General features: G+C 40.9%; 2 protein-coding genes across 8 annotated transcripts; both read right to left on the minus strand.

Annotated features, from left to right (window-relative positions):
- Positions 1–512: 512 nt before the first annotated feature.
- Positions 513–34,283, minus strand: SLC17A6 (solute carrier family 17 member 6). The gene is made up of 12 exons (XM_030481935.2): positions 33,607–34,283; positions 30,432–30,684; positions 29,479–29,597; positions 12,662–12,776; positions 10,763–10,850; positions 10,575–10,661; positions 9,507–9,649; positions 7,593–7,742; positions 5,337–5,469; positions 4,547–4,657; positions 2,994–3,121; positions 513–2,632 (listed from the first exon to the last, which is right to left on the minus strand). Exons 1-12 carry the CDS (start codon positions 33,690–33,692, stop codon positions 2,300–2,302), a joined length of 1,746 nt encoding a protein of 581 aa, XP_030337795.1. The 5' UTR covers positions 33,693–34,283; the 3' UTR covers positions 513–2,299.
- An 18,739-nt stretch (positions 34,284–53,022) lies between these two features.
- Positions 53,023–120,210, minus strand: ANO5 (anoctamin 5). 7 transcript variants are annotated; one of them, XM_030481934.1, is made up of 23 exons: positions 120,048–120,194; positions 107,305–107,349; positions 104,434–104,504; positions 97,866–97,913; positions 91,907–91,948; positions 90,672–90,785; positions 83,836–83,904; positions 82,045–82,329; positions 81,440–81,553; positions 79,079–79,194; positions 77,778–77,912; positions 76,429–76,534; positions 76,279–76,339; positions 74,336–74,487; positions 70,372–70,446; positions 69,488–69,710; positions 64,134–64,303; positions 62,586–62,683; positions 62,190–62,320; positions 60,307–60,512; positions 59,111–59,292; positions 57,881–57,986; positions 53,023–57,231 (listed from the first exon to the last, which is right to left on the minus strand). In XM_030481934.1, exons 1-23 carry the CDS (start codon positions 120,106–120,108, stop codon positions 57,010–57,012), a joined length of 2,832 nt encoding a protein of 943 aa, XP_030337794.1. In that variant the 5' UTR covers positions 120,109–120,194; the 3' UTR covers positions 53,023–57,009. The 7 variants fall into 7 exon arrangements, with proteins under 7 accessions (XP_030337794.1, XP_030337790.1, XP_030337788.1 ...); XM_030481930.1 differs by lacking the exons at positions 91,907–91,948; positions 107,305–107,349; XM_030481928.1 differs by lacking the exons at positions 91,907–91,948; positions 107,305–107,349 and having other exon boundaries at positions 79,079–79,245.
- Positions 120,211–139,231: the final 19,021 nt, after the last annotated feature.

The following is a 139,231-nucleotide window of genomic DNA, read 5'->3' on the forward strand; positions in this document are numbered from 1 at the left end:
AGAAAATTATTGAAGAGTAAGAATTTTGTTAGATAAAGACTTATTTTTATTATAGGATTTCTTCCATTTGTTGATTTCTGGAGGAATTACTTTTCCTGGATGGAAAGAGCCTTATTGCAGGAGCAAGAAAGGAAACAAATGCCAAGCACAGCAGTCTGTAATGCTTTTTTTCGAGGATGCTGATCTACACCAGCTCTTTAGCCAGCACAAATTAGTCTGTCTTTCCCAGTTTTGCTGTATAGGCTGGCACACTAATCCTCCTGCTTCTCTCTCTTCCACACCTACTCCAGCCATTCCTATGAGAGGAGGAACAACAATCTGGAGTTAGGTGCCCATCCCACCACACACCAGTGCATGGTCAGAGGAGAAAGCAGACAAAGCAGAGCATTGGGTATCCAGCATAGCTCCCAGCTAGGATATGAAATCCTACCTCTGTGTTCTGCACTGACTGTAATTTTAGTTATCTTTATTAATGCACATCTGAAAAAAATGACAAGAAACTACAATGGTCCTTTTTTATATAAAAGGATAAATAGAGCATTTTATTAATACTTTTTTTGCAGCAACAGAAGTGACACAGTCCACATCTTTTTCATTAAACACAGCAAAAGCTATGGTCACATTTTACATCACTTTGAGGCACAAAGCAAAATACTTTTTTCTTAAGGTCAAGGTATGATTTGCATTAAAAAAAAGGAGAAGAAACAATCCTCAAGTTGTATATTGCAGTAGCAGGGTTTCCAATCACTAGCACAATACAATGAACAGACCAAGAATCCAGAATGGATTATTACATACAATAATAATCATTTGATTGAATTAAGAAATGGATCATTGTTGTCATTTTAGAGTATTAAGAAGTGATCTGGTATTACTAACTTCAGTTGGTTCCAGTTGGTTTAATTCCAACAACCCCAAATATATACAACAAGCTAAATGAAGGTTACTCTATAGTCTAGAAGGTTATGCACTTCATAATGCATTGCACTTATTGCTTGGTACACTAATGTTGCAATCACTGTTGAGTTATGCTAAAAAGACAAGCATAATGCTTGTTGGCTTCTTTCAACCCAACACTAGTTATTTACCACTTTGGTTTAACGTGAGTTTATATGTTACTCATATTCAGTGTCCATTATTATTAGGCTTAATGGAAAGACAGGTACATTTTCTTTTATTTCAGGGATTTCTAAAATAGCAACATTTTCTATAATTACAATATTTTCAATAAACATATCTATGTATACAATTGTGGCACAATGTGTAAAAATATGAATGCTATTAAGGGAAGCATAAGGGTTAAATTATTCTCTGTTTCCTCTATTGGCTTCAAAATATTCTGCAAAACAAATACATCCTTTTTCTTAGGGCTACTTGCTCATAGTAAATTTCTCTTTGGAATTTTGTAAAAGACTATATCTTTTTCTAGGTTACATTGGGTTTTTTCTCTCTCTAGAGACACCAGTGCAAACTTGGAATATACTGCAAAGAATAGAATAAGAAAGCTTGTTTTTTGATAAAGGGATGTGACAGACTTAACATTATATGTTGTGTCTCTGTTAGTTGATAAATGCAGGGAAGAACATAGCAATGCCTATCATTTCATAAGATTTCTATTCTATTCATAAGAATAGAAATAAGAATTTGTGCCCAAACATTCAGTATAAAACTCCTAAATAATTCCTTTCTTCATCACACTGTAGCCTGCAGCACGTAATCACGATAGACATACAATACGCCCTATTTGTTCTTTCAGCTTGAAACAATCCCCATTAAGGGAACTGGATCAATCCAATGTAAATGCCTAGGACTCAACCTTTTTTCTTCAAGAAAGCTCTCGTCTTAGACTAAACACACAATTCCTACATTGCACTGAGTAACTGTGTGTATTTAGCACAATCTCTTTCAATACAGTGTAACAAATATATAAGTGCATTTTTAATGATCAAGTAATTTTGGCTTTCTAAAAAGAGCATTAGATGTGCCAACTTGGTCGCTTAGTTGTGCTTTATTTCTTAGTTATGAGTTTTAGCTCTTGTATACTGTAAGTATCTAATTGCCTCTATAGTTTTGACCAGTAAACCCTTAAAACTCTAATGTTTATAGAACAAATATAACCTAATGAAAGTGATGACATGTCACAACTCATACAAATTGCACTTTAATGTTTTTTTTTTTACAGTAAGACCTTCCTGTCTGATATGTGTTTACGTGTTTATACCACATTTTATTTCTGTGTGCAAACAATCACAATGAATTTAATCACGAACACTACAAAATATACCCAATATTAGGTTTGTTATGAATAATCTCCTTCCTTGTAAGTGTATGAATCTTGTACTTCCTCCTGTACAAATTCCTCTTTTTTCTCCCAACCATTAGGCCAGCCACCGTTGACCTGGGTTGTAGCACCGTAAGACTTAGTGGTACCATAATTTACATAATTCTGAGTAATGTCCCCTGTCTCTTCAGCAAGTTCATCTTCATGAATAAAGCCACATTTCTCTTCACTGGTCTGTTCAGGGTCCGCCCAGGGTTGTTTCTCTCCTGAAGCAAATATGCCATAGAAGATAACACCCCCGTAATGAACTAAAGCAGCAATGAGGAAGACATACTGCCACTCTTCACGTGTCTGTAAAGAAGAGATTTCCTAAATCAGACTAGTGCATAAACCTATCTAACTCTTCTGAGCTGAAAGATTTAAATCAGGGATTGAGGCTGCAAGAGTCAGCCCAGCTAAAACATTTAAGAGTCCAGTTTCCAATTATTTATATCCTTCTTTCTTTGAAAAATCACTATTCATTAGCCTACAAAAGCACTGACCTGGTGAGCATATAACGGAGCATGCTTCACATTTGCAAGTTCCTGGATACTATTCCCTGGAGGTTCCAGGCTCTAATATGGATATCCTGGCAACCTGTACTATGGAAAGGTATTTTTCTTGAAGCCAATAGTATTAAACTAGAAGATATGAAAATGGTATCACCGTTTACCTTGTTCTTTGTCATTGCTCCGACAATTATAGGGCAAACCATTCCAGACAAGGTCCCGACTCCATTAGAAATTCCCATTAAGATGCTGGCATACCTCGGGGCAATGTCTAAATGGTTGACATTGAATCCTGCAATACAAAGGTCAGCAAACATCCATACCCAAAGCAGAGCATTACTTCAGTTCTAAAAAGTAATGTTATCACTTGGCAATTTTACTATAACATATTTGGGCTGTTTAATTACATTTCTTTTTCTCTGAAAGGCTTATAATGGTTAAATATTCCTAGAGAAACTTTGGGTTTCTAATTTCTTTTAAAAACATATTTTAAGAGGATACCACATATATAGTCTTCCCAGAATTGCAGTAGTGACTGTGTGCTGTAGAGAACCCAGATGGTATTTAGGCAGGGAGAAAGTTCATATTTTGCAGTGTCATTCATGCCCATTTCATGCTGTAAATAACATTTCATGTCTTCTTCCAACCTGTACCACTTCCCTTTCCTATTGCCCACATTTTTCTTTTTGTCAGGCAAACCAGCAGAAGGGAGTTCTCTTCTGTGCTGGAGTGGTAAAAGGAAGTGGGGGGAAAGACAATATCTATAAATGCTTTATTAATTATTTTTATCACTGTTTGTTTGTTGGCTTGAATTTTCAGCAGCTTAATTCTGTTGAAATCTATGCAATAATTTCTTAGAAAATTTTAGGGAAAAAAAACTCCATGCTTCTCTGAAGCGACAGAACTCATTGTCCCAAAAATAAGCACTGAAGTAAGAGAAACCAGAAAGCAAACCTTTGAAACCAGAAAGATAATAAAAGGGAAAAGGAAGGCAGCATGATATGGATAACTGTTAAAGAAAGTGCAATACACTTTTCAAGATGTACACAACAGGCATAACACCATGCAGAATAAGTGGGATTTAGGACAGATTTGATTAAGCAGAGTTTAGGTGTTTGGCACAGAAGAAAAGAGAGCCTGTTTTAGACATAAGGAAACAGCGTGGGAGAGGATGCGAAGATCACAGTGGGAAAACAAGGGACAGCCAAGTGACTTGTGTTTGGACCGGCAAAGGCAAAGGGGTGATATATCAGCAGGAAAGGGCAAGAGATTAATTTTAAATCAGAAAAAAAAATGCTAGTACTTAAGCCCCAAAGTAATAAAATAATGCAACAGTAACAAAGTGTTTACTAACATACATTGGAAAAAAAAGTAAAAGGCCTATATTAAAACAAAAATGTTTACATTTAGGTAACATTCTATAATATCAATCCATTTATGTTATATGCTTGATTTCATAAAAATCTATGGTGTATATTAGCACCTCCATGAAAAGGCAATCTCTTTAGCTGCAATGAATATGGAAAATATTGATGTTTTTGAACAACAATAATCTAATGTAAAAGATGTGCTACTGATTGTACTTTCCTTTGTAATGATCATAAATAGTGTCATTTGGAATTCTGTGGTTTAAATTATTATCAGTGAGTAAAAACCAAATTAGATGTTCTGTCTCCCAAGGTAAAATAATTTACTAATAACAGCAATATAATCTTACCAGATATGGCGAATCCACTAAAGCCTACAGCAAGCACTAAGAATGAAATAGCCACTCCTTTACTGTGAGAGTATCCCACCACAAGAAGAAGAGTTGCTTCCATACCAAAACCTGGGGAAATCATAAAGAAAACCAAGCACCGGATTTAATTCCCTCTCAAATATTGCAGGCCTTAGGATATGGTAATATTTCATAGGAAGACAGAGGCAAAACATTAGCTCAGAGTGGAATATAATCAGGTTTTTCTTTCATCCCTAAAAACTACATGTTCTTGCTATCTCAAATAATCATTATTTAATTATTTGTATACTAATTTATTGTTACTTCCTGTCATTTTGGAAACGAACAGAAATACTTGTGATTTGCTTGTGTCCTTCCAGCCAGCCCTGATAGGAATATACACCTAACGTGCCCTTATCACAGCCAGGATTCACCTCATGGGAGTTTAACCTCTCAGAAATCAGGTGTGGAATCTCAGGTGGTGGTCTGGCCTCTCTTAGTGCAGAGGGTGTTTAGATGAGGAGCTAAGGGCAAGCAAATGTCCTGCCAAAATCTCATCTGTTTCTTTAAGAGTCTAAATGCTTTTTCAAATGCCATACATCTATATTGGAACTGGGAATAGGAACAACTGTGTTTACTTTTATTTAGTAACCACATCTATAATACACAACAAATGCACAAAGTATTGCTTCATAAGTACATAAACCCATGCAGTTTGTTTCTGTATACAGAACACTATATGGACATTGAATCTGTATGAGAAGCTTTGCAAGCAAATAAGAAGTCTTACCTCCACAGTTCATTATCTTCCTCACAGTAGTGGTTGAAAGAATCTGTTTGCTTCTCAAAAAGTCTGCAATTTGTCCCCCAATAGGAACAATAATTGTCATCACTAAATGCGGCACAGCAGATAAGATACCCACCTAAAATAATCATTAGAATTAGCAGAGTATAAACTGTAAGAAAATATTGATAATTTTCTGAAGCAGTCAGCAACTAATGATTTTTTTCTCTTCAATTTCAGGCTAAACCAAAATTCTTAACTTGGTTTATTAAATGAAGAAAAGCAGTGACCTTAAGTTGCAGTTGTATTTTATGAAGGGCAGAGTCTTTAAGAACCTCTGATGCCATGAAACTTTTTGTTTATTGATTGTTTTCACAGTTTATATTTAAGCTAATGGCTTTTCCCCTGACTTAAAGACCCTCTGCCCTTCTGTCCTTTCTTTTTAGAAAATTGATGACCAATTGTGTTGAACTGAATGGCCACATTTCTGTTGGTGATGTGTTTGGTGCAACATTGCCCACAAACCTAACACGTCTTGGCAGGTTCCTTGTGGATCATCCTCACGTGCACCATGGCCTTTTGCCTTTGATTTCTGACCATCCCTCAACCTTCAAATTTCATGTGGGCAAAAGATATCTCTGAGAAACTCTATACATAGTGAAAGAGAACATGCTAAATATCCGTTGGCAGTATTCAACACATACTAGCTAGGTCAGACATAGTAATTTTGTGATGACTGTTCCAAGCTATAATAACATATTGGAAGACCCTTCCTTCGAAGCAAGGTAGGTCATCCAAAAGAATGACATAAACTGCCACCTTCTATCTCCCGTCAACAGAACTGCCTTTGTTTAGTACACATGGCATTTTGTTCTAATAGGGAATTCTGATTATTGTGTATATCTGAAAGAGTGCTTAAGCACAGGGAGGTTTGCATAATTCCTGTCTGAACAGTCTGTCAGCTGGCCTGGTGTCTGACTTGAGTTACAAGCAGACAGAATCCCTGAGAACAAAAAGACCAGAAGTTTGCTCTACTCTTCAGTTAAAGTTGTGAAACTGTGTATTTCACTTCAGTTTATACAAGTAGCAACTATGTTGCAACCCCTAACTTCATGGTTGTAGGCATTTCTCCCAATAATATAGGTATTAACTAGGAGGTAACTACAGTATTGCAGTTACTCCTTTGAAGTATTCCTTATTAAATGCTAACTATTCATTTCTGAGAATCCATATCCAAAACTGACTTGCTATTGTTGTTTACTAAGCTCCACATTTCTTTGAATAGACTCTTAGAAAAATCTTCTAGAACAAAAAGATCAGATGAATTCTACAGAACATGACCATGCTTATTGCATGCATAACAGATAATGTTTCAAGCATGGCAAAGTTTCTTAATAGAAGTCCAGCTAAATATAGAAGCCCATCTTTAAATGCAGGATGACATTATTCCATGATACAGCAACACTTTGGAAACTACTCATCCTGTTGTTACCCTTAATTAAGGGTGACAATACCTGCGGGAACAATAGCGAAACAATACAGGTAGCTCAAAAGCACAAGCCCCCAGCACTTTCACAAGCAGGAAATCTGTATCAGTAGAAAGCTTAGTATACACTCTGAAGGCCTGTTTGCATGTATCCATATTGACAATACAGGTCTGATCCAAAATTCATATGAATTACGTGGAACCTTAGATCCTCCCTATGCCTCATATTTTGCCACCATCTCTTTCATTTCCTAAGTGAAAAAGGGGGAGCAGTTCTCAACACATTAAAGGGACATACAGTAAGATGAAAAACTGCTATTCTTCCTAAAAGTGGGTGGTCCTGCTTTGTAAAAGGCACCTGGAAAAATCAAATCACTGTCAATGCTTTCTTTACAGCTTCGGTGGGATCCTGCATGCCCTGGGGTGTCAGGGACAGAAAAGTAATGGCTCTCTCCATATCTTTCTAATACCATGCACGATCAGGTTTCAAGCACTTAACTGAAGTTCTGGTTGCAACATGACCCCAGGCAGACCACCACTTAATCTCACCCTGCTTTCACCTTCTCCTATCCAATCCTTTGCCATTGTTTCTGGCAAAGAAACACAAGTGTTTCTGCGCTTCTATGTGCTGCTCAAGTGAACAAGATCTGGGAGGGATAAGATTTGAGGCTTGTAAACCCATGATAAAGATGCAGAACACTTTTCTTTCCCCCTCCTATTAAATACCTCAAAAGTAGCTCTGATACTGACTTAGCTTTGCATTATTTTTTACATACCTTGCTTATTTCAAATCCAAACACTTCCTCAAAGTAAGCAGGCTGGCTAATAAGCAGCAAGTAAAAAGTCCAGCTTCTACAGAAGTTTGCAACAATAATTGCATAGACTGGCATAGATGTAAAAAATTTTCTCCATGGAGTTTTGTATTTCTGAAACATAGAAGTGGGTATCCAGTTACCATTTTGATCATTATCAACCATCTGTCTTCCCTTTTCCTATATAGTATTTTTATCTATACTGCAAGAAGCTCATATATGCACAGCTCTATATAGTTGAATCCATATGACTTCAATTATCATGAAGGACATGCATCTACATTTGGATGACCATGATTTAATTTAAAAACACAAGCAAGTAAAAATTACTACAAAATGCACAAGTGGAGAAACTCAGTGATACTTTGCTGTGTCACAACCCTCATGTAAGTGCCATTATCTCCATCATGTAAACATGGACATACTAAGTCCAAAATGATAATATGTCTTTAAAAAACAATGTTGCTGTATCTACAGCAAGTCAGATTTTACACTGCAAGCCCCCAATTTCATCCAGACTTATTTTAAGCATGTTTTTTCATTTACATATTAATAAAAATATTCTGAATAATTATTTTTCTGTCAAGTCTCAGCTGAAACTGCTTGGTCAAGGTATTTTTTGTTTGTTTTAATGTATTTTTAACATTAATTGCATAATTATTAAAAAAAGACAGATGGACGGAACTACAGTCCTGCTGAGTCCTAGCACCTCTCCATGAGCCCAGGGTTCTGCCCATCTGTGTTGATACAGGATCCAGACCCAGATGAGTGTTTGAAAATCACTTCAGCAAGGTTCCAGGCTGAATGTAGTCTGCTATTGATTTGAATACTGGCTTTTCTTCCCAGAAAACCAGCCCATAAATGGATATATGCAATAACTTGTATACCTATTAAATTACGCTTAAGTAAGAGCTAAAGATTAACGGTACCTTTATTAATGAGAAGCCAGCCAGAAAAGCTAACCTGATCCTATGGAGGAATTTCAGCCTAAATATTTTAGAAGTAACTGAACTATTGATACAAACACTTCCAGAAAATGTTTAATTAAAAAAACAACAATAAAAAATAGGCAGATGTTATCCAGCTCAAGTTAGAGTTATGTGGACATCCTTTGAAGTACCTCAGTATCTCATTTCACGTCACATTTTGAAAAGCACTTAGAGGTATAAGAAATCATGAACACTGCTGAATGCTGTTAGCAACCCAGACACTTCCTCAAGAACTCCTAAAAATGTCAGCTATTAAAGAAATGTAATATTTCTAGTTCCCTATTTAGTCTGGATCAAAGCTTTTTAAGAAAAGTGGTTTATTTCTGAATTCAATCAAGAACCAATGTTCTGACCAATTAGAAAGCATAATGAAGAGTGCAATTTGCAGTTTTTCTTGCAAATGAGACAGAGAATAAACAGGATTTGCTTTGTCAGATGTTCTGAGGACTTCAAGAGACACTGAGTCTCTTGAAGTCCAGTTGACTTCAACACTTTCCTCCAGTTGACTTTCAAGAAGAGAAAAACTTCCAGAAAGGATTAGATAGGAAGGAAATTAGCAGCTTGAAAAGCCTCAATGAAGCTGCAATTTCAAATGGAACTGTAGGTCTTTTTTATACTTTGGAGTAGAAAAACAGGCAGAAATTACATGAATGATCCGCTCGAAGGACTGGTACCTGTATTGTGTTTGTTCAGAAGCAATATTCACCCAGAAATCCATCAGTAGATTTCAGATCTCCCTACCCCCCAGAAAATCAGTTGTTTGAGACATTATTTTCGGCCTTAAAAAAGAAGGGTGTTTGGGGTTTTTTTTGGTCTGTTTCTTTCTATTTGGTTTTAGGGAGTTTTATTACTATCTGATAGGAATCAAATGTGTGAGTAATATTCTTACTTCCATTGCACCTAGAAGATTGGCACTCTCTCCAATGCTTTCTTCTATGTATCTCCTTTCTTCATCTGTGATCGTAGGATGCATTGCAGGACTCTCATATGAAACCAAAAGCCAAAACATGTACCAGACTATACCAAAGCTCCCTTTGAAATGGAAAAAAAGACTTTAAAAAGAAATTAACAGTAAAGCAGCGAACAAGGAAAAAAAGAAATAATCTATCATATGTGAATAAATATAACAAATTGAAGCGGCAATTGTTGTTACTGCTCCTCTACTGAGTCATTCTAACAGAGAGTTGGGTCCTGCAAACACAATTTGTGCCAAGTGTGCAGAGCTGGAGCACAGTGAACATTTCCTTCTTTTATTTAAGAATGATTTCACTGTAAGTGAATATTCACTGATATTTTAGCATCCATTTGTACAATGCAATGCAATGACCCACTTCCATTTCATTTCACCAGCCTGGAAATGAAGTCCCATTCTGCTTTAAGCCACGGTTGATTGATGACTACACTAAATTTTTTACCTGCAAAATACAAGTTTGTGGCATTGTTTTCATCATAGCAATGCACTTCTTGAGTAGTTTATTAAATTTCTATAAGGTTTCCCCCTAATTAACATCAATTTTACACTGTAGAATGAACTCCTTTGGGACATTCTTTTTTCTTGGTGTAAGTTGAGGTAGCACAACTAGTGTGAATAAAATTATGTAGGTCTTCAGATAAAAATCAGGACATTAGACAGGGCAAGTACTCTAAACTTACAGTTGTATAAATGAAAAGGCAGCTTTACATGATCAGAGATTGTATAGATCTGCATAGCAGTTTGCACTACTTGTGCTAGAAGTGACAAAGTTTTCAGCATGAACTGCCTTGTCATCTTATTTAATAATGTTGCTTTCCTACTGTCTTTAAATTCTGTTTTTTCCCTGTTCTTTTCTCTCAAGTGTATTTTTAGCTTTATGGAACCACTTCTCTTTTTTTGGCCTCTTACCAGTAGCTTTTACATTTTTAGAAAGGGTAGAAGAAGGTCATACAATATCAGAGTGAGATGAGCAAAACCGCATACCATACACATAGAACACAGAAGACCACCCAGTATATTGCACCAGAATTCCAGCTAAAGGCATTGCAATAACAGCTCCTGCGTAGGAACCTACAAAATAAGACATGTGTGGATGAAAAAGGAGGAAAACTCAGTCTCAAAATAGTTTTACATTACTAGTGAAAGAAAGACAAGGATAGAAAGGTACTTACCACAAAAGGAGGTGGTTGCTAACCTACTTCTTTCTAATGGGGGGGCCCACTTGCTCCAAATCCCGTGGCAGGCAGGGTAGGTGACCCCCTGCGGAATAGGTGCCAGAGGTTAGCTAATGCTCGTCAAGCACTTACTTCAGTGTCTTTGCATGATTATGGTTTTTAATTGCTAGAAACAAGTAGTTGAGAATGCTTTGCCTTCCTATAGAAAGGTCTGAGCACAGCCATAGAAAAACTGTGATTTCTACTCAAGTTGAAATGGGGTTTGTGTCTCACTCCAAAGCGTTCAAGAGGCTTTATGAAACATATAAACCACAATTATTTCCTTTTCCTCTCTCTCCCCCTTCCGGGAAAGAATTAGGAAGAATTAAAAAGAATCTTAATGCACAAGAAGGAAGGATGAAAGCACAGACCCTGTGGAGTCTTTCTAATGCTGGGCTGGTTTCTCCAACCCTCAGTTTTGGTGGCCTTTCAACTTTTTTTCATCTAACATTTTAAGTATAATTTAGGAAACACGGATTACTGCTCCACTGCTTTAAAACTAGAAAACAAGATCCGTAAGAGCTTTAAAATAGAATGTTTAGAGAGAAGTTTTTCACTCTCTTTGTCTTTAATGAGCCTTCTTGAGCATTTAAAGCAAATAATTGAACGATGTTAGTTGGTTTGATTTTAAACCAGTTACCTTTTAGGTCTCTCTTCAAACCAGCCTTTAACTTAATAATAGAAAAAAAACCCCAACAATTAAATAGATAACATCATTACATTCCACAGTATTGATAATATAGAAAATGTAATATGGAATGTACAGCAATTTTCCACAGAACTTCTTGAGAAGAAGTCTGATGCATGCATAGTTACAGTCATAGTTGCAGTCACTTTTCTCTTAATCTGATGGGTTGTTTCCCATGCAAGAAGTAGAATAAACTAATAAGTTTTTGCAAATGCTGAGGTTATTATAAATGTTGAGCTTATCAGTCTCAATGTGCAATCATTGTAAAATACATTCTTCTGGTTTGAAAGAAGATTCTATGCCAAATTTCATGTTTATTTCAGTCTTTTTGCCTTTTTTTTTAAGAAAAAAAGACATGATCTTAAGTTTGCCATGTTTTATTATAAACATTCTTGAATGTTGCTGTTTGAGATGTTTTGTATTCACAATTCCTTTGAACAGTATCACAGAAATGTCTCTATTCTATTTTGTAATTACCCACTTGCTTCTCTCCCTCTCTTTGCAGACAAGCTCACCTCTTCTCCTCACAGATCACTTTTCAGGATTGCATCCACATTTATATGCATATACTATAAGAACTTGACTGACAGTTACCTAACTTTCAGGCACATTCTACACCCTCTTTGGAGTCTTTTTATACAATAAAGGGCACAAGTTAAGATCAGCTTATTCAGCGGAATTGTGCACCCTCAGGAGCAAAGAACTAGGCCTAAAAATCTGTCTTTCAGTAAAGAAACAAGAAAAAAAATTTAGAAGGCAGGCTCAATTTGTTTCTCTTTTAAAAGGTAAATGTCTCATTCATTCCAACAAGAGGGTGATCACGGCCTATGATAGAAGCTTAGTTCCTTAATACAGATTTAATCTAGGAGGCTGGGCAGCAAAGAGCTGCTGAGAATAGCACCAGTATAAGCCCTACGCAGTACAGGATTTCAGTGAAATTTCACTGCTAAATACATCCCTCACCAGCTTCTTAGCAAGAGACAACTTTGATATAAATTTTATAGACGAAGGAAAATCAAATAGCTGTAATCCATACATTGAAACCTGTTACACTGAAATCAGTAATAAATTAAAAGCCTTTTTTATTTCCCCTGCCAAAGTCACAATTGCTAGTTAAAGGCTAACAAACATCTGTCCCTTTTCCTGGTTATTTTGTGATTTCTCATTACCTCTACAAGGCCCTGCAAGATCCTCACAAAGATGACGCATCCGTAGTGCACCCTGGCCGCAGACGGTATGAGCATGTTGAGGGATGATGTCAGCAGTATAGCAGCACCAAATACTCTGTCGATGTGGGGAAACAAAAGGCAAGGAAGTAACTTCAATGTTGTTCCAATTGACTTGCTCCACATATGTTCACATATCAATATAGATGTATTTAAACATATGTTCTTTATGTAGGGAATATGCTAAATGCTGGACTGGATTAGTGTCTCCTTCTATCTAGTGTAACAACCTGTCTAATAAGACCCAGACCAAACATGAACATAAACATCTATTTAGCCTAATTTCCTAAGGAAATACATCTTATGCGATCACAAGTATACATCTCATTCTCCCCATAAATCCCCACTCTTTCATTTTCACATCTATTTCAACCTGATTGAATTCACCACCCACCCTCTAGAGAAATTAGGAACTAGGTCTCCGAATGGTTTGCTAAAACAGGTGGCCGAGAAAAAGTGGTTCTCATTAGTGCTTTAATTGTAAGAAAGTGGCACAATGCATTCATTGCTTATAAAGCTGTAGAAAATCTGCTTTTATAAATACCAAAGCAGCAGGAAGAATTTCAAACAGAGCTGGGATTTTCTTAGACACAAGAGTAAATCGATTTGGAAACACATATCCATAGAAAACAGATCATTCTTTCTGCTGGTTTTTCAGAGGCTACTCATTGAATATTACTGATTTTGATTCCAAGAGCATCCTAGGAATTGCTTCCAATAAAGTGTATTACAAGGTCAAAATAAATGTGTGAAGTGACGATCCATTTGCAAAATTCTACTGCTTTGGATGAATTTTAACTTGATTCAATTAATATCTGCTCCTTTTAGGAGAAAGCCTTTTCTCCAGCATTATTATATCATTTTTATGTTCATTCCTTGTGGAAATAATAATTTTTCCCCCATTTTCCTTTCAATGGAACTATGCAAAAGGATGAAGCCAGTATAATGACTGGCCACTTTCTTTATACAAGACTATGTAATGCTAAGATAAATCCTGGAGATGTCTTAACATATGACATCACAGTATCTGATGTGGAAGTGATTTGACAGAAATCTTTAACCTTAGCATGCGTTCTTCAGAAATTGGTACAGTGCCATAAGTTAGTGAGAAACAGACCTCAGGCTAAAGGGGCAGGAAGCATTGATAAGTTTCAAGGCAAAAATTCTCCTCAAAGACATCTATGTTTCACATCCTTTCTTTAGAATTACAGAATTCTTTAGAATTATTTAGAATTCTTAAAAGATCTGTATCTTTAAATAGCTAACTGAGTGTACTCCACTTCTATTTGACAAATATTAAAAGGCAGCAGAAAAAAAAACTTTGGCACAGTAAGGAAGCTTTGTTCAATAGCTCTAAATCCGGTCTCGTCATTGTGTTTCCTGTGATCCCCACCTCATGTTAAACAGCATCTAGCTAGCTGTGCAGCACAGTTCCGGCTCTGTTTGGCAGCATGTTCAGTACCTTTACTGGGACTGACTGGTGCATGTGTTGGTTCTGCACTGTGTGAACTATTTTGGCCTGAACTCTGCCTTTAGTCTTAACTTCCTTATGTGTAAATTTCTAATCCAGAAGTACATGCAGTTCATTTCTTTACAATTTAATACCTCCATGTGCTCACATAAACCACAATGGTGTCTTGGGTTTCATTTGCTTTTATCTTTATTTATTAATGAGAATTTATTAATGAGAAGAGTTTGGGACTCATAAGAGTCTTGCTTGTGATTTTAACCATTACTTTTAAAAAGAGAGATGTTCCTGTTAGCAATTTTTGAAGCACAATAGACTCTAACTGTTCTAAAGGTCCATCAAGAAAATCCTTTGCTTGTAAACAGGAAGGACTGTTTGGTTTATAGCCTTTCCTCTTTCTTTCCTGAACAGCTATGCAGCTAAATGCCTACTGTAGCAATATGGTTTTAAATTTGTGTTGTTGCATAGACTTGCCGGAGCAGATTCTTAGCTAGTGTGAATCAGTGCAACTCTTTCTAAATCACTATTCCTGTTAAAATCATGCTAAGATGGAATATTGAAAAATGCCATTTCTTTAGGAGGATGAGATTTGCAAATTGTTCAAATTTCTTCAAGGAAATTTGCTCCGGTTTTTCAATTCTGTATCTGAAATCAGCTTTTGCTTGCCACAACTGAAAGTTGTGTTTCCCAGAATTGCTTTTGTTCTCATGTTCATTAAAAAGAAGCTGTTTCCTTGAGCCTGCTCCTTCTAGAAGAGAAAGGAAAATGTAATTTAAGGAATCGTCAGAGACATGCATCTCCCAAATGAAATTCTCGCCTGTATTTAGACACACAAGTATCAGTGAATATTTAATTATATCGAGTAGCAGATGAGGAAATAATTCCACAATGTCACTTGTAAGTCAATTGTCTCTCAGAACTATGCTTTGTAGGAACAGCCTTCTCAAAAATAGATCAATTCCCCCCAAAAGAAAATCTATGTATTTAAGTGTAGAATAAATTAGAGTTCAATTATAATTCTTGTAAGAAATGGCTTTTTTATCCTTTTCTTGAATGCATATTAAAAGCAGCACCATGAATTTAGTACACAGCTATAACTGAATCAGTTTCCTGTATAAATCTTAGTCAAGAGCAAATACATCTTCCTACATTTACTTTGCATCTCAGTGCACATCCGCAAATAGAATCAGTATTTCTCCTTCATGCGCTTTTGTTTTGTTACTTATCTCACCTCCATAAATACTAAACTTTTCTTCCTAACAGTGTGTTGTGATATAGTTCTGGCTTTTGTCCAAACTTACCGTTATATTTAATACCTCAGCTAACTGCATTTATTATGATTTAGATCGAAGAATGATTTTGAGCTACAATAAACCAAAATATATTTGAATGCTGCTTGCATTCAAATATATTTAATTGGGAAATGGAACATTCTGATTGCTCCTAGGGCATTTCTAAGCATTTTACTGACCCACACATCAACCTCACAAATGGCATCGTTCTTTTTTTGTGCTTACTTTTTTCTTATGTTTATGAAACTACTGATTTTCTGATCTGTTGTGTTTCTATGCTGCTTCCGAACAATTCTCGTTTGCTCAATTTTGCCACAATATGAATTCTAACAGTGGGTTAGAAACCGTGTTTTTTTTTAAGATCGTTATGTTTCCATGGCAAACTGACAGTATGCGGGGTTCCATAGTTGTATTTCTTGCAGCTGACAATGTATTTCTTCAGTCTTGCTTTCTACAGTGGCACGGGCTTGTGGAGAAGGCTTCACGCTTCAAGCACCAACACCACTAGCATTCACGTCTCTTACGGAGTGAGCCAAGACTTGCTGCATGGTGTCCTTTGGGTTGAGCTCAGACTAGGAAATCACACAGCTGTGCTGTTGAATTTTCATTCAGACGTATCCCTGAACATCCATTTCATGCTGGGTACACTCCAAACCCCACAAAACATGGAATCATAGAATAGTTTGGGTTGGAAGGGACCTTCAAAGGTCATCTAGTCCAACCCCCAACTTTTTAACATGTTTTAATGCCATGGCACAAATGAAGAGCCTTAGCAGATTGCAGGTAAACTGGGAAAACCGCAGTATGCCACAGTGACAGGGCAGGAGAGGCCAATGATATGGCCATCATTCTTGGCCCTGGCACTGAAATACCTTCACCAGCCCTAGACTTGGGGGAAAATCCCTTTTGGCTCAAAATCAGAAACTGTATACATATATACATATGCACACAGTTGGGGTTTTTGTTATATATATATTTATATACATATATATACACACACATATATATACAGAAGAAGACAAATGAATAAATACAATAGTAGTATGCCTAGGAGAGGAAAAAAAGGTAAATCCTGGTCCTCATAAGTGACCAGAAGCAGCCCTGAAACAAAGAATTATGCTTTGCTTATCTATTTCTATTTCTAGACTCAGTAGACTTGGACCTGAAAGACAGCATCTCACACTGATCCTCTGTGTTTTATGGACGTTGGCATTATACGAAGGTCATGAGCTGTGACTTAGTCCTCTGTAATACAAGTAGTGATAATAGCAAAATCATATTTGACTAAGAGATCTTTAGGATGGGAGCAGAGGAAGGAAATGACTCTGACAGTTCAGGAAAAATGCTTAGAATGGAATGAGGTTACAGGGGGAATTAATCTTTTTGGATTTCAAGCCAGCTGGCTCATTTTTCTCTTTGGGGACAAACTAAAGAGAAAAAGAAATTTATTTATTTTCATCTCTGGATTTCTAATCTGCATCTGTGCAGCCCCACTGTTCTCATTTACCTTTTCCAGGGAATTCATATTGCATGAGCATTCTGCATAGAAGTGCCTTACAGATATTGTTACTCAACTGGAAAAAGTGCCAGCTCAAAAAGTGAGCTGAGAGCAGAGGGAGCACAGATGCACACCCCATGCTGAATGCCAGATGGGTGATGTATTGGCTTACACGTACGGGATCTGAATGTAAGGGGTCCTGCTTGGAAGCATCCTCTCACCCCAGTGACTGGGAGTGAAAATCCCTCGCTTGTATATGGAAAGGAGTCAGTTCCTCAGCTGTCTAAATCGTATGTATTTCTATTTATGTGATTTTTTAATATAATTGGCAAATTCCACAATTACCTATGTTTCTGTTCTCTAAATAATTGGTCCAACTTTGTGAAAATGAAACTATTATGGAAACCAAATGCTATGTCTGCTCTAAAGCATATGAAGTACCTTAACTTATCCAATATATCTAAAAAATAAACTGGGTCTCGCCTACCCTTTGGCGTTTGTTCTTGAGCAGTGCTTGTTTGGTGGAGTCCCAGGGCAGGAGCAGCAGTGAGCTGCTGAACACAGATCATGCAAAGTGACTTTTTAGACTATTCTGTCAGCTCAAGATTTCTAAAATTTATTCTCTTTGGCTCTCCCTACTATCATTCATCTCTGACACACTTCTTCCTGCAAAAGGCCAACACCATGAAATAGAACCGATTATATCCCATTTTTATACAACACATAGAATTTCTTGTCTCAGAGGAACTGCAAGGCTGAATTCTGCATTAAATGCTTGGTTTTTTTGAGTAAAACATAATGTCTAGGGAGAAACAGGGCAGGAGCAAGCTGGAACGCCTGTAGGCATGCAGCAGTGTTTCAGAATCCTTCCTTCTACAAATGTTGCTAGCAATGGCGATTTGTGATCATCTTTTTTAACTTATTTTTCCTTTGAGTTGTGCAGTGACTGAATATATAGAAATATCAGGGGTTGAGCAGCCCAAGAACCCTTCCCTTCTTACAAAGTTTTTCTCTACCTGTATCAAATGGGATGAGGCCTTCTAAGACTTTGATACAGAACATGAACATTTTGATGACCTGAATTTGCTGTGGTTTGATCTGCCAGCTTTGATGATAAAGAAATCCCAAAATATTCACAAGTCTTTTAGCAAAACGGACCATACAAGGGCTGGATCTAGCACCAGAGTGAAATGCCATACAGACACTAAGCCAATGTGTATCAGTAACACCAAGTCCCTCTAGCCTTCTTCCTTCTCCAAGTCCCTCTGATGCCACTGACTCACACAGGTCAAACCAAGACCCTAAAAAGTTTTCAGACTGCACCTTCCACTGCCTGTTCACAGGCCTGGTTTTGATATGTCAGTGTGTATTTGGTGAAGAACTTGGACACTGTTGGATGACATCATCATTGCAATTGATCCTGAGTGTAAAATACTCCTGAGTCATTAAATTCTGATCGTTGCTCTTACCAGCAAGCACATTACATCATCCTTTCATAAGCAGATCAGGTTTCATCTCAGAAGTAATTAGCATTTGCCCTACTTATTCTGGAGGCCTTTCCAGCTTGTTACTTCTAACATCCAGTAGGTATCTTGTACCCATGCTGTTTTATTTTAGTCGGTTTCATCTCTGAAGTTTACCCCAATAGCAATCCTATTGTTCTTTCCTTTGCATCACTAAGCAAGCCAGGCCCTCTTCACCTTGTCTCCTTTATTCTTCACTCATTTGGCCACCCTACCAACCCCTCCCTATCTCCTATTTGAATTCAACTGGAGAACCTCTCAAACCTGGGATTTTGTTTTATAACTCATTATATCCATGATAATGTCTATATATGTCTAGATAAAACTCTGACTTGTTCCTTATAGATCATTAGCTTTGGAATGGCTTGATCTTTAAATATGTCATCTGCTAGATCATGTTTCAAACCAAGACCCTCTCATTCAAATTACCTTACCAAGTTCCAGGGCTTAGGCTGTGATTCAACTGTCTCTGTTGATTTAGAGATATATAATACACTGATCAAAGAAATTATCAATGGTTTTAACTTTAAAATGTTTTGAGGTGCTGGCTGGGAGGACACTTGTGCTGTGTTGGACTCACAAGCTATATCTGTACTGCTGTGTGGAGTGTTTTCTGATGTATGGGCCACGTGTTACAGCTGATTGTATTTGGACTGCTCAGAGCAAATGCAGATTCCTTCAGAGCAAAATGACTGTGACATTAGTGTCTTTATGCAGCCAGACTAGCAGAATCTCTTTGCATGAAATCCAGCCTACATATTGTATTGGGGTGAAATATCAAATCAGATAGATAGAAACAATTAAGGATACCTGTTGGATAGAGTGCCTGGAATTAAAAATGTCAGAAGCATATGTGGGCTTTGTTTCAGAGAGGATTAGTCTTTTACCCTCAGAAAGGGGCTCTGATTGTAAGATATCACACAAGCAGTAGGGATTACATGGAAGCTTGGGACCTGGGAGAGTACTGGAAGCAAAGTTATTTGATAGTATTGACATATCTGGATGATATAATCTCAAGAAATAGTAAGTTTATTTATCAGCTTGGTGTGAAAGCATCAGGTGTAATTTTGTGTAAACTGCATAGAAAATTTTCTACAGATACCCATTTCAAAGGATTTGCATCAGTGGAGGATGGAATGCAAAAATAAATCCAAATTTCAGACATTATCCTACTCTAGTTAGTTATACCTGAACAAACGGGGACAAGTTCTAAAACTTTTGTATTTAGTCCTAGAGGAAGACCAGAGGAGGCCACGGGGATGCTGCGAGGGCTGGAGCAGCTTTGCTATGGAGACAGGCTGAGAAAGCTGGGCTGGTTCAGCCTGGAGAAGAGAAGGCTCTGGGGAGACCTTAGAACAGATACCGGTGCCTAAAGGGGATGACAAGAAAGCTGGAGAGGGGCTTTTCACAAGGGCCTGTAGGGACGGGACAAGGGGGAATGGCTTTAACCTGACAGAGGGGAGATTGAGATGAGACGTTGGGAAGTTCTTCCCTGTGAGGGTGCTGAGGCGCTGGCACAGGTTGCCCAGAGAAGCTGTGGCTGCCCCATCCCTGGCAGTGTTCAAGGCCAGGCTGGACAGGGCTTGGAGCAACCTGGTCTAGTGGAAGGTGTCCCTGCCCTTGGCAGGGGTTTGGAACTGGATGAGCTTTAAGGTCCCTTCCAACTCTAACCATTCTAGGATTCTATGAAATAGCTCATTGCGAGTAATGCAGTTGTCTGAATTTAGTATCTTGAGGATTACCACCATCCTATACTCAAATAATTCCAAACATCCAAGTTTGTCAACTGAGAGTTATACAGGTGCTTCACAGTAACAGACAAAAGAATATTTTAGCCTATAATGTTCTTGTTTGAGCTTGGGAACTAAAAATTTATCACCATTAAAGATGGCTTACTTGCTTCCAATATCTGTAACTGTAAGCGGTGCTCTTCCTGACTTGTGGAAAGATTCTTTTTCCTCAGCAATATAACATGACAGTCTTTTGCACTTTTTCAGCATGTTCCCCCATGCACAATGTCTCCAACTGCAAACTGTGAGTAGCCCCTCATGTGGGATGTTTACACTACCTATACTGATGTTTACTAAGTATGTACCTATATGTCACTTGTACATCTCCTCTGTAACTCCTGATAATGTTGCTCTTACTCTAGTTTTAGTCTGCAATCATACTGATTACAACTGATTATTTATGTTTATGATTATTTATGTTTAGTGCTGATTATTTATGCTTATGTATTTGATATGGACTAAGTAAAAATAAACCCAGTGTGAGGAGACACTCTTCAGCTATTCCGTGACATTTATCATTATTCTGACTTGTCTCTAGTATAGACTAATTTCCTGATGACTCTGATGACCCCTCTACTGTAGACATATTCCTGTGGAATGCTCATCCTGACAGTTTATGGCTTCAGAAATGATAGACAGAATGTAGTGGATTTTTTCTGAATCGGGCCTTTAATTTGAATAAAATGACATAGGGCTAACAAAGCTGGGATTATGCCATGAATATTAGAGTGGTTGATGAACTCAGCTGCCCAGCAAAGTAGATAGAATAAGCTACCTTTGACATTAGAGAGAAGCCCTCATTCGCAACTGCCAGTCTTAGGTCGAACGTGCTTCATGAGAGATCCTCTTTAATAACAGTCTGTGGCCAGAAGCCGTAATATAGCAGCTTTATTTGGCTTTCTTAAAACATGATAAAAGAGGTCATTTTCATTCATATGGGTACAAGGGAGGAGGGGGATGTGTGTCTGTGTGCCCTTCATGCAAAATCCTATTATAAACCTTTCATGAAGCATTAATATGTAAAAGCCGACCTCCCGCCATCTAATCCACCATAATAAGGGCTAGGATACATTATTAATTTTTGTCACACATCTGAGGCCCCCTTTTATCAACCAAAACCCCTATCCAAATCCCTTGTTGCATCATTAAATTGTGAAAACAGCTTCATCATTCATGACAGAAAAATGGAAGGACCCTGAGCCATATGGCAGAGAGAGCAGCAGTACCAGCCACGCTAGATGTGTTTCCCAGTACCCTTCTCTACAATGACTGGTGTTTACGAGGCCCTGCAATGCCATAGGGTGACAGAATCGGTGTGCAATATTGATTTCTTTGTCTGGAAACGGAGGAACCCCACAGCAGCACCCAGTTTCATCTGCAGGATTTTGAACTGAGTGTGAAAGGTGGGCCTGGCAAGTACAGCTTCAGGGGTTCTCTCTTACAGTGCAAGGTCAGTTTATGCCTTCAGGAGTTCAGAAGTTGGCTCTAGTCTACCCATCCCCAAATTCCCTGGTTCTGCTGAGAATTATACATTTTCTGCAAATCAGAAAACCACACGATATGTCCACCTGCTAGAGAGGGGGGAAATTATTTCTTTTTTTCAAGCAGAACGGTGTGAAGATATCAGGTTCTTTAGGAAATCTTTGTACTTGTGTTTCTAAACCAATACTTCACCTTGCATGTTTTTATGCTTCGTGTCATTAAGGCTGAGTTTCGGATTAAAACTGATTTCACTGACACGCTAATGACACAGTTTCGGTGAAAATCTTTGGGCTCTGGCACACAGTTGTCTGAAATATCATCCATTTTACTCATGCAAATAATCCTATCGGATTACTTGCTGGAAAGAAGGATTTAGCCCGTAATAACAAGATGAATGGCACTTTAAGAACAAAGATGAATTTGAAGCGAAATGTTGATTTATATATTTTCATTCAGGTTAGAATGTGACAATGATGAAGAGTTCAACATAGATGAGAGATAATTACATTGTAGAGACATTTAGTGTAGCTGTGTAGTAATGATTTTAATGGAATAGTGCCACTGCAGTTTAATGGATAATGAGAAATATGTGTCATTATCATAGAATTATAGGGAGACTTTAATTACTTAAACACTATCCTTCTATTCTGCTCTTTGTATTTCTTTGTGTAAGAAAGTTCTGTTTGCATATACACTAATGAGCTAAAATGGTCACTCGGTTTTGTTTTACCAAAAAAAACCCCAGTCTGTGATTATTGCAGATCTATTTTTGAAACATTATTTGGCACGTGCAGTCCAAACCTGCATTTGTATTTTAAATATGTAACTGCAAACTTGGGAATTAATTCCCTATCCTGTGTAATCTAGTGATGCTCCATTCATTTCAGAGAATCTTTCCTGATTTACAGTAAGTGTTTAAACTGTTCACTTAGGAGATCAGTGAGGAAATACAGCATTTTGGGAATGCTTTTGATAGAGCAAGGGGTTTATTACAGATTTCCTGTGTAGTTTTAAAAGAATATTTAAAGAGGGTGTCAGCAGTTATAACAATATTTAAATTCTCCTGAGATGAGGTGGTAAAAACCAGTACAGTTTCACACCTTCCCATGTATGTGTGACAGCACAGCAGGGACTTTATTCACAGGCAGATGCAGCTTTGCAGTTGCATGAATGTGGAATAGAAAATACAATTTAATAAAATTATTCTATTTCTAGATTAAAAGCAGAACAAGTGCTTGGTTTCAAGGCCATCTAGCCTGACATTCACTATGGCATTAACCATTATGTCTCACTTGATTATCCTTTATATTTTGCTTAATTACCCTTGTACTGAAAACATTTTATAATAGCTAAAATAGAAATTCCAATATAGAAATTTAACACCCAAGGAGGAAGAATCTAACATATAATTTCTCTGGTTGGACCAGTGATGCGTCATCATTATTGTTAATATTTATGCTTTTTTTATTTATATGGCTGTAATTTACTGATTCTTCTTGTATCGTCCCATGGGACTCAAAGCACACATTTATACCCAGTGATTTTTCCAGTGGCATACATTGTAATCAGATTACCTCCTAGCACTCTTCTTTAGATACTGATATCCTGAATATATAGTTCTTGCTATTTCTTTCACTATGTGCCACTCTATACTATCATCATTTAAGTAACTGAAGATCTCTAAATAAATCTCTAATTTTTCAACACTTATACTAATATGTGTGTACCCAAAATACCCACCACAATCCAAGGTCAGTGTCCTTGACCTAAATACTCTCACTGCACTAAATACAGAAAAATAAATATCCCAGGATTATATTGACTTCCTTAGTAGAGCATTATGTTGGAAGCTCATGATGAGTTTCTTGTCTAGCGCAGCTGAAGATCTCACTCAGTACGACTGCTTTCCTGGGGTGGTTCCCCCCTCCTTGGTGTTACTTTGCACTTGAGTGTCATATACATCAAACAGAATTCAGTTTACTGAATGGTATTTCATATATCATCTGATTGTCTGGTCCTTTTTGTACCCACAAGTTTATCGGCATTTATACATACTCCAGAAATGGCTGATGAAATGTGAAGCTCACAGTAGGTTTTGTTTAAGGGCTACTCAGCAGTATCATAATGGCATCAAAAAAGAATGGGTTTCATCATACCATGGGATTACCTGGCCAATACCCCAAGTAACCTGGGGTCCTTATACAGCACATAGGCAGAGGTATGCATATTCTGGGTGTGACATAATACACCTGAGATTTGAAGTGCTTGTTAACTTAGATAAACACTATGAATCTTCCTAGAGGAGCTCAAGGTCGAGAAAAACTGCACCAGTTTCCAGTTTGCTATTTTCGGCGCATCAGAACAGCAAAATCCATTCATAATGTAGTTATTAAATACTACAAAAGAATGTAATTATTAGAGGACATTTCTGAATTTCTTATCAGAATATTGCCTTCATAGCATTGTTGCAGAACATTTCAACATCTTGGCCACTGATGTTTAAATGCATTCCATTTAAATCAAAATTTGAATTATAGAGGTGAAGAACCACCAAACCCCAAATTTCTTCTTTACGAAGATTTCAGTCACTAGGAAAGATGATTGTTTTAAAAAATTTGTAAAGATTAGATGAATTCTGATTATCCCTATCAAAATTTCTTTTCATGGACTAAGTGGAAGTTTGGATGAATGTGGGATTGAGTGAGCCCTCAGCAAGTTTGCCGACAACACCAAGCTGTGTGGTTTGGTTGATATGCGGGAGGGAAGAGATGCCATCCAGAGGGACCTGGGCACGCTTGTGAGGTGGGCTGATGCCAGTCTTATGAAGTTTAACCAAGCCATCTGCAAGGTCCTACGCCTGGTTCAGGGCAATCCTAGGCACAGCTACAGGTTGGGCAGAGAAGAGATTCAGAGCAGCCCTGCAGAAAAGGACTTGCAGGTGTTGGTTGATGAGAAGCTGAACATGAGCCAGCTTCGGTGTGCGCTTGCAGCCCAGAAAGCCAACCGCGTCCTGGGCTGCATCAAAAGAAGCGTGACCAGCAGGTCAAAGGAGGTGATCCTGCCCCTCTACTCTGCTCTTGTGAGACCTCACTAGGAGTACTGCGTACAGTTCTGGTGTCCTCAACATAAAAAGGACATGGAGCTGTTGGAGCAAGTCCAGAGGAGGGCCACGAGGATGATCAGGGGCTGGAGCACCTCCCGTATGAAGACAGGCTGAGAGAGTTGGGGCTGTTCAGCCTGGAGAAGAGAAGGCTGCGTGGAGACCTCATAGCAGCCTTCCAGTATCTGAAGGGGGTCTACAAGGATGCTGGGGAGGGACTCTTCCTTAGGGACTGTAGTGGTAGGACAAGGGGTAATGGGTTCAAACTTAAACAGGGGAAGTTTAGATTAGATATAAGGAAGAAGTTCTTTACTGTGAGGGTGGTGAAGCACTGGAATGGAAGTTGTGAATGCTCCATCCCTGGCAGTGTTCAAGGCCAGGCTGGACAGAGCCTTGGGCAACATGGTTTAGTGCGAGGTGTCATTGCCCATGGTGGAGGGGTTGGAACCAGATGATCTTAAGGTCCTTTCCAACCCTAACTATTCTATGATTCTATGATTCTATGAGGTAGGGTTGGAGGACCGTTAGCACTTCATACCCTTTCTGTTCACCGTGCATTGTAATCATATGATGACAACCCCTCTGGTGGGATCCTCTGTAATGCTGACATTGAAACCTGTCATTAAAAAGCATTCAAATGAGATCTATGTGCTTTTAAATGGTATTAACTGCCATTATGAGTAATAGCCTTGCTGATTAAATAGTGTGTATACATGGTGTAGGGCATCACACTTGAATGTTCATGTTTTCTGTGTTCTTCAAGGAAAAATGCTTTTAAATAATGCAAAAGCAGCTCAGTTCCTTGCTCCTGAAAACCCTGCTGATACTAGTCAAAATGCACTGTGATTTAGTGAAAAATATAGCATCGAATCCCCAACATTCTCAAAAAAAAAAAAACCAACCCCAAAATCTTATTTTATTCATTTTTTGGAGAGAAAGCTTTACTATTACTAATCAGAAAGGGTTGTGACCAATCAACCTTTATATTATTTCGGATTTGTCTCTGGAATCTGCTTGTCTGTCCTTGCCCCTGCAGTCTCCAAACCTCTGAATCATGGGTGATTTTCTCTCAATAAAGATGTAAAGGTCTCTGCAGGGACCATGAATTCTACTCCCAGTGTCCGGTAACTTTGTTCAGTGTAAGGCTGTACGTATGTTCAGATAGGAGAAGTAACCTTAGATGAGTTGCCAACCTGGATGTCCATGTGACAAGACACCTTCTCTCTAAACTACTAGTGCCTGCTCAATACTCTCTGCTACCATCATGTCATGCTTAATCAATGACAGGGTTAATTGTTAATTGTTCATTGAGAACTTAACCCCAAGTAAAGGGATAGCTGTAACAAACTCTACCCATGGGACTCCACATTACGCTCCCTTCATTCCCCCAGCCTGCTGTGGTTGGTTGCATAGAGCATTTTCCAGAGGCAGATCCTCCCCTGGGAGAAGAGGTCTCCAGCTTCTTGTGGCAAAAGGGAATCCTCTTCTATTTTCACTCACTACTCAAAAGATGCAAGTTTAAAGCTTCACTGATTGCAAAAGAGGGGGCACCTGAGGCCCAATCCGTGTCTTTTGGAAGATGATGTTGTCTTGCAACGTACTGAAAATTCTCTGTTCCTACAGAAGTCAATAAAGGTTGAAAGTGTTCAGAAGCACTGACCTTTGTAATGTATTATCCCAACTTCTATTGACCACCTGAGAGGTAAGTGCTCAGGAGAAATGTTGTTTCTGACTGTTTTCTGGAATTTTTGAACACAGTTTTGTTTCACCTTATTGGTGCTACAGCAGTATAAACACACGTCTTCTATATAAAGCGTTTTATTTTGTGTTGGGCTGAAAATATAACAGAAAATTCTCAGTGAGGCAACATGAGATAAATTGAGATCAAAGCTATCAAGTGTGAATTTCTGAGAAACTTCATTTACTACTTGTAGATCTGTAAGTCACTAAATCTGATCTGTCAGAAGTGGAGCTATGCATGATAAGAGCAGTGGGTCAAGGCTGCGCAGAATAATCATGGAGCAGCAGCCTTGAGCTCCATAATTAGCAAAGGATCTCAGTAAAATGCTTCCCACTGACAGACTCACTTGAAGAAAAATACATTAGAGAGTTCAGAGCTCAGAGTTCCTAATTCTTGATTGGCACTAAGCATTTTAAAACAGAGGAAGAATCAAAATAAAGGGTTTCAGCCCAGCTTGAAATTAATGCCTTGTGTGTAGAAAGGTTTACTTGATACCACAAGAGGGTCATTTCTTCTGTATTGTATACCTTAGTAAAACTATCAAATTACATCAACCCAGTCTCTATAATTGGTTGCTAGACTGAATCTTAATGTCAAGCAAACTTGGTGACATACACTCAAGCAATTCCCTGTCACTAACAAATTACACTCACAGAGCGCACCTGAACCTTCCTCCCAATTTCCTTCCTCTAAGCATCATGGAGTCAGGTTTTCATTCCTGCTACATTTTCCATGTACACATTATCTCCTTCCCTTCCCAGAATGAATCTCTTGAAAATCTCCCTTTTTCTTGAGCTCAAGGCTGAGTTTCTCACAGATCATCTTGAAGCTGGTGATGCTATTCTCGGATCTAGTATTTTTTTATGTAGAGCACATCTGAAATTTGTTTTCTCTGTATAAATTCAGACTTGCTCTGAATGAAAAGGAAACCATTGACACCACCAAGATATTAAGTGAGGTTTATAAAAAAATGAAGGCTGCCATCCACCACAGTGTGAAGGGACCAGTTGTGGCTGGAGCACTAGACATGGAAATCAGTAGAGACTTTTAGAGTAGGTCATGTTCCTTTGGTGCTGTTGGCCTTGAGGCCTGTGTATGCACTTGTCTGACTTTTTCTCATGCAGTTTCTTGGAAAGAGTATGGACCTGATGACTTGCACCCTATTTTGGGTGCTGCTTTACCCTACAGTCATCCTGTTCAAGTTGAACACATAGATGTCAAAATCTATTTGTAGCATTCAGGAACTAACTGGAGGTTTGGCCTCCTCAATGCTCTATTATTTCAACCACTACCTCTGACGACCCAGAACTCTCTTTTCTGCCATTTTTATCTGCAAACTAAATATAAATTACAGTGACTATCCATATTTTACTGTTTGTAATTACTGGTATGTAAGTGATAGCTTGTTCCTTTAATTAAATCTGCGATTTACAAAGTCATTTGTGTTGTGTTGGAGTTGTCTCAGAGGCTTCCACCATGATAATAACTAACCACTAATCTGTGAAAATTGCTGAGTTAAAATACACCAGGTTAATAACTGGGACTAGTCCTCATTTCGTGTTGTGAGTGTAAATGTTTGTGAAGAGGAGGAAAATCTGTCTCACTTGTATGCCAGGCTGTGTTTCTATTACTGAGTTTTCCTGGGAATTTGCCTGTAAATCCTTGAGGCTGCATCACATTACACTTGGGTTGATTCAAATTACCTCAATGACGTTGCTGGGGTGACTGAAGGCAGATTTGGGATTCCCTGAGTCAAACTCTGCACTCGTTACACAAGCAAAGCACTAATTAATCCTGAGGAGTTACAGACTCCTTTACTTTTTTACCGTGTAAACATGCAAAAATGCTCAAAAAGGAAGAAAAGGGTAAGAACCCTTTAAGTGGCTGATAATTGTCATTTGAGATAAGCTTTTTGCATTCTGAGCCATGGTCAGAAAGGTGGCACTTGTAAACAGGCAAACAATGGGTACCCCAGATTAATCAATGTTGTGTTTGGGTTTATTTGCCATAAAAGGAGGGATATTAGGGTTATCTCAGTTACAGAGCAGCTCTCCATTAGTAAACACTCATAATTTTTAATGACGGTTTCTGTCTAAAGGGTATTTACCTTGGGGAGAGCATTTTTTGCTGTAGCTCCACTCTCACCCGACCCGTTTCTCAAACACAAGTGAGCCAGACCTACCCCTGATTTTACACACTCCTAAGCAGAGTTAAAGGTGTATATTGCTGATTTTAGTATCCATTTGCACTCAGTAACTGCTTTGAAGAGTGGCATTAGGACCTTGGCTACTTCTGCAAACGATGAGCCCGTGGCATTAAGAGTGGATGTGAAAGCCTCATGTGTCTTGAATACTCAGAGGATCTAATTAACAGGTAGAATCGCACCCTGGGTGCTTGAGAAATTGCCAGACACCATAGAAACGAGTCCTTAAGTCCGTGCACCATCTGCACTTCCTTTTCATTGTGGAAGTCTCATTGAAACATGTTTTTTCGACCATTCTAAATTCATTTGTGCGTGAATGGAAAAGTTCCCTCTGATGGTTTTCTTTTTCATTAAAATAAAACAACAATCTGAAAATTCTGTCCTTCCATCGTCAGAAAGAAAAAAAAAAAAAATCTCTCAAGCTTTGACTAAATAATGAATCATTGAATTTGCCTCTGAATGTTTGAATATCATTGCCACAACCTCCTTAAACGACTGCTTAAAAGAAAAAAAAAAAACAACAGGAGAGTCTGAAGGTCGGTGATCAAGGCACCGGCAGACCCGCGGGTCCAGGATTCACGCGTGTTCCTGCCCTGGGGGACCGGCCCCTGCCCCGGTCTGACCCCCCTCCCTGTCCCCGGGGGGTGCTGAGGCCGCCGTTACCTGTTAGCTGCCAACCGGGACGAGATATACCCGCCGGGGATTTGGGTGATGATGTATCCCCAGAAAAAAGAGCCGTGGATCATGCCAACTGTTTCCGGATCCCAATTAAACTTTGCTTTCTTCCAACGCAAGGTACCGGCAGAGAAGGAGAGAAAGAGAAAAGGAAGGCTGTAATCGTGCCGGATTAAAGCATCCACCCGTAGTACCTTTATACCAGGCAGTCGCGGGGGGGCTGCCTAACCCCGGCGGTGGCACACGGCGCTGCTGGCTTTGCTTTAGCCCAGCAAGTACTCCAGCTACATCAGCTGCAAACCTGATTAACAACAATAACAAGAGCACCGGGCCTCCCTGCGACACGTGGCTCAGGAGTGACCGGATCCCCGTGTGCCCCGAGCCGGGGAGCTCCGGGGAAACCCAGGACCGGCGGGACCTTAGACTGCTGCTGCAAACACCCACCCCGTGCCCTGGGGCTGGTCTCCGGGCTTGTGTATTGAACCCTCACCTGTGCTTAGCATCTCCGCTTTCTCCCTACGCTGTAACTAGCCTTAGAACGGGTCTTTATCAAAGCAAACGCTCCCACTCCGGTGTTTTCAGACATTCCTGTACAATATTCCTACCCCCTCCCCGCCGCCGTCCCTGCTACAGCGCATCCCCTGATACCAGCTCACCCGGCGTCCTGCTCCCCCCCGGCCCCTGCGCTTGCTGTACGAAGTGTCTGCGGGATGAGGGCAAAAGGAAAATAAATGTGCCCGCAAATTAGTATCGCAAAACGGGGCTGGGAAGCGGAAAGGAAAACTAGCAATAACGGGAAGAAATTGCTTCTCCACGAATTTCGCTCTGGAAGGGGCCGGACGGTGCGAGCGTGGCCGCCCTTGGGGGACGCGGGGCACCTCGGCGTGCCCGACCGGGGCCGTGCTGCGAGGAGGTGGGATCTGCGAGGGAAGGGTTCCCACCTCTTTGATAATTTTTCCTCCTCGGTGTATGGTGCTGTTATTGACCATATCCACGATGGCCACTCCCAAGTTACATCGGATCCCGAAGGAAATGCAGAATCCCAGTCCACTCATGATGGCAATGATGTACCTCCGGGGCAGCCCGAAGCAGGTACAGTCGCACAATGGGGCTTTCTTCTCGGGCATTTCCACGGGCTTCCCATCTTCCGTCAGCTCGATGGTGTCCCCGGGCTTCTGCCTCTTCTCTAGGACCCTGCCCGACACCAGAAGAAAGTCAAGCCCCGGCCGCCCGACCACCTGGGGCTTAACCCCCAGCTCCCCGCCCCCTCGGCTCCCTTGGGGTTGATTTGAAGATTTATTCCTCGTTTTCCGTTCACCTTCAACTGTTCTTTAGACCTGTGGGAGTCAGGATTAGTCATGACTTCCCCCGCCACCCCGCCGCAGGAGCCCGGGGAGGAGCCCGGGCTGAGGACTGCTCATCTATCATTAAAGACTTCTCCTTAAACATGTAGGAGGCGTTAAGAAGACATCATCTGTAACCACTGCAGAGGCGCCATGATGGGTAGCCCAAAAGCCACAGCATGGAAAGCGAGACAGTCCTTTGGAGGAGGTTTTATTCCCTTCGTGCTGTATTAGGAGCACTAAAGGGGAATCATCTTGGTGTGCATCTCGCTTCAGGTCTGGGAACAAAAGAAATGTTAACAGAAAAAGTAGGGGGGGAGGGATTGCTACTTATTTTAGATTTGCAAAATGGCTGTCACATGCAGGGGAAGAAAACATGAGCGGCCTCGGAGAACTGGCATCTCGGAGAAGGCTTTCCAAAAAATCGCATCAGCTCACAGCTTCACGTTGTGAGCAGGGATTCCTCAGCAGGTTTAACCTCCCCAGATCAGCTTTAAGCCGGATCTCATTGCGTCGTCGTCGTCTCCCCCATCCCCACCCCCGTTCCCCCCTCCTCGCTTCCTCGTTTTTACATGAGAATCCTATCTTCTCCTGGAGAACAATGTGCAGGAATCTGAAGGGGAAGGGTTATTTGCAGCAATTTCCAATCATCAGAAAGACACCGGAAAAAAACCCTAAACCAACCCCCTGGCACTCACGAAAGGGGATTTAGAACATTTCAGTTTATTTCTTCTTTGGTGGAAAAGCTATTCAAATGCCGTGTCGGCAGTAAACAAGATCGGGTCCATCGAGTAAGTGCCCTATGCTGAACCTCTTCATCTTTTTTTGTAGTCACTGAGATATTTAAAAGACGGGAAAACGGTCCGCTTGCACCCAAGCCCCATCGCCTTGATATGAGCATTCCCGAGCCTCTGGGCTGTCCTACGGCTGCCCTCAGGAGTATTCCCTCACGTCGGAAATTCTCCTCCAAGGACCATCCCTTTGAGGTTAACTCATCCGGCTAATGGGCACTAACAATTAGCAGAATGAGGCTCAAAAGCTTCCCTGTTTTGGAGAAAATCCCCGTATTTTCTCCAAGTTACTCGGTTGAAATTCTCCTGATTTTTCTTTGCTGGGAGAATTCTTCCCATGCTTAAAGACCAGCATGAAGAAATGTCTTAAAGTTGCAGACAAAATAAACCACCTTGGGTTTATGTTCAAAATTCGTTTATGCGAATAAAGGACGATGCAGAAGCGTTTTCCCCCTGAACCGGCTTCTTGTCTTCGGGCAGATACCAGAAATCAGTGTGTAAGGGAAAGGAAAACGATTGTAATTCTAAGATTTGGAAGCAAAGTAATTCAGTCCTGCGAGATGAAAAAGGTTTATAAATCGTGCATTTGTTCTTCAAGGGGGGAGTTCAAACGGAGTTTTGCTGGAAAATACTAACACCTTTTCTCCATTATTCACTCTGTTCTTAAAAAGCACTAGGTATGATGGTTTTATATGTTGTTGAGTCTTTTAGGGTGATAAGAGGTTTATTTCCTTCGTTATATTTATATTTAGTTTTAGTTTATTATGAATTATCTTTTTTTCTTTCCCTATTTATTTTCATTTTCTGACCATTGAAAATGACTCAAATATGACCAAACCCTGCAGCATATTCACTGCGGCGTTGATGGCTTTGCTTTTGCCTTTGGCTTTTCAAAATCGCCCCCTTCCTACTCAGACGACAATCTTCATTTTGCCTTTACCACCTCACTGATGTGTCCCCCATGCCTGCAAATGGCAGCAGCAGTTGTGACTCATGCTGTGGCACAGCCCTGTGCCTGTGCCCGGCACTGCCGCATAGGTAGAGAAAAAAGACTTTTACGTGACCTGCCCTAGGCAGATAAATCCGCAGTTCCCTCTCCTCTGTAATTCGGTGAGAAAAATATCCCCAAATTTCGGCGTACTTTGTAGCAGAGGCAACAATCGAAAATACACTGGAATTTTTCAAACGTCCTGGAGGTCACTCAGACGGCCAGATTGGATGGAGCACGATGTGTCAACTTCATGCACTTCATACATAGGTGTGCGAGAATTTGGGGTCGGTTATCTGTGTGCACAGGGCTCGGAGGCTGCAGAAATGTTCTGTACACACACAAACGTACTGTTGAGGGATGCTTTTGGGTTTAGCAATTGCAGTTGTGTATTACTTATAAGAGAAGCGGATGCTTCTCAAGGCAGATGGATAAATAATTAAACACATCTCTCTATATGCTTCAGCTTCAGGAGAAAAAAAAAAATCGTTCGGATATCAATTATTTATACATCTCCATGCTTATCTTCCTCTGACGACGAATAACACAAGGGAGAAGACTAATCGAAACCAGGAAAGATGATGATGATTATTATTATTGTTATTATTATTATTTAATGATTGGTAAGGGCAACGGGAAAGATCTTGTGACTGCATTGCAAAATTAACACAGAACCGGAATAGCGGGAGCTGCTCTCCCCTGCTTATGGTTTCAAGATGGGATCCTGGTTTTGTGGGAGAGAGATAGGGTAATCTTTCCCTTCGTATTTACTGACACTATCTACGAATCAGATAGAGAAGTTACGAGGGTGCCATATTGGGAAGCTTCAGCAGTAGTTTGCAGGATCCAGATAAGATCAGCAGTATCTCAGCGGCTCCCAGCCCTGCCACCACAAACCTCCCCAAAACATCCGACCTCCTTCAGCAGCTGGCGGTGAGGAAAAGCTTCCCATTATTTCTAGCAGGTAGAGCCCTATAAGAGATCGCAGTCTTACCTGTAGAGTTGACCGAGAGATTTGCCAGCAAAATTCTTCAATCCCTCCTTGCCAGGGGTCAAAATCCTTTGTTTTACGGACTCCATTCCTGCGGGGGTGCTCGCTGGATTCTGCTCTGCTCTGGATAGGGTACTGCTACGAGCAACGGTGGTTCATATTGGTTTAATCTCTCTTAACTTTTCCCCCTCATTAAACGGCTCTCAGTGCACCTCCGGGGAAAGGGAGAGTGAGAGGAAGCGTGCGCGCCCGTGTGTGTGAGAGAGAGGGAGCGGAGAGGCGGCGTGCAGAGCCTGGGGAGGGGGGCGAGGGCGAGGGAGCGCGCCTATGTGCGGTGGCGAGCGGCAGCCCGAGCGCGCCGCAGGCAGCCCCCGGCTTTCCTGGCAGCGCAGAGTTGCCACGCACGGTCAGAAAGTCTTCTCGGCCTCGCAGGGTTCGCTGCTGGCGGGTGGAGGCAGTGCCATGCCCCGCCGGGAGAGGACGGAGATCCCTTTGCGGGAGCGTTTCAATGCGATCTCGGGCTGGCGCTGACGGCTGGAGGGGGAGGGGTGCGCTTCTCCGCCGCAGGCAGAACGCCCGCTGCCTAAACCCTAGAGGGCGAGGAGCCCCGGCTTGTCCGCACTGCCGCCCGCGCAGCGCTGCTCGCACCGCGGCCTCACGGGTCGCGCCCCGAGGCGGCGGTGGCGGCGGCGAGCGGCACCGTCTGGTCCGTTCAGCACCGCGGACAGCGCCGCCGTCCGCAGGGTCCTCGTAGGCTTCGCTCGTCGCCGCCCCGCTCCTCGGGGCCGGTTTGCCGCACGCCGGGGCAAGCGTGGAGAGAGGACGGGGCCTTCGTGCCGCCAGTCAGGGCACTAACTGCACATGGCACCGCTCTTGCTATAAATAGATAACGTCTATTCTAAAGGTATATTTATCTCTATAGCCATGTTTACTTGCACTGCTTACTTTATATCATATTACGCATCCATTAGTGACTGCGTTCTCTTAAACATTTAATATTTCCCATCTTTTCTGTCCTCTACTTTCATGCCTCTGTGTAGTCCAGCATAACGTTTAGACTTGTGCTAGTGTTCCAGAGCTGGGCATATTCTGAAGAGAATTGTTTTTCTTTCCAGGCCTAGTAATAATTTTCCCACTTTAATCACTCTGATGCAGATTGAAGATGCAAAACGTACTGTTTCTTTCTAAGTCACAACCATGACATTTCTCTTAGGCTTCATGTGAATCCTAATGTTTCTGTGGATTTGTTAATTTAAAAAATAATGCATAACCTGTACTCTAATCAAATCCTTCTAAAATTATTAAATTCTTTCACTTGCTTCGTTGGTGACAAAAGGTAAACAGAGTATTTAAAAGTAAGATTCCCTGATGGAAACGGGTGTTGTAGCTGCAGTGTCCTAAATGCAGCTGCTCCCTGGATTTATATAACCATTTTTTCCGATGTTGCCCTCTCGTGGAGGGTTAATGAAGTTTTACAGCAGCAAGGCACGTTTATACAAGAAGGACAAATTATTTTAATATTGAAATTCTCATAATGAATAATCCGTGTAGAATTTTGATATTTCCTTTCAAAGTTGTAAAAGAGCCACAAAGTACTAAAAAAGAAAATAAATGATGCGTAATCGATATGTAATTGCAATGTTGCTAATCGACATAATAACACAGAGCTGATTTCTGAATAGTGATAGGTACTGGAGGGGGGGAGGGGAGGGAGGGGTTCAGCACAGGTTTCAGTGCAGCATCTTGCCTACTATTGTGCTGCCAACAGGATTCTTCCCAATGGAAGCAAAGCTGCACAGTTATATAAGCAAGTCTTCCTGGGGTTGCACAGCTCTGGTGTGCCATTGCAGAAGCTCAAAGGAAACCTGTATTAACGGATTATTCTGACAGGCAGCAGGAACAGGAAATCATTTAGCAGGGATGCAAAGGGATAGGATTCCATAACGCCAGCCTTCCAGGAAAGTACTGAGCGCTTTTCTGAGCTGGAATTTGAGACCGGAAATCTGCAGGGCAAGGGTGCTTTGTTCATTTGCACAGTACCTGTGAGGAGCTCTGGCCCCTTTCTTTAGAAAGCTCAGCACTGGCATGGTTTTGATGCTATGGCTGCCAAGTAGCAGCAATAATTATTAGTAAAATCATAGCATTTTATGAGTAAATGAAGACTGATTTGGGAAAGATAATTTATCATCTTACACAAAAATGAATTTAAAGGAAGGATGAGACATTCCTGTAGAATCATACTAGAGGAGAATTAATTAGTCCTTAATTGGGTAAAATATGCAAAATGACAATAGTATAGTGAAATGCTACAGTGACTGGGCTGCTGCTGTAGCCATCTGAAACAGAAATTCTATGTCTATCACATGTTACATCTGGCTATTACTGACTCACATCCTGATCAAGCTCAGCTGCTTTGGGTTCACATGAGTCACTAATAAAGAAAGCTAATGACATCAGTGTTACAAAATACTTACAGACTTGTCAGCTTTTAAAATTTTATATATTATATTATTTATTATATGTTATGATACAAGTTATTTAAGCCTAGTAGATTAAGGCACTTCTGGAAGAAAAAACACATTAATATATGCTATCAGAATTGTTATCAATAATTATTTCTATGACAAATACCTGTCACAGACAGACCCCTTTCACAAAAGATCTAATTCATGCTCCAGTGAAATCCCTGCGAGGTCTTTCCAGTGGTGTCAGTGGCAAGTGAAATAGGATGTGATGCAGCAAATTCCCATCCAGGTATCACTGCTAAATGTTCACATATTGACCAGAAGAATAGAGAGTCAGTCAAAAATCACCCAGTAAAAAATGCAGTTCTGAAAAAGCCGTAAGAATTCCTGTGGGACTGGGATGACAGTGTAGGATGCAGGATGCTGCAGGTGCCTGCAGTTTTTCACATAAAGCAGAAAGCTTATTGTTTAATCCCCAAATCTTGTATTTAAACACAATTCTCTTTGCCTGAGAAGAGTTTCCTTTTTTTTTTTTTTGCTTGCATGGAGGCTAAAGGACTGAGTCCTTACCTGCCCTTTTGTTTCTATAAATAGTCAATTTTTACAAGTTTCTGACTGAGCTATTTCAACAAGTTAATTGAAAAGAGATGAAGAATTACAGATGTGTTTCTTAGCTTAGTTTTTCTTATTGCTATATATCTAATCTCAAAAATTTCCTCATTAATCCTTATTAGTGTCTAAATAGAGTATAATACTTTTAGAGGACTACAAAGGCAACACAGTGGTATACATTTCTCTAAGTTTTAGTCTTGCCCAAACAAGACTAAAATTTTCGTCACCCTAAAATTTTCATCAGTGGTACATACCAGTGATTTAAAAATACAAATTATTTCAATTCCACTTTTGACCTTGTCTTCACTGGTATGCTGCCAGATGGATTTGCTCCTTCCCAAGTGACATGAATGCAGAGCTTGTAAATGAATATGTATTTTATGGTCCATTTTGAAAAATAATCCAATATATGTTACTTTGAATTCATATGATCATACAGATTAAATCTGAAAGATTTCGTTTTCCCCATCTATTCAGAGGTGACCAAATACTGCTCTTAAGGATACAGTATCATCTTCAGAAATAAATTATGTGCTAAAAGTCTTAGTTATGCCATTAAATGCATGTCTGTAATACAGAGTCATCTGGGACTGAGGATAGCATAAATATGCCTTAAAAATGATGATCTAATTCTCACTTCTATGGCATCTATTGAATCCAGTAGAATTTGATGTCACCTTAAGCACAAAGTAAATTTTTACCTTCTTTGGGAGCATGGAACTGCAAAATCCCCAACCAAGGCCAAAAGAATGATCTTGCTTGTCAGGCACCAGGAACAAGGTCATCTGGAAGAAGCAACAGCTTTGCAAAGAATTTTTCAGTAAACTGTTTATTGAAAAGAAATATTCACTATTTCAAAACAAATACTGAAATAAAATCTTTTGCCAAGCCCTGGATGAAGAGGCAGAAAAAGGGGAAAAAGAAATTGTTTAAAACGAGGAGCTTCCTCATTCACTCTGAGGGTCTGTGAGGGTCACTCATTTAGGGGGGCTTTTGTTTTATCCTCCAGTATCATGGTGATTCACAGCAAAAACTGGACAAGCCCCTTGAAAAGCTCAGACATGGAGCAATTTAAGGATTTAGATGTAGTGTCCATGTGTTGATACATTAAAGATGTGTCTATGCTGAATCCTGCATTCCCACCTGTAAAGATTCCTGAATCCCAGCTGAAAGTACTTGAAGCTGGGTTCACCATACTTTATAGATTATTTTGCCATTTGCAGATATATCCAGCAGTGGCTAAACATATATTTTATGAAATGGCCTTGTTCTTTTTTGTGCAAGTGACTCCAAACCTAGGTTGTGCTCACAATGTTTACTATGTCCTGTTGAGACATGTACTATACACAGGGTCGAAAGGAGAAGCTCTAAAGTGTCTTAATGCTAGAAGTGAATTTCTTTCTGTTTCTTATTGATCTGTCTTGAATGATATTTTAATTTCCTGAACCGCAGGCTGGATTGTTAATTTAAATGCTATAAACCAGACATGGCACAAGTTGAACTGTCAGAGCACATGTTGGCTCTCTATCTCTACAACAACAGCATGAAGACTGTTGATCTTTCTCATTTTGTGTCCCAAAGATAACAGGCTTGAGCTGAAACATGCTAACCAATGTGTGTGCCTGGGCAGAACATGCCTATTCACATGGAAGGACACTCTCAAACAGCTCATGCTTCTTGGAAATAGAAATCTGGAGCTTTGAGCCAATATCACAGGAACAAATAGAAAAACTGAGCAGGAAGCTTGCCACAGAGGCAAAATAAATTACAATGGTGGATTTTGTCAAACAAAGTTTTGGAGCTTTTCCATTTTTTAAACTAAGCGTGATATATAATAGCCTGGAGCTGTTGCCTTCAGCCATCTAGTGGTAAAAGCCATTAAGGCACTATAAGTGCAGGCAATTTTTATGTTCTACTATGTGTAACGGATTTCACTGTGGACAAAACCCCAAGACCCCACTAGGTGATTTGCAGTTACCATATATGGCTGGAAATTTTTCTATAATCAGGAAAATCACAGATTTATTTCTTCTGTCCTCCTGTTCCTGTCTAAAATCTGGTTTGCTTTTTAATATGAGCAAATAGATTAAAAAAAAAAAAAATCAAATAAAAATCCACCGAATGGCAAACGCCTTTTACACCTGAAAACAATGATGTTAATATTAAAAATCTTCTCATTTTTTTTGGTATATCAGTGGAGAAATTTGACAGTATTGAATATATTTATCTTAAAAGTAGATGGGGGTGCTTATCTTCTTCCAGATATTACAGGAACATCTGCTTGAATTCCTGTACTGTTCCACGAGTTAAATGTGAAGGATCCCAAAGGACTTCTAGCCATCTGTCATGTTCCACAGACAGAAATGCACCTACCTCTGGGGGTGAGCCGGAGCATCAATTCTCTTGGTACACAAGCCATGCAACACTTGGTGAGTGGGATGCAATTAACCACAATGAAATTTAGCCAAGGATTGCAGCTTATTATCTTATCTTTTATTAATATGATGGTTAATGATCTTTTCTATTATTAATCTATCATTATTTTATTGTACCATTATGTCCATCATTGCACTGTTGAAGAGCTTAGGCAAGGCTTTTATGCAAGGGGCAGTTTGGTCCTAGTGATAGTCAGGTCTCTTCACTGCATGAAAAACCTGGAAAGAGATGTACGAATTGAAGACTGGATTATGGTACTTTTTTATTGCTAGAATTAGAAAATCAGAACCAGATTTTCTAAGGCTGCAGTAGTCCTGTTCTGTTGACTTGTCTCTTAACATTACTTCAAACTGTATTAAGAGAAGTTTGGGGGTGTGTGTGGAATTTCTGTTGGTTCAGATCACAGGTTGCACTGATTTGAACAGAGCTTAAATCTATTACAGACATCCATTTACTAGGTGAACCATTAAAGAGATACTAAAGGTAACTTCAGATACATCGTTTGGTCAGGAAACTATTCCTGGTGGGTAAAAACAACCCAACACAATTCATAATATATATTTAGAAAATAGTTGTGCTTAGTACAACAGGGAACTGACACCTGAGTTTGTGGGCAGACTCTTGGACTACACTGTTTGATCTGGGATTGACATTACAGCCTCAATTTGTCACTCAGTTTTTCCATGCCTCAGGGTTTTTTGGTTATGAAAGAGAGAATAATCCTTCCTTAGGACAAAAAGGCAAAAATTTTTCAATAGGCTAAATTAAACCAAAATACGTAAAATGCTGTGTAGGAAGAATGTCTGGAGATTCTATTACATGTAAAGAGGTTTTCTAAAGAGAAACACATACATGAAACCGTAATTAGTAATCTATAGCCACAAAGTATAATTTGTTAGTGGTACAGCCAGCCAACATATCTTGCCTCCACCACTAGAATATGCCAGAACAGGTTCCAGTGATCTAAGGACACTTGTGTATTTTCAACTGCTATACCATAGCTTTTCTCTGTAGAAGGATCTCGAGACAGGGTGTTTAACTGTAGCAAAAGATAAATAAGGAGGAGGCATGTGTCTTTAGCTGATGTTTGGGGTTAGTAGAGTCTGTAGAAAGTGATTCTCATACCTTCCCAAGAAAGAACCATGTTTTTCACTGAAAGAGGATTCCATTCATTCCATATTTCCTTGTTTAGCTTTATTTCTTGACAGATGACATCACATGAATTTAAGACTGAATGTAATCACATTTCATCTCTTAAATTTCATTGGAATCAGCCTAATAGAATTGTCTCCAACCTGGATCCAAAATAGGAAAATATGGAATCTGGGGGGGATTATTATGTTTTATGTTTGCATCTGCATCGGATATCAGTAATCCGAGCTAGCAGTGCCAGCCTATCCTCAAATGACTAGTATTTTGATCAAAGGACTCCCATAATTTTATTTATAATGTAAAATCAAATATTGCTTGTTTTGTGAGCATCAGAATGAATGCATCTGGCTCTTTGAGTCTTCCTTTCTTCAGGAACCCCAGTTTGCTACTACTTCCTCCTCACACCAGGCCCTGGATCTGTGAGAGCTCCAATCCACTCCTGGCTGTTCCTTAGTGTTTTCCTGTCATCATCCTTACTTCCCGTCAGGTCACCAGTGGGCCTTTTCCCTCTCCCTGATTGTGTGTCTCCTATTTTTCTTTACAAAACTGTTTTGGGTAAACTATTTCTCTGAAAATTATAAGGAACTTTTAACTCTGGCACTTTTATTTTTCTGGCAAATTTGGGCAAAATAGTTCAAAAGTGATTATGAAGGGGAATGGACATGCAAAAACATGTCTAAGTCTAATTAAAAAACTGGACTGAAACAAGAGGAAATGTTATTTTCCTTACCACAAGATACAAAGGAAAAGTACAGACTGTAAAAGGTTTTGAGGTAATCTAAGCACGGAACTGCTATTCCTGTTGGTTTGTTGAATACATAAGATGCTCCTTCTCTCCCAGAAACATTAGAGCAGCACATAATTCTATATAGGAGGAAAATCTCTGCTGCATTTTAAGGCTCTTCTAATGAGTTTGATGGTGATTACATTGTGTTCCACAGGCCTAGGAGGAAGATTGAGGTATCAAATAGCTGGCTTTAGGCCAGAGCACTCAACCCATCCATTTCAATATCTCTGTGATCTCTAAATGTAACTAAAAATATCAAGTTGTCAGTTCAGATCCCTTTTCTAAATGTCACAGGGAACACCCTTAAACTTAGGATTCATGTGCATTATGTGTAAATATTTTATCTCTATTGAAAGTGTTCAAGGCCGGGTTAGATGGGGCTTGGAGCACCCTGGTCTAGTGGAAGGTGTCCCTGCCCATGGCAAGGGGTTGGAACTAGGTGATACCTAAGGGCCTTTCCAACCCAAAACAGCCTGTGATTCTATGATTCTATTTTTTCGCTTTGTTTGTTATAAAGAAATGATCACAGATCTGATGGATTAACTACTTGACTTTTCTAGAGGAAGCTGTGGCTTTAAATGTGTTGTGTAGTGCCATGGGGGGACATTGGCTTTGACAGCTACACTATAGTGGCACTGCTTTTGCATGATTAGGCTCTACAGCACAAATTGAAATGGGTGGAGTGCTTCTGGACCCTTATTTAGCACCTTGATTTTATATATACATACACTAGATTAAGGACAGGCACATCCACATACTTAAGATTGTGGTTCTGATTCACTTCTAAGTCTGTCCTTCCCCTTCCTTCCCAGGTTCCTCTGGATGTAGTCAGCCATAACTTCAAACGTTTCAAGGAATACCTCTTCAGTTCAAGGAATGCTTATTCTGTTCCATCCGAGCCAAACTGAGCTCAGTGATTCTTGTGTGACTCAGTCTCTGTGTCACCAGTTCTGATGTCTCTGTGTCACCGGGGTTTCTCCTACAAAGTGGTGAATTTTAATTACCCATTTAATGGTCTATTTGTGGTTTTAAAGTCCAAACAGTTCAAAAGACTTGTGCTGAACCTTCAGCCCTTACCAGGCTCAGGGTTTCCTTGTCTATTCTTATTGTTGACATTGCCATTGTGAAAACCAGGACAAGCTTTTCTGTCTTTTGGTCTTCAGCCTAACAGCCCTCAGCTTGAGAGCTGATGTGTACTGGGCCTTCACCATGGGCTTTTACTGTGTTATGTCTGATTATGACAACTCATTCTGTAGTTGAGGCACTTTCTGGCTCTCCTTGTGATGAAGATTTTCCCTTTCTACCCAAAGGGCACTGTTTTATGGGCAGCTCTTAACTGGCTGGGTTGTTTTCACAGCTGGAGAAGTGATCAGTTGTCACCATTGGTGCTATCTCTGTATTCTGTGGTGTATGATCTATGAATCCCCTTCTGTTTGCCAAAGCCAAATACTAACGTGTAGATATAAAGCTCTTATAAGGCAATACTACTTATTCTCTGGTTCAGCGCTACAGAAACTTCTCAATCCATTAGAAAAATAACAACTCAAAGGCGGAAAAAGACAAATGTCAAAGCCTCTGCTGGGGCTGTATTCCTACCTTACTCAGCAAGAGGCATGTCTCTGCAGAATATGAAGAAAGGAATTCAAGATTTGGCTTTCTATATGGAACTAACTCTACTGGGCATGTTGCATTTTACTAGTGGTCTATCTGTAGCTGAGAACCCTTCCAATCACAGTTTCACACTATGCTCTCCTTTCAGAAGTGATGCCAGTTCCTCAAAGATTGTCATTAAGTTGGTTGTTCTAAAGCCCTCTTGAGGAATAGGTATTTCTTAGATATTAAGCCTGCTTTACCCATGAAAAACATCCATTACGCTACAGCCAAGCAGAGAACAAGGCAGATGCGTATAAATATGTAAGAAAAGGTAGGCCATGAGCACAGTTCTATTGCTGTTTGCCAGATGTCCTGAGATCACACCCTCGGGGCTGCAGCTAGGTAATTAATTTCTGCAACACATAACTTGTTAAATTTAGTTGTTTGTTTTCTTGTTCTCTCTCACTTAATATTTTCTTACAGTTCCAAACTGTAGGTCTAACTTTATATATAATTCCAATAAAATCACTGGGACTATTTCCAGAACAAAGGACCCAAATTTTCGTACGGTGATCTCAATCATGCCATGTGTTTTCTGTGCAGACAATTTTTTTCTCCTTATCATGATTGACTTTAACTCAATAAGGAAGGCACTAGTTGTGCCTATTTTTGTTTTGTTTCATTTTATTTTGGAGGGATGCCTGTGTCCAGCAATTGGTCTGAGGCTGCAAATTCATTCACACCCACCATGTTGTTATAGATCCCCTTCTTTCTGGATGTCTTCTGCTTTCTGAACTGCTGAACACATCAGAAGCTTTTGTGGCCTTCAGAACAAGAAAGCTCATGGCCTTTTGACTTCCTGTTAGGAAAAATCATATAATAATCAAAGCTTTGATATAACTACATATCCCCAAACCGAATGGCCAGAAAGCAAGTAGTGCCTACAAAATCCATTGTCAGTCACATCTTCTTCACTTCCAAATCCTCTTTTACTATGAGGCCCCCATGGTTTATGGAAACACCATTCCCTGGAGGTAGCTTATCTTTAATAAAATTCTCCACTGAATCCGTGAGTTCAATCAGTCTCATATTACTGAGTCGCTCTTGGTGAATTGAGTTGGTCTTTTGCTTTCACAGACAAATTTCCCTGGCAGGCCACCAATTTCTTTCCATTTATGCCAAGAATATTAATCACTCTCTGAGTGGAGCATGCTCCATCATCAGTGGACATCATAAATCACTGAGGTGTACTTTCACATCTGGTTACCATTACACCTAAGGGCTTCACGCAGCGCGTACTTTTCCAGTCTACGTGGCATCTTTCCTTTGCTCATGTCTTGTATCTTGACTAGTGTTCTCCAAAAAGTTTCATAAATTGACAACATGTCTTTCAAAAGCTGCCCTATACTCTCCAGCACTTCTAATTGACTTCAAAATGATCCTCATCAATCCTACTTCACTAAAAGGATACAAATCATGCGTTCTGAAGGAGATGGGAAAATACAAGCAGTGAAAGAAAGGGAGAGCAGGATTCTCTCTTAAGTCCATGTGGGGCACAAAGGGAGGTCAGATAGTGTAAAAACCAGCCCAAGTTTCTCTACTCAAACTCAATCTCAAGGAATATTACTTTAAACACAATAGGACTTTCTCAAGAGTGCTAACATTTTTGCAGGAAATCTCACAATTCACATTCTGGAATTGCTTTCCCATACCCCAGGCAGGTTACCAGCCTGAAAGCAGGCCATAACTAGGCCTTCTGGGGAGGTGAAGGGGGTTTTGTTTCACATATACATTCCTTTTTTCCAAAATACTCTATGCCTCATCATCCTGTGCCTCACCTACCCCAACTCCCTGTACCAGCATAAAAAGCAGCTAAGAGATCCATTGGTTCCCAGTGTTTGCCTGAATGTCTCTTTATCAGCAGAAGTGGGATGGCAAATGTACAGGACAGCTGAGTCACTTCCTTTTCCACACTTTTTCTTTAATCCTTGTTATTTCACAGAAGGTTAGAGGGACATACATAGGAAAAGGTCACCTTCAAAATTAAAAGAATTCTAAACAGTTGATCTTGCTGCTAAACGTTTGGGCCCAATTCTGATATCCATAACAAATACCTGACCAAAGCGGAACTTCATTGTTTTTTCTGCTAGTAGCTGCTCCAGGACAAATCAGTCTCAGAAGTTCTTTGTAACATAGGGGGAAAGGCGAAGTAAACTGTGCATGTGCAAGAACTGTTTGCTTCTTGATTGCATTAAAATACCTAATACTTCTCAGGATTTTTATTTATGAATTGGCCTAATATGAATAGACTTCTAATCATATATAATCTGTCCAGTGTTATGGCCACAGGACAACCCACACATGCAAGCAGCTGAAATGCAACTTGAATGTTGGAATTGGTAAGTCAGTCTTGCAGAACAAGATAGAAGGTGGAGAATCATAAGAAGTAGAAAACTTCTTGCATTTGATGACAAAAAATAAAAAAACCTTCCATTCCTAATATTTTGAAATATTCCCTCAAGCATACCTGACAACCATTTAGCAAAATCTGTATGATTTAGAGCTTTTTTGGTTTAAAAACTGTCCACGAAGAAGTGTGTTTTTGTGAAAATCTTCATTCATAAAACTAAGGGAGCCATTTCATTTGCCAGAATTGGTGAATCCAAATGTGCATTTTTGAATAGTACATGAGGTATAATAAAGAAATAAAAGAAATAAATGAACAAATCTTAATGAAGAGATCAGTTGTGAATCTTCAAAAGAAAACGTTGAAAGCACAACTTCTGTCAGGTTTTTAGTTTTTCTGCCTGCTCTGTTCATTGCCTATTTTGCTTCATTCAAAAATCGCAGAATATTCAGGGTTGGAGGCTGACAATTGCGGTGCCTGAAGCCATTTTGCAGGATCTCTGAAGCTGCCCAAATTAGTAGTCTTTCTTTAGAATATAAGTATTAGTGTCAGTATGTTTTCTACATATATGGTGTAATCCCATCCTGGGAAGTCAACAAGGCTTTGCTATTGATTTCAATGGTGGAAAAGTATTGATTTCTTCAGCTAATATTTGGAGAGGCTGGAGTTATACTGGTTATACTGCTACCTTCTGCTGCTGACTTCTCTGAATTGTGCTGATACAAAATGATGAGGCTACTGTATATTTAGACTAGATATTAGGAAGAAATTGTTCCCTGTGAGGGTGGTGAGGCCCTGGCACAGAGAAGTTTGCCTGCCCCATCACTGGCAGTGTTCAAGGCCAGGTTGAATGGGGCTTGGAGCAACCTGGTCTAGTGGACGGTGTCCCTGCCCATGGCAGGGAGTTGGAACTGGATGAGCTGTAAGGCCCTTTCCAACCCAAAACATTCTATGCTCCATAGGATTCTATGATCCATGTGATTCTATGACAGCAACCTGTTCTTAAAAATCCCCACCAGCTAAGGAGCAGAAGAAAGAATTGATGCAAGTATTTAAGCTGCATGCTGCCATCTTCAGAAAGTATCCACCCACCCAGTGAGTTTCCTGGCAATGGGCCACGATAGTCTCAAAAAGATGCAAATTTTTCTTCACAAGGGTTATGAAAAACAAAGGAAGGCAAAAATGATCAGAGTGGAATACCTAAGTTTGGCGAGTTTATTCTTGTTAAGAAAAGGAAAGGAGGGCTCCATTGTCAGCAGCCTGATGCTGCTGCAGGTAACAGTAGCAAATACCAACGAAGGGCAGCAAGCAACCAGAGGCTGCACAGCCCAAGAAAAGGGGGACCATTGGAGAGGTGGAGCTGCAAACTATATATAGATGTAACCACTATTTGTTTGACACACCTGAGCACTGACAACAGAAGTGAGAGGCACACTGCTCTGGGTAGTCATTGTCCCTATAGGGAGGCAAATCAGAACCCACCACTAACACCCTCAAGGATTTCAGTGGAAACATCAGGGCCAAATAGCAATCCACGTCCTGAGATGTGACAAAAGGGATGTTGCTGTAATAGCAAACACGGTGAATTGTCCTGGTTATCCTGCATTTTTTTGCAGGATACTTCTCAAGATTCAGTGTAGCTGGCTCCAATGGAAATCAGAAAGGGAAAGGTTAGAAGCTACATGGTTTCAGCCAAGACCAGGCTGCAAAGGAAAATCATGTTCTCTGAGTCCAGCATTTCCTCTGGAAGATGAAAATCCAGGTAACAGAGATGTTCAGTCAGCCCTACAGATGGAAGAAGCGTCTGTGAGCAGTGTCCACCAAGATGGTATCTGTATTTCAGATTTTCCACAAAAATCTGTGTTTTCTATCCAAATGCAGGGACATAAAGCACGATGTTTCCACTTCATGTGACAGACGTCTCCTCTCTGCGTTACAGTTAACATGAACATCTTGTGATTGCCAGTATCATTATTGCCAGTTCTGAGAAAAGATTTATGATGGAACTGTTAATTTTTTGTAGGTGTTTGACATTTTACTGACAAATCATTATGGTCTGATCAAAGGCATTAAAATCAACAGAGAAATTCCTACCTACTGCTTTGGATTGGCCCAATCAGAATACCTCCAGGCCCAGCTGCTCTTCCAGCATGCTTTAAAAAGCAACAAGAAACATGTTCTTCAAAGGCAATGGTACCATATCACTTGCTTTTCTTATGCTAAGTAATATAAATCCTTTTGCAGGATAGAGGTGTAATGATAAAGTTTCAGAATGACTGAGAATTCTGTGCACTTGTGTGCCGAATATACTCCAAATAACTGGCATTTAGAATGATAGACTCCTACAATGGTTTGGGTTGGAAGGGACCTTAAAGCTCATCTACTTCCAACCCCCTCCCACAGGCAGGGACACCTTCCACTAGAGCAGGTTGCTCCAAGCCCTGTCCAACCTGGCCTTGAACACTGCCAGGGATGCAGCATCCTCAGCTTCTCTGGGCAACCTGTGCCAGCGCCTCAGCACCCTCACAGAGAAGAACTTCTCCTGAGATCTCATCTCGATCTCCCCTCTGGCAGGTTAAAGCCATTCCCCCTTGTCCTGTCACTACAGGTCCTCATGAAAAGCCCCTCTCCAGGTTTCTTGTCAGCCCTTTTAGGCACTAGGAGTTTCCCTAAGGTCTCCCTGGAGCCTTCTCGTTTCCAAGCTGAACCAGCCCAGCTCTCTCAGCCTGTCTCCAGAGCAGAGCTGCTCCCGTCTTTGCAGCATCTTCGTGGCCTCTGGATTCGCTCAAGCATGTGCTGTGCCACTTTTGTGTTGGGGGCCCCAGAATTATTGCAGAATGAAGAAACTTGCCAAGGTAGTAGCCTTACAGGAGGTTGTAATTGTTCTCTTCACAAAAGAAACTGAAATCATCTTGCTCAGCATTTGCCCCATCATCATCAGACACCCTGAGCAATTTCAAAAAGCACTTGCTCCTAGGATGGTCTTTGCGCCCAGGAATGAGTCAGGCCCCAGCAATGACAGATGGGTAAATAAATTACTGATGAGTGATGTGCACGCAAGAGGAGGTTGCTCTGTGCACAGGAAGGTGTCTGGTTACTCTGGATAGACACTCCAAGCAGAGTTTATCCTAGCACTGAAAGTGAAGCAGATGCTCCAAATGATTTCTTTGCGTCTAATTTCTTCCAGGTGCAAAAGCAGAGGAGAGCTTGCTTTTCCCTTCCCTGCAGAATCAACCTCTTGTGTGTTCCACTTCAGTTCCTGTATTAAGTGCTGATAAAATATGCACCTCTCTCCTAGGCAGGGGAGACTTGCTGACATACTGGCATTTACATTTAAAGGCTTCTTCTACATACCTGAATACTACCAAGTTTCCATAGCAGTTTCTTTACATGATCTGGCTTCAAGCCTCTCCGGTGCCTCAGTTTTTCTACCTTCTCCAGTTCATGAGCCCTTACACTTCCATTTATTTATCTTCCCCCTCTTTTGATGATAAAGCCATTAGTAACTACTTCATAATTACCTCATAGTTCCTCTATCCATGTCTCGTCCTTCCACTCTAATCACAGTAGTGACACTATTAACTTGATCATCTTTTTTACCAATCCCAGGGAAAGTACTTTCATTTGCTGAAAAGTTTTTTCAGTGGTACGAGGTACCTCGGCATCTTGTGGCATCTTCCAGCTAAAACATGAGTCACTGTGACAGGTTGGTTGTAGCCACAGAATCATTTGTTATTTTCACGAGTGCACGGCAACAAAAATATACCAAAAAAGCATTGAACTGCTTACTGCTTACCATAAAACACACAGGATCTTGTTGTTCCCTCCCTCAAAGCATGAGACTGGTCTACTCAGAAATCCTTATGAAAAAAATCCCATTGGTGGTATATCAGACTTCCATTACAAAAAAACCTCAACCAACAACCCCGAAAAACAAAGCAGAGGGCTGGAATATTTCTCTTTCCCAAGGAAATGCCCTTAACACACCCCACAGCATCATCTTTTATTGTTTCTCTGGCCTGAACCTACACACACCAGCATCAGTGGAATTGAAGTGGCAAGAACCATCATTGCCATGGAGTGCCTTGAGTTCTTGGCTGAGATACAAGGAATATGTCTTGAAATGTCCACGCAATGTGGCATCGACACTAATATCTTTCTCCCTAGCACAATTCTCTATCGCCTGACATGTGCCCCTTCACACTCTGCAGCACCTTGGGAGGATGCTAGCAGGCACTTGAATCTCACTTCTTGGTGAGAAACTGAAACCCAGGCAAGGAAGTTGCTCTTAGCAAATGAGTGGAAGTGTGACCTGGCTGTTTGGATTCAGTGTTTGGTACTACTGCCACATTCTTTCCTGTATTGCTTCTGAGGAAGCCAAAAAAGCTGTCATGACAGAGGCAATCCTATGTAAAAGGAGAAAGCAGGGAATCCTTCCTGACTGCAATGCCCTAGCAGCTTGCTTAGAGCAACATGGAGTCTTGACATCTTCAAATTAATGGTTTGCCATTGCATGGTGAGCTGTATGGAAATCTCTTGGCCCACCTATTTCAGCTGGTTTGTTGGTTTTTGACTTGGATCTTTGTTCCACAAACATTGAAACCTTGGCCACATTTGAAAATAATAGTAGTTTCCATGATCAGTATAGTCAGAGCCAGGATTTTATCTGAAGATAGATACCACAGAAAACAGGTTTAACTATAGCATTACTGTTTGCTGACACTCTACCAATGGGCTAATGCCAACAGAAATGTTTATTCAAGAGAATCCGATAGCAAAGCTGTTGTGATGAGGTTGTAAGATGGCAGGTAAGCCATCCCTCCTATCAGTTTTCCCTTGCTAAAACCTTCTGTCTGGAGTACTTTTATTCCTTTTTGAAAACTTAGTAGAAGAGCCAGCAAACATGCAGCACATGGTTCTTGAACATTGGCTTCCTACTACATTGTACCAAGCACTAGCCCAGATTATTGAAAGCCATCAGCATAGGAGATGTGTGGAACTAGGGGCCATCTAACACAGAATTTTTCTACCATGGCTTTTCATTGCCAAGGATGGTATGGTTCAGATGTACCAGCAATGTCAAGCATTTCAAACCTACTGTGGTATGGAAGGGACAACATCACCAAAAGACTCAGTTAATGCCTCTTGACTACAGAAGAAGTTATGATGTCCCTTACATCTTTCAGTACCAAAACTGAAATGCTGAATAGCACTGGATGTTTAGAACACCCAAGGACAAAGCTAGGTCAGTTTAATTTAAATACAAATGTGTTTGTGACTAGCTAACAGCTCTGGTTTGTTGAGGAGCTGAAAAAAGAATTAAAAAGAACTGTACTCTTACTAAATGTTGCAGACTGACTCATTTCTGACTGAGAAAGCATAGTCACTAATTATTGCAGGGGAATGTGCATATGTGCCTTCCAAAAATTGATATGGCTGCTGAATTTCACATCCTACTCATCTCCCAGCAGATTTCTCAGTATACATACATTAAAAAAACCCCTTCCTGAGCTGCATCTGAATGATGCAAGTGTTGGGTAGAGACAACTGATGGTTTAAAAGCAGAAGATTTAATTTAGCTATGCCTTTTTCAGGATGCCCAGACTATGCCGCAGAGCTGTTGTGACCACCTTAAGCACGCAGGAAGACAGATGAGAGATAGTAGCTGTGCCTTAAAGAGGTTACAAAGTGATTAAAATATACTGGAAATTATTTTGTTATCATCATATGATAATGATCATGATTTTTTTCCCTTTATGTCTTTCCATCTGTTTAGGGAAGTATTTTCGTGTCTAAATGAGTCCTTTGTGAGGGCTGTCTTTGCCTTCTCTTGGTAAAATCTCTTTGCTGCACCAGACATTGGGAAACCCAACCCCATCCCTTTTGCTTCTCAGCCATTCATCAGTCTAAATCTCCTCCTAGTTACAAACTGGGCTCTCAGACTGCAGGAGCTGCCACTGGTATGCTAGTGCTGACCTCAATGTGTTTTCAGTGCTGTGTTTTAAGACGTTATTTTCAGAAACATTACGTTTCTTTTAATATTGAACATTTTGAGGAACATTAGATGAGATTTTATTTGTTGCAGAGCCCACACATCTGAAGCAGACATGAAACGTGCAGGCTTCAGCTGTTGGAATATAATTTCTTCCACATCTCACCCTTTTTTTCCACTGATCTACTCACGAATAGGTTACATATTTTTTCTACTCCTGTATTTTACAGCAGCTTGATTGAGATGCACATGTTCAAAATATTTCTTCTACTCAGGGCTCCCTACCATGTTTTCCATAGAATAAACACACTCATTTTTAGAAAGACCCTTTAATCTGGATAGATGAAGACACCAAGCAAATCAGATGCCTTACCTATTTTTCTGATGCAAAAAGCACAACCACCAAAAATTTTGGTGCACCTCTTCATATACTGCACAAGATATGAAGGGATTGCGACTGCCCCATCTGGAAGTGTTCAAGGCCAGGTTGGACACGGCTTTGAGCAACTTGGTCTAGTGGAAGGTGTTCCTGTGTATGGCACTGGGGTTGGAACTGAAATTCCCTTACAACCCAAACTATTTCATGATTCTATGATTAAGATTTCTGATCATGGGGAAAACCAGGTATGTTCTCACCCGTTACCATGATACTCTTTCTTATAAAATATAATTGGTTTTGGATCAAATTGTACCCCCAATTGAACTTCATCACCCATTCGCCACAGGCCACAATGGAGGCAAGGTTTAACCTCTAAAGCAAAGCCTGAATGTGCCTGAAGACTTTTAGCACTTTGATAAGACCTATATCCCACATAGCAACAGCCCCTGCCTTTGTCTTTCTTTTCTGTCTTTAACACTTTATTATTCCTTTTGATACCTAATTAAGTAACCCATCCCACTTCAGTAAGCAGCACTTGTGGTAGTAGTATAATAAGCAGCACTAAGTGGTAGTAGTATAATAAATACTCATACCTTGCTGGTTTTGGTCTTTTTTTTTTTTTTTTAGTACAGAGAAGATTGTTACTAATCTCACAAATTTCTTTAATTACTGCTATTGCATCTCTCTTTATTATTTCAAAGTTATAAAGGAAATGACCTATCAAGTCTCGTAGGTGACCCCATTTCCAGAGAAGTTCTGATAATGTGGTGTAACAGGAGAGGTAACGTGCTGCTGCTGCATATTGAGATCAAGTCATAAATTCGAATCCAGACTCTCTGTGATTTAATCCAAAGCCCTACACTGGTGCCAGAAATGAGTTTTAAGAAAGGTGTAAAGGTATCTCTGAACAGTAAGACTCTACCAGTCCCTTGGGAAAGTTTTAGCTCTGCCATATTTTCCAGTGTATGAGGTCAAAGCTATTTAAGCACACAGATGAAGGACTTGCACTGTGTGTGAAAACTGCATGTGTGACTGAGAACTTAAGAAGTCACCTCAGGTCCTGGCATTGCAAGAGAAAAACAGTACCCAGAGAATGAAGGGAAAGGCAGCCTGGCTGAAAATGAATGTGTCTTCATGGACTGCTGGTACTGCATCTAGAAGATGATTAAAGCGCCAAGTCTGAACCCCTGAACCATCTTCTCATGTAAGGTATTTGGAAAGCTCAATTCAGTCATGGGCTACCACAGACCCAAGCCATTTTGGTCCATGGGCATTGACTACAATATATGCAGAACTTAGTACAGGTTTTCCTTGGTAACTCATCCTTAGGAAAATGGAGGAAGACAGAAAAGACAGTTACACAATGGGATTATGAAGTGGAAGATGGCAGTCAGATGGAGGCTTTCTTCAATAATCTGAGTAAAAAAGTTGTGAAGTTATAATTGCAGGAAATCCATATTCAGCATCCAGATACCCTGCAATGAGTTGCAGAAATCTGTATGAATACTCTTCCCCATGAGGGTCACTGGGTATTTAATTTAACACTTCAGCTCCTCTCTGCGACCTTGGAATTTTCAAAACCAGGTTGACAGCACATTAAAAAAAAACACTGCTTTATTTGCCAGGTTTAGATATTAAATTTACAGCTGAATGCTGTTTAAATTCAGTTAGCTGAATGCAATGTTTAAAAAATTTATTCCAACATTAGTGTATCATGTATATCAGCAACATACTTAGCAGACAAAAATACCACTCAGATTACATGACAGTACAAGTCAAAACAAGCAGTACACATAGAACAGTAGGAAAGTCCATCTATTTTCACTCCGTTCTGTTGTCTCAAACCCATAGTATTACATAAAAAAGTAAAAGCATAACAACAAAATCTAGAAACCCCCCCCAACAGTCTAGTGTCTTATAGTAGCACTCTTATTTTGCAGTCATTTGCTTAGAACATACCACACTAAATCTTTACAAGGTAAAAATACTAAATTTTAAGTGGAAAAAAACTATACAATCCCTGATTGTATTGCACTTGAAAGGCCAATTTTCTAACTAATTCTAATGAAGCAACCTACTGTTGCTTACATGACAGTAGTTCCAAAACAGAACTATCTTCCCTTTGGTTAAAGGACACTTTTAGATACTTATATTAAACACAACTAAATCAATTATTCCAACGGTAGGAATAGGCATGTCTCCCAACTGACCAGTCCATTTTCCCTACTTTTCTCACTTTCCGAGAACACTTCAGGAAATGTCTCTGAACCATTATAATCCTAATCATACTAATAATCTTTTGTCAAAATACTTCTTAATGACAAGTAAAGGCAAACAATTATGTCAAGAGGTATTAAGACTTAATTTGTTATGTGACATCAGGTCTTAAGATGACAACAGATTCTCTTCTGAACAGTTCCTATATATAAAAAAGTAATGCTATGAAGTGTAAAGATATATTTTTTAGATAGGTATCTTTCTTATTTAAATAAGCTGATTCCAGATTTTTTCCACTTTCCACTGTATGGATAAAAGATAAACAAAACATCTGTTTGTATAGCATTCAATAGGAAGTGATCTCAAAAACTAAGCTGGAAAGAAGCAGCAAGTGAGAGTCTAAATAACAATTCAACTCAGGTCTGCACACAGGGCTTCTGCATATCAATGCTGTATCCCAAACTAAGGCATTTCTTTGTTTTCCTTCTTTTTCTTTTCTTTTTTCATTTTCCATCTTGTTTTTAAACAGCATTATTCATTCACAATACATCTAGTTTGCTAACCTCTTCTCAAGTGTGGTATATTGAACACTTGATTATGGCATCTGAAGAAACTTAATGTTCCCTAAGCAGGAATAATGCATCTCATACTGAATTTTCAAATCTGTATTCAGGTTCAATCAGATTGTACATTTTGCATAGAAATATCATTTTGCATATCCTCACCTTACCGTCTGAATCAATTGTTGGCATTGCTACCAGTAACAGAACCATGAAATCTAAATTAAGCAGTTTAGTTAACAGTATATGTGCAAAGAGCAGCAAAGTGCCTGCATTGTGTTAATTCCGGTGTCATGTCCATAATTATGGCGACTGATATTCTTCTTTGGCTTATACATTAAGCAGCAGAGCTAATTTATTTATACATGCATTCCTCCAATACATCCATTACTTTAAATACATCTGAATACTCATGAGCACGGTCAATTCAGCATGAACACAAATGGCCAATGTGTTTGGTTTTTCAAGCAAACTTACAGAACAAAGTTGATTGACTTACAGTAATAAGAAACGTACACCTGCTTCAACTCCTTGACTGGCAGCCAAACCAGGCTAAGAAAACTGGGGCTGTTCAGCCTGGAGAAGAGAAGCTGTGTGGAAACCTCAGAGCAGCTTCCAGTATCTGAAGGGGGCTTACAGTGATGCCAGAGAGGGACTCTTCTTCAGGGACTGTAGCAATAGGACAAGGAGTAATGAGTTTAAACTTAAACAGGGGAGATTTGGGTTAGATATAAGGAAGAAGTTCTTCCCTGTGCGGGTGGTGAGGCACTGGCACAGGTTGCCCAGAGAAGCCCCATCCCTGGCAGTGTTCAAGGCCAGGTTGGACGGGGCCTGGAGCAACCTGGTCTAGTGGAAGGTGTCCCTGCCCATGGCAGGTGGTTGGAACTGGATGAGCTTTAAGGTCCCTTCCAACCCAAACCATTCTATAATTCTATGATTCTATGTTTGTTCGAGGTAGGCACTTAAAAATTTTAGCTAATAATGGCAGTTCCATGGCAGACATGGATTTAAAACTCTGTTACAACATTAAGGTTATTAGCCGAGTATCCCAAGACGTAGGCTAGGTCTGCTAAAACAAAACACATAAACCTTAAGTTGTGGATCTAGTACACAGTACATCATTTGGCTGATATGGAATACCAATCTGGATTATTTTTGTGTATACTTGCAAGGAAGTATAACTTGCAAAGTGCAAACATGGTAAAATTTCTCATCTCTCTAGCTAGTGCACTTTGGCACAAGAGAACTCACGTCTGGTGCTACTGTATTGAAACAGTCATGGTATCAGTTGCTCTCTGTGAGCAGCTCCAATAGCACTAATGCCGAAGTGTGCCAAGGTAAGCATGGTTTGGCTAACACTATACAGCTCTGTGTGCAGGTTCACAGTATCACGATGCCTGCAAGCACACATGTTGGAAACAGGCATTTCCCCATAGTGAGCATTTTCACATCTTCTGCTAAATGCAAACAAACAAGGCACTAAGCATGGAAGCGTTGATATGTTTCAAATATACAGCAAACTCATAAAAATGCCTAACTGCTTCAAATTAGAACATGAGGGATCATTCAGAAGCAGCTGGCAGCTACTCTGCATAAGTAGTTATTATATATTTATAACCTTGATAACTCTGGAGAAAAGCCTTATGACAGAAAAAAAAATATCCTTCTTAAACATTAAAAAGAAATAAAGAAAACAAACCCCCAAGCCCCAGGCTCCGATGCATAAGGACAATAACAACCCAAACAGAGATTATATGGCATGCTTCAAAATCTTTTGACTACAGATCCATGGACAAACCATCTAGCTTAGATCCATGAGTGTGGCAGTCCAGCTCCCCATCACTGCACTGTCACACTCTGCACTATGCACTGAGTACAGACACGCAGCTTGAGCCCTTTGCCGGCATTTGCAGGAAATCCAGACAAATAATCCAAACAAAGGAGCAGCCTTGGCCAAAACTCATGTCAAACATCATCTTCCAATGGCAGTTTTTGAGATGGAGAAATAAATTAAGTACACTTGTCCGAATTGTATATTCTCAAAAAGCACTGTGATTAGATGATTTGTCAATATTTGCACTTAAAGAGCAAACTCTTTCGCAGGTGGTATCTTTACAAAATTTAATGATCTTTTTTTTCCTTCATTAGTACTAATTGACTGAATTCTGTGCCTGTAAATAATTCCAAGTGGAATTAAACCAATATATTTAAAAAAAAATCAATTCCTTCTAGAAAGTGAATAGAAGTTCAAAGCTGCAAACAAATGCTTCCAAGACATAGTGGATACAAAAAAAAGCCCCAAACCCTAACCCCAACCCCTTCATCTGGAGTGTTCTGTTTAGAAGATCATGCCACAAAAATACTACTTGTCAGCATTTTCCACAGCAGCTCTATGATAAGCCTTTTCGTTCAGCTGGGATACTTTTGTATCAGCTTGGAATTTTGCATTGAGCAATAGGGGGAGGGGCTTGGTGGTCATGAGCCCTTGGTGGTCATTACCCTGGCCTGTGAGCCCTTCAAGGGTAATGTTCTCTATATTGGATAATCCACATTTGAGGATGACAAAATTACGCTTCTTATTCAAAGTGATGGGTAAATACAAAACAGTGCTGAAATCATACAGTTAAGTAGATTTCCTAAACCTAAGATGCTCAGTGAGACTTCTAGAGCAAAGTCTAAAATCTTTGGACTGAAGGCAAAGGGTGGAAACCTTTGTTGAAACACATCAACATGATGTGTACTGAGCAAATCACAGAGAAAAAAAAAAAGCTGAAATGAGCTAAATCCCAAACAGCTGGTTTTTCAACTACATGGCTCTGGATAACTCCATTCTCCCTTCCGTGGCAATGAACTCTTTTTCTGTGGCTCGTTTATCACCTTGACACAGTCTCTCCTTCAGTTTTTCAAGTTCATACTCATGTAGGATTTTCTGTGTTAAATATTTTTCACGTTTTATTTTGGCTTTCACGTCCGCAGGGACGTCAGGAATCATCCATGCTACGAAGAATTTAACGATGAATACAACATGCTGGAAAAAGAAGAAAAAGAAAGGAAAAGGAAACCAGGAGAAATGTAACAACTCATTACCAAATGACAGACCTATTGTTTCATCTAACCCTAAAGAGAGCATTTTTTTTTGCTCACAAACATTATACGTTTCATAACGTATATCTGAGGCGTGCTGGAGAAGAGACTTTAACAACTCCCTTTCTCTGCAGAACTTGCAAGACAGTGGCCTAATAGTGAAGTGACAGTTAGCCAAATTATGGATTTAGCTATTTTTAGCCAATATGTGTCACTGCAAAATGCTTTCTGAATTTTGGGTATGGCCATCTCCCATCCAGCACTTCAGTGAAACCAGGAGCAGGAAAAGCGCTGGTCCAGGTGGTTCCTGTCTTTTCCATCTGCATACAGACCTTCTTTATTCTGCCCTTTTTTTTTTTTTTTTTTTTTTTTTTTTGATCAAATTTACCCATTTCCTCAGCTGTTTCCACTCTTCTTAATCTAAGGTTAACTACCTGAAGTGAAAAGACCTAATTATAGTAATCATTTAGGACATGAGTTTCTGGTATTACTTAGGGAAGAAACTATTTGATACTCTCAGCAGTTCTATTTTCAGTACCATTAGTAACTAGCTACAGTACCAATTTCAGCAGGAAATGTTTTAGGGAACATACCTCCATAATAATTATAAAGGCCAGTTTTGCAGCAAGAATGTGCCAGAACTGCATAGTGTGTAAATATTTCCTCTCATGATCTGGAGGGTACCGATAGTCTCTGTACCTGTTGGATAGAAAGATATGCAAAGGTGAAATGTCACAGTCAGTCTGACACAGACTACAAGCTCAGTGACACTGACAGGCAAATACAGCTGTCGCTTACAGAACCTTTTCACCTTGTTTTAAATGCTCTGTTTCCTTCAGCAGAAAAAGGTTGCCCTTTGATTTGTTTCTATCTGATGCTTGCTTAAACACCCTTGCATTCACCGCAGCGGACCAGAGATGCAGATGTGTGAGAAGTGAAGTTTTGTACATAGGTCACTTTTTCTCAGGCAATCATCAACTAATACAGGACAGAGGGATGGAATGGATCACATGGTGATGGACAGGTTTTGAATAAATGTCACAGATGTTGACAGATTATGGGCTGAGCAGATGCAGGGTTTAATGGAAGGACAGTCTTGAGTAGGTGTTCTACACTCAAATGTATAAATAGAATAAAGACTCCTGAGGTTTTAAATCTAAAATATTATACAAATGTAGTTCCTTCTTAAAGTGCTGGGGTTTTTTTGTATGTTCATTTGATTGGGGCTTTTTCCTTTTCATCAAATCAATATTCTTCTTTTACCATGGACTTCTCCAAAGTCCTTTCTCAATTCTTCTGGAGCTTCCAATGCTTCTTCCAGCAAGAAAGGATTATTTTATTTTAACGAAAACAGGATGGCCCAGCACCTTGGTGGTATCTAGCACAGTAATGATTGACTTTAAATATCAGGTCTCATTTTCAGCTTTGGAATCTAAACATTCCCTTAATGATACTTCTTTGTCCAGTTAGGCATTGCAGCCTAAAAACCTTTGAAAATATAGGCTGAAGTTTGCAGCCTTAGGGACATCCATCTCCTCCATCATTCAAAAATCAATAGTTTAAGTAAGTAAAAACACCCCAAAACAATCAAAAAGGTTAGCAGTGAGACTCTCGAAACAGCAAAAAGGTGATTTTTTTTGATCTCATACCATCTCAGGCACCACATTGTTAATAGCTTAAACATTACCTCTCACACTTTAGAATCATGAGAATGCCATCATTTCATTTCTAGTGGACTGCTCAGACCTGCATTGACTTTTTATGCTGTATTCTACACATGCTAAGAAAATTCTTACACCTACTATTCTTACACCAACACCAACCTGCATATGACAAAGTCTTCTCGATTCACTTTAGGCTTATTTCTGTCAGGAAAATCTGAGATTTGAAACACTGACAAGCTATTGTTTATGTATCCAGACATCGGTGAGTCTTCGTTTTCAGAATAGGCATAGTAGTACACTAAACGAGGAATCATATCTGATGTGAACGCAACAATAAAAGCCTGAAAAAGAAATTTGGAAAAGGAATTAAGGAAGTGGCCCACAAAAGTTGTGAGGGTTTTGGCACTGTGACTTAGTGGTGTAACTCAGAATCTTTTAAAGCAAGGGTAGGCAGCGTGGCCAGGACACTTCACCTTGGTAAAGATGCTGACTGCAGCCTCCCCTGCAAGGACCAGCATTCAGTGAACAAAAAATATGGGAATAGTCCTTACAAGAGGCACCAAATCCCAAATATCCCCTCAAACCAAACTGTCTTCTATCTGTGATAACAGCACTCTTAGTTAGAGATACAGTTTTGAACTCTTGTGAGAAAGGATGAACTTGAATCCAGCGTGCGGTCACTGGAGGGAAAAGGAGGGAGCCACTTTCTCCAGCTGTATTTAAAAACTAAACAATGACTCCCAGCACATTTTGCCTGGGAACTGGAGATACTTCAGATGCTCAGGTACCTTGCTACTTAGGCAATACCTACAAGTGGATTTGCTGCCCAAGACACTTGCAGATCTGATACTGCTTAATATTCCACACTAAAAAAAGGCAACTCCTGTGCTCGGCAGTCTGCCTTACATTATACTTACAATGAAATACTAGCACAGCACTTAGTTTTCAGTTTATACGAAGTACTCTGAGCCACTGGCCCCATAGGGGCATCCAGAAGCAGCTGAATGAACAGAATTCCCACAAACAGGATGACAAGACATAATGTCATCAGGCTGACGCAATTAATCCACCTCTCCTGTCCCCTCCGGGCAATCTGTGTGCTTTACCAGACTAAGCTTCAGACTGGCTTATGCCATTCCAAAATGCTGGAAAACACAGCCAAGTGAGTGAAAGATTATAGTCCAATGAAATGTGGATTGTGTCATCAATAGAAAAGCCAAACCACACAAATAGGGTAACAAGTGACGAAGTCAATACTGATGATGAGGGAGAAAAAGCATCAGCTGATTTGTAAATCTGAAAATTGTGAGTACACGGAAGAATCGAAGTTGATGTAGCACAGTTAATGTACTTACATTAGTGACAACAGACAAGATGGCCATTCCATTCAGGATTTCTTGCCAAACTCCTATGCTATGTGCTTTTGCAGCCACAGGTCTCCTATACTGGGTGGTTAATTTCCAGGAGTCTACTCGAATCTCCAGGATATTATTCATCAGAGCAAGGAGGGGAGCCAGGGGAAAGGATGCCACGAAGAGAGTAATGAATCCAAACTGAATGACTGCAAGGGAGAAAAGAACAGTGCCAAAATTTGCCCCTACAGAAGTACCCTCAACGTGACAATGAAACGTGCAAGTTGCCACTTGCAGACAAACAAGAAGTCATCTCCAGCCCTGCCTGGAGCCAAGTGACAACGTGCCCCAGCCCTGAGTTGTCTAGTCTCTCAGGGCTGCCAATCAGCAGCATCCAAGGAAATGGGGCGTCTGGGTCCTCTCAAATGGTGCTGCCAGCAGCGGTGGATACTAGTTCTTTCATGGTGCCACAGTTGTCTCCTGAATGGAATGCAAATGTAGCGGAACGTACTCATCCATCACATTTCTGAATTATGAGAGGAACAAAACCAGGCTGGTTTTCCTTTCCTGCAGTTTGTACAGAGCAATCACGTTCTCCTTTTACTTATCAGCTACACTCCTAAATGTACAAGAGGAAGTATCACAACCTTACCTCCACCTATGGCTACTGGTTTAGTCTAAATAATACCAAATCTGAATGTAACAGTTCCACTGAGGAGTCTTAATGTTAGTTTAAGAATTGCAAATAAAATACACAAATGATCCCTTCAGTCATTACCAAAATGAAATGTCTTTTGGTACAGAATGTGACAGTCCTCAGTGCAGAGCCAATACTGCCATGATATCTTAAAGACAGGAAATAGAACATCTTGTCTGGTTTTGGCAGTGGATAAAAATAAATTCCCATGCACCAGTCATCAGTTCCTCCATGATTTCAGTGATGAGTTCTTCATCTTAGAGAAGAAACAAAATCCCTACTCGCTTAGCAGCCCCAGGATAATGCTGGAGCTTAGTGTTTCAGCTTTGCCTCAGAAGAGCAAGGACATGTATTACAGCATGTCTGACAGCAGTGATTATTCTGAGTATATTAGCTTCACAAGATCAGGGCCCTGTGTAGGAAGTGACAATAATAAAGGTACACATCTCTAGGTAATCTAGAACACTTGAAAAGCAATCAGAAATCTACAGAAGCAACTGTAGAAATAAAACAGTACAAAGATCCACTTCTCTACAAATTTTGTCCTTATAATAAACACATATTCTACATATATATATATTTAGTGTACTTTACATTTAGTTTGCCTTCAGTTGCTTGTTTTATTTTCTCAGGTTTTGTAGACTGATTTCGTACACTGACCTGCACACGTTACCTTTGGAAAATCCTATTGTGCTACCCAAGCTCCCTCTGCTGGGCTGCTCACTGTATGGAACCACTGATCAGCACAAATCTCAAACTAAATGGAGTCTCCCTGGTCCAGTTTGCAGACCTCCTATTTGTGGTGCCCATCCCTACAGAATATTTGGCACTCAGCCCATACTTACAACTTGCACTGACATCAGCTGAGAATATGCTAGGGAAAAAGAACAGACAGCGAGACAGCTGGCTGCACTGAGAATAACATTCCCCATTCAAATGAGGGCAACAGATAGTCTTTGCAGTGCAGTGAAATCCCCTACAGTCTAAGATGCAAAGGCAGCTTGCTTGTTTAGTTTTTTTCATTGGGCTGCTAGGCATCATTAATGATTCCCAGCAGTTAATCATCTGCTGTTAACCAGATGAAAGTGGTGGCAACAACCCAGAACAATGAATTGAGAAGCTTTTGTTTGTTACAGTGTCAGTACAAGGTGTCTTGTCCTCAATTCTAAACGTGTATTTTTAAACTTACCCATTTCTAGATATTCATAGAACAGGCCTAAGGCTCCAAATGTCTGCAGATCATGGTCTTGCTCCCAGCGACTGTATAAATTTTCTGGATTATTTCTGGCTTTTCGGCGCCCCCACCAGTTACAAATCCAGCTGCAAATGCAGGTAAGAGGTTAATAATGAGAGAAGCAGATCAAGTATCCCTTTCTCTAAGCAAGCTCCTTGTTGCAACATGCTTATACAAGCACGGCTTTCACAAAAAGAGGTCAAAAGCCTCTATGAAATAAGTCCACTTGTCAGGGTTGGTGCTTAATTGAAAGAATTTATCTTAGCTTCTTCATATGGCAATACTTGTTATCATTCCTTCCAAGAATTTCCTGTCTACAACGAGGGCATCTCAGTGTAAGAGGGAACTTACGGTACAATTGCCTCTTGGATATTTCCCCAGATCTGTTTGCCAGCCATGACTATGGTGAGCTGTGTCGTCAATTCTATCAAGCAACCTGCAGGATCGCACTGGCAGACACAAATTGAGGATTAATGGACACGAATAACAGACATAATCCAGATAAACCCTAACCTGCTAATGTATAAATTAAAGACAAACAAGTAGAAGAGTTCTTAAAACTTGCTAGGACAACACTTCATTTTCACCTGGGCTGCCAGCTAAGATACCCTCCCAGGAAGGCTATTACAGAAGGGCTTTCAGTGCTCAACGTGCTTGACAAAGCACATTGATAAAACAAGAACATATCTGAAAACATACCGATATCTGAAGGGGGCCTACAAGGATGCCAGAGGGGGACTCTTCATCAGGAACTGTAGTGACAGGACAAGGAGCAATGGGTTCGAACTTAAACAGGGGAGATTTAGGTTAGATAAAAGGAAGAAGCTCTTTCCTGTGAGGGTGGTGAGGTGCTGGCACAGGTTGCCCAAAGAAGCTGTGGCTGCCCCATCCCTGGCAGTGTTCAAGGCCAGGTTGGATGGGGCTTGGAGCAACCTGGTCTAGTGGAAGGTGCCCCTGCCCATGGCTCCTGCCCATGGCAGGCTCATCTCATGGAACGAGATGAGCTTTAAGGTCCTTTCCAACATTCCATGATTCTGTAATGACCATTTAAAGAAGAGTAATCCTCCTTCCAGGGATGGCGCATGTCTTAAGATGATGATGTCTTAGGGAGGATAAAATTCATTTGGCTGCCACTGAGATTTGGACTTTCTAAGGACCTGATGCTCTTTTGAAACATAGGATGAAGGATGAGGCTTGGGCTGCTGAACACTCCACCCACAACGATCAGGGCTGGATCAGCCTGGATGCAATGTGATAGCAATGGCAGCTAATGGGAGCTTTGCCTGGGGGTCTGCAGCATGCCTTGTCATACTTCCCAATGAAGGTCAGTGGATGAGGAGCTGTGCAGAACAGGGATGCCTGAAAGGAATTTACTTAAAAGTCTTTAAATCAAGCCAGGACAGGATTGCCTCTTTGTAATGATACCTTAAGAGGTGGAAATCTATAATCTATATCCATTTATAGTAACTTCCTTTAACCTAAGACCTATGGCAAGATTCACCGAAATTTCAGAACTGGGGGCCATGGAAAACATTTTGATTTTTCACCCTTATGCCTGACAACCACAAATTTCACTGCTGACGTTTCCCTGACTAGCAACAGCAGGAAGAGTCCTCGGAATCATAGAATGGTTTGGGTAGGAAGGGACCTTAAAGATCATCTCATCCCAACCCCCTGCCATGGACAGGGACATCTTCCACTAGACCAGGTTGCTCCAAGCCCCGTCCAGCCTGGCCCCAAACACTGGCAGGGCTGCCTCTCCATCAGCCTCAGGATGTCCAACTGAGGTCCAGCTTACTCTAGGCCAAACGAGAAACTGTTAATTTATAACTGAGCAGGGTGGAGGGGATAAAGAGTTTATTATTATTATTCAATCCACTTTAACCTAGAAAGTCCTACCTCCTCATTTCGCCAGCGATTAAACATGTATGTGTAGGCACCTGGGTAACCAACAAATTTCCCTTTGAAGAAGGCCACATAGAAGCAGGATGAATAGTAGTTGACAAACTGGAACAAAAACATTTTCATAGTGAGCCTGTTCTCGTATTCCATATGAGTTCTGGGTATTTCTGTAAAATGGAAAAGAGTAATTTTATTTTCCTTTATTCCCTTTAAAAGGATACAGATTCATAAACACTCATCATGCACAGCACCCTTACATCCCCAAGGGAAAAAAGAAAGAAAACCACCTACAAACATTTCAGCAGATGGAGTTCCTTCTCTCAAACACTCTACCCTTAATTTACAATGCAATGTTATGAGTAGGCAGGCAAGTGAAATTCATTCTTAAAACTTGTATAGGCTTCCATTTTCCCTTCCTTGTACCATCCACTAGCACTTGTCCATCCCCAAATCTTAGGCTATTTTAGGAAATCCAAGATGAATCTCAAGAATTAACTAACAGGGACTCCTAGATTAGGACAATTTCACTGTTGGCTATGTACATGATAAAGAATATCTTTTTTTTTCTTTGTGGTAGAAAAGTATCTTATAGTTTGTTTTCTTCTCCTGCAATGTGCTGTATGTGTGTAACATATTGAAATCAGCAGAAACTGGGTGGCCCCTCTGTCTCTGAGAGAGAAGACTCTCAATAGGGGAAGAACAGGGAAAGATACAGGCATCCTGGTGGTGCTGAGCATCACCAAGCCTTTGTTGAAGTTTTGCTGCCTTCATAATCACATAATCATAATGTTCACATTTTTGAAGGTAACAGGAAGCCCTGTGGACATTGGTAAAATGTCCTGTTAAATGGTAACATACAACTGATTCAAGCTGAGAGAAAGAGGAACAAAGTACACCACAAGCATTCAAGTGTCTCTGAATTGGTCAGGACCCTGCAAATGCGCTGAGTTGACCTGCCCTATGGCAAAGTGATTTTATAGATCTGAGTAAACTAACATTTCCAAGCTTGGCATAAGTTGGTGCCCTGGGTTCAGCTACAGCAGTCATTTTTTCTCCTTCTTAGTAGCTGGTGCAGTGCTGTGTTTTTGACTTTCAGCCTGGGAACAATGCTGATAACACTGATGCTTTTAGTTGTTGCTAAGTAATGTTTACTCCGACGAAGGATTTTCTCAGCCTCATGCTCTGCCAGGGAGGAGGGGAAGCCGGGAGGAAGCAGAGACAGGACACCTGACCCAAACTGGCCAAAGGGGTATTCCATACCACAGCACGTCATGCCCAGTATAGAAACCAGGGGGAATTACCCAGAAGGCCCAGATCGCTGCTCGCGTCGGGCTGGGTATTGGTCAGCGGGTGGTGAGCAATTGTATCCTCTCCCCTTGATATTTCCCTTATTACTATTGGTGGTAGCAGTAGTGGTTTTGTATTATACCTTAGTTACTGGACTGCTCTTATCTCAACCCGTGGGAGTTACATTCTTTTGATTCTCCTCCCCATCCCTCCAGGAGCGGGGAGAGGAAGAAGGGGGAGAGTGAGCGAGCGGCTGCGTGGTTCTGAGTTACCGGCTGGGCTTAAACCATGACAGTTCTTTGCGGCGCGCAACGTGAGGCACGAAGGGTTGAGATAACGACAGATCTGACCAGAGTGTGTCTAATCATATTTGTGATAAGCATTCATTGTTTCGGATTAATAGTCACTTGTCACAATGTTGATTTATTGGCTCTCAGAGTTGTTGCGCTTGATCTCAGAGTTTCAGCATGTCGTACCTTACTTACAGACAGTATTTGCTGTTTTAGTGTTTATCGGCTGGGGGGCCTGGGCTAAGGTTATTGTTTCACTGTACTTCATGGTAATGACTTGTAATACAATAGACTCATTGATCATGAAACTGGTCTGGCTTGCGTTCCCAGCGTGGTCATCACCTCTGTACTTTGGGAGGTATATAATGGAATTTTTAGCAATTACGTATCTTTTTTTTTTCTCCTCGGGAGGTCAACCTACAAAGGAGGCATTCCCTTACACCCCCTGCTCCCCCACCAGGCTATTTACAACAGCATTTCAGAGTTCTGAAGGTTTTGGGTGGCCTTTGAATACCCTTGAGACCTGCCTGCTGATTGTGCTGGGGATCAGCATGTTGGCACACATATGGAGTATGTTTTACCCACGGCCATCCCACCCTGGGAACACCCTATTTCATCTGATCTCGAAAGTTAAGCAGTGCCGGGTTCAAGTCTGGTCTAGGGTTAGACGACGATATAGGAGGACCACCAAGGGATTTTCCCTGAGGCTGGACACTCATGAGTGGCGGGGTGTGGGGGATAGTATGGGCAAGTATCTAGGCCAGTGGGCCCCTCCAGTGCTTTGGAACTTCACCACTGAACAAGTGCAAAATCCAGAAGAACTAGTAAAACACTTAAACGAGGTGTGCTGTCGTCCTGGTTATACCAGAGAGGGACAAATCATGGCAACGTGCTGGGGCTTGGCCTATGCCTACGGAGCTCTGCTCAACACTATCCAGCACCTTCAAAGGGGAAAGAATGTCCCTGGATCTGATGGCAAAGCAACAGACAACGCAGCTACTCCAACTCCAAGCACAGCAGCTACACCAATCCCAGTGACAAGCACACCAGTTGCTCAGACCTTGAAGACAATAGACAATGCAGCTATTCCAAGTACAGCAGCCACACCAACTCCAGTGACAAGCACAGCAGCTACTCAAACCTCAACAGCAACAGACAACGCAGCTACTCCAAGCACTGCAGCTACATCAACCCCAAGGACAAGCACAGCAGCTACTCAAACCCTGACAGCAATAGACAGGTGTTACTCAACCCCTAAGCACAGCAGCTGCACCAACCCCGGCAACAGACCCTGCAGCCACTCCAACCCTAGTGGCAGCCACTGCAGCCACTCCAACCACAGTGATAGACACTGCAGCTAAACCAAATGGCCAGTTTGTGATAATATCGGTTGCCCCTGTAAGCAAGGGGAAAAGCAAACGAGAGGCACAAAGAACAACCTGTGCAGTGAAGAAAGATGAAGACCCAATGCACTTATTACAGGGGACAGCATCTGAACAAGAGTTATTACTACGTGAATCAGAGGAATACAAAGAAGAAGAGGTGACTTTTCAATGCCGGACCTCAACCGAGCTGTGGAATATGCAAAAACATTTAACTCGTCTTCCAGGGGAGCACATTGTCACCTGGGGCTGACGGTCACGAACTAGAAGGTAGGGAATCCAAGCAGCTGGGATCACTTGCTAGGGAAGGAGGAATTGACAAAGTGATTGAAAAAGAGAAGCGAGCCCTCAGGCTCTTGACAGCTGTGAAGGAAAAGTTTCCCTACAAAGACGATATTACGAGTCGCTCAGCCAACTGGACCACGATAGAGAGAGGCATCCAGTCCCTGAGGGAATCAGCCATTCTAGAGATGATCTATCATAGGCCGAATGCCGGGAATGCATCCGTAAATCCAGATGAAGTTGAATGTACATGACCCATGTGGCGGAAACTTACACAGAGTGCACCATCATCATATGCCCACTCATTGACATCAATGACCTGGAATGACATAGCACCACCAACAGTGGATGAAGTGACTCGTCAGCTCCGAGAGTCTGAAAACAATCTCACCCCTTCCATCATTTCAGCTGTAGAAAAACTGTCCCAGCAGTTCAAACAATTGAGAGATGCATCCCTCTGGGAGGGGGTGGAGGAAGAAGGTGGGGAGTGAGTGAGCGGCTGTGCGGTTCTGAGTTACCAGCTGGGCTTAAACCATGACAGTTGGCATGGCAGAAGAACACGAAGTATTTACTGGAACTTGACAGCAGGGTGTACAGCAGAGGAGGCAGCACTCAGGTGAGGCAGTCTGCCTAGCTTGCAGCCCTTAAAATATTTCTGTTGTCAGTGAGCTCTTCAAATGTTTATGCCAGACACACAACGTTCAGAGCCCCAGAGGCAGGTTATATTCCATATCTGAAAGCAAAACCTGGCCTAACCTTCTAAAAAAATTCAGGAGTGCACTCCTGACAGCCAGCATTTCCTCCCTCGGAAACAAGCGTGCCTCTAAACCCGGGCTTAGCGCAGCTGCCAGGCTGCCAGAGGAGGGCAGCAGCTCCCCAAAAAGCAAACAGTGCAATCACAGGCAGTGCTGACTTCAAAAATTAATCCTCCACACTTGCAAGCAGCAAAATAACACTCCTGAGCCTTCATGCTTATAATTCATTACCCTTCAAAAAAGAAAGATTAAAAATGATGATTTTATGTTTGTTTTGTGAAATTGCTAGGGACATTTTTACTTGTTCTTTCTTTGGTCTAATCTGGCCAAGCGAGATAAGCAATACAGATCTCTGAGAGAAGAGACAGTCCATGATAAATCAAAACAAACCCAATTCAACATCCCATTAAGTTTCTGCAAGAAACACTTTTCAGTTCTTGATTCCACTCATAAGACCTCATAAAAAAAAGATTACCCAACTGTTTTTATGACAGCTGTACAAACCACAAACACCTCATACTTTCAGCTCTGCCTCCCCCCCCACCTGAATATTCTGCAATTATTTCTTTCTATAAAGCACCTGCAGGGACTTGTACCTCTAAATCATTAAGGGCAAACAAAATAAAATATGTAAGAAGTGCTCTAGGGGAGGATATTTCCAGCAAGCAAGCAACAGTCAAGCATTAATCTGCTACAAAAGTCATAGATCTTTCTAGACCTGCCTACCGGCTACTCCAGCTCTGGAGCAAGGCTATCCATGGCTAGAGCCACAGTGACAGACTGTAGGCCCAGCTTTGCAACCTGCCAAATCTCTGCCTTCAATCTGTGACATTCCAAATCTGTAAATCCATTGCTAAGGAAAAAAGCGCTCAGAACAATGGAAATACTGTCCTCTCCTATCTCCCATCCTCCTATCTTTTCCCCCAAAGGGAGGGACATGACTATTTAGTCTTTTATCTTGTTAAGATGGCTGTGCAAGCTACGATCTGTTTTTAAAAACATACCTCCAGGATTTCTAATTGAAATACTACTCAATCAGTCTGATCTTGCTTTGGTGACTAATACAACACATGCTAATTTTTAATTGCACTCACAACTATGTTTGTCTCCGCAGACTAGTTTTAATATAAGCAAACATTATACTAAGAGAAACTAGTTTATAATAACTATTCAAATGCAGAGAAAATGTTCCACGCATGGCCATGGATATAACCGAGTCACTGTCGCAAGCTACAGACTACCATCATGGTGCTCCCACTGTGCCCGAGCGGAGAACAACTGTGCAGAGCACAGTTCTAGATAGGTTCTATCTTGAGCGATTCCTTGAGCGGCTTGTCTTCAAGCGCACTGCTTACCCATGTCAGTAATCCAGATGGCTATTCTCTCATAGAAGAAATTCAGGATCATGATGATGACAAAATTCAGGCACGAGGCTGTGACTGAAGTCGCCAGCTGAGGGGTCAGTAACCCGCTGATGGGTTGCAGAGTCTGAGTGTTCTCCATGAGGCTGGCGAAGGCAGCGTACACCGCGAGGCGATACACGATCACCGCTATCATGCTAGCTATAATCAGAGACACCTAAGGAAAAGAGACATGAAACACACAGCTCAGTATAGCTAAAAAACTTTCGAAATAAGACGTAAATCTTCATATTTTATATTTTTATTCTTTACGGGTAGTAGTTCAGTAACACTGAAATGCAAGGAACACAGCCAAAATATTGTGTTATATTTGAGACATTAAACCAAAGAGAATTATTTCATTAATACAAGAAAAGCAGACAATACCAATATCAAAAAGTGCAGAAGAATAGAAACTCAGAAATGGAGATGGAAGAGACAAGTTAGATTATATCATCACCCTGAAATTCACTCTGCCGGTACTTCTACAGAGGATTATGTAGGTATTTCATTGTCGTGAATAATACTTTTTTTGGCTGGGTTTTTTTTTTTTGCCTTTACTACAATTTTTCAGTATGGTCTGTTAACAGCTCATAAGCCAGAGATAAAGTCATCCCGATGCTAAAATGTCTAATCAAATTCCTAATTAATGACAGATTTCCAAAGTATTTTTTTTTTTATTTGAAGTGCATTTTGCATGACAGCATGAAATGTGTAGGACAATAATAAAAGCATGTGTTAATATCACAATTAAAACCAGTTTGTGTTAAGGTTGTGATTAGTGATGATCAGCAACTGTGATATATGTTAAAGTGACGATTCATCAAAAAGATGCTCACCCAGAACAACACTGTAGTTCCTGAGATGCAGAACCGCACAGCCTGGCTAGTTATAGGCAAATAAGGCTCCATCTCCTGAAACAGTCAAGCAAGCACAGCACAGTTCACAGATCCATAATCTTATGCTAATATCAAGCAGCACAGAGAGCTCTCTTCAGCTGTGTGGAAGTGCCCACATCTGAGGAAAACCATTTAGGAACCCCTCTCTCTAGAAAGGCAGAAAGGACATGATTTTGAGTGTGCTGGGGGGAGAAATACAGGTCAGGGCAGAAGTGGCCATAAAAATGCTGAAAGTAAAGATAGTACCTGGAAAGAATTGTTAAACCTTTGCAAAAAACAATCAGTAGCTGAAGGAAAAAGACCAACTTCTTCATTAGATGAGCAGGCCAGAATTACATACTGTAACGCTGGGTCAGCTGTCAGACAGCTCAGAGCCCACAACCAGACTGAATTTTAAGGAATTCTTCATGTTTAGGTTTCTTAAAACAGTCACTTATTTGGATGTGCCATGTTTTTCCACACAGCCAAAGAACATTCTCCTCCACTCCTTCAATTTCTTTTTCATTTTAATTGAAGAAATGGTCACATTCATTAGTTGCCAACCTCTGCCACAGCACCAGGCAGCAGGGTCTTACCCAGGCGAGTATCCCCACATAGCACATGAACAACTTCCCATGCTCGTGTAAAGTTCTCTTTTTCACAACCAATTCTAATTCCTAAAATACCAGATTACAAGTGTTAAGAAAGGATCATTTAAGAACTAACACCCATGGAAAAAAAATTAACAAAAAAAGAATCTGAATTTGATAAAGGCATTGTAGGATGTTTATGCTCCTCTTGGACAAAGGGTCACCGATTACTACAGGCGAGCACAATATTAAGTATACTGAACCACAAAATACTTTTTTTGACAACAGAAGATACTGAACCTGAAAAATATTGTTGAAGGGAGTTTATTTTCTGTTGCACAAAAGCCCAGAATGTGCCAAACACCCTAGCATAATGTGGTGTAATTATGCTGAATACAACGGCTGCAACTGAGCTGCATGTTTCTCCCCTGACATAACCAAGCAGGAGCAGTTGTTTTACAAGCATTATCTCTTGATGGCCATGTTCTTTACTCAGTCAGCATGCTTACACCACTGTGCTTTTGTCTGAAGTGTCATGTGCTGTTCTCTCAGGAGAGGTATACTGCCTGCATCTGCCTGTGTATACTTACTAAACACAGTTATCAATACTGTAGTCAAGTTACATGTTTTTTGATGATGATAACAGTTAAAGGCTCTATTAACAGAACTATAAAACAAAGCTGAAGATAAGATATGAGCACAGATATCGGGTGACTCTACACAGACTCATAGAATGGTTCAGGTTTGAAGGGACCTTAAACCTCCCCTAGTTCCTGCCATGGGCAGGGACACCTTCCACTAGACCAGGTTGCTCCAAGCCCCGTCCATCCTGTCCCTGAACTTTGCCAGGGATGGGGCACACACACTCACATCTGTCGAGTTAAACACTAAGTACAGCAGGTCCAAGAAACAAACATTTCCCTCCATCCACATCACCACAGCATTTATGTTGGCTCTATCTGGATAGCTCTTAACTTTTTATACCTATTTTGTATTAGTAAATAATATATATTTTCTGTACTAAGAACAAATATTCTGCATATTCTGGGCTATTCAACAAGTTTTTTACTTTATAACAAAATGTAAGCAACTACGTGCAATGACATAGCCTAAGTTTGAATGGAATGCTTCATTATTTATGTAAATTAAGGTCCTATCATAATCGGCAAACCCACATTTTGGCTATGATCTAGCTCGATTAATACGACAAGCAAATTGAGGTGTTTTTTGAACCCCCAAGATGGGCAATTTCTGTTTCAGAGCACCCAGAATTTTGAATTGTGTCCAAGAATAATGAGGAAATAATTTTCTAAGTGAAGCAAAGCAGCCAAGTGACCTGGACTCATACTGCCTTATCAGTCTGAAGAATTAACTTATTGAAAGCACTGTCCTTTCACATGTTCAGTATTGCACATTATCAAACAAAAGGAAATGACACTGCAGCCTGGCTAACCAGTATGGTTTGCTAGAACTGGGTGTTGATAACGATCACTGCTAAACCCCAACACACAAAAGCTGCTGAAAATCCGTCATGGTGATAAATTGATGCATCATAAAATAAAGGATTGGACACATTAATTTTTATGGTAACTGTTAATGCATACTTAGAAAGCACAGAGCAGTGCAGTATCTCACTCGGAGAAAAGAAAAATGTACTATGGTCCAATTTCTATTTCCCGAATGAAGTTCAAATAAACCATTCTGCATAGAAGATCTGTATGAAGGCAGGGAGATCACAATCTCCTCCCTCATGACAGTTATACACACACACCTAATCCATGCTATCTTTGGCTGTGATCTGCTGCAGCTCATTCACCTCCCCAGACTATGGGTTTGCTCTGTGCTGACATAACCACCACCTGCCAGTCAGTTCTGAGCTTGAGCATACACAGGAATGCAAAGTAGCAGCTAGCACCCCACAGGCAGACAGGGGTTTTCAATTAGCAGAACTAGCTAATGAAGAACTGTTTTACCCACAGCTCTTTTCCTGAGCATGCAGAAATCAGTAACTCAGCAGAACTACACTCAAAATCGTAGTCTATGGTTCTCCAAAATCTCTGTGTAACTCAGACCTGTTACTTGTACACTGAAGAACAGCAGCATTAACGGTGCATGTGCAGAAGGGGAAGCAGAGACAGAAAAACTCTCATGAGCAATAAAATTAGTGTATACATTTCCTAATAGCTAAGGAGAAAAGCCCTGAAAGACAGGGCTGCTGTTTAGATAGCAATGATACTTCCCATGCTCTAAGCTTCTATATTTTTTCTGAAGACTTGTTCTCCAAGTACACCTATGACTAGCGAAAAGTTATTTATATGCAATTCTAGGAAGAGGAAGACTGATTTAAAAATAGGTCAAATTGAGGTGGTAGCTGTTGTACTGCAATACGACCATCTGATCCCTGAATTTGTCCAATAACTCCTACCTAAATTAAATATAAATGAAGACAATTAACCATTTATATAGAGCATTTAACAGTTAAAGACCATGGTTAATTGTATCTCAATTAGATTTCAAAGGGCTTCAGCAACCTCTCTTTCTCTAGTGCTCCCCAAACAAAGTGGTTTATATGAGAAGCAAAACCACAGCTAGTGCCACCTATGTATCTTTAGATCAAGATGGCTGCTTCTTCCTATGTGGTATAGGGATGAGAAAGACTCTTTTTAAAGGCATGAAGATTTCAGAGGCTGCTACCTTGAAACATGAAGGACACTGTAAAGATGGTGTTAGCCAAGTGAAAATTATAAACTTTGCCTCTGTATTCCTGATTTAATACATCATAGAACCCCAGAATAGTTTGGGTTGGAAGGGACCTTAAAGCTCATCCAGTTCCAGCCCCCTGCCACAGGCCGAGACACCTCCCACTAGACCAGGTTGCTCCAAGCCACGTCCAACCTGGCCTTGAACACTGCCAGGGATTGGGGCAGCCACAACCTGTGCCAGCAACTCACCACCCTAAATAGTGAAGAATTTCTTCCTAAAATTGGTTTTCAGTAGAAATTAAAATCAAGAGAGGATAATTAATGAAAGTTATGCATACACTCCAGAGGCAAATTCTGCTTTGATGCAATCCACTGTGTTCAGGAAGGGTGAGGCTGGCATCACATTCTCCACACTTCAGCCAAACCTCTTGCTGTCACAAGCACTGCTCTGTGGGGATGCAATAGCTGAGAGCCTGCCCTGCTCCAAGATGAATGTGGCACTGCCTATGAGCGTCTCACAAATCTTTACCTAGCCATAAGATACAGACTTGTTCCTGGGACACAACTCGCACATTAGCAAACTCTCACCACAAAACTGAATCTGTGTGCGTGTCAACCCAACACACTCCTTACCTGAGTTACAGGATTCTTCTTCTTCTGGGTACATTTTGCCTCATACTCAGGCCTCAGCTGGAGTTGTTGCTGTTCCTCTTCAAAATCAACCAAATCCCACTCATATTTCAGTCTAGCTTGCCGTCTCTTCCAAAACTCCAAGAAAAGTGTAACTGCAGTTTGGAAATGTTAAAATACAGTTAAGGGAGAAGGGAACAAGTTCATGAACTGAGTTAAAGTTATTTCTGCACAGGCTTTTATTCAGCGGTCTCACAATGCGACCCATCTATTTTTACTGACTACCCATTAAAGGTCACAGCTAAGACCATAATATGGATTAATTCATTAGCTAATTGAATTCCAGAAGTGGATGACAAGAAAAATGCCAAGACAGGACACTGGTACTTCCATGTTTATGACGACTATGTTCAATTACAGTTTAACTACATTACATATGCAAATAGCAACATGGAATTAACAAAGGGATGTGGAAATTCAACTAATTGCTTTTGCATAAGCATGCAACACATGAGCAAATATTACAAATAATCAGAATGTTTTCAAGTATCATGTTCAAAGATTTCTGTTGCTTTTTGCTTATTATTTGATATCACGGTCATTTTAAAGACCGTGAATGTCTGATGCTTTTCATAGCTCCAAGGGTGAGGCTGGCTTAAGAAATTTTTAAGACACTAGAGGGAACTGATTTCATACATAAAATAAACAACTATAAAAGTTATAATACTGTATAACATTTTAAAAGCCCACTATAAACTACTTTAAAATGTAAACCTCTTGTAATCTGATTGTTCTTATTTGACCTGGAGAGGCTTTATGGTTTACATAAACACAGGAAAGCTTATCTTCTGCAGTTCTCAACTCTTTTGCTGGTACTTCCTGAATGACTAATTCACACCACTCAAATGCTTGTGCTTAAAACCAGGAACAGTTTAGTAAAATAGCCATACAACAGCTTATTCTGTTGTTTGGTTTGTTGTGTTTTTTGGTTTTGTTTTTTTTTCTCCCCCCCCTTTTTTTTTTTTGAGAATTCTCTATGTAAAAAGTTAGTGGCTGGATCCTTCGATAACAAATAAACAAATAGATTTTTTTTTCTATTGGCACACAGAGATCTTTGTGTGTTAATGAAATATCTACATTCAAATTGAAGATATAATTACGATATTTCATACCACCAGTATGAAATGGGAGACAAGGTATTTAAGGAAATAAGAAACATTAACTACACTATCCTGCATCTACAAACCTTCACAGAGTTTAAGAAAAGAACATAGAATCATAAAGTAGTTTTGGTCAGAAAGGACCTTCAAAGGTCATGTAGTCCAACCCCCCTACAATGAGCAGGGACATCTTAACTTGATCAGGTGGCACAGAAATATATCCAGCCTGGCCTTGAATTCAAGAAAATACAATCTTCAAGTCTAAAACAAGTTATTGCCTGGTGTGAAACTGCTTATAGAGAGGCAGGAAATCCACCCATTTCTGCATCATCAAAACGTTCTGTAATGTATGAACTTAACTGGAGTAGAAGCCAATTAATTCTCAGTGTACAAGTGTTGCTAATGAAGTAGTAGTGCTGGATCATCATCCAGTGGAAGGACATCGAAGCTCTCTACTCCCTCACAGGGACACTGATAACGTACAAGGCTGAGCAGAGGGGACTCTTAGAAGGACTGCATAAAGTTGGACCACTCTGTCTTAGGTTACTAAGGAAGCAAACAAAGGCCTACGGAATGCTTATGATATCCTAGATATCTGCTGGATTCTGTTCGGGGGTTTTTAAGTCTAAATCCTGCGACACTTTAAATTATTTTTACTCTTATCACTTCTGCATCTGAAGCAGCGTATTGAAGCTATTATTCCCCTTCTTCCCACTTCCTGTGCCCCTCAGCAGTTTGGCCAAGATCTCCTTATTGCTTGACATAAAACTTATCAAATGTACTCACCCCATATGCCCATGAAAATGGCAAAAAACAGAGTGGCCACGTTGTCAAACAAATGGGAATACTGCAACAGAATACACAGGAACAGGTCAGGACCAAACCAGTTTTCAGTGCGAACAAAAAAGGCAAGTGACTGAAGAACCAGACACAGACCTCTGAGGACTCACAGGTGGTGTTCAGTCTCCAGTACTCACACTCTCGGTCACAAAGAGGGCACATGATGATCTCTCCTCCAATTGCAGGGTCACAGATTTCTTTGCTGAGGAGAAAAACATCGCACAGCATCTGTTTTGATAGCATCTGAAGAGCTGTTATAGGAAATTTATCTAAAAGTAAATAACTTAAGAGCTTCCTTTGTTCAAAATTCAACATTTGCAGCTTCCCAGAGAAGAATGCCAGTCTTGTCACATTCACTAGTGTGGTTGATCAGGGCAGGCCAAGCAATGTAGCAGCTGCTACAAGGAGGAAAACTAGCAATTCACTTGGCATGAGCTTTCTGGTTCCATCAGCAATGGATCACACATCTGAAAGGAGTTGTACTGCACACATACTACTTGCAGGTGAGATACCAACCATGTCATTTCTCATCAGGTTAGCAATCCATTCAGAACACCTTTTCTATAAGCAGAGGTGTTAATTCAGCTTTGCTATCTGCAGTAACATTGCTACTTCAATTTAACTACTCCAGTAGGTAAAGTTTCCAATCCTAAGGTAGTCCTTCAGTATCCAGAGAAATCTGAACATGCATAGCAGTATTCCCAGGTGAATTCTGAACCTAGCTAAAATGTAAGTCTGGAAATGCCATAATTCAATAGAAGGGCTGAGAATTTGAATATGCTACTCATCTTTTATGATTAGAACCCAAAAATTTCTTGACACTTTCTTACAAAAAACAATAAGCAATGCAATGTCAACCTTCTTTTCCTCTCCCCACACACCCACCCCCCAAATCCCTGAAAACAATAAATCTTGGGACCCTTGAAGAAACAAATACAATGCTTATTTAAATGAGACGCAAACTCTGACTCCCGAGATACTGGATCCTTCACTGAGGGGAGAACACTGCTGATCTGTCCTGTACTCATGCTTTTGCCAGTTGGTAAAAATGATGCCCTACACAAGAAGGTCAACAGACTACTCTGCAAGACAGATTAAAATAGAAAAGCTTAAGGCAGCAATAAACACTTGAAACAAACAATTCTGAGAGATGTCAGTGCTACTCTTAGAACTTTATGTGTTGCAAGTACTCTGATGTAAAAAGAACTATAGCCAAATGGCAATAAAAATATTGCTTTTCACCTACAAGTGGAAATTTGAATCTTACTAAATAATAGCCACAAGTTCTGCTTTAGCTATCCACCATTTCAGTCAATAAGACAGCTGAAGAACAAACCTGTCTACTCTGACAAGCTTTAAAATTATTGCCTGTTATTTTGCAAGAGCAACACTTCCATACTGCTTTTCCCATCATAAGCCCAGGAGATTTTCAACATTATACTCACCTGCTCATATTTTCATCCATTGTAAACAAGCCATAAAGAAAACAGATCAAGCCAACAACTGCTGCAAGGAATAACATCTCGGTGTAAAATCCTAGCCAGGCAAAATAGATTCCAATCTTCTCACCGTAATACTTCCTGAATACAAAAAACCCCGCAATTAACAGGAATACAAAGCAAAGTTTAAAACTGCAATAGAAAATTGGCCAGAGCCAAAATGAAACACTTGGCAAAATTCTCATTGAACAGAAGAGTCAATGCTTTGATGTACACTGGAAAAAGGAGATTTGAAGCTAGCAGTGAGAAGTTATGCAAACTGAACAAAAAAAATACATGGCCTCTTTAAAAAAATCACTCTTTCTTCTTTCCACAGGGTAATGTAAATGAAGATTTTTTGATTTTCTAAGGAGTTATACCAATGAAAATAAGCATAATAGTTCCGATCACGTGGTTAAAATGAGTAATTCACAGAAATACAACTAGTTGTGTTACAAATGGGGCAACTGTCACCTGTTCATATGAGCTGAATCAAAGAGATCTTGGGTAAGATTAGTTTCAATTTGGGTTTAGTGCTTGATTCAGAGTCAAGCTTCAGAATTGATTTTATCAGTGCTTTTTCAAGTCTGTGTTAAAATTTCTAATCAATCTTTAAAACTTGTGGCAGATATTGATTATAAAATGCAAGGTATTTTACATATATCCAGTACCTAAAGGAGGCCTACAAGAAAGCTGGAGAGGGGCTTTTGACAAGGGCCTGCAGGGACAGGACAAAGGGGAATGGCTTTAACCTGACAGAGGGGAGATTGAGATTACTGGGAAGAAGCTCTTCCCTGTGAGGGTGGTGAGGCGCTGGCACAGGTTGCCCAGAGAAGCTGTGGCTGCTCCATCCCTGGCAGTGTTCAAGGCCAGGTCGGACGGGGCTTGGAACAACCTGGTCTAGTGGAAGGTGTCCCTGTCCGTGGCAGGGGGTTGGAACTGGATGAGCTTTAAGGTCCCTTCCAACCCAAACCATACTAGGATTCTATGATATGTGTTCCTCTACACAGCTGAAGTACCTGTAACATACCTGACCCCAGGCGCACTGGCTGCCTTCAAAGAGGCTTGATTTGATAAAGCATTTTTCCAGTCATTAGTAAAAACCTGTGTTGTGTCCTCCAAGGACCTAGTGCCCACTTAAGTATCCGATTCTCACTGGATCTTAAAAAGTAGTAAAAAGGTCCCAGCAGGATCCAGGTACAAATGAATACATGTTCGTATTACAATGAAAACCAAGTCAATGTAATAAAACGTGGGCAGTATTTTACCTGATGAGGTCCAAAGGCTGTTCTTTGTAGAACCGCAAGAAACGGGCCCACTCCATGTACAGTGTGTACCTCTCATTGTCACAATTTGGATCATTTGCCTTTTTCCAGTACTGGCACTGCGAGCAAATCAGAGTAAAGGCAAAACACCTCATCGACAGACTCAAAGACTACATTGAAAGAAACAAACATTAATGATGATGCAGCCCTCTTAGGACTATACACATTAAACTCATTTGAAATTCAAACTTAGCACTCTACTTCACCACTTGGAGTAGAATCATTTTTATATATGTAATGTTTTAAGATAATACATATCTACAGAGAACATCTGTCAGTCTTAGTACATTAATCTGGAGAAGAAAAGGCTCTGGGGAGACCTTAGAGCAGCTTTTCAGTGCCTTAAGGGGGCCTACAAGAAATCTGGAGAGGGACTTCTGACAAGGGCTTGTAGTGCCAGGACAAGGGGGAATAGCTTTAACCTGACAGAGGGGAGATTTAGATTAGATACTGGGAAGAAATTCTTCCCTGTGAGCGTGGTGAGGCCCTGGCACAGGTTGCCCAGAGAAGCTGTGGCTGCCCCATCCCTGGCAGTGTTCAAGGCCAGGTTGGAGGGGGCTTGGAGCTACCTGGTCTAGTGGAAGGTGTCCCTGTCCGTGGCAGGGGGCTGGAACTGGATGAGCTTTAAGGTCCCTTCCAACCCAAACCATTCTGTGGTTCTATGATCACATCAGCCTGGACTGTAACCTCCTCGTGTTACATTACACTAGTGTTGTCTTGGTATAACGCACTCATTTGCACTGGTAGATTATTGCAGTGAACGGTTTGGTTTTTTACACTGGTGTACTATACACGTATGTCGAAGTTCTAGCGTGCCTAAAGTAGAAAATCACTATTTTATTCAATTTGATTGAAAATAGTGCAAATTTACATTCTGTTCTCTGTACTTCGGTCTCGCTTTAAATGGCACAGCCAAAAACATTTCACTGGGAGATGGAAACTAGGGGATATAAATTAAAATGCTATCTCCAGCCATAGCACTATCATGTCCTCTGTGCTGTAGCTCCAAGGCAAGGACACACAAAATGGAATTCTGACACTAATTAACTCCAGTGGTGTTCATCACTATCAACCATCCATGTGTAAAATACTAAGCGAGATGTGGAGCTTCATCAGTTTCCTAGAAATTAAATAGCACAAAATAACCAGTTTCTGACAGCTCTTGCAATTTTATATTGTGCTATACAACTCTGCCTTCAGAAATATTTGGCTATGTCAAGTACTTCGTTTGTGATCTTGGTTTTCCTCTTTTTCTGCATGTCTCTAAATCACAAAGAGAAGCATGAAAATTGGTTTCTAAATAGAAATCAAGAAGTTTAAACACCCTAAAGTTCACATTTAAAAAATATTTAAAAAATTAAATAGTTATCTAGTTGTCTTATGATTTGGGGATTTTTTCTCATATGATTTCTTAGCATTGAAGGTTGGCTGTACTTGTATAGAAGAGATTCTTGTACAACTGCCTTTTATAATCTGTGGCTTTGGGAGTGCCATAGTATAAAGTACTTCCAAGCCTAAACTATTCTTCTACAGTGTAGACTCCCATCAGCTAAACTTTCCCCCTGAAAACCTAAAATATTCCATCCATTCATCCATTTTTTTTCATATTCTAAGGGAGGAAAAAATATTTAGAAACATTTAAAAGCATAAATCTACATGAAGTATTTAAAAATATCTTGTGGTAGAATTCAGAGATATAAATAAGCAACTTAAGTTCCCTAAAGCATTTTGACAAATCTGAACCAACTTAAAAATGAGGAGAGAATTTAAGATTTAAACAACGGATTAAACATAACATTCTGAAGGAAAAAAAAAGAAATAGAAAAAACCCCTAACACAGAATACAGTAACCCATCTCTGTCTTGATTTCTCCAAGGGATTTCAGGGCTAAATCCACATGTCCCTACAGCAAAACTAAACACCAACTTGCACTAGTGTGCAACTCCAGTGTGTGCTTGTATCTACAGTAGATATTAATTCCTTGTGGTAATTCTTCTAATGTACTATTTCATCATCTGCCATGTAGATGTTATAGGAATATAGTATGGAATAAGTGTCTCACAAATTATATGACTGACACATAAGCATATCCTAGAAACTCATCCATAGGAAGAAACATTGCAAGCACATAAAAGGCTAATAGTAGGGCTGGCAGATATGACTTGTGTGTTATGAAACAGAATTAATTACTGGGACAAATAGAAGGTACATTTTCATTTTTGCTGGAAACAGCAAATGTCACCATAGGTGAAAGAGAAAAAACACTGCGAAATGCTCAAGGGAGCAAAAAGCTATAATACTTACATCATGAAGAGGATATGCAGCTGAATAGGTGCCATTATTTAGCAGTCTCTTAATTCCAAATTTTTTCTTCCCTTCTTCTGTTCCATATGGGCAACGGGTAAGGATATAATTCACCTAAGATTCAAACACAAGCATTTCAGACTTTCCTGCTTTAAGGCCATATAACAGAAACCTGTAACGGTTGTGCACTCTCTATAACCTGCAGGAACAACATACAAAAGCAAGAAGTGTTTCTTCAGAAGGCCCTACGCCATACAAGACCACTGAGGGCATGCTTGCCTTGCAGACATCTACAAGATCCATTCCAACAAACACTATTCCCAATTTCTAAGATGCACAGGCACCAAGGCTTCCTCATATTTATCCACAGATATCCAGTTTATATACTCCTTCCTCGGTTGCCCCATCCCTGACAGTGTTCATGGCCAGGCTGCACAGGGCTTGGAGCTACCTGGTCTAGTGGAAGGTGTCCCTGCCCGTGGCAGGGGTTGGAACTAGACGAGCTTTAACGTCCCTTCCAACCCAAACCCATCTGGGATACTATGAATATTCCAACAGGACCATGTAAATCTAAATGTAAATAAATAAGCAAATCCCATACGTACTATTCTGTTTCTCATGGATGGTGAAAAGAAAGTGTTCTCGTCATTAATGAGGTACAGCTCCTGCTTATCCTTGCTGAATGGTGCTGTGAAATAATCCGGTTCAGGGTGCATCACCTTCTCAGGAAGCCTGAGTGGTGCAAGCATACAGTCCAGAGGGTTCTCCACCATTGAGGGAATGTCATTTTCCTTGATGGGAACTTTGATGTTCAGCACTTCTGCATATGTGATCAGAACCTCCCACGGGGCATGGATCTTCACAAAATAAATCTTGCCATCTTCAGATTCCTGCCCCAGGGAAGTTAAATCAGACATCTGACTAAACTGGGGTTTATTGCAAGATTTAGAATAGTCGTTACACAAAATTTATTGCCTTTTACACATTTTTGAGAGCTCTAAAAAAATGGGGGGAGGGGAGGGTGGAAGATGAGGACTGTTTTGATATATATTTAACTGAAAAGTTTATCCGAGTGGTTGGTTGTTCATAAAGATAATCCTTGCATTACTAAAAGCTCACAAAGGCTTTTCAAACTACAGTAATCTTGTACACTGAGGCCTGCAAACTCTGGTCCCACTTGGAGTGCACTGGAAATGCAGGGATTTGCTGTGCAGGGCATCCCATGCATCCAGCACCAAGAGAGGTCCTCTCTCCTGGAGGGGCAGTTGCCATACACCGGAGCAGAGCACACAAAACCCTTTGCCAAAAGGAGTTAACAACCAGAGCTAAGATCTGTTCCAGCCTCACGCTATGACAAGGAAGAATTTTATCTCACGCCTCACCCAACAGTGTATGTACTATTAGTGTTCTGCTGTGTACACAGGAGAAAATGGCAATCAGAAGGTATTCTGAGATGTTGCTCAATGAATCCCCATCTACAGATGTTAGAGTCCAAACTTTATCAAGAGAGATTTGCACCACTCAGTCAGGCAGACAAAAAGGTGTGGTGCTTGACGTCAGCATCCTGGGTTCTCCAGATCTTAAACAAACCAGTAATGCTAATCAAATGCCCTCAAGTTGTTACACCAGGGTCCTTCCTCATAATTATAATGTCCAGTGGGCACACACTAATTCCTTCTCTGACTTCCAAACATGTTGTTAGGTGGGATTAAATCTAGCTGTGAGCACACTTCCTATATACATAGGTTTAAATGAAGTCACAGCTAGTTTGGAACTGCTTTCTTTTTGTTATGAAATCAAAAGCCATCACTTCCTCATGAATTGTTATGAACAGTTCAAATAAACACATGAAGCTTTTTTCACCTAAATTAGCCACACTCAACTGAAATCCATTAGAATACTTTACAGTAAGTATTTATAACAAGTAAAGGGCCGACAAGAAGTCTGGAGAGGGACTTCTGACAAGGGCTTGTAGGGACAGAACAAGGGGGAATGGCTTTAACCTGACAGAAGGGAGATTGAGATGAGACATTGGGAAGAAGTTCTTCCCTGTGAGGGTGCTGAGGCACTGGCACAGGTTGCCCAGAGAAGCTGTGGCTGCCCCATCCCTGGCAGTGTTCAAGGCCAGGTTGGAGGGGGCTTGGAGCTACCTGGTATAGTGGAAGGTGTCCCTGCCCGTGGGAGGGGGCTGGAAGTGAATGAGCTTTAAGGTCCTTACCAACTCAAACCAGGCTGTGATTCTATGATTTTATGATATTTGGATGCAAATACAGGCAGCATTAGCATCAACGATTCTTGATCATTTTTCTCAAAGAAACAAAGTGGTATATGTTCATTAAGAATTTGCAGGTCTATTTTTTTGGTCCTAATTTCACTTTTTTTTTTTTTTTTTTTACCTTCTTGTCTTCTGTTTCTAATTCCAAACCAGCCTTTTGCAGATTGCTCTCAAATTCTTTTCTTCTTTCCTGAAGAGAAATAAACACACTTTATTAAGTGATGAAGTTAGCAACTAACTGATCACTTACTGGTGACTCCACCGAGTTTCACTCCTCCTAACTGCCCTGCTGACAACCCCTTAATGCTATGTGACCTTTGTAAAGGAAAGCAGACCAACGGACAAAACCCGGCTGATGCATACAGGGCCACTTCTGAGCCAAGGCCAGCCTAGCGATGGCAACATGTCAGGAATTGAACTGACTAGCAACAGGAAACCAGTTTGTTAGGAACAGGCTCATAAACTCTGCAATCTTGTTAACCAGAGAAGTAAATGAAGTCATGGTCTTGAGCATTTCTAACTCTTTTGGAGGGTGGTGAGTGTGGTGTATTATTGCTCAAGTTTAGCTCTAAGAGAATGTTAAAACTAGATGAAAAGAAAAACTCTAGAAGCATGTGGAAGGCTGATCCTTTGCAGGGACATCTATTTACCAGTTTAATAACCAATCATGCCGATACAGATGTTCAGGTACCAATTACAGACAATTCAGAGTGCTCCACAAACAACATAACTGTAGAACTAGATAAGATTAACAAAACATCACGTGTAAGCTTACGTATGCTTAGCTTGCATAAAGGCATTGTGGAGTTCAGGGAGAGATAAATAAACTTTGCCCATGGCAAAGCACGATGGCTGTGGGACCTCTGCTAGTTTGAGACTCTTCTTGAACTCTGCATTTTGCCCAGTAATTCCAAGGTGGTGTTTTTATCTAAGATTTGCTTCCCCTCCTTCCCTGTGGAATTGTTGCTCCTCTTGAGAGACTGAGTTGATTTCCTCTTAATTCTATAAAATTCACTGAAAAGCTACCAGAATAACGACAAGTTATGCTAAATATTGGGCCCCAGCCTATCTAGAATGCACTAGCTAACTCCCAATTTATTTCTAGCTAAAACTCAGAAAGCTGTGTGATGTTTTCTCCATTGAAAGGTCTTAAATGACATTTTTCAAACACACTTCAAAACCCACAAACTACCATGCCTTTCAGCCAATTTCCTGTGTGTCTGTGAGGAGCAAGCTGCCCTATTTGCATTTCAGTTTACATGAACTACTCAAATAAATGAATACAGACTGAAGACCAGCTTTAAGGGCCCTCAAATCTATGTTAAGATGCATTGATGTGTTTTCCTGTGTTAGTGGCCTCACATTTTTACCTGTCACACGTAATTTTGCCAAATATTATTAGATATTAAACACTGGCCTAGGTAAACTTGCAAATATAATACCTGAGTTCTAGCACATGCTGGGAGCAAATGCAATTCCATTCACTATTTTTTAATTAATATATCCCCAAAAGCCTGCCTGCACCTATGTATAACCACACCAGAGAACTCATTTGCTGACATGCTGATCTAATAGAGAACAATACAGCCAAAAGGTGATTTATGACTCCATTTGAAAGGGAATATATAAAAGCTGACATTCAAGCCTGGTACTCAAAGCTCCGTGCTATTCTGGATTACATTTTCCCCAACCAAAGCATGCTGGCATGCATTCTTTCCATAGCAAACACTGTAGGGAAGCCAAGAGAGCCAGCTCAGAGGGTTCTCTGCCCCTGGAGACCCCAGCCAGCTCCTCCTTCAACCCTGCAGCTTAATCACAGACACAGCCCAAGGGCCAGGCCCCATCTTATCTTTCCTTATTAGACACTTAGTGTGATAAATCACAGCGCTCTAACAAAATGATGCTCTTTTATCACGTTGCTCTCTTACAATAAGCCACCTTCTCTGAAACCCCTGCAAATGTACTTGTCTTTCCAGTCACTTGGAAGAACCATCTTTAAAAGGAAATCAATCTGCTGCAAAAAAACCCCTGATGCTCCCCTTTTTCTTGTCAAATACTTTATTTCTTCATATCACAATCATAGTTTTAAAATGGACAAAATGTACCCTTGGACCTGTGCTGTTTTAATATGTATGTATATGAATTTTAGGCTTACTGTCCCAAACCCAAAAAGCCAGACCTCGTGCATCTATTTATGACACCACTATAGACACCGCTCTGCAGTCACAGAGGAAACAGGGAAGCAACGTAAGTAAATCACATTATTAGCTCAGTAACAGTGGGCTAATAACTCACAACTTGTTTAAGTACACTTCTTAAACCTCTCCAAAGCATCTGTAAAAAACTGTGAAAACACATCTCCTGAGACTTCCATGGCCTATACAGAAGAGAGGTTGGTAGATGATTCACCTCTCCCCACACCGCCATGGATATCCCACATACTCTTACTGAGTAACTTTACCATCTAATGCATGTTTTACTGTAATGAACCATCCTGATAAGATTAAGAAAGCCAGATCCGAAGTCCAGCAGCACTCATATGTCCCATGCAGATGCAACTCTGCATGATTAGGTACCTAAGGAAGATAGACAACTGTTATAAACCTGTTTCTTGATAAGAATGCTGTTACTGCTAGTAATAACAACCAATAAACAGAAGAATAAAATTATTTTAAAATTACAACATACCATTCCTTAATCAAACTCCTTTTCCTTCCTTTTCCTCTTTAGGCAGGGAGCACCAAGCTTACAAAAGTCTCAGGATGCTGGGGCTGGTTCTAACTGCAGTCACATGTAGGATATTGGGAAATAAACACAGCTTTCAGGGACAATCCTACGCTGCTGTAAAGTGCACGAGAACTCTGCCCCTGGCTGTGCCCTGAGAAAACCCAATTCACTTCACAAGACTAGCACGGAGGGGCCCGGGTTGAGCTCAGGCTGCCCACCAGCTCCCAGGCAAGAACGTTTTGGGGGAGATGGAGTCTGTTTAGGAAAATCCCCTTGTTGTCTCATGGCTTGGGAAGGTGCTCCGTGTGCCCTCCAATGCTCAGGAGATACCAAACACCCTCCTTAAAGCAGCACAGAGAGGTACCTGCTTTGGATCAAGCCCAGTTTTCAGCTGCTCCTGCAGACCTGGGGACACAGCCTTTTTACTGTCCCTGGCTCTCTAAATTTGGGCTATCTGGAGGCTGTAAGAAAGCAGAAGTTTCTGTCTAAGGTGATGACAACTGGTAGAAGACTAGATAAATTCTCTTTCTGTATCTCCAAGCCCCACTGGGATAGGGGGACTTTGCTTCCAGTTAACGTAAGAACAAGTAACTTTGCACAGAGATCCCAGAGTCCTAATCACAGAATCATAGAATAGTCCCAAAATCCCTGACATGGACAGAAACACCTTCCACCTAATGCTATGGATTTTCTTGTGAAGAAATACACTTATGGACAAAAAAGATCATGTCCTGGTTATACACAAATAATTTGTTAGACATTTTTTAAAGTTTTATTTATTTTTCCATCATATGTGGGTAAAATATTCCAGTTATCTGCTGGAGGCTTTGAGGAAAAATATCAAGTATTGTCTCACAACATTATCCTAATTTTTTCTTACAGAGACTCTGTGGTTAGGATGTAGTCATGTAGCTTACAGAAGGCAGGCTCAAAACAGTTTAAGCTGGAAAGTTTCTGGGGAATATCAAGGAAGGTAATGCATCTATTGTGCATGAAGCTAAGGGAGAAGATGAACACGCTGCCTCTTACATCTGCATCGGGGCTATCTTGAAACACACAAAGAAGTTATTCATCCCTTTCTTAGAAAGGCAGAATAAAGCTGTTTCCTTGAGACAAGGAAACAAAACCCCTTGTCACAACTGTTGTTTCTCTTCCTATGAACATTTCTATTCTTAGCTGTTCCACTTTGCTGTATCATTATACTAGAGTAAAAGAAGCCACATTCTTCCCTGCGGTGACTGTCCAATGGCAAGTACAGTGTGTCAGACAAATTCCAAAGGCTGCAGAGCATCAATATTTAAATTTTATTCCCACAAAGACAACGGCACAGTACTTCTATGCCAAGAAGTCTGTGCTAAGTTATGGGCATATTCATTGTGCAAAGGTCTATGCTGGACAGAAATATGAATTTCATTTTCTTAGCAGATTCCCCAGGAACCGTGTAGAAAGTGGTGCGCTGTAACACTGCTATCTTCACGTCTGTTGGTTCTGTGACCAGAGCCACACACCAAACACCTTCGTCCCATGGGGCCACAAACTCTTCAGTGAGTAACAGACATACAGAATCACAACACTTGATGCAGATGTTCTAGCCTTTTACAAGACAGATGTTTCTTCTTAGCTAAGTACATTTTTACCTCAAAAAGGAACTCCAATATTGGCTACTAACTCTTGGGTTCTTCTCTGTGTGAATCCTTCAGTCAAAAATGACACCCATGTTCATGGCCTCTGGTCCAGTAAAAATTTCTGCTACCCCCTAATGACCCTTAAAGCAATGAGAGGAAATTGCTGCACACAATATGAACGATGACTAGACTGACCATCCGGCTCTTTTTCCTTCCCACTTGAAACATTACCTAAATAGTCTCAATTTCTTTCCTCCTGTTATTTGAGTATGACTAATGGAAAAGTTTATTTTAAGAGTTGCTTTCACGTATTTTGCATGGATATCTTTCTTCTTTCTACACTTGAGTTGTCTCATCCCCCTTCTTTTTTAAATGCATTTTGCTTTATGGGAGAATAAACAATTTAGCTAGGATTACATCTGAACAGAGTCAGTGTGGGTTTGGAAAAATATGCCTTTATATAAACCTACTGTGCCATAGCTAGAATATAACCCTGTTCTCCCAGGCAAGTCCCCTGCATATTGACATCTGAGCAAAACTGTGGGATGCTTAAGCTGGGAAAGGCACCATAGAGGATGACAGATTATTGTTTTTTTAAGGTAATGAAAGTAAGATGCAGGGGCTGTTCTACACTAAATCACTGGCTGCCCCACCCCTGGCAGTGTTCAAGGCCAGGTTGGACGGGGCTTGGAGCAACCTGGTCTAGTGGAAGGTGTCCCTTCCCGTGGCAGGGGGTTGGGACTGGGTGAGCTTTAAGGTCCCTTCCAACACAAACTATACTGGGATTCTATGATTCTATGATATTTGGATGCAAATATAGACAGCATCAGTCCTTAATGAAAGCAGTATCTCCTTCATAAAGGAATGAAAGCAGTAAGCAGCCTTATCTCACTTTTTTTTTTTTTTTTTCCCAAACATGGTGTGGTTCAAGCCCAGCTGGTAACTCAGAACCACACAGCCGCTCGCTCACTCCCCTCCTTCTTCTCCCCCCGCTCCCAGAGGGATGGGGAGGAGAACTGAAAGAATGTAACTGCCATGGGTTGAGATAAGAACAGTCCAGTAACTAAGGTACCATACAAACCCACTACTGCTACCACCAGTAATAATAATGATAAGGGAAATAACAAGGGGAGAGGATACAATTGCTCACCACCCACTGACCGATACCCAGCCTGACCCGAGCAGCGATCTGGGCCTTCTGGGTAACTCCCCTCAGTTTACATACTGGGCATGACGTGCTGTGGTATGGAATACCCCTTTGGCTAGTTTGGGTCAGGTGTCCTGTCTCTGCTTCCTCCTGGCTTCCCCTCCTCCCTGGCAGAGCATGAGGCTGAGAAAGTCCTTGGTCAGAATAAACATTACTTAGCAACAACTGAAAACATCGGTGTTATCAGCGTTGTTCCCAGGCTAAAGTCAAAAACACAGCACTGCACCAGCTACTAAGACGGAGAGAAAAAAATGACTGCTACAGCTGAACCCAGGACAAAAGGAAACGATATTTTTAAATTATGAAACATTTTAATATGATGAGATATAGATAAGAAATATTCCTTACTTCACAGACCTGTAGTTTTGATCATGATTTTGTCATATGCCTTGGTATAAATAGTTATCTTCAGATATCTTTATCTTTCAGAATAATATCATTACATGCGAATTAAGGGGTTGTCTCACCCCCTCCCACCCCCCCCCTTTTTTTTATTTAATTATGATAAAACTTTAGAGAAATCTCTTGGAGAGACCAGTTTGTAAATGTAACCTTGTCTTGACTGCATCTCATAGCACTGGATGTTTCAAATAGCTTGAATTTACATGTTAGTCAAGTTAGACCTCAAAAGTTGGTGTGAGCAAGGAACAAATCTATGTCATTTACTGAGTCCGCGGGACCTACTGTGTCTTGTTGGAAAGCCCAGGGATAATCACTAACTGGCATGTTAGAGAAAGCTTGTACTTTGTGCTCTGTTACATAGGAGGTCTCTTATCAAAGCCACTTTACATACTCCTCTAGAAGAATGAATACACATATGTAGAGAGCAAGCCAACCACAGAGAAACGCTCCAAGACGAGGTGCTGTGTTTGTTTTACTCAGAATATATATTAAAAAATAAAAACAAGTCTTAAAAGGAAAACTGCTTTAATTCTTGGATCTAGGAATCTATTTCTGCTCTAGCTGAAGTCAAAGGATGGGGGGGGCGGGAAGTTATTGTTGAATCTCATTTGGATAATACTTTGTTTATTTAGAAGAAACCAGGTTTAACAGTGTTCAAAGGTATTTCACCAAAGCCACAGCTAACTCTAAGACTGTTAAATGGAGAAAGCAAAATAGTTCATATTACTTTGCATTGATTGTATAATATATTGCCCAGCTTAATAATGGAGAGTGATCAGTTCTGTAAATGAAGCCCCAGAAATGGAATAAAATTGGGTCCTAACACACAACAGTAAATTACACAGGAATTTCAGCAGATGGAATGGCTTTTCACACAGCTATAAAATTTGTAGCTAAGTCCTATTCCAGCTGAGTGTAGTCATTTGAAAAGCTTAGTAATTGATATTCAGGTTATGACAGATAAGAATTAAAAGGACCTCAAAAAGAGATACTTACCAACTTTTTCTCCCATTCCTTATTAAGATCATCCACATAGGAGAGAACAAAATCAATTCTCCTGACACCGTCCCTGAAGAAAATAGAATCTTTGCTTTGATGTCTTTTATCAATCTGTAGAAGATATAGGCATATGATTACAAAAAACAAGCATTGCTGTTGTTCTAAAATATAACAGAAGACGAAGTTTACCCAAATTGCCTCAATTCTTCAGTTTCTTCACAGCTGAAGATACACTTAGGCAAGTTTTAACAAGGGCTTATCAAGTTATAATTATTTCACCATTGACTGCTTATATCCACAAACACTACATGTAAGTTACTAGTATATGAAGAATAAACATACGTTAGTGTAGCCATACTTGTGAACAATGCTACCATTTATTTCTTCTTGTCATAAATGATCAAGACAAGTGTTATTTTACAGCATGATTGTTTTTTCCTGCAGTTAGTCAGAACACCACTCTACACAAAACCCAGCTAAGGCAGAGTTTATCAACTCAAAGCAGGTAGCAAAAGGTCAGTTCCATGCATTTTCTTCTACATCACAAGATCCACCATATCAACCATCACAGAGAAATATGTCCCAGCAAGACCACATATGAAAACAGCACACAAAATACAGGGGTAACATTTCAAAGCGGAGTATTTACTTTACTGGGGAAAAAAACAAATGAACCTAATAAAAGCTCTCAATGTAACAGCGCAATTAGTATTTTAATTGGTCTATTAAAGATCATGTTTTTATTTATCAGCATGCCAGAATGTCATAACAACATTCATCTCTTTCACCGATTAGGCTACAGCAATTAATGTTAAGCTAGTAAAAGACTAGTATCTCTCTCTCCTAGGGAAGTTAACATAATATTAGGTAGTATTGGTTACTATCAGATCAGTATTCAGCTCTACCGAATTGTTTACAAGACTAAAAGTCCTTAGAGGCTAATACTCTGGTCTAAATTTAACTCCATGCTAAGGAAGACTGGTGTTGGATTTTTTTAACCACACCCATAAGCACAAGTGCATTTGTCTAAGACAAGAATAATTCAAAGGGTTGTATCTCTGCCTTTTCCCACTTAAAAAATGCAAGGATGCATGTGAAAAAGTCCTGTGAGAAAGCAGAGAGTATTTACAATGGCGAACCTTGCTCCCAGTTAACAAAAGGCATCACACAGTGAAGCATGTCATAACTGCAGCCACCCAAGCCACTTGCAGTATCATTCCTCACTGGTTTACCCTGAGACGTCGCTTCAGGAACAGATTATATCTTCTTCCACTCTGCCGGAATAACCAACAAGTAGTTAGCAAGGCCACTGTTGCTCTCCAAGAACTGACGCAACTGCTTTAACACATGCCCTCCACTGAAGTTAGCAAGAAATCCAAGTCCTTAAAAAAGCCAGCAAAGGCCTCCAACTATTAGAAAAACACAAGCACCCACAAACATTATGACTATTAATATCTTTTTTAGTAAGGGCAAAACTGTGCTGGCATCCATTTTGGGAATAAACTTGGCTGTTTTAAAATAGTGACTCCTATAATGCTAATTGCCATCATTGGGATACTTCAATAAACAGATAAAAAAACCCAAACAAACCACCACCCAAAAAAAGTTTCTTTGAATGTAATGCAAAGGTAATAAAACAAGAACTGCCTAATGAATAGTGCAGGCATGTTTCTGTAACGCTTGTATTAGGTTGGACCCACTAGGACAGAAATAGATGAATGGCAATCACGTAATTCCAGAACTGCCAAAATTACAAGCAATGATATCTACATACAGCAGGACATGCATTTATTTTCAAATAGGAACAAATTTAATAATAACAACAACAATAATAATAGATAATAACAGTAACATCAATAATAATAATCCCTGTTGTTCCATATTCTTGTACAACTTTAAGCATCTTCATGAGACATCCTGGTAGCTGCTGAAACCAGTTGTAGCCTACTTGGACCACCCATGCGCTATGGAAAATACCTCTATTTCTGAAGCTATTCTAGCCTTGGGCAGCTCAAAACACTGTGTTGCAAATCAAAGTAACACAAAAAAGCTAAAAGATTATTTCCTGAATATGCTGCAATCCTCTCTTTGCCTTCTCTCTTCGGCAGTTCTTTTGGGGTTTTTTTTTTTTGGTCATTTTACTTCTTGAGATACATTTACAGCAGATCGATCCGACTATTTTTTTAAGATTGACATCAGACAGCTAGCTCAGAAAATGCTTTTGCTTCTATATGCAATAGGGAATCATGCAAGACTAAGAGGCTCATAAAAATCATGAAATCCAGTAGATGAAAAGGAACAGCATTTTTCTATTTTATTTTGTCCTTACAGCTTGTGGGGTTTTTTAAACATAGTTGTGCCTACAAGCAAACTGCAACTGTTTAGGTGTTAATTTAATCAAATTAACATAGCTTTGACAGTACTGTAATTATCCAGCATTACAGTAGGTAAACCTCAAAGTGCCTTCTAGCAATTTACAATGTTGGGAAGTGGCCTAAAACCAGAGCACCCCAACCACTAACTTAAAAAGACAGGGATTGCGTGAGCACAGACGTTGTCCCAGGGAACTAATAAAAGTCCTATACACAAAGAAAAAAATAAATCAATAAATAATATCTACTTCATAAAAGCTCCTGTCAAAGGAGTGTCCCAATTTCTTTGGGTAGCACAGTTGTAATTAGATTATTCCATCCAATTGCGGTAATACTTTATCTTTAGTGCCATCAAAGTTTGCTCATTTTATAAAATGTATCACTATCCTGTTCAGTCATTAAAGGTCTGACTATTGATTTAAGAAAATGCTGTAGTCATTGCTGGATCTGCTTTCAGAAGGGGAATACTCATCACTTCTCTCTCCTTCTGTACATCAGATATTCATCATGGATAGAGACAAAAGCCTACTTACTAAAGCCATAAATTAGTCCTTTCTATTTTTTTGCATTTGGATTTCACAAGCAGAACAAGACCAGTCTTGCATACTCATGCACTTCTGTGCATACATGTGCACTTGGAGATTTAAAATATATTAAATATTAGTAATCTGCATCGGCTGCATGAGTGAATCATAAAAGATTATGGATTAGCACGTCTCAGGGAGGTTTAGACTGGATATTAGGAACAATTTCTTCACAGAGAGGGTGTTCAGGCATTGCAACAGGCTGCCCAGGGCAGTGGTGGAGTCACTGTCCCTGGAAGTGTTCACAAACCGTGTAGGCGAGGCCCGCAGTGACACTGCTTAGTGGTAGCCTTGGCAGTGCTGGGCGAATGGTTGGACTTGATGATCTTAAAGGTCTTTTCCAACCTGGTTGATTCCATGATCTTGTTTCTTAACAGCTCTTTCCAGAACTGTATTCAAATTAATTGATCTTAGCCTGCAGTTATTAAATGAACATCAGAGCAGATATTCTGTGGTGTTCTTTATTGTGTTCCTTCTGGAACACAAGTAACCAAATTAAAACATCCCAGTGCAGCAAAGACAGCAAGTGAAAGATTTTGAGAAACTGAATAATACCCAATGAGGATTAGAGAAGAGATGGAGCCCCAAGGCATATGGTGAAAACTGAAGAGCCAACAGCCACAAGTTGCAACAAGGGAAATTCCTACTGGATATGAGGGCGTGGTTGAGTGGGAACAGGTACAACAGGTTGCCCAGAAAGACCATGTAATCTCTGTCCCAGAGATCACACAGCTTGATCAAGCAAAGACCTGACTGAACAACCTGATCTAAGTTTGAAGTCAGTCTTGCCCTGAGTATGAGGTTGGCCAAGGAGACCTCCAGAGGTCCGTTCCAATCCACGTCAGTGTACGATCTATGAAATGGTGTTACTGCAACGGTTCAGCACTTACAAGCACTTCCAAAAAGTTGAATAAATCCATCATCTACAAAGCAAGTCACAAAAACTACTTGTTCAAAAACAAATATCGCCCTCCTGTTCTCCTGTACTAACTTTCCAGTTTTAATATTCTCATAATCTCTAAAAGTACTAAGTGACTTCATCTGTGGACAGATGTGCTAACTGAACACTGGAATGGTCCACCATGAAGAGCTAAATTTAACTTTCACGTGGCTACAGAAGTGTGAACTTACTGCGTACTTATGGAATTGTATTCATAGAATCACAAAATGGTTTGGGTTGGAAGGGACCTTAAGGATCATCTAGTTCCAACCCCCTGCTGTCGGCAGGGACACCTTCCACTAGACCAGGTTGCTCCAAGCCCTGTTCAACCTGGCCTTGAACACTTACAATATATATAGCATATCAATATTTCTAGTTACCCCATCATCATCAACTTCTGTCTAGATATCCACTGGAGGTCAGAATGTTGAATGAACCATGTTCAACAAACAACCTCCCAAGTGCCTAGGCTTCCAATCCTCACGTTAGACACAAACTGAAGCCATGCAATAGGAAATCCCAACTCAAACAGGACAGGTTACAGGAAAGACCAAATTGTCCGTATGGAAATAAACACAGCACAGCTGAAGATGAAGCAAGGCTGTAACACCCCACGTTCAGTCCTAACCAAACCGGTTTGGGCGAAGTGTATAAATACTGGCTGGTGGTCACACACTACTTCCAAACCCATCAGAGCTCTCCTGCCCGGCTAAATACTCGATGCTCAGATCCTGGCCACTTTGATCCCACAGACACCTTTGACACGCATCTGCAGGGCCAAAGCAAACAAGCCAGTCACCATGAACTGGAGAGGGTAAAGAGAGCTGCTGGATGTGGCATCAACCACTAAACACCAACAGAAAGTGCTTCAGAGAAATGACTTTGTATTGAAGCTGAGGGACAGAGACTGTGGCAGACATGTCTGCAACCCCGCTCAGCCACCAAGGCACACGGTCACCTGACCTTTAAAGGTACCACAGCACCTGAAAAGCAAATATATTTTGCAGATTATACCTGAATGATTGAATCCTGAATATTTTCACAGGACTCAGAGGGATTTCTATTTCTTGTCATCCACCTAACAGGAAATTTATGTCCTTTACAGGCCACTTAGCACAGCTTTCTCCCTGTAGACAACTGAGCGCCCTCCAAGTACACCTTGCTACTAAACATCCTAGCCCCCTCCATGTCTCTACTTAAAGACAGAGGAACTTGACTTAAACCAGCATTTTTCATATTACTAGTCAGTCAGAAAACTGCAAATTTCTCAGGGGCATACACTCAGAAACACCATTCCCAAACTTAATTCTGGAGACTTCAAGGTTTACCAAGCATCCGGCCTCACAGAGCTGGGTCTGCAGGTTCAGACCTCAGCAGCCTTCCCCTTCTGCTTTTTGTATCTCATACTGGGAAGGTGGTTTAGAAGAGCAATCTCAGCAGCAAAGCAGTACCCAACACTAATCTGAGATGGAGAAACCCAATCCGTTAGCTTCATTGGCATTATCGCAGGGTAAAACCTCTGGCTATGACTGATGGGTATGCTGAGACATTGCTAACATGACCCCCATCAGCACATGTAGGAGTTCTATTATCATAGTCCTACATTACCAGACAAGAAGGCTGCCTAAAATTACAAAATAAAACAGATCTGCAACCTTCTGCTTGCTTACAAGATACAGTCTACAAACCAAATATTTATTTCCTATATCTTTGATACTCATACAGGCAAATTAGTTTTTATCACAGACCATGTCATAAACCAAAATAACTACATTAACAATGCAATTAGTTGATTTATGAATTAACAATCCACTGCAGGAAAATTTTTAGACTGCAGAAATGGATGCAAATATAAAGGCTTGAAAGCTGAATCAAAATATAAGCTATGCCTCCTTAATTGAAAGGGTGGAAAACATTCAATGGCTTAAAAAACATTATCATCTTCAAGTAGATCCTCAGTTCACACAGAATATGCATGTAATCCCCCTTTTCTCTGAATTAAACGTGCTCACAGCTATAGGAAACACATGCTGATGTAAGTGCCACTATGCTTAACAAAACTGTTTGATACAACTTATTTCCCAAGCAACAAGCTCCTGGAAATGCATTTACACAACATATACAGATATACAGGCACTCTACTGAAACTTAAAAAGGCACATTCCAGGTTTACGCACAGTAAACTCAGATCCCACTATACCAGAGATCCCCTTTGCATGAAGTTCTCTTCAATATTCTTCCTTGGAGGAATCCACAAGTGCTTATCCACTTCGAAAGAAGTGTATTAACAACACTCTTAACACCATACATCCCCATTTCCAGTTATGCTTCATGCAGGCTACTAAGCTGCACACAAATCCATAACCTTTCCCATTCCAAGAAACACAAAAGCCCACATATTTCTGGTAGTTAAAACTTGCAAGCTTCTTTTTGCACCTTTACCACACTTTTGAACCATGTGAAAATCTGAAAGCTTGAAAACATGCATTTCAAAGCACTGTAAGACACCAAGGTATTTGCACTCAAATTTAAATGCACAGAAAAAAAGCCTCTCTGGATAAAAGGACACATTAAACAAGAATACAACAAAGGAAAATAAAAGTATGCTAAGAGAGTGCATGGGTTAATGTAAAGACACCAGAGCCCAATGTAAGCAAGCAGACAGTTTTAATACACCTCAGCATGTACTTCTTCCGTTAGCTTAAATGAATTTGTGCCATTTTTCTCCATTAAAAAAAAAAAAGGTTATTTCAAATTTTCTAATATATTTGACAATTAACACAATTCACTTGTCTGCAAATTTCAGGAAGTGGCTATTTTGAGCCTTTCCGTATTATTGCCTGCAATAAGAAAAAAAGAGGCCACACGTTTCAAATGCTGTCAGTGTTGACTTCTTGCTCTTTCAAACATTTGAAAGTATCATGCTGACTCACAGAGCCCTCCGGGTTATCCCAATAAAAAGGAATCCCACATTTGTTAATAACACCAAAGTCCAAATATATCCTACATCCCATCAAACCAAAACAATGATAAACAAAGCAAACTTTCCAGTTTTCTCCACCAATCTTAACTTTCCAATTTTGTCTATTATCCTTTTGATTTGCTGGAATTTACCATGTAAGACATCACTAGGAATAAACGTCAAAACCACATTCACTTTTAGAAGCTAGAAAAAAAAACAATTCTTTTTGTAAGGATGGCATCCTTGAAACTGGAAAATTTTCTGTTGAGGGACTTTAATAGAAGACACCACACAGATTCATGCAAGGAAGCATGAATATTGCTTACTGCTTACCACTTGATGTTCAGGGATGAGTAAAGTAGTCTCAGTGCTGTTTAGGCCCTGCCAGTGGCATCGTGGGAAAAACAATGTTGTTAGCGATCATGAAAAGGCGGCTTTAAAATAAAAGGCTATTTGAGTAGAAACAGTGTAGTTGCTGCTTTAAGTTGTCGAGAAGCTATTCGGAGTGACAGTCAGATTTTTAGTCTAGACTGTAAAACTTGACACAAAGCTCTACTTTCTCAGATGAGCTGGGTCTCCAGCCTATGCCACTGACTTCCACATGGCCCATGCTATTTTGAAGTATTAATAATAACAACTATTAATAAGACCTCTCCAGTATTCCTCAGCATTTCCATTATAAAAAATAAAGTCTAAACACAGATTACCATCTACAAGCTGATGAAGACGAACTTTTAACAGTACTTCTTATTTTAATATCAAAGAGAGGAGACATACATAGCACAATTGGCTGCACCTGCATTCAGACTAAATGCAACATCCCTTAGGTATTTCTTCAATACAAAATGAAATTATCGCATGTGCACTGAACAAAAATGCAAGGAGACAAATCATTCACCTTATAGTGCAGATAAGGCACATCAGTATCAGTAATTGAGGTTGTTATGCCTAATGAGACTAACAAGGGCTTCCCACCTTCCAGTTCTGATCCACACCTGGTGAGGCCCTACCCTGATTTTAATTGTACGAGATCTGGGTGCTTATTATTTTTCTGTGTGTGGGCCTAGAGGGTGCTGCAACGTCCTCTGGCCAGCATCATCCTGTTGGCAAGAAAACCAGCAGCAAAGGACTCTGCAGAGCACAGCTACCCTACAGGCACATGTCCATAAGCTGCTGGGGGTCCTGGACACAACTGTACGATTGGGATGAACAATGGTTTCCAATACCTAAGCTGTTCTGCAATATCTCATTCTGCTACTCAGTATTTTCTCACACTCTTGTTTTGCTTTTGGAAACGAATGACTGACAGGTTTTAATGGGGCAATCAAATAGTGTGAGCGCATTATGGAAATATGACAGTTCTGTATGGGATTAAATCAACTTTCAGGAGAAGCAGAATGCTAACTGCATTCCACTCTTGTATCATCAGTCATTCATTTACAGTTGTAACATTTCAGAAAGTGTATTTCTCAAAATCCAATTTTCATCAAGTTCTGTCTATGATCTTTTAAATTAGAAATGAGTATTTTTCACTTTCATTGCGCTTTTACTAGAGAGAAACTGCTGAGGTCCATTCCCATTATTTTGTGGAAAAAAAACCCAAGCCATGCTATTTTTGTTCCTGTTTACATTGCAAGTAATACACACATATCTTGACATTCTTTCTTAGTGATGCCATCTCTGAGTATTTTCTTATCTAATTAAGATAAAAATGTCTCTTTCAGAATTCAGCCAGAAAGATTGATCCGTTTTTTGGCAAGGTATCCACCTGAGGAGCAGTGCAAATATAAAGAGCTGCGCCGCGCTCTTACCCTAAAATAGCCTGAACTGGGTTTAGAAGTCTAATCCTCATGTCACTGATGCTGCTGGACAAACCTGCACTATTTGTAAAGAACTAAGGGCAGAGGCACTGAAGTGGAAAGTTTCTCTCCAGCTATACACTGAAAATACCTGCCATGCCAACTGCTGTACCAACCTGACATCAGGGGAGATGCAACCTTGCTTTTCATTGCTGCCCTACGGCTCCTAACCTCTTTATGAGCCACCTGCCGCTTCATCCAGGCTGGTGCTCTTACATCTCTCCACCCTGTTCTCCAACCCACAGCTCCCCACCTCCACCACAATGAGATGTAAAGATGGTTTTAAGCACCCACTGATCTACATATGCGGCTCACACTGCTTCACTCTGAGATCAAATTTTAATACACTTAGTGGAGCACTAAACTGTAAGATGAAGACACACAGCTGGCAAAGTCCTCTCTACAGTTTGTTAAATGCTTTCCTGCCAATCTAGGGAACTTAACCTGCAACCGTCTGTAATTAATTAGCTCAAGTCATTGGAGTTAACTATTGTAAAATCGGTGATCAAACCTTCTCCTGCACATTTAAAGTGTAAGAACTCTTGTAAAGAGACACCACTTCTTAAGGGACTCCAATCTTGCTTACACATGACTCCCAAAACAAGAACCAACCAGTGTTTTCAGAAACACTCAAATTTGTTGCAATGAAAACCAAGAACAGAGGAGGCTGGCAGTAGCGTTGGGCTGGTCCTTTGTGCTTTGGAATCCACTCTCAGAAGTCTTCAGTGCATTCTCTCCCCAGAATATCCCTCAGATTGTGTTTTGTAATTACACTTGGAAGAAGTCTTTTAGTATTTCCCTCTAGATTTTAAAACTAATTTGGACTGTCTTCCCAATATTAATAATATTTTATTTTCCCTCTATTTGAAGCTCACTGGTCTGAATGGAAAAAATGAACAAGCATGAAAAGTAATGCACATTATTGATGGTGTTTCTTCCTCCGCTCTCAAAAAAGATGCCCCAAAACCCTATGAGTCATATCGCTCATTTTGGCAAAATGTATTGCTTTAATACATCTGCTGGAGCTCTGCCAACTTACTTCTGCTAACCTGGTTTCAATAAAGAGAGCTTGTTCTCAGATTTTCTCATTATCAAGTTAGAATATAGAAAAATCCTGATTAACGGGAGTTTTTAATGAGCATTTCACTAGTGTGAAATTACCAAAGGTGCAAATTACCTATATAACTGTACAAAATTAATTCGTACCTTCTCATAGCTAGAATAGGGCACAACCCTGCAGCTTTACTCAGAGAGTAGTGCAGCCATCTGCCTTTTTGGAGAGTGAGAAACTCATGAATGTATGTGAGTCCACATACATACAAAGCAAACATTTTTAGCTACTTTGTACTTGTTAGTTGTAATAACAAGTAGTCCTCTGCATACATCTCTCATAGACACACTCCAAATGAGTGATTCAGTCTTCCACAAAATCTGTACTAATTTTACAATTGAATGGCCTAAAATTTTACTCTTAGGGAATTTAATACAAATTCCATTTTTTAACCTTTCTGCCAATCTTGAATTCTCTAACTAGCCTTCTTTCCTCTCAAGAAGAGGAACTCTATTTTGTCAGTGGGCCTCATCCTCATTTACTCTGTAACTTGAACAGCTAATTAAAATCACTGCACAGAAATGCAACACGGAATTGTACTATTATATAACCTTATAGTGCACTCTTTGCATAAATAGAAAGCACAGAGAAAAAACAGATTCTCAAGTTTTATTTCATTCATTTTCCAATTTGCTTGAAAGGACTTTGAGAGGCATTTATGTATTTCTTGGAACAGGAACTCCATAAAGACTGATTGAAGCAGATTCTACGCAGACGCTCAATTAGGACAGTTGCCTACTGCTGTCTGTCTGTGAATTACTGCTTCAACAGTGACATTACTTGAAGCAGTTCCCACTGCAGCACCTATCTGATAATACCCCTATCAAATCCTTAGTTTTCCTCTCTGGTCTGCTGTTTGCTGAAAATCTCCTTGCCTCCCTGCATGACAAAGCATCTAGAAATGATTCATGCTATAAAGCTTGTAATATGAAAAGCTGTTGAACTCCAAGTGATCTTGGTTCTTTTGTCCTTGTGGGAGATGAAAAAAGAGAAGAAAAATAAGGAGACTCTACAAAAAGCAGATCAAAACAAACAAACAAACAAACAAACAAACAGAAAGAAACCCAAACCCAAAACAAAACAAAAAACCGCAGGAAAAACCCAGGGTAAAATAGGCAAGAAGCAGTGGATTAGAGTACAGGGGCAAAATCATGAAGATGGATGAAATGCAGCATTGGCTGGAGATTCAGTTGCTTTTTGAGCCCTGGACTTCTGTATATATGCTGGCAGGCTTTGCTACAGAATGTTTTTCGCCTTCTTTTTTGTTCTACTTGCATCATTCTTATGTCCAAAGGACATATTCCTTTACAGATGACAAAAAAAGAAAAATACCACTGAACTATGGATAGGTAACGTGCTTTGCTCTCCATATTTGTATCTAGACATCTTTTGTTTCCTCCTCTGTTGCTAAATCTACAATAAGGCCTTGGCTTTTTCTCCGGGGTACTGAGCAGAAGTATACAGTGATTCTATGTCACATTTCTTCCAAAACAAAACACAACTTGAACATAATGAAGTTGTGACCTGAATGTAAATTCATTTAACTCTTTCCCAATGGTCTTTTTATGAATTCAATCCGTTTCTGTTTTAAGAATACTTGACTTAAATTATTCTAAGACTTCCATTTCCATGTTAGTAGGAAAATGTTCCTATTTTCCAACTGCATGAGTAAAGAACATGATCAACCTGTCACCAGAGTGAAATCACAAAATAGAGAAATGTGCTATCTATCAAAACAAGCACAAAACATGTTGACCTGAGCTTGGAAGGGTCTTGGTGAAAAGAGGAGAAACCATGCCTTGACTTTCATGTTGGGATAGATGACCCTGCTCAATTCCTATGGGAATGCATCAAGGATGACAAAAGGCAGCCTAGAACTAAGAGAAAAGAAATTCTTCCAGTTGTGACAACACATTAAGATAAAGAATTAGCATTAAATGAAAAAAATTATCTATATCTCAGGGCTGTCTTACTGTTGGAATGAATTAATGGAAAAACTTTAAGAATAGACTTAACCTGAATACCTAGGACATTAATCATCAAGAACTAAGCCTCTTGTGGCTAATAAGAGTGCGAAACTGGGCAAGAAGAGTAAGAGTAACTGTAACTTAATGTCTGGCTAATGCATAGAAAGCAAAAATGAGATAAATGAGACTGTATTAGGGGACATAGGGTAGGATAACACCAAGTGCAGAAAAGCACTAACTGAAATGTAAGCAAACATCAGATAACCAGCTGATCGGGAGAAACTAACTATCTAAAGCTAAATAAGCTGAGTCTCTTCTTGGAGAGAGGGAATTAACAACCCTCCCACCGAGTCATCACATCAACTACAGACTAATATTGCTAATATGACAATACTTTGTCATATTTAAGAACAAATTATGAAGAGGAATAATTATGTAAGGAACATGCGTAAGCAGAAAACAAGAGATTAGGCAGCATGAAATTATCAAAGAGAAATTTTTGAGAGGGTAACCGTATATTTTTCCTAAGGAGACCACCTCCCAGACAAGAAACTGCTCAAGATCAAAGCCTCCTTCCCCACCTCATGATGAGTCCTTCACTCTTCAAACAAAACAAGGTTCAAATCCCATGCCTCTACATAAATAACACGTGTTTCACCCTTTCTCCCATGTTTCCTTCCTTTTCCTACAATCCCAAGTCATGAAGCAAATTCTTTCAAGCTTTGGGAAAACAGGTCATCTCCGTCTACTCAGACACTCAAAAGGACCTCAGAATCAGCTTCAGACTGATGCTTACCATGGTATGATGATTCATATGCTATAATTGGAGATTACATCTGCCCAGGTTCAGTGAAGTATTTGATATGGCTGTTCACTGAACATTTTCCTGGAGAACATGATTACTACAATTCCCACAATAGATTCAGAAAGCAGCAGGGTGAACTTACTAGCAATTTTTAAGATGGAACTGGCAGACTTATGAAAACGTCTAAATAATATAGTGGCATGTGCTAGCAAGATAAAAATCTGTAATCTAAGAAGCACTTCTGTGTTCATGTGACCATCTCCAAATTTGCCTCTTAGAGATAAGTGAGGACAAGTTCAGCAGAACAGCTACAGTTTTCCAACATTCAATTCAATAGACAATTTCTGGCGAGTGCTCATGAGTCATTAGAGTCATGAGACTCTAATTCAACAGAGCAACTACTCGTTTTCCTACCTAAAACTCTTCCTATTTTCCGTTAAGCACAATAACCATAATAAAGAAATCAGACAACAGAAATTAAAATAAAATACAAATTTCAAGAACACATTTTCAATATTCTTTCCAAATATGTTTCTTCCCTAAATAGTAACCACACATTGCTACCTATTTAAGATATTACGGACTGTAGATATTAAGCAATGAGGTATTGTGAAAAAATGAATAGCTGGTGATGTTTTTCATATTGCACATGTTATAGGGAAGAGGTATTCCTGTAACTTAAATCTTCATTTTCCTTTCTCATAAGTCTTGCTGCACTGCCAAGCAGTTCCTATAGCAGAGGAATGCAAGGGTGCCTCCATTTCCCTATCAAGCCAGCAATGTTATGCACAGCATGAAACAAAGTGGTAGGTTTGTGCAGAAGCGTTATGTTTTTCCACCTGCCAGAACATTAAATGACCATGTGATTCTCAGTTCAAGACTGATACTGGAAACACTGTTAAGCCCATACTGTTTTCTACCACTGCTGTGTTGTAGCACTAACACTGATAAGTCTCTTAAAACACTCAGTGAGCATCACTGTGACATTTGTGGTTTTGCTCCTCAAAAAATACTATAGGAAAAAAAGTTTACATGGATAAAAAAGGAGGTATAAGACAATCTATAAGAAATGTAATTTTTAGATCTAATTCTCTCTTTCACAGCAGTTGTTCCTCTCTCTTCCTACCAGTAGTATGTTAACATCAGTATTCAACTTTACCTCAGAGCTGCTAGGGACTTCTGAGCCTGCAGTTGAAATAGTTTCACATAAAGGTCCATTGCATTCTTCCCCTACGGAACATTGAAAGAAAGATAAGATTCACATAAATACATTACTTATTTTAAAGTATTTTTGTATCTGAAAACGATATGAACCTTGCAGGCATGGAACTACGAACAATAAAAGCTGGAAAATAACACTCAGCTACATAAACCCAGAAAGATCTTATAGCAGAAAATACAGAAAGAATGGTTCTTTGTGTCTCACAGCATTTTTTCCCCTTAGTGTACTCAGTCTGTACTACCTGGTTATAACCTTGCAGTCATAGAAACTTATTTTTAACTGTGACAAAAAAAACCCTGTCTTCCTTGTCTCCAGGGTCTGTTGGGTTACTGTCTATGATGGTCTTGCCCCCAGAGCTTTACTGCCTCAGTTATGAAAGTTCAGTTATCTCTGGGGTTGCTTGATAGAAATTGAATAGTTTTATTGTTGCTAAGGGATTAATGATGCATAACCTAGGATTAGAGATGCCCACATAAACGAGATACAACAACAGGATCAAGAACAGTAATACCAACTTTAATTACCTGGCTTCTAGTTGTTTAAAAAAAACCCGAACAACAAACCCCCAAAACCTCCGACCTTAATTTTAACAACAGCATTGAACTCTAAGATAACAAGTACAATCAGTTGGGCAAGGACACTGTTATTTAAATATTAACATTGTAGGGAAATACTACATTGAGTATCTTCAGATCCTTAAATCATACTGAGATGTTGGCTGGGTTTGAGGTTCTGGACCTACTCTGTGACCAGTATCCTGTGGATAGCAATTCAGAGCCCATAAGCTGGGCTCCTGCTGCAAGAAGTTTTTGTAAAGAACAATCTCTGTGCTGATTACACAGACCAGTCTCCTAAATCAGGCATCTAAATAACTCCAACACTGATGAAAAAGGATAAGCACTTTGGAAAACAGCTTAGCACAATCTAGAATACCTAAGAATGGTGCCTCTTTCTTCCAAAAACAGGATTCATCACACTCCTTTCTCCATCAAGGAAGTGTTGCTGAGTATAGCTTAGATTGGACACACTGATCGGCACATCTTAGACTGGACCACTGTCAACTATGGTTAGGTTATTCCTACCAATAAACTGAACCTACTTCTTTTATTTTTATAACCTGTAAATATTTGCTGTCAAAATTGCATCCAGGCAGAATATAAACTGGTTCTTTGAAAATCTATAATAAGCGACTTAAGTACAGCTTGAGAACATTCTGTTTCCTACAATTTTTGTCTAAGTTCACTTACAGAAAATGGTCTCAGTAATTTATAACTGTCCATATGATGTGATCAGAAACAGGGCAATAGTATATAATGGTATATAACATACAATGAAGAAGTTTCTGAATGCTAAAGACATTTGAGGTTGTCGCACATCTGCTAAAGCAAACTATGCCTCCAAAATCTGTATTAATAGATACAATTTGAACACTTCAGGTTTACTTACACATTTGCAGAAAGGTGTTTCCACATGCTGATACTCATGTGGGGACCAGACTAAGTCACCTCTAAAAAGTTAGTGTGAAGGTAAGTAATTTGGGATCATTCTTCCTAACTAAATATATCATAATAGCTACAGGGACTATGCTGTAAAACAGAACACCAAACACAGTAAAGATTTATAGGGACAGAATTGAATTCAGTTCACCTCCCAACACAGCACAAACATTCAGCAGGCAAGAGAAACAAGTGGCACATAATGGGAGAACATTGTAGTAACAACATAGAAGTCTTGACCCAAAAAAACAACTATCAAAATATTCAGATTAACTTTTGTGAGAAACTGTTTCTGCAAGAATATTCCCAAGGAGAGGCTCCACCTCCCTACACGGCTGGCTCTAAGCTTATGCAAACCCTGCAGCCGCCCAGGACAGCAGACCCCTGCTGCAGCAAAGCCAGGGAACATCTCCATGCCGCTCTGCAGCCTGGTCACCTACAGCGCTGGGAACCAGGTGGCTGCTGCTGCTTTTGCCAAAGGGAGTGAGCCCAGGGCCCAGGAGCAGAAAGCCCAAACGTTTTGTCACTTGAGCCTCCACAGTAGGCACAGCCTGGCACCTTGTCCCTAGAGCAGCAACATTCAGTTTGCCTGTGCTGCTGAGAGCACTTGAACTGCTTCCACGGCCTGCGACAACAGCCCTGGATTGTCCTTTCTGTGGTTGTCAAAGTTTAACCTCAGAAACAAGCACAATCCAGAATTGTACATTTTCTTGCGGCTGCCCCTGGCAGTGTTCAAGGCCAGGTTGGGTGGGGCTTGAAGCAACCTGATCTAGTGGAAGGTGTCCCTGCCTGTGGCAGAGGGTTGGAACTAAATGATCTTAAGGTCCTTTCTAATCCAAACCAATCTGTGATTCAATGATTTTTAAATGCTCTCCCAGTAACACAGCTGATTACTTATGTATCTGTGGAATTAAATTCTCTTCATATCTCTAATCCAGGAAATAAAACTGAACAACCCTAGAGCAGCACACATGAAGGCAGAAAGAGAATGCAAAACATATCAACCGAGACGTACAACATACTTAACACATTCATCACAAGTTCCTGAACGCATGTCCAAGTCATGCAGGGAAGTGTGAAAGAGCTGCATCCCAGAACTGCAACAAGCATCCAGAATGGAGATGCCCAACTGGTTCTGTCTACAGATAGTTAAAAATTAACTTGCAAATCATACTGCAAAAAGCCTGGCTCGTATGTGACATCAATGACCCATATAAACTTAAGTCTGACTACCAAGAGTCTCTCAGCAGAAAGAAAAGCGCAGAAGACACACACAAAAGGGAAGAAGGCTTAATGCTGGTTAGCACAATACCTTCTGACTGCGATGGCTTGAACTTGGTGAGAATCACAAACTCATCTTTAAAACGAAAAAACACTTCAGTAAGAAGCAGAAGTAAAATCCACTTTTAACATGAACCTATTTAATAATTCTCTGTCCTTCACAATACAGTCCCTACATCCAACAAAAGAATTAGCCCCGGAAACCAGAGACTGTGACCTACACAGACAGCATGGAGCAGGTTCCTCTTTAAACACCAACATTCATCTTTTTGTCCAGGCACCTTCTTCAGCAACACAAACACGAATACCGCTTGCCCACATCGGCAGTAGGGAGGACCATAACAGTTTCTGCTAGCAAGCAAAGCCCCTTTTAAATTCTTCAAGAAATGACAACTTTGCATCTAAAGATGGGAGTAAAGCAATAATATTCTGATAAAACCATCATATTTAAGGGGATGGCCTTGGTCTTCAACACTACACGTTCTACTGTATATGAAGAGATAGAAACGTCTGCACGCCAAGTACAAATGAGGACATGTTCTAAACAGGGGAGGCCCTTCAATACAGAATCTGTATAAATTGCAGTCAGTCCTAGCAATTTTTTTATTCAAAATTAACTCCAGAACAACGTTATGACTATCAAAACTCATTAAAATTGTTTTGAGTATTTATTCAAATCATTGCCCTTTCACAGGCATGCACATATTCTAGCTGACAGAAATGCCTCTTTCCCAATGTAACTGTCAATTCCAATAGCCTTACAGTTTGGCACACAGCTATTTGTAACTCCTTAAATGTGTGTCTTGGGAGTTTGCACTTTATTGGACATAAGGAAGCTTCACATAGCCTATAATTTGCAGTATTAACATACACTGTCCCAAACTACACCCTACCGCAGGGCAACCTGCTCATAAACTTTCAGCATGTCACCCCTAAGAATTACAGACCATTTCCATTTCAATTACAGACCTAGATGATCACATCACCAGTAATCCAAAACAGCTCACAGAAATCAACATCCACAACTGAAGACTGGAGAATATAATCAAGACCAGTTTTGCCTCTTAAAATATAAGTAGTTTACCCCACAAAAAAAGGTCCTTTTGTTAGTGCAATCTTACGATTTCTATAACAAGCATGAAAAATGGCCTCTTGTGTAAGGAAATGATTAGTCATTCTACATTAGTTTAACTTTGTTCTCCGTGCCTGAATCACTTTATTAGTACATGGCCAAACTGACAATTTGGGAAAAGATAAAGGGAACTGAACTCCCCACTTGGAGCCACGGTTAAAAGAAGTGCTTTACTATGATTAATATTTCAGGAATCAAAAAGTTGTCCTTCAAAACCTTCCTATTCATTCCATAATGAAAGACAAAAATCTTTAGTGATCTAGATGCTGACGTACTCACAATTTTTCAATTGCTGTATCTGCAACTTACAGAATAAATACAGAGAAACGGATTTGAGACCACACGCGAGACTTTCGTACCACTTCTCTTTGATGACTACAATGGTTATTCACACTTTACAACTCAAGTGACCTGCAAGAAAACACGCAGCACAAAATAAATCCTGATTATTTTGACCATTTCATTTCTAAAATCTCATCAAATACCAGTGATGTATGCAGTGCTTGCAAAAAAGGAATGATGCCCTTGTAAATCAAGGCCTCCCTATTTAACTGATTGCTGGGGTGAGGTAAGTGGCATGGGTTGATGATGCCACAGGACAAGTTATGTATGCAGAACTATTGATGTACCCCTCTGCACCAAAACTGAGCTGCACATTCTCTGGGAAGTCCAACCCATCACAGGCCATGTCCTGGTCACAATAGTTGTGCCCCAACTAGGCAAACAGAAGGACCAGGACATGGGCCCAACCACACGACTGCTCACTCGACTTAGTTATGAGTACACTTTGTGGAAGGAAAGCACACTCTGGAGGACACCACAGGCCAGGTTCTGGTCTTCTACACAGCACGGAGAAGCCTGCCCTGCTTTGGCAGAAGGGAGTTCAACCATATGGACGTGGCTGTACTGTGCTACTTGCCCTTGAAGACCCACAAAAAGCTACTCAGCTTTTTAACCACCAGCACAGGCACAGCCAGGGATGCTCTGGCACAGAATCATAGAATGGTTATTGTTGGAATAGACACCTTGCCATAGGCAGGGACACCTTCTACTTCCAACCTGGCCTTGAAGATGTGAGATGTAATCAACAACATATTGAAGCCAGGTGAGGATCCTGGTCCTGCCTCTACAGAGCAGATGCCTTCAGCATCACAGAAACTCGCCACCCCCCTCCCATCTCCAGTAGGGAGAGATGGGGACTCTAATGCTGGGGCTGACACTTGGTGAGGTCAATACATGAGATGCACCTTTAACTGCACCTAACCAGTAACGTTCCTGGCAGAGAATGATCTTTGCCACTTCAGCATCATCAGTAAGGGGTCTGCAGGCAGGTGGGAAGAAAAAAAGCTCAGCAAGTGCATGAGAAGGCATTTCAGTTTTCCTTCCTTTCAACTTCTATCACCCTGATTTGTCTGCGCCAAGTAGAGTGCACCTTGGTAGATGTGTTTCTACCAGTAAAATGTTAACATATTAGGTGCTTACAAAGCCAAGTGGCAACTGAACAGACATTTTTAGGAATCTAAATTTTCAGTTTGCTACTAAAACTACAAAATCATCTGCACTTGCACACTTAAAACCTATGACAGCGCTATTCCAAAGGCAAAGTCAGAGCCAGGATTCTCAGGCAGGTGTTGATAAACTGTTTATTGTTTAGCAGAAGTAAGGCAATATTATTACTGGTGCTGCTACTGCTTTCAGTATTGTTGTCACAATACTGCTTCTATTTGTTTCCACAATTTTCTTCGACACGATAACAACAAAAGTTAACAAAACCAAGCAGGTAAAAAGAGCTTTCCAACCTGTCGTACTGTTCTCATATGCCTGACACCTTTGGCATATCAGTTTATACACATATAGATACACATACATAGAGCAAAATTTTGATGGTCCAGGTAAAAATGAAAATTAACAGAAAAAGAACCAAAACCAAAACCAACTATCCAAAAAAAAAAAAAAAACCAAACCCCAAAAAACAAAACAAAACAAAGACAACCCACTGAAACTTGCACTGTGGTTGTCAGGAGGTAGATACTTTGTATTACAAAGAAAATTCCTAATATTCACCCTTACCAAACAAAGTGAGAAAATTTTAGTCGTAGATGCCTTGAAGCCATTATTCAATACCCTGGCCTGGCTGACCGAAAAGAGAAATCAATGTAAAACATGATTATGCATCACTAAATCAATCGGCTATGTACAGTACTGTATCCTTTGCTCCCCAAAAGACCACCATAGGATTAATGGTGCAGCAGGATCTATTCTGCCCCATTTCCATCTTTGCTAACAAGTCTGATTCAGCACTGAGTCACTAACAAAAATGCCCACTGAACAAAGACCTCGCTGGACGAAGGTCACTCATTCCAAGTCAGCTTTAGAATGACTGCTGTCAAGTGCTTCCATATCTAGAAAAAACAGATAAGCTTTAAAATGACTTATTAACTAAACTAAACTTAATGCATATATTGACCATACCCTCCCAGAGCTGGATGACTGAGTTGCCACAGGGAACTGAGGATCCACCTAGTATGCTGGCTCCTGAGGAAGTGAAATCAGTGTTATTACTTCACATATTACTCTGAAGGGTAATAACTGCACTGCTAAGACGAAGATTCACTCTCAGGATTACGTTTGAAGTGGTGATTTATGCATGGTCAGAACTGCTCCTAAAAATTTAAAACTATTTCTTAACAATGAAAACATTAAATTCTCAGTAAATCAAAGAAAAATTATTGAGAACATTTTAAAAGAATGTTATGATTCGCTGAAAAGGGAATGCTTGATTGCATTCAAGCATAGGCTGCTTCATGGACAATACTAATAATGAAACACATGCTGAAAATTAAACAAGTGATTCCAATGAACAGTTAGTTATTAACACGTAAGAAGTCAAAGGAAAAAAAACCCACTATTTAATATAGGCATAAATCAATGGAGGAGAAACCTGTTCCTAACAATAAGAAAATGTCACTTAGCATTTGGAAAAGTTTTCAGTTCGCATCTCTAGTAAACCAACTAGCTATTTTAATTCAGAACTTGAGGTTTACCCTCAGCTGCCTTCGCTTTTAAAGAACTGAAAAACCTCCCCTTTTGATTAAAAGGCACTGGGCTAAAAAAAAGAAGAAAAAAAAAAAAGAAAGAGTCGTGTAAATCTGTTTTTAGCAAAAACCCACAAGCACAGTGTTGTAAAAAATAACTTGAATGGCATTTTAATGTGGTTAAGACAATAACCATTACCATATTGTATGTACCAGCATAGGCAAGACTAAAGCATGCTGTGAGCACTCAAGTTGACACTTATACCTTCCAGCTATCATAATTTTGCAGAATGACACATGTAAATTGATGAATAGGTTCAGATGCAAACAAAAAGAAAGCCCAAACCAGTGAGAGCGGGATAAAGTCAGGTATTTTTAAATTGTGTAGCATTCAGATGCACATAAATAGGGGGGGAATGGGATGGCAAATAAATGTAGGCAGAGCAGGCTGGTGAAATAGCAGACTGCCAAAGTCATGAAGCAAATGGCTGGGCTTGTTTGCACTCAGACTATTTATATGTGCAGGGACAGGTTTCGTCAGCACCATCTGACTGCAGAGGCAGGACACCCAGCTTGGGCAATGGCCTTGCCAGGTGCTCTCACATCTCCTTCAGGAAAAGATGGACAAAGGTCACCATGGTATCGCTTTTATTCACAGCCCAAGGGAATTCTGAGCACTTCAAGAAGTGTTAGGTATAGATTTGCTTTCCTAGTGTTGCCAGAGATACACTTAAAATCTTAAGGCATCATTCATAATGCATTTTTCTAACTTCCACTGACATCACTGGTGTAACCCCAAAGGAACACAATCTCTTATTTCTTTCAGAATTTGCAATATAAAAGTTTTCCAAAGCAGTGGAGGGCCCAATGTAGTATTCATTCTATGGACACGTTACATTTCCACCCTCCTATGAGAGATCTTCTATAGACACTGTAAGAGAAAACCAAAACATGAACAAGGAACTAACGATGAGGAAATAGTGAAAAACTTGGGGGAAGAGGTTTTGGTATCAATTAGGAACACATATAACTTGCACTTTTATGAAGAAAATGAAAAGCCATATATAAAAAAAACCACACCTTAAACATACTGTCCTGTGGCAGTGTTCCTCTGCTACATGCTACTTGGACATTTAATTTCTGATAGGCAATGTCAGATGCAGTTTTTTGTTCCTTCTGGTTCTCACATTCTGCCTAGTTCAACACTATTTTGGTCATGCTTCCAATGAAATGTATCACTGGGAATTTTGCCAGTGTTTTCATCAAGTATTTCATCTTCTCTTATTAAACAACATAAAAATATATAAGTATAAAAAGGCTTTTTACAAATTAATCCCATCAAAAATCTTTTTTCTTCTCAATTATGACTTTGCAAGAATTAACATTTTCTGTCCAAAGCGCTTTAAGATGATGGAAGAAAGCTGGGATTCATATACTGACCTCAGGGAGAAACAGTTCTTATCAACCAAGAAAACAAGAAGGCCACAGACCATGGCTTCCATCACCCAGAATTTTTTCTGTAAGCAGCAGTCCATCAACAGGACTGAAGTACACAAGGGCACCCAACTTGCCAATGACCTCAAAACCACGTCTGCTAGCCCTTACTTGTCAGCATAGTCTATTTCTAGCCCACTATAAATTGTGCAAACATAGCTCTCTGATCTCCTACCTGATAGTTAAAGAAAACCGTTCTGAATAACAAACCATGGAGCCCTTTCTAATTTAGGGCTCTTGCAGAAAACGAAACACCAGCCATCTGCATCACGATGTACCCACACGGCTTGCTGGGGCACTGCTCTCTTGTCAAAGGCCTCAGATTTCACACTTACCCTTAGGAGCCTGCTAAGGGAGGGGAAGAGTTGGGATTTCCAGTTATAAGGCTTCACTTAACCTAAAGATATACTCATTTCCTAAAAAACAGCATGTGGAACTTCACTACCTCTACTGGTCCTCACTGAGAGCCAGCGGAGAACAGCTCCAACTGTACCAAAAGACCCAGACAAACCAACAAGACGAAATAATGAGGTGCTTATACTGCTACGTGGCAACAAGTGCACTGGGAAAAAGTCAGATTTGAAGCAGCAGCCTAGAATGAAGTCTTTTAACACAAGTTTACAGCAAATGTTGGTCTATTCTTAATCTATTCTGGATGGTCCAACCTGTAACAGACTATGCTACCAGTGAAAATTTAAAGATTAGTAGTAAATCCCACAACCTTTGACCTATAGGATCTATTGAAAATTCCAGATTACAACCACGCAAACAGGACCTAAGACAATTTCTCTTCTTGAGCACAAGTTACAACTAAAGCAGAAACCAGTGACGAGAACAGCGGCTAAAGAGAGAGGCTGAATGCAGGTCTGCAGTGTGCAAGAGCGCATATGAGTTCTGCCTTGATGTGGGGTGAAACAAGCAATCGAGATTTACACATGGATGTATTCCGAACATACAGAAATACATTCAGAAGCCTTTCGTGGATTACTGCAATGGGAGCATTGCAGATATGGAATTAAGCTGTTCTGGAGAAATGTGCTTACACATAGTCTCATAGAACAGTTTGGGTTGGAAGGGACCTTAAAGCTCATCCAGTTCCAGCCTCCTCCCATGGGCAGGGACACCTTCCACTAGAGCAGGTTGCTCCAAGCCCTGTCCAACCTGGCCTTGAACACTGTCACCGATGGGGCAGCCACAGCTTTTCTGGCAACCTGTGCCAGCGCCTCACCACCCTCACAGGGAAGAACTTCTTCTCAATGTCTCATCTCAATCTCCCCTCTGGCAGGTTAAAGCCATTCCCCCTTGTCCTGTCCCTACAGGCCCTTCTCCACAGCTCCTCTCCAGGTTTATTGTAGCCCCTTCAGGCACTGGAAGCTGCTCAAAGGTCTCCCCTTAAGGAGCCTTCTCTTCTCCAGGCTGAACAAGCCCAGTTCTCTCAGCCTGGCTCCAGAGCAGAGCTGCTCCAGCCCTCGCAGCATCTCCGTGACCTCCTCTGGACTTGCTCCAACAGCTCCACATCCTTCTTGTGTTGCTGCCTCCAGAGCTGGACACAGGACTGCAGAGGGGGTCTCAAGATCAGTGTAGAGGGGGACAATCACCTCTCTCGACCTGCTGGACACACTACTTCTGATGCAGCCCAGCACACAGTTGGTTTTCTGGGCTGCATCCCTTTAGCCTACCCAGACAGGCAAGTTCAGAATTTCATCATGTTGCATTAAGAGAGGTAATTAGTGCTTACAATGCACGTAAGCACCGTCGCACAAGATGAAGTTTCCAGCACTGGTTCAGGTGTCCTGCCTTATTCTGCACCTTTTTATCAGCAGCACCAACTCTCCTGCTAACACACCTTTTCTTGGCACACAGCAAACTAAAGCAATGAGCACCAGAGCTTTATAGAGCTGTAGGTTCTCACAGGAGGCCCTCCAAAGAAAAACATGCATCTCTATAGCATAATCCAAGCAACCATGTCCCAAACCAGAATCAACTCCTCCCACACACAACGTGTAATCTATAAATAATTCCTTGCATATTATTCAGCTTTCTGCAGCTAGCCAACACCTCAAAATCCTTCCATAATTATGTTATAACTGTAAGAACTACCCCTAGCAGTATGACACAAGGACCTCCCTTCCCCTTCATGCATTTGGACACATAGGCACATGAAAAGTCAGCACCAAATAAAATGAAATTATTGCAGAATCAGGAGGCACAACCTGGCAACTACACTGATCCTCGTTCAACCCCCAGATAACAATAACTAGTAGAAGAGTTCACCGCGTTATTACCTTGCCCCTTACATCTGATACAGCAACTCTCACCATATTTTTGCACTACCTACACCTTCTTAATTAATCATAGAATCACAGAGTGGTTTGGGTTGGAAGGGACCTTAAAGCTCATCCAGTTCCAAACCCCTGCCACGGGCAGGGACACCTTCCACTAGACCAGGTTGCTCCAAGCCCCGTCCAGCCTGGCCTTGAACACTGCCAGGGATGGGGCAGCCACAGCTTCTCTGGGCAACCTGTGCCAGTGCCTCACCACCCTCACAGGAAAGAGCTTCCTCCTAATGTCTAACCTAAATCTCCTCTGTTTAAGTTTGAACCCATTACCCCTTGTCCAATCACATTTGTATTAGGTGACTGTACTTCTCCATGTATATATACACATTTCATTAGTCTACAAATACTAAATATTAAAATAATTGTGTTTGATTTTCTGGTTTTGTGGGGGTTTTGTTTGGTTTTTTATAGGTTTGTTTGGGTTTTTTTACAAAATATCTGCCAACAGTTCTAAGTATAATTTTAAAAAGCATATTTTCAGTAGCACACTTTTATCCTAGTTTTTCCTTGCCTCAGAGTAATTATTTATCGTTGGTACATAGATGTTAAAGTGCCCTTCCATTTTATGATACAGTTATCTCTTTTCTATGGAGACTTTCCCAGTGTGCAAAACCTGGCATTTCAACACAGCCTGCAGTTCTCAACACGTGTTGCTAACGCACCTGTTAAAAGCCTGAAAAGCAAAGTAACTTGGAATTTTGTTTGCAAGTTGAGAAGAATTAGTTACAAAAACCTTTCAGGGAGCAACACCAGACTTTTGGCACAACTTCAGGGTGAATGCCCCATCCCTGGCAGTGTTCAAGGCCAGGCTGGATATGGCTTGGAGCAACCCGGTCTAGTGGAAGGTGTCCCTGCCCGTGGCAGGGGGTGGGAACTGGATGAGCTTTAAGGTTCCTTCCAACCCAAACCAATCGGGGATTCTACAACTCATTCACCAGCAGCAAATACTGGAGAATTTCCAGCTATAGTTATGCTTCCAGAAGTTTGAATTTTACTCAGGTCCAAGTGCCAGTCACCAGTCCAAGGGTGATTTCTTTTCATTTTTTTCTTAAACTGACACAATCTCCGGGTAGAAACTCAAATTTAACAGCTGCAGTGGAGTGGGCTTGATGTTTCCATTTTCCCATTAAAAGCACCACAGCTATAACGTGACACTGTTGGGATGAGTTCCTGAAAGCTGGCTTTCCTACTGCAAGTTGGAATTTTCCATTAAAAGGAGGTTTACCTTCCAATAACCAACCTGTATTTACACTGTGCCCCTGCAGTGACACATCACAGCCAGCAAAGAAATTCCATCCAGGAACTACACATTGGTTAGTCTAAGGGAGTATTTTCTCCCCTGCCTTTTATATTCTGAACTATGTCTAAATTTCTCCAAGCTTTTGTTTCATTACCTAGGAATAATCTCTAAAACAGCTTTTGCATTAACAAACCCTCTGGTTTAGCCCTGTGGGAACACGATATCCCATTAAGAGTTTCCACAAATAGATCAGAAAATACTACATACAGCACTCCAGTAATGAGAGACAGATGAAGTTTTGCACAGAGGCCTATATTTAATGTTGCTAGTATGAATCCTAATAATTCTGATTAAATAAGTGAAGTATCATTCTATAAAATGACAGCAGTATTTGGTCTTGGATGCTCAGGCATTATGAGAAGCCAAAACACTGCCACAAATGCCATTTTCCAGTTTTTCCCCTATGCTTTGCTGCCTTTCTTAGAGGAGCACAGGCAAAATGACAGCCAACCTACAGAAGAATTTGAATTCAGATCAGCCTTAAGAGCATTTTGAGTTCAAACCAGGATCCTGGAAGTTTTGGAAGAGGAACCACATGTGTAATGGCAGCATATTTCAAATCACAGCACAGAGCCAATGAGGAGTTTCCAGAAAATCCATGGTCTCGGGATATATCCCACAATGCAATTAACTGCAGCATTAACATTTCATGCTGGCAAAAAAAAAAAAAAAGCCAAAATACAGCATAGACATAAAGAAATACTCCTAACAACATAGTGTGGTGGTCTTCCTCTGATAGTTACATCCCAGTTTTGCGAGTTCAGTTTTCTTTGGGTTTACAATTTGAGGTAAACGGCACATACATTCCAACAGAAAGAAAAATCATGCACATGAAAATGGAAGTTATTACCTCACATGAGTGTAATCCACCACGAAGCCAGAAAGCTTCCTTCCAGGTAGGAGTTTTGGCACACAGTCTCTTAACACAGCTTCTGAGAGTTACGCTTTGTGCTGCTGGTTAAGTAGTTTTTCACCCCCACAACCTGTTCCTCTGCGTTCAAGTTTACTGAAACGCGGCAGGAAACCAGGATTAAATACACACGGACTATCCAAATACAAACACATCCTTAAGGAAAACGAGCAGCAGATGTTTTTTCTTCTTATTCCTATTGCCTCATACAGACCCTGCTCATGCACATCAAGCATCTATAGCTTGAAGCCTCCTTAAGAGGCTCCTTACAAAAAGGCTTTTCCTTAAAAGCACAGGGCAGATTTTGGATTGAAGAGAAATCCCACTGGCAATATATGCATAGTGTTAACTGTTTTTAAACCATATTTAAGGAAGATTTTATGGTGCTTTTAACCATGAGAGATTTTTGGACAACAAATTAACATAAACTTTAAAAAGTATACTCACATCACCCCATATTCAAGTTGCTTCTGTTTCAGAAAATAGCTAATTAAATTAAAAACTGAACTGAACTGGTGCAAGATTTTGTATGGACCGATCTGTGCTCCTGTATGGCAAACCCTATGAATCACCCTCGTGCACTGAAACCCCACAAATCTCCTTATATTCAATGCTGATGACTTCAAAACCCCTACCAGGCGCTGATGGCAAAACCGACATCTGTGGAATTACGTTTACAAGCCTGACTTCTAACCGCATTCTCTAATTGCTTATTGAGTATTTTGGAAATATCTTTTAGTCTCAAGCTGCTCCAGAAGCACAACCACCGCCAGAGCAGCTCCGAGCTCCTACGAACTCTTCCCTGCTCGTGGGCAGTGGGACAGGCAATGACTCAGGAATCCCCACAAGGCTGGAAACATGCTGCTGCCAAGAGGCTGTAATATCCATCTGTTCTCCACTCCGGAGCACACTCCAGCTCCACTGGGCTCTCCCGGAGAGGCCAAGTGCCCGTCTGGCACTCGGTGCCTTGCCACAGTCGGACCCCGCTCCTCGCTGGCATTGTCAACCCCTTCTTTTGGGGCATTCTCATAGTCGTTATCTGCTCTTGTACATCTCTGAAACAAGACTGCCAGATATTTAGAAGATCATGGTTCTACACTAGTGCTCAAGGTGGTTAAAATGGCATTATTTGTTTTTCTGAAAGAGACCGTGTAGTCAAGCTGTGAGGGAAAAACATGCAATCCGAGCAGCCAATCTAGAAGCTTAGTGGTTCTTTCCTGCTTCAAGATCTTCATTTTCAGGACTGGTGGCAAAGAATGAATTCCAAAAAGAACTTTTTCCTAGATCAGCATTTTCTTCTGCTTTAAAGTATCTACAGAATCTTTCTCAAAAAAGCCTGGAGAAGAGAAGGTTCCGGGGAGACTTTAGAGCAGCTTCTAGTGCCTAAAGGGGCTACAAGAAAGCTGGAGAGGGGCTTTTGACATGGGCCTGTAGGGACAGGACAAGGGGGAATGGCTTTAAACTGACAGAGGGGAAATTTAGATTAGGCAGAAGTTCTTTCCTGTGAGGGTGCTGAGGCGCTGGCACAGGTTGCCCAGAGAAGCTGTGGCTGCCCCATCCCCGGCAGTGTTCAAGGCCAGGCTGGACGGGGCTTGGAGCAACCTGGTCTAGTGCAAGGTGCCCCTGCCCATGGCAGGGGCTTGGAACTGGATGAGCTTTAAGGTCCCTTCCAACTCAAACCAGTTTGGGATTCTATGACAATATCAACATAGTAACTTACATGTGTCTGTTGATTCACGGCTGCCTGGTGAGGTGCTGATAAACACACATGAGGGCACCTGCACAGTGTCATTTCCTGAAACCTTAATGTTACCACAACTATTACAAGTAAGCCCATTACACTGACACAAACTGGGAACTGTAACCTGGCTGTTGCAAGAGAGCAAGGCCCCAACACAAACCCACTGGCTGCACTGCAACTGGTGCAGAGACCTCACAGGTACACATGGAGCATTCCAGATGGATCAAGGTGTGAAAAGGGCTGCTCCCACCTTCTGAAGCAGAGTGCTCCAAACCTCCTGGCAATGGGAGCCTTAGCTCCAGGGAGCCAGCAGCTCCTCTCAGCCTAAACCCAGCCAGGCCTTTGTGAAAGTCTACAAATTTGCTAGAAGGAGAAGGGCCCTCTGCGTCTGAAGCAGGTTTAAAATCACAATCAAGGGCTACCTCTGGTTTTTATTTCTTAACAGGTGCTGGTGCAAGCACCGTTTTTTTTCAAGGTTTAATTACAAATTTAATGTAATTCTGGTTTATCAAGCCCTAACCCAGCTGTGCTCAGGCTCATGCAAACGTGGCTTTGTTTGTTATTTCTCTTGTCAGTGAAAACCAGAGGATTAGAGACAGTCGGCAGGATCCAGCTGCGAACAACCCCACCTCAACCGCCTGCAGAGCCCCAGCATGGAACGGGACCCCCAAAACCGCTCCTATCACCAGCGCCACGCTCGCACCCGCCGCCTCGCACCCGCGCCGCTCCCACGGACTCCGGTCCCCAACGAAGCAGACGCCTCACGGGGGGAGGCGAAACAAAGCAGCAGCCCCCCCGTACCCCCAGACCCATCAGCTCCCACCTTCGGCAGTCAGAGCCATCTCGATGAGGGTCTCGGACCGGTTCTTCCCCAGCCGATCCATGGTACCGCGCTTCACTCTCCGCACGGAGCAACCAGGAGCGGGTGGGACACGGCCGGGGGTGAGTCAGGGGCCCCGGCCGCCCCGCACATGCGCAGCGCCCGCAGGGGCGGGGCGCGGCACCACGGACGGGAGGAGGGATTGGCGCGCTGACACTATCGGGCGCGGTTTCCGTCCGTCGGTCGCCTCGGGTGGGGACCGCGCCCGAGGGCTCCCGACTCGTTTCCCCAGGGCGGGAAACTTTCCCTCCGTAAGCTGCCCGTGTTCCAATTTACTGCATTCCAGTGTCCTGCTGAAACCGGGATTCTAATAGTTGATCTTTCCTGAGAGAAAAGCGGATGTGGCATAGATGAATATTCCCGGGGGGGGAGGGGGGCGGGAATTGTTGTTTAACAGTGATTGGCAACTAAGTCATGAAGATCACTTCCAGCATAGCGGGATGGAGGGGAGAATCATAGAGTCATAGAACAGTTTGTGTTGGAAGGGACCTTAAAGCTCACCCGGTTCCAACCCCCTGCCATGGGCAGGGACACCTTCTTCTGTATCACCTTGGAGTGCTTATACTGTTAAGTGTCAGTGAGTGATCCATGTGCACTGGGAAAAAAGTCAGATTTGAAGCAGCAGCCTAGAATGAAGTCTTTTAACACAAGTTTACAGCAAATGTTGGTCTATTCTTAATCTATTCTGGATGGTCCAACCTGTAACAGACTATGCTACCAGTGAAAATTTAAAGATTAGTAGTAAATCCCACAACCTTTGACCTATAGGATCTATTGAAAATTCCAGATTACAACCACGCAAACAGGACCTAAGACAATTTCTCTTCTTGAGCACAAGTTACAACTAAAGCAGAAACCAGTGACGAGAACAGCGGCTAAAGAGAGAGGCTGAATGCAGGTCTGCAGTGTGCAAGAGCGCGTATGAGTTCTGCCTTGATGTGCGGTGAAACAAATTTACACATGGATGTATTCTGAACATACAGAAATACATTCAGAAGCCTTTCGTGGATTACTGCAATGGGAGCATTGCAGATATGGAATTAAGGTATTCAATCAGCTGTTCTGGAGAAATGTGCTTACACATAGTCTCATAGAACAGTTTGGGTTGGAAGGGACCTTAAAGCTCATCCAGTTCCAGCCCCCTCCCATGGGCAGGGACACCTTCCACTAGAGCAGGTTGCTCCAAGCCCTGTCCAACCTGGCCTTGAACACTGTCACCAATGGGGCAGCCACAGCTTTTCTGGCAACCTGTGCCAGCGCCTCACCACCCTCACAGGGAAGGTGAACTGGACCAGCACAGTCTCTTAACCTTCTTTACTAAGAATAGATTTGTTCTTACTTTAGATCCTGCAGGGACAGTAAGGACAGCAAACAGTTCTCCTGCCTTCAGGCCAACTTGAAGCTGGTGTCAGGCAATAAAGGATAATGCTGTTCATTCTCTTAGTTATAGATTCAGAGCGAGCAAAACCACTGTTTTGGCTAATGATACTGGGCTCTTTTTAAGTAGCAGTCAGGAGAGAGACAGAAATGAGAATAAAGCCTGACAAAGGGGAAAATGAGGAGTGGAAAGGTGGTAGAAGAAACATAACTCTTTCTTTCCAGATGTTGAATTGAGAGAGAAAAGAAACACTGTCTTGCGCTCTCAGACTGGCCTCATCTAATCTAGGCTTGCTCAGGATCTATAAAGCAGGGAGCATCTCCCAAGACCAGAGCCTGATGGTGCTGGTAGGGTGCAAGGCTCCTGTCCCGGGCCCTGTCCCTTTTCCCAGAGCTGGTGCCATTTCCCTGTCCCAAATAGCCTCATCTCCTTATCACTTCCTTCAGTAATCTGCAGTAGTTTCCTACAGACTGTTCTGTACATGTATTTCACACATTTTTTGTTCATTAATATAATCTCAGGCTTTCTTTCAGCCTAACTTTTTGCATATTCAGCTTTTACAGCCTGAGTGTTTTATGCACCAGAGTTTATTACTTGAGCAACTGTAATGCAAGTTGGTTTCATGGCAGCATTTCTTAATCACAAAGTTGATCAAGTGAGTCAGTTACAGTGCTGGGCTCATGTTCAGGTCTACGTACAGTATTAGGCCTTTATTTGTACTATGTGGCATTACTGCTTCGAGAAGTGTATTTTTAGTCAGAACCAAGACCTAAAAATGTGTCTAGTTGCTTTCCAAAGTCTGAAATGTTTAGTTTGGTTTTTCATCTTACGGTGCAGGATGGTGGGAACAAAGAGGACAGGCTCAGCGCTCCAAAGGACGCCTTTAAGCAGGTTATAACTGCATACAACACACCAGGTCCCGAGGTTCACTTTAAAAGTTGTATTTTCTCAGCCTTTAATTTCCTCCCAGCATTATATATCTCAGTTAAATGCTTTTATGCCCATAGAAGATGCAATTAAAGCCAGTATTCAACCAGAGTCAGAAACAGCAAGAATTGCAGTGGCCATTGCTGGGTTTTGCCTCCTAATTACATGCTCGCTCTGCCCAGCTCCACCAAGCATGTGCAATGGTAAAGCCAAGAATACCTAAAGCTGTGTAAGCACCACGTCCAGCATGCCAGGGATGATTTGGTGTATCTATAATTGGGCAGGCTCGTGGTTTACTGAGGCACTGCAGTTGTGTAAATGACATGGTGGCCTGTGTTAGGAAGAGGACAGAAGTCCGCTCTCCCAGAAGGAGCTATTTATGAAAGGCCTGATGCCTGTGGCAGGGGCACAGGGGAGCCACGCAATACCCAGCATTGAGGTTTCTTATATTCAGAGTTTAAGCAGCTATTGTGTGACTCGATGGTTTCACAATATGTCTAAGCCACCCAGGATCATGCTTCCTTCAAAAGGCACAGACCTTTCTCCTTCCCACCTAGCATCTTCACTGCTGATGGATCATAAGGCGATACAATGACTCAGGTCAACCTGTTAAACTGACTGATCTTTTCTTTCTTCTGGACTTTCAGTTCCATGAATCACTGCAAGCAACAGGTCCTGCCAAAACAAAGGAGGAAATGGCAAACCACACAACAGCAGGACCATTTTATTCCTGAAATACAATACCATAACCAGGTATGCCATAGTAGTTCTGCTTTTAGTGGTCTGGAGTTCACACACTGTTTCTAATACAGTGTGTACATGAATTAATAAATAAAAATACCTAAAGGGCTGTGGGTGTAGGTTGCAAGCATCACCAAAACTGACTAGCAGTGATTAATTGCACTTAGGATGTTCAGTAGCAAAGTCTAATCTTTTGTGCTGAAGGAGAGCAGGTAGTTTGTAGCCCTTATAAAGTCTTGCTTTCCATTGATGGGCTTTTTCAAAAGTATGGAACTGTTTTACAGGCTTTCATATTTTAAAAAATAATGATTTAAGTGCAGAAAATTGGTGGGATTGGAGGGTCAGATTTCAAAGATATCTCTGTGTCCATCACTGCCTCAGGCATGTGCTCCAAGACCTGTTCAAAACAACTCACAACTTACAACCTGAGCTCCCAGCTTTTGAAGGTCCTGGTAGAGCACTGCCTGAAACTTTTGGCACTGGAGCATCTTTGAAAAGATGACCCTGAGTCCTAAATCATATGGAAAATGGAGCTTTTGTGTCTATCAGTTAGTTGCTCTGAAAAAGTCCCTTCCTGGGAAGGAATCTAATATATACAGCTTTTGCATTTACCGCTTGGGGACCTACCTGTAAGTATGCTTTCTGGATTCCCTGTGCTGTGCATGTCATATATCCATGCCACAGTCTCAGCAAGTGCAGCAGCTTTCTGCTATTGCGGATACGTGTATTGTGTACACTCCTTTTGTTTAAAAAAGTTTTATATATATATCTCTATATTCAGAATTTCAGTAAGTTTTCAAATCAGACTGTGAGTACAAAGTTAGAAATAGCAAAACACAAGTCTGAAACAGTTGCAGGAGCAAAAGGGAAGTGGCGTATCCCCTGCCCAGCCTCCTCAGCCTGCTGTTCTCTGATGACTGCACAAACCCATGGATGGTCACTTTGCTGTGAGACTTCAGCACACGTGGGCTGCGTCCCAGAAACAATTGTTGCTGCTTCCCACATCTCCAGGAGCGTGCTTTTGTCAACTGATTAAAGGCTATTGACAGCTAACCTATTTAGAATACAACCCTAGAATGGTTTGGGGTGGAAGGGATCTTAAAGCTCATCCAGTTCCAACCCCTTACCACGTGCAGGGACACCTTCCCTAAACTGGGTTGCTCCAAGCTCCATCCAACCTGGCCTTTAACACTGCCAGGGATGGGGCAGCCCCAGCTTCTCTGGCCAACCTGTGACAGTGCCTCACCACCCTCACAGGGAAGAACTTCTGCTAACTTTCTACTCTAAATCTCCCCTCTGTCAGTTTAAAGCCATTCCCCCTTGTCTTGTCACTATATTTCTTTCCCTGTCTTGGAATTACCCCTTGAGAATATCAATAATAGTGTCATTTGGAAAGAAATAAATCTTTTAGAGACCAGTAAGGCCAGGTACCAAAAAGGCTTAGAAAGGTAAAAAGGGACTTGGATGGAAGTATAGGTGCCCAAATCCAGCATTATGATACCCCAAATTGCCATTTGGTTATCACAGGCTTTTTAGGTTTTTGAAATGCACCAGAAAGGGAGCACAGTTTCTGTATCCCAGGTAATAACATCAGTTAAAGTTTCAGCAGATATCTGGGGTGTGGGAGATCACAGGCAAATTCCCATGAGTGAAGGGGGTGCAGCATCTCCTGCTGTAAGGCTGCCCCAGCAGCCTGCAGGCTGGTCTGGCTGTCGTTGAGGAAGCGAGCAATGGGCAGGAGACAAGGATGGTGGGAGGTACTGTGAACTGTGTGCTCTCCTGGGAAGGCTGCCGCTGTGAGGAAATGAATGTAGTAGCCACTAACTAAAGAGAAAGCCCGAGGAAGATCACAGCTCTCTGGAGATTCAGTCTGGGCTCCCTAAATTCTTTCTGCATTTTACTCAGATGGCTGTTTGCCATCTGACTCTGCCTTCCTACTATACACAGTGCCTAAGGCACTGCCTGAATACAAGGCAGCCGCTAAGAAACACAGGAACACCCACTGATGGGATGGGCATGTGGATTTGTATATCGAGAGGGCTAGTTCTTCCTACATGCTGCTGCACAGCCCGCGTCTGCCATGAAGTGAAGAGAGGGTTATAAAGAGCTGCAGTGTAGGGCGGCAGAATGCAAACGCTTCTCAAAGGAAGTTAGAAGTTTCTCATAGTGTGCAAAAGTTCATTGTTACTCACTGCATTTTTTCCTACTTCACTTTTCAGTTAGTCAGCTGCTTGCAGAAAGTGGTGCATGTAAGAGTAACACTTATGCTGTCTAAACAAACAGATAACTTTGCAGACTATAGTATACTGTTTTCTTGGCCAGAGTTACTACGTTTCCAACATGGAACTAAACCCAACTACCCGATTTTCTTTCTCCCCAGGGCAAGGGTGCTGGCCCAGCGGTGCGGCTGAAGGAGGAGGAAAACCTGAGTCAGGCACACTGTCTCTATGCCCTCTACACAAGCAACAGTGGATTGGAGAGAGCTGCTAGAGATAAGGTGATCTTAACAGAAGCCTGTTAAGTCCCATTTTAAGCAGAAACAGTCATTTTAGTTCTGTAATCTTGCAGTTACCCTCCCATAACTGGATTGCCTGATTTACAGCTGCCATCAAAGCCTTCTTAAAAACATAATTCAAACCACAGAAAAAAATTACAAGGAAGAATTACTTTGGTATTGTTTGGGGAGTAGAAGGAATTAATCTCTTTCCTGATAGTAGAGACATTCTTAAGGATACTTGAATATGTGCAAAATCTATTCACTAACAATGTCTGAGGCCTGATTCTTCACTCTCCTTGTGTCTCTGTGTATATAGTTCCATTAATATTGCCAAACCACTCCTAAACAGCCTGAGTGAAGATCTCTATTTGATTCTGGTGGGTTGTGCACTGATAGGTTGTGCACTTACATAAAAGAGTATTGAATGTGGTAGGGTTGGAGTAAGGCCACTTCATGAGTTCTGACACTTAAATGACAACGTTAAGATAAGAAGTTGCATCATCTTGGTGAATTTCCATGTGCTTCTAGTGAAATCATCCATTTTGTCTCTTGTCCTTTTATAGACAATTTCGTTTCTCGGGGTTTATTGCCCTCTGGTGGCAATAGTGGTTTTTGCTGCCATACCGGGCGCTGACGCCTTATGCTTCGTTTAGGCTTTTCATCTCTATCTGTTGGTTATCCCGGAGTGATAAATAAATAAAAAGAAAGTCCAATGATGTTATTTTCTTTAATCAGAGAGGATTGTCGCGAGGGAGTAAATGAGACGGGTGTGTGAAAGCCACAGCACTGAAGTGATGTCGGGAGTTCAGGAGCTCTAGCAAAAACATTAACAGAATCAGTTTGATTCAGTGTGCATCCGTCAGCTTAGACAGTAAAGCAGAACTGAATGGTAAAGAGGCCACAAATGTACAAGAGAACAAAAATCTGCAGTTACATATGAGATACACAAAAATAGTACTTCGTGTCATCACAAATGAATTTGTGTTAACCATGGTTTTTGTGCACAGCCTTTAATGACTTGTGCATCTCTCATATATGCACATTTTTAATGTCCTTGATTATATATTTTATTACAAAGTGATTATTATTAGTAGCAGCAGTACTAGTGTTATTATCAAGACATCAGCAGCTTTGTAAAAAATTCTAGAAAAATCTAGGCCCTTCAATATGAGTATTAATCCTAGAATCCCAGACTGGTTCGGGTTGGAAGGGACCTTAAAGCTTATCCAGTTCCAACCCCCTGCCACGGGCAGGGACACCTTCCACTAGACCAGGTTGCTCCAAGCCCCATCCAACCTGGCCTTGAACACTGCCAGGGATGGGGCAGCCACAGCTTCTCTGGGCAACCTGTGCCAGCACCTCACCACCCTCACAAGGAAGAACTTCTGCCTAAGATCTCATCGCAATCTCCCCTCTGTCAGTTTAAAGCCATTCTCCCTTGTCCTGTCACTACAAGCTGTTGTAAAAAGTCCTTGTCAAAAATGTGCTGGAAGGGAGCCTTTTTTGTAAAAGGTAAATTAAATAGTGGATGACATCAACCTTGACCCAGTTCTACTTCATAGAATTTTGGGTTTAATTCTAATAAAACTCGTAAGTGAGCTGGTAGCTCTTGGCCGTTGCAGCCCATCAGTTCCTTCTCATTTTCACAGCTTTCCCACGCAGCTGTGTGAGATGCAGTGACCATGTGGTTTCCAGCCTTTCTCCAGTCTCTAGCCCTGGTTGATCCTATCCCAGATCCTGTCTGAATAATGCCGTGCTTATCTCCCTATGCAGGGAACCCTTGTGCAGGGTTGTCAGAGCTGCTCCAGCTGCCCATCCATCCTAGGAGAAGCTGATTTGGGCACAAGGATCAGTTGTGTGAGCTCTGTGGGCATGAGGAGCATCCTGGAGCAGCATGAGCTGGGAAATGCACGGGCACCCTCGGCCTCAGACAGCACAATCAGAAGGATCAGGCAAGAAGCAAAGGGTCAAATTTAAGCAGAAAATATGTATCCGAAAATCAGTACTTTAAAAGTAAGATGAGAAGTATGAATAGGAGGGTGAAATCAATATAACCTAATAATTTATGTACACATTCTAAACAGTAAAAAGCAGAGCCTGTGAGGAACAGAGTGAAAATGAGTAGAAGCAATACATAAGAAAAATGAAATATCAAATGAAAACCTTCATTGGTCAGAAAGTATATTTACAACTTCAGCGGAACAGATAAAAGCCTTCAGAATGCAAGGTGCCACTTCATTTCATCTGGTTTCGCAGAGACCTGCCAGTACCAACAATGTAATTCCTTTTTTTGAGTTTACCTCTGGCTTCAGGTAGGAAAGCCAAAGTGTAACACAAATAGTCCAACACATAGCTGTGTAATTTTTCTAGAGCAAATTTGCCATTTGAACACCTTTTAGTGGCTCCCTCTCAGAATGTTAATTCTCCTTCCTGTCAAACCACTGAACTCATAAGAAGAGCTCTGCCATCTCTAATCAAAGTCAAATCTCTTTTCTTGAGGTGGTTGCTCTTGTCTGTCATCTAGTTCTTCTTACGAATTGTAAATCGTCTTGCTTATCAGAAGACAAACTCTTTGTGCCTTCCAACTATGCCCTCTTGGATAACCATTCAAGTGCCTTATGTATGAGGAAGAGTTTCATTTGTCATTTCTTGTTTTCCTCATTGTAAAAGTTGTGCTGTTTCACACTTCATTTCAAATGTGAAAAGAGGCAAGAAGATACCACAGGAGTTACTTATCCGGCAGTTATTAACTGGATAATTTCTGAAATCCTCAAGTCTTATTGTATTAATAGTGAAGATTTTCCCTGGTTGTTGTATTTATTACTTTTCCTATTAATAAGCATAAGATATATAGTTCTGAATGCTTCCCTTTCAGTTTAATCTCCAGGTAAGTCAGTCTGCTAAGATACCTGGTAGTAGCATGCCTTTCAAATGCTTGAAATTACTGGCCTTACGCCTATCAGCCAACATTAAAGATGAACACACAGACATTCATTGATACCCCTCTGTATGTAAAGGAGAGAAAGTGATATCTGTGTGGTCTGGTACATAAGCATAATATTTCCCTTCGTGCCCTTCCATGGGTGATTGAGAAGCTGCAGCATCGGGATGTGCAGGTGTAGTGGTGCCCTGCCCCATCAGTTCTGATGGGTGCGGCAGAGGAGTGATAGTGACTGTGCACAGGAGGGTGACACTGGCTGTCCTGATCCATCCCTACATTGATGAACACAAGTGATGCTGCTTCATTTTTTCAGTTCAAAGCACATCTGCACGTTTTGATAGACGTCTTGAATGAAATCATTGCTATGAATATCAAGATCATTTACTCTGATTTGCAAGCAATCTTTGGAAATAGAAGCAAAGCCTTATGCAACATCTGTGAGTACAACAATTCTTGGTCTGTTTCTGCCTGATGTTCTCCTAAAACCTGTCTGACTCAAGTTAATGGAGTAGGCTTTAGTTAATCTCTCCATTAAAATTATTGAGGAAAACTTGCATAAAAATTGGCCTTTCAGTAGAAGGTCTGTGGCTTCTGATGTGATTTAATTTTCGTGGGTCTGACATATGGAGAATTAAAATAGAATGAAATTTTTTAAAGCTGTCAGTAATCGCTGCTTTTATCAGTCATTAGCCAGCAAGGCCCCATCTGTATCAGGTAACTTTGCCATGCCTTCCTGCAGCTTTTTTCTGCATTTCCTTTGTACTTTCAGAAAGTAATGAAGTTATTCATTATCAACTTCATCCCGCTGTCTCTGTTTGTGAAGTTGATATCCTCCCCACACATTTCCAGTCATGTTGAATTGAAAGCTGAAACAGGCAGAGCATTTCTCTTTACCTTGGACTTATGAGCATCCACCCTATTGCTAAATGGCATTTCTGACTGTCCCCGTATCGTTTAGTATCTCTATACCATGGCCCTTAAGAAGTGCTACTGTCCATCATTGTTTTTCTATCTGCATGCCCCAAAACTCATCTTTAATTTTTTCTTCTTTTCTTACAATGCTTCTTAACCAGACATCTGATAATCTTTGTTCTGAATTCATTCTCAAGATCATGCTCTGCTGCTAGATGGGAGATCATAGTCTCTGATTCAGCACAATTACATATGTTGTCAGGGTCAAGAGCAGTTGCAGCACTTGCTTTAATCAACTTTTCTTAACACTAATCTTTTTAGCAGTGTTATCAGACAGTGGAGAATTGATTATTAGTGTTCATCTACTGTGGTAGATCTAACTAAATCATCCAGGAGAGCTTCCTCCTCCAAAGACCAGCAGCTTTCATACAATCCTTTCCTGAAACAGTCAGTGTCCCATGCTGCTTCATGAGCCCTTCTTTTCTGTTTTTAGAAACCTGTTTCACATGTCTCCCTCTGGTTGGTGTCATTCACTGTTTTTAGAGCTGGGACATGGTATGATGTGATCCTTTCTATAGCTTTTCTCTCACAAGAAACTCTAAAACACATGTTTTAGAGTTTATGTTCCCCACCATGATTGTGTGGTGAATGGACTGCAACCCCTGTGACTTCATGCTGTATGAGAAGCTAGATAGAAAACTTTCCCTGTATGGATTCCTAACACTGACCCTTTCACCACTGATTTTAATTCAGATAAAACCCAGGCCCAGACAGTGATGGGATAAACATTGCCATCAGCTGCTCTTCCAGAACATTTCCCTTGTCACTATTCATCATTATTTTTGATCGAAACAGTCCAGTGGTAATCTGTCATCTCAGTTTTCAATGCTAAAATTGCTAACCACAGGAACATTGCTACATGGTTTCACACTGCACATCTCAGAAGTTACTTAGCTGGCAGAGAAGGGCTGTGTCAGGAAATAAGGTCCTGGGTGAGTTGTATGAAAACTGTGCCAGAGACTTTCCTTGGCTTTATTATAACTGTGGTGAGCTTGGCCAAGTGAGCTTGGCTTTGTGCAACAACTAATTTCCAGTGATAGGTTTCAAGCTACTACCAGTTTTCCATTGAAATCAGTTGGTTCAGCAGGGTGTAGACATATCTGAGCCAAATCCAAACAAACGGCTTGGCTGGAGCCCCGTTTTGCTGTTTCAGGATGCCAAGTAACCAGCAGGAATCATGAGGAGGTAGGGGATTCACAATCCCCTTAGTGTCACTGTCCATAATAGTGTATTTAACTCCTGCCAGAGTAACCTGCACTTAGCTTAGTTTTTCTCTCCTACCTAAGTTTGTACTTCGGTCTCTCCCACCTCGTACCAATCTAGGTTACTCTAAAACCTGATCTACCTCATGTACAATTTCATGGCTCCCAGGTACAAACCCCTAACCTATTCTCCTGCTAATTCTTTTTTAATTCTTCACTTTTGCTAATTCAAAAGGCACTGCCTTGATGTGGTTTAGTCAGCCTTTACCTTCAGGAAGGTACCAGTTGGCATGCTGTGCTATGGACATGACTAGAAGTAAGGCCTTTCTTTTAATGGCAAGAGGCACATGTAGAGATCTCCCAGTACGGAGCCTGAGTGAGATTTAGACAGCAGAGCTGGCAGCGTGTTGATTCTTGTATGTGAAAGATGTACTCAATAGCTAGGGATCATTAGGCATACACAATCTAAAATACAGATTTAGGTGTTGAAAATATAGTTGGGAGAAGGAACAGGTAAGACAAACAAGATATTAATCCAGAAGGTACTCTTTTTTAATGGAGACCTTCTATTTTTTTTGGTTGTTTTTCTCAATATGTTTTCCTCTCTTAAGGATAAAAACATAACCCAAAAAAACCACATTCTCCCCTCTCTACTTTCTTTCACACTTTGCAGCTCTTATTTAGTTCTTTCCCTGTTACAGTCTCACACTTCTACACAGAGTGAAAATTATGTGCAATCTGAATAATAATTCATGTAGCTCTACTGCCATGTCATGCACAGTGTTTTGTATCAGTGACTCACAAACTTTTTTGTTACCAAGGATTCCTCTGGCATGTAACTAAACTTCACAGAGCCTTTGCCTTCTCCACTTCTGTTTTCTCTTCTTGTCCTGCTGGTGCTACCTGGCTCTTCTGACCCACCTCAGAGCCTTTCCTTTCCACCTGATATCAATTCTGATATCCCTCTTTCTTCCATTCCCTCCTACCCTCAGGTTCATTTATCATTCTTTTCCCAGCCAGCTCAGAATATCTTTTCCTCTTCTCAGAGTTTCAATGCTTTTCCCTTAAGAAGGAAATGAGGGTATGGGAGCAGTACAGGAGATTTGCTGCTTCCAAGGCTGGCCTTCTCCTTTTCCTGCACAGCCACATCTCCCTCCTTTTCCTCCCTAGGAAAACTAGATTCCTGCTGTCTGCAACAGAGATTGCTGGTTCAGGGGACAGGTGTTGTCACAGCAGTCTACTGGTGTCCAGGAGTTACCCTTGGGGCACTACAGGTATTTTCTATCACCTGTGAATGTGTCCCTGTCTATTTGCCTGCAAGTATTTGACATTTACCATCTGAATATATAAAGTGTTTCACCACCAGACTACTGAGGGCTGTTGCTGATCCTGTGTAATCCTTTGTTCCCAGTGCGGTCCCTTTGGAAGTGTTATGATATTGCTCACGGTGAATAAACATATATGTCTCTGAATCTAATAGTGTCATTCTATGGACCTAATCCTGAAATGTTCAGTTTGCCCATTTTCAGACAGAATTTGCACTAAAGTTAATGGCTCAAGATTTTTTGTTACTGTTATAATGTCATTGAAAAAGAGAAAAAGCTTGTCAGAAGCATTCGTTTTTCCATAGCAATGTGCCTTTCTTAGATGAGGAGAATCAACCAGAAAACAAATATAACTGAGAAGATCTTTAGGCATTGCACAGTGAAGAGAAATGGTTTTATATAAGGGTTTGATATGACAAGTTAGAAATAATTCTCACGTCTTTTAAATTGGCATCTTACATTCCCAGAGGCTTTGTCTGGGGTTTAAAGAGCAGAAAAACCAATATTGTCCCCAGAAAAAGCTATCCTGTGTAATTTGTTTCTTTTTTGCTTGCAATCATTCTTTCAGTGAGGCTGATCCTACGTGCTGCTCCTTGGTTGCAGGATTCTTCTTGTGGTATGATACTCATGGCTGTAACTCACCACAATATGATCATCCAATTTGCTAGGTTTAGTCATCTGTGGCTGATTTCTTGAACATGGTATTTTGATTTTGTATAATGTGAAGAAGTGTGCTATTCCCTTCCTTTACTGTTAAATGCTTTTCAGGAAGTATTCATAGAATCATAGAATAGTTAGGGTTGGAAAGGACCTTAAGATCATCTGGTTCCAACCCCCCTGCCATGGGCAGGGACATGTTGCACTAAATCATGTCGTCCAAGGCTCTGTCCAACCTGGCCTTGAACACCGCCAGGGATGGAGCATTCACAGCTTCCTTGGGCAACCCATTCCAGTGCCTCAACACCACCCTCACAGTAAAGAACTTTTTCCTTATATCTGATCTAAACTTCTTATATCTAATATATCTTATATCTATATCTTCCTTATATCTAATCTAAACTTCTAGATTCCTGCCCTGTCTCTGGCTTTCACAGCGTACAGCTGTGTGTAAGAAGTGGAATCACACTGCAGATCCTCATGAAGCTCCCTTGAGTTGCTCCTTCTATAAGCAAATGCGCAAAGCTTGACCTGGGGAGCACCAGGCAATAATTTTTCTGTCTATTTCAGCCACCATTTAGAGATTCATATTTACTAAGATTTTTGGTCTCATACCTGGAACAACAAACATACTGTTCAAACTGAGAGTCCAGTGTTGATTTTCAAGAGCTAATGTTAATCATTTGAAGTTGATGCTTTTAGGAAGAAGCTTTCTGTTCTTGAGACTCTTTTTGGTGTATAAAAAGGATTTTTCTCTTCTGGCCAAAGCAAGAGAAAATTAGCACAAGCTATTTGTGTAGGTCAATGAGAATATTAACCTGGCAATGGAAAAATTCCAGATCATAGAATCATAGAATCCAAGACTGGTTTGGGTTGTAAGGAACTTTAAAGCTCATCCGGTTCCAACTCCCTGCCATGGGCAGGGACACCTTCCACTAGACCACATTGCTCCAAGCCCCATCCAACCTGGCCTTGAACACTGCCAGGGATGGGGCAGCCACAGCTTCTCTGGGCAACCTGTGCCAGTGCCTCACCACCCTCACAGGGAAGAACTTCTTCCTAATATCTAAGACCAGCTAAGACAACCAGAAATCGTTGGTTAGAGCTATCGCTTGTGAATATCTTCTGCCCCGTGGAATCTCTTGCCATTAAAACTGTTTTGTTCTATAGACTTGTTGACAATAGAGTCAAGCTTAAGGAAACTGACTGTAATCCTCCTGTTTGGGCATTCATCTGGCATATTGGAAAGCTAACTGTGTGTTCCAGCCCCAAAGGCATAAAGCTTTCTGTTAGAAAGGCAGAAGTGAATTATGGATGACTTAAACTCAGTACGGAAAATTACAGTAGCGTGTGTAACGAAGAGATAGCATATGTAACACAGAGAGGGTTAAGTATAAATTACAGTAGCAGCAAAGTGTAAATGGGTAGAAAATCAGTGGGACAAATGTTCTTCCTGCTGAATAACCTTGGTGTGCTGGGAGAAACAGATTCCAGGCCTCCCTTAGTTTGTATGATCTGAATATTTGCCTGGCACACTCTTTTGCCAAAGCCCAGGATGTAAGCACAGATGTGAGGTTAAATGATCGATTCATATGAAGCCTTGGATGAACTCTAGAATTCAGCAGTTCAGATCTGATATGCCCCCAAATGCTCAGACTGAACAAAATCCCTTTGCTTCCTTCACATGGTAATTTTTCAGGTTCTCAGTGGTTGTAAATTGGAATTATAAGTTTGCCACAACTATACATTTGCTGGGGCATAGGAAGTGGAAAATAACTAGATGAGGCTAGGCAACTTCTGGAGCCACAGCAGAAAGGTATCTTAGTGCAGTTCTCAGCCTAAGAGTATGTTTAGCTGCTGCCCATCCAGCAGAGGCTTCATCTGTAGTTGAAACACCCCAGACTTTCAGAGGCATTTTTTTAAGGACATATTTTAAGACCTTTTAAAAAATGTTCAGCTTTTAGTTTAAGCTTCAGGTAAGTTGACTTCAGCCACCTCTGAGTACATTATGTCCCTCCACCACCTCCTGTTTCTTGGTGTAACAGGAATATTCATCAACCCTTCCTTTGGAAAGTGAAAGCCATTTTGACAGTAGCAAAACAACTTGACTGTGGACTGAATCTAAAATGAGGGCCTTGGAGGTTATAGCAATTGGCAGATGCTGCTGGTGATGTAATAATGTAAACTTGATGTACTCCTGTTTTTCTAAAAGTTCTGCTTATTGGCATAGTAGAGGAAGCCGGTGTCTTTGTGCATAGTTCTATAAATGCTCCAGTGTCTGGGTGAATTCATTAAACATAGTCTTTCCTGTCTCCACTTCCCTTGACTCTCTCTGTTTTTCTCCTAATCCCTCAGAAGAAATGGTTCCAGTCTTATCAGTGCTTAATCTTGTTTTGTTATTTGTTAGCCACCCTTGTGTTTTGTATTTTGAATACCAATACCTCTTCGCCTGCATGACTGCATGACTCTAATTCACCCTGTGTTTTGTTTGCTGGAGCACTTTTATTGTTTCAACATTCTGCTTATACAAGAATGTTTCACAGATTCTTTATATTTATGCTGGAAGAAAGTTGTTAATGAGCTTTAAATAATAGAAATGTTCCTCCTTCTCTGCCCACCTCACAGCCCCTCTCACAGATTAATGAAGTGATTCTGTGAATATCAAGCATAGAAGTTGTAGGGTTCAGCCCTGGTGCTTGCTCCCCACAGCAGTCCAGCTCTGTATAGTAATCTTTGCTTACTGGGGGAGCGAGAGCTGTGTGCACTGTAGGGCTCCAGGTTCTACCACAGTCCTAGTCAGACTTCTTTGTGTATCCAGCTCATATAGTTGCTATTCATTCTATAAATTAATCTGCTGTATTCTTCTAACAATGGAAACTAAATGCATCATGCTAAAATCAAATCAGTGTCATTCATGTCAGTCACCAGGGGTCTCTTGATCTCTTTCTAGCAAGGATTTTGTTATTCAGACATTCCCTGCAAGCTGTCAAATGTTCCAACTCAATAACAACTAATAAAGCAAGCACCCTTAACAATTTCCCCAGGGAATCTTTTTAAATTGAATAGGGAGTAATAAATCTTGTAGTGTCAATAACGGTGAAAATGTTAATTTGGGTGAGTCTACTGCATGCCTCCTCCAGTGAAATTCCAAATGCTGTGCTGGGAAGATGGCTACTACTGCTGAATCCACTCTGTTGTTCTCTGCCTGCAGCACCAGGACCATCTGAGATGGGCTGTGTAACAAAACAGTGTTCTGCTGCTTTCTCAACCTTTTAAATCTCAGCTACTGATCTTAGTGATGCCCTGAGATGAAAGTTAGATGGCAGAGATGAATGTGCTGATAAGACTTTCTCAGATGGCTGTTACAGTCCCTAGCACGTAGCAGAAATGTATCCATCTGCTACACATAGTATGAATCTGATTTACATACCACACAAAGCTGGTTTAATACCAGTATCAATAACATATTTTTCTCTATTATACAAACTGGGTAGAAAAGGGGTTTTATGGTGTAAATTTAGTCTATTAAGGGCATTTCTGTGAATAAATTATACTAGATGTTCTTTTCATCCTTTTTAGCAGATTTGTTGCACAGATGTCATTTTGGGCATTAGACATTTCTTTTCTCCTACTGTTGTGAAAAGAGAACTGTAAGTACTGACATTAAACATTCTGGGAAATTTGTTCTGTTTTTTTGTAAGTGGAAACAAGCATGCCAGAACTCAAATTTTCCAGTGACTTGCATTTCTATTTTATTATGTTATTTCTTAGGTAATTGATATCATCCTAAGGAAACTAATGAAGGGACTATTTCTGAAGTCCCAATTAGATACTTACTCCATATAATCATGCTTCTATTTTTCCATATTTAAATGTATATATATATCTGCATTGGAAACAAAATGGCAGCTTTAAGCATGACTACTAATATTTATGACATGAGAGAAAAAGTGCTAAAACTTTCTGATTACTAGACATTACTCTGGGCTCGGGTCAGGCACAAGAGCAACCTGGAGATGGTACAGTTAAGGACCTATGTGGCCACGTTCAGATTCTTATCTATTTTTTTAAAAGCTATTTAATTTATTCCATCCTGTTAAATTTAGGAAGTTTCCCTTTTCTTAGCTGCTTGATCCACTTCAGTGTTTGTTTAAGCTCTTTGTGGTAGTATAGGAAAGTATTCAATTGGCATACTAGGCAGGCAGGGAGACCTGATAGTCTTTATCCATCAGCTTTAACGATCAAGCGCCAGGCCTGCACTCCTCACAAGACAGACCTGCCCCCAGTGTTGCATGGGAGCCCGATGCTCCTGCGACGTCCAGATCGGTGCACTTCTTTTCCCTTCCCTTTAGAAATGGCTTTTTCACTTTATTAGTGGCTTTAAACTGACAGAGGGGAGATTGACATGAGACGTTAGGCAGCAGTTCTCCCCTGTGCGGGTGGTAAGGCGCTGGCACAGGTTGCCCAGAGAAGCTGTGGCTGCCCCATCCCTGGCAGTGTTCAAGGCCAGGTTGGATGGGGCTTGGAGCAACCTGGTCTAGTGGAAGGTGTCCCTGCTCATGGCAGGGGGGTTGGAACTGAATGAGCTTTAAGGTCTCTTCCAACCCAAACCAGTCTGGGGTTCTGTGATTGCACAAATGCAGAAAAGAAGGGAGATCTGAGAGTTGTAAGGAAAGTTGAAGCAGGAGGATGTAGAAGTCACCAGACAAACTTGGCGGGTCCCTGCCATGCACCCCAAGTGTGGCTGTGCAGGTAAAGCAGGCGTTACTTAAATCCTCTCCTCCCAGGCAAGAAACCGGAGGCAGATAGCAGCGTTCATGTGCATGGGCAGAGCCAGGAGCTGACACATCCCTCCCTCGTGGGGTGAAGGCCACTCTTCCTCACTGACTGCCATGATCAGCAGGGCACCCACTGATGCCAGGCCAGGCATTTGGGTGAGTGGCCCTTTGGGAATGGTCACAGAGAAAGACGGAACCATGCAGGTATCAGTGAAAATAGGTGCATTTCAAATGCAGGCGGGCAGTGGTGGCGTGGGGCCACCCCGCTGAGGTACAGCCCGTGGCCTGCAGGACACTCACCATGTCCTTCAGGCAAGTCGAGGTTGGGGCTGGTGTGTGACATGGCTCGCAACGGGGCAGGCGCCAGGTTGAGGGTCACTTTTAGGATTAATTGTCACTGCAGAGCTCTCGCTTTGCAGGGTAAAACTAAACACTGCCTTTAGAATGCTTTGCAGGCCTGACGAGGCTCAGGGTGGTCAATGATTCTGATCGCAACAGAAACCCTCTCACCTCACACGTTCCTCAGGCTGAGGAATGGTTCCAGAGAGTGAACACTGAGCAACACGGGCAGAGCGGGTTCTGTTTCCAGAAGAGGCCGTGACAAATGGCAGAGCCATTTGTTTGGTGCTGTTTGGTGGCTGTTCATTTATGTTTGCACCGCAGAACCGCAGAGCCTGTGTGTGAAGTGAGGCTGTTGCTGCTCAGTGCCGCATGATAACAACAGACCCAAGAGCAAGATGGTCTCTGCTGCAGGAGCCCACCAGAACCTGCATATCCCTGGGTGAGGACCAGCTGCTCCAGAGAAGGTGCTGCAGGTGCGGCCTGGGTGCTTTGTCATCCATTTTGTGTTTAGGTGGCACTGGCATTGTTCTGCCTTTGCACAGTACCCCTCTGAGGTGCTGCCTTGTCATTTACCTACCAGTGATCTACGTCTTTGAGGATGGACAAGTTCTTTCCCTGTTCTATTGAGGTTTTCACAATAAGGGGTCGCAAGGCTTGAAATTTTAAGCTTCTTCTGTTGAAGTAAATATAAAAATAAGTAAAACATGTTAAGGCTTCCTTTTCAAATACTTTATGAACATCTATAGGAATGCAGTGCTGGAGGAAACTCCCTACATTATTGCTTCCAGATATCTGCTGTTGCAAGCAGGTTTGCTTTATCTGTTTTTTACAAAGTAGTACTTATTGCTGCATGCTGGCAGTCATCTTCTTTTACAGGGGTAACAAAAGCAGAAAGAGGAAAAAAAGAATTCTAGAGCACTATTCTTGGGAAGAAAGTTCCAAATGTGGCAAAGGAGATGCTGGGTTTCTGCTCAGTTTTTCCCTGTGTTGTTGTTACCTTTAAATGAAATCAACATTGGTTGGGAGTGCTTTTCATGAGAGGCTTTGTAGTGCAGTGCTTCATCTTTTGCACCCAGGGTGTTCACAGAAATGTCACCAATAATAAAATATCAGCAAAACCTTGTGAGAAGGAATGTCCCAATTTTCTGGTAGCATGATGCTACAGAAGACTTCCTATTTGTCTCCTTACAGTGAAACCGTCAGTTTGAAATCATCATCAATTTCTGTTCCCTCAACTTCCAGCCTTTCTTCTGAGACAGAAAACTTTTGCTGTGTACTTTCACCAAGTAATTTTCTGCAACTGGAATAATTGTAAGTGACCACTGTATCTCCTAATGTAGACCACGGCAATAAAGAATCAGGCAATA

Source organism: Strigops habroptila, chromosome 4 (assembly GCF_004027225.2).
Source record: "Strigops habroptila isolate Jane chromosome 4, bStrHab1.2.pri, whole genome shotgun sequence".
In the NCBI taxonomy this organism is placed as follows: Eukaryota; Metazoa; Chordata; class Aves; order Psittaciformes; family Psittacidae; genus Strigops; species Strigops habroptila.

Bases quoted from the DNA above. Each gene is read 5' to 3' on its own strand.
- SLC17A6 (XM_030481935.2), bottom strand. From the start codon at position 33,692: ATGGAGTCCGTAAAACAAAGGATTTTGACCCCTGGCAAGGAGGGATTG. The intron at 9,650-10,574 runs GTATGCGGTTTT...TCCATTTCAAAG, and splicing joins TTCTGTGTTCTATGTGTATG to GGAGCTTTGGTATAGTCTGG. The intron at 5,470-7,592 runs GTATGTAAAAAA...TGATTATTTTAG, and splicing joins TTGGATTTGAAATAAGCAAG to GTGGGTATCTTATCTGCTGT.
- ANO5 (XM_030481934.1), bottom strand. From the start codon at position 120,108: ATGGATCGGCTGGGGAAGAACCGGTCCGAGACCCTCATCGAGATGGCT. The intron at 76,340-76,428 runs GTCTGTGTCTGG...ATTCTGTTGCAG, and splicing joins CCACCTGTGAGTCCTCAGAG to TATTCCCATTTGTTTGACAA. The intron at 70,447-74,335 runs GTAAGGAGTGTG...TGACTGTTTCAG, and splicing joins AGAAGAATCCTGTAACTCAG to GAGATGGAGCCTTATTTGCC.